Source organism: Rousettus aegyptiacus, unplaced genomic scaffold (genome assembly GCF_014176215.1).
Source record: "Rousettus aegyptiacus isolate mRouAeg1 unplaced genomic scaffold, mRouAeg1.p scaffold_m13_p_14, whole genome shotgun sequence".
Classification (NCBI taxonomy): Eukaryota; Metazoa; Chordata; class Mammalia; order Chiroptera; family Pteropodidae; genus Rousettus; species Rousettus aegyptiacus.
The window spans coordinates 60897688-61023549 of record NW_023416289.1 but is presented as its reverse complement, the minus strand read 5'-3'; the positions used below and the strand labels follow the sequence as shown (position 1 = coordinate 61023549).

The following is a 125862-nucleotide window of genomic DNA, read 5'->3' as shown; positions in this document are numbered from 1 at the left end:
CTTCTAGAACAAAACCTAGAAGAATGTATTTGTAAAGTTGTAAAGTTGGGGTCGGCAAAGATTTAACAGTGAGTTTGCAATAAGGACCAAAATAAAACAATCAAACTGATAGTGAACCTTCATCAAAATTAAAAATGTCTGCTTATCGAAACACAATATAAAAATGAAAAGGTTGGGGGGGGGGTAGGATAATGGGGCAGGTTGCTTAATGGGTATGGATTTTATTCCAGGTGCTATAAACATTTTGAAATTAAAGACAATAGTGACTCTATTAAATGTCACTGGACTGTGCACTTAAAAATGTTTAATTCTATGTTACATGAATCTCACATCAGTTAAAAAAAACAACAACAAAAAGAAGAGCCAGTGAGAATAAACGGCAGGGACAAATGATTAGAAAATCTGCACTCTCATAGCTTAGAGCACGTGGGCATTAAAAAACAAAAGATATAGAAGAAAGGAAAGTGTATGCTACTTCATGGAAGAAACATTCGCTACACATACTGGGCAAGAAGTGTGCGTCCTGATGATTTAAGGCTCCTAACAAAGGGAGAATGAGTAAACAACCCCATTTATGCATCCGCCACCAAATGTTAGAAACGCTTCTCATCAAAACAGCAGAGTGGCTGAATGCACCATGGACGCGCACAGAGCGAGTGAGGACCCCACTACCGTTAGACCAGCATGCAGAGACCGCCGCCATTCCTGTCACACAGGCATGAGCGTGCCCACCTGTGACCCAGAGAAACAGGCCGCCACCCAAAAACTGCTAGCTCCCTCCGGGGGATGGATGGGAACAGGCGGGAAGGGGGAGCCAAGGGGCCAGGGCAGAGCGGGAAACAGTTCTCACGGTTCCAACTCAGAACCACGGTAATGTCGCATGCATGCAAAAACCTTCATCAAGTCGGCCATGAGCTGGGGGAAGTCAGAATGAAATATGAACGGTAAGAAACACGCCTAATTCTGTGGTTGACATGTGTAGGGGCGGCGTCACAGGGGTGGAGGGTGGGCTGACCATAGGTATGTCTGAAAATCAGTGTGTTGACTGGACACCGAGGGCGAACAAAAAAGAACTATATTTAAAAACTGTACTTTTCTTTTTTTAAAGAGCTACTGCTTAGCAATTTTTAAACTATTTATTTATATATCGGATGGAGAAAATAATACATGTGGCTAATCACATTATTAGATAATTAAATAAGAAATGTGCTAACATATTCAAAATAGTTAAAAACTGGAAAGAATGCAGATGTCCAAAGGAAAATGCATAAACCAATTATAGTACGCCCATTCAACGCAATGTTACTCTGCAACTAAAAAATATAAATATTAAAAACCTACTGATACACGGAATAATATAGATGAATCTCAATATCATCAACATGAGAAGCAGCCAGACACACACTGTGCGATGCGCCACTGTATTAACCTCGAGCAAAACCGCCCTACGATAACGGAAATCAGAGCACTGCGCCCGAGTTAAGCTTGGCTGAAAGGAGGTGACAGGGGGCTCGCGGGGACAGAGAGCCTCCGCCTGAACTGGGGGGTGGTCACACGGGCACACACTCGAAACAAAACTCACTGAGTCATACGGTCAAGATCTGTGCACTCAGCTATGCGAATTTTACCCGTGTAAAAATGTAAATATCAAAAAACAATGAAGAAACTCCTCGTATAAAGGTATGATCTGCCAGAAATAGTAAGATATTTATGCATCACATAAATACGTAAAAGAAAATTAGAGAACATCATGAAAGTGTGTATCTATCCATTTATACACAGTTTGGAGTGTGTTTCTCAAAGGCAAAACAAGAAACCACAGCACCAGCTGACTCCTAGAAGGGGAACTGGGAGGCTATGGAGGCAGAATTGAGATATGACGCTACCTTTCACTAAATATTCTTTTGTGAATTTTAAATTTTGGAACATATAATTTAAAAAATGTATGTTAAATATATTTGAAATATATATTTAAATATATTATAAATGCTTCTGGAGAAAATAAGTATTATGATCTCTTACTTAAAATTACTTTAAAATAACATGACGTGAATATGACAAAATGTTGATAATGGTAGAAGCTGCGTATCTTCCAGTTCACTGTTCTTTTCTTGTTTTAACTGTACATTTAAAATTTGTTCATAAGGAATGTTTTATAAAATTTACAAGAGAAATTCTTTCATCATCAAAAGCAAATGGAAATAAAATTCATGGGTCACTTATTCTGTTAGAAAAGGCATAGCAAAAATAACCAAAATTGCAATAAGTATGAATATTAATTGAAGCAAGAACAATTAGAGTGATGAAAAGAACATTTCATATAACTTCATACTCCCATGCTTGAAAATCTGCTTGGATTCTGATTTTCTAGAAGAATACGAGTTGCATATAAGGTAAACAACAACAACAACCAACTACAACAAAACAGTAAAAAAATAACCATAGAAAAAAGTGAGAACATTTTCTAATTAGCCTCGGGTCGAACCCAAACCATCCCAAACATAGGGGACTTCAGCTGAGTTAACTGATGTATACACTTAATTGACACTAATGCTACAGCTTTTCAATCCAATCTAGAGCACAAAGAAAATTGCCGAAATTATTTTAAACACAACCCAGAAAACCTAATATCAAAGCATGACAAAAACTGAACAAAAAATATTAATGTCATCTAGTAGTATACTCTCAAAAACTCCAAACCAAATTATAAAATTGTCATAATTCAGTAGTAAGTTAAAAAAGTCAAACAATTTTTTTTACTGGATAGTTTTTTTTTTTTTAAGGAATAAAGGAAATTTCGGTAGTAGAAAATGAAGTGCTCCACAGTGACAAACGTCTAGAGGCCACTGGTTCTGCAGAAAGCATCTGCTTAGAGGTAGCGCCTACCTTTGAGGAGGCCTCCAGAGCCACACAGGAACGGTGGCAGACTCTCCTACCACGGCGCACAAACACCTCAGATTTGAAACTTGCACATGACGGCGGAGCAGGTGACCACGGTGTCACCTCCCCCCACGACCACCTCGAAATTAAAACCAAACCACCAAACCACCGTCACCGAGAACCGCCTGCGGCCTGCGGGACAGTCCCGCAGCGGGACACGCAGAAGAGGCCACCTGAGCGCGGCAGGAGCGGCGGCCCGAGCAGGCTAGTCCGCGCCCAGGTGTGCCGGTCACAGGCGGAGGAGCGAGGGGTCCCGCCCCGCACCGAGGTCCCCAGCCCGGGGTCCAGTGCCGGGGACAGAAGTCTCCACAAGCTCTACTGTGAAAACCAGCGGGGACGGCGGCCAGTGATGAGGAAAGCCGAAGTGCCAGGCGTCCTCTTAAGAGGACACTCACCCTGTGCTCCGGTGTGGGGGCGGCGACTCGGGAAGCCCTGGGGACGTGCGGGGAGAGCCTGGGCTGTGTGGCTTCAGGGCGCGGGCCGGAGGGACGGCCACCGCTGTCCCCGTGTGGAGCCTCCTCCCAGCGGCCTGCGCAGCTGGGCGGAGCGGCGCCATCTTGCCTGCGCTGAGCCCGCCCACACGCGGCCGAACCTGCACTTTCATTGGCCTGGACCCTCCGCTCGCCCCGCCCCGTGCCCGTGGGGCTCCACGCCGCCCAATCACCAGCCACCTGGGTTCTCAGCATCACGCCCGCCTCGTGCACCCCGGGCGGCGTTCTCAGCCAGCCCGAGCCTGACGTGCAATCATCTTGGACAGGTCTCAGGTGGTCCAGGCTAGTGGTCCCCAGCCTTTGTGGCACTAGGGACCGGAGCTGGGGAGCAGCTGCAAATGCAGATGAGGCTTCACGTGCACACCTGCTGCTTGCCTCCTGCTGTGAGGCCCAGTTCCTAACGGGCCAGGACTGGTAGCACTCTACGGCCAGGGGTTGGGGACCCATGGTCTGGGGGACTGGGGAAGGCAGTGGCTGGCCTCAGTGTGCTCTGAGCCCATTGCTGAGTGGCCCCTGGCTCGGCGCTGGTGCAGACCGGAAGCTCCGGTAACCCGGTGACTCCCTACGCCCCCAGCTCACCCCATCTGCTCGCCACCGGAAGCTCTTTCAATGGCTGAGACTTACAGGCCTTCAACTGGTGGTGGCAGAACTCGGGATGCCCCGGGCCTGGCAGTGGAGCCAGCTGCCTGGGTCCACGGCGCGGCCTCTCCACGCGCCTCCAGGGCCAGCACAGGCAGCGAGCAATTGCGGATCACTTTGTAGCCCCTGCCAGGTGGCCCCAGGGCCAATCCACGGTAGAGGCTGACCATGGCCTGCACGGGAGCCTCTCTCAGGAGGCCCCAGAACCAGCGCCCCTGGTGGCCAACTTCAGACCACAACAGAGCACCCACTGAGGAGCCCCACAGACGGCATGCCCAGACAGGCAGCAGAGCCAGGGGAGGTGAAGCCCACTCCATAAGGTCAGCCTCACAGAGCACCTCCTAAGCTGTGCGTGTGGCAAATCCTGAAGGCCAGTCAGCCTGAGGGTCAGTCCTGCCCACTGACCTGCCAACAGCCATCAAGGCTCCAGCACAGCAGGAGGACGCACATGACCCACAGGAGGGACACTCTTGGAGCACCTGGTGAAGGTGACCAGGGACACTGTGCCCTCAGGACACCTATGACATCAGGCCACCTGACTTAACTGTGACATGTAGCTGATCTCCCTCGTGCGTAGAAACAAACGCAGGGAGGCAGTCACAATGAGGCAACAAAAAAATGTGTCCCAAATGGAAGAACAGAAGACAACTCCACAAAAAGAGCTAAATGAAATCGAGGCAAGCAACCTACCAGACGCAAAGTTTAAAACACTGGTTATAAGTATGCTCAGGTAACACACAGTGAGCCCTCCGGCAGAGAGACAGTAAACATAAAAAAGGACACGGAAACCATTAAAAAACGGTCATAAACGAAGAATAACTGAAATGGAGAATACACTAGAGAAAATCAACAGCAGATCAGGAGAAGCAGAAGATCAAACCAATGACGTGTAAGGCGAAGACGCAAAAAATACCCAGAGTGGAAATAGCATTTAAAAGGACAGTACAAAAGATGAATGAACCCGAGAGCCGATAAACCAAGAGAAGATAAACAAAACTGATAAACTCTGAAGACTCAAGAAAAAAAGAGGACCAAATAAGTAAGATGAGAAATGAAAGAGAAGTGACAACTGACACCACAGAGATACAAAGGATCATAAAAAATACTATGAGCGATTACATGCCATCCCTACAAAGAATGAATATCTGCTCTTTCCAACTACGCCAAAACATGCAAGGAGAGGGAAGGTTCCCAAGCTCGTTTTACGAGGCTAGATTCCAAAGCCGGAAAAAGATATTACAAAGAAATGTATAGGCCAACGTCCCTGATGAACATAGATGAAAAAAGTCCAAAATATGAATGAACCTAATTCAGCAAAACATTAAAAATATCACACATCATGATCAAGTTAGACTTATTCTTGGGAAGCAAGGTTGGTCCACTATGTGCAAATCAATTCAGGTGACACATCACATAAACAAAATGATAAAAATCATGTGAGTATGTCAATAGATGCAGAAAGAGTGCCGGACAAAATCCAGCATTTATGACAAAAACACTCAGTAAAGTGGGAAGAGAAGTTCATGGAAGACAACCCACAGCTAATGCCACACTCAATGGGGAAAGGCCACAAGCGTTTTCCTTAAGAGCAGGAATGAGACAAGGATGCCCACCTTCCCCACTCTAGTCAACACTGTATTGGAAGGACGAGCCACAGCAATCAGTCAAGAAAGAGAAATATAAGGCATCCTAATTGGAAAGGAATAGGTAAAACTGTATTATTTTCAGATGATATGATACTGTATATAAAGAAGGTTAACAATTACAGCAAAATACTGTTATAACTAATGAACGGATTTGGTAAAGTAGGAGAATACAAAAGTAGTATTCAGAAATTGGTTTCATTTTTACACGCCAATGATGAACTATCAGAAAGTCAGAAAACAATCCCATTTACAACTGCACCAAACAAAATAAAATACCTAGGAATAAATTTGAACAAGGAGATAAAAGATCTGTACTCAGAAAAATTATAAGACACTGAAGAAAGAAACTAAACAACATACAAAATAGATGGAAGCTTGTATCATGCGCATGGGTAGGAAGCGTTAACATCCTTCAAACGTCCATACTACGCAAAGCAATCTACAAATTCAATGCAATCCCTATCATAGTATCAGTGGCATTTTTCACAAAACTATGACAAGGAACCCTAAAAATTATATGGAACCACGAAACACCCCCAGCAATCTTGAGAAAGAAGAACAAAACTGGAAGTGTCACACTACCTGATTTCAAACTATACTACTAGGCTACAATCATCAAAACAGCAGGGTAGAGGCACAGAAACAGGCACATAGGTCAATGGAAAAGAACAGAGAGCCCAGAAAGAAACCCACACTGCATGGCCATTTAGCGTATGACAAAGGGGAAAGACTATATGACAGGGTAAGTCGATCTATCAATAAATGGTGCCAGGAAAACTGACGGATACATGCAAAAAAAAAAAAAATGAAACGGGATCCACTTTCTGATGCTACATATAAAAACACACTCAAAATGGATTAAAAACTTAAATTTCGGATCCAAAACCATAAAACTCCTAGAAGAAAACAGATGCAGCATACTCTCTGACATGCTCTTAGTAATATTTTCTGAAATGTCTCTCAGGCAAGGGAAACAAAAGAAAAAAATAAGCAAATGGGACTAGATAAAACTGAAAGTTTTCACACAGCAAAGGAAACCATAATTGAAAAAAAAACAAGGCCTACTGAAAAGGAGAAGATATTTCTTCCAATGACACACCAATAAGGGGTTAATATCATACAACTAAACACCAAGAACCCCAAATGATCCAATTAAAAACTGGGCAGAAGACCTGAATATCTATTTCTCCAAAGTGGACACACAGACAGTCAACAGACATGTGAAAAGATGCTCAATGCCACCAACCAGAGAAACGGAGTTTAAAAACGAGACATCACCTCACACCTGTCAGACTGACTGTCCTCAATAAATTGAAATACAAGTGCTGCCGAGCACGTGGAGGGCAGGGGACCCTCACCACCGCTGGCGGGACTGCTCGCTGGTGCAGCCGCTGCGGAAGGCGGCGCGGAGGCGCCTCAAACACTTAGAAAGAGAACTACCTTCTGACCCAGCCATTCCGCCTCTGGGTATTTATCCAAAGAAATCCAAACACGGATTTGAAACGATATCTGCACTCCTCTGTTCACAGCAGCATCGTTCGCAACAGCCAAGATATGGAGGCGACCTGCATGTCTGTCCGTGGATGGACAGACACAGGTGGAGTGGCGCGTACGTACAATGAATGGGTCGTTACTCAGCCGCCAAAAAGGAGGACATCTCAAAGGGTGTTATGCTACGTTAAATAAGTCAGAGGAAGACACATGTCACATGACTTCACGTGCACATGGAATCTGGAGAACAAAACGGAAACAGACTCGCAGGTGCGGAGAACAAACTGGCGGCTGCCGGGTGGCAGGCAGGGGGAAGGGCCGGGTGGAAAGTGAACAGGGATGAAGAAGCACAAACCCGCGGCCATGAAACAGTCACAGGGCCGAGAAGCGCCGCGCAGATTAACGTCAGTGACGCCACGGTAACGTGTGGTGTCGGGGGGACCACGGGGGTCGCGCCGCACGTCATTATAAACGTGTGAACACCGTGCCGTACACCTGAAACTAACGTAAATTAGTACCGAATGTCGACTCTAACCGAAAAAACTTAAATAAAAATATTAAATGAGCATCTGACTTTGACATGGATGCTGCCTACATCATGTAACTTACCTGTCGGGACTAAGACGTGATACCATCCCCAGCAAAGTCCCCAAAACAGGTAGAATTGTAAACCAGAAAGTACATTCACAGGTTACCCATCTAAGAAAACACCACGGATAACGTCTCACTCACAAACGCGGACGGCTCCTTTATCAGACGAAACTCGGATCACGCAGATCCACGTCAGAGTCCTCTCGTGACTTTTTTCCTGACCTTAAACTACTGCGTGACAAAGTCTGCCCGTCCCGAACCAGTACCCTGCTTTGAAAAGCCTGCCTTCATTAAATCGCATCGGCCGGACCCCGAAGCCACAGAGTCCTGCTCTGAAACACGACTGCGCCTTGTCGAAGTGGCACTTTCCCTTGCAGTAGTTTCCACGAACTCCAATATGCTTCATCACAGCTTTTTCTGGGTGTCTTTTTGGATAAAGGGGCAGCAACAATGTGCTGGTCAAACCCGTGAAGTATTCCACTCAAACCTCGTTGAATCAAGGGAGGGTCATACATCCACAGAGAGTTTTAATTCTCTGAAGGAACCACTCACTGAGCTTCATCAACATAACTAAAATCCACATCACTTGAAACTGCAGAAGCCAAAATACCAGTGTTTGCGAAGGGTTTAGTATGCATTTTTAAAAACTCTGAACAAAGTCACAAGAAAGACTAAGGCGACCACTTACCCACCCAAAAAACAAAACTTCCGGATACAAAAAAATATTAGTAAGCTGTAAGAAAATACATCACAAAGTGAAAACATTAACCGTAGTTAAAATCATTGAATAAAAAGGAAGACATACCTTGTCCTTGGGTAAGAAGACTTATGTTATTAAAAAGCAATGCTCCCAAAATTAATTTATTAGAGCTGATGAAATTGCAGCCTGAACTGTAACTCCTTCCGACAAAAGACACAGGGACAGGAGGCAGAAGAAGTGACATGCGGAAGCGCACGGCAGAAACGGGGCCCGTCACGGGCGAGAGCGCAGCGGAGGGCAGGAGGGCGTTACACACAGACGGGCGGTTACTGGCGAACGAGGAATGGCAAGGAATGGCAAAGAACGGGCGACTTCGAGATTCCACTCAGAACAAGTTCTCATGACTCAAGAATGTGAATTTAAGAAGCACAGAATAATGAGAAGTTGACATGGGTGAAGGGTTTTATGGACTCAGTGTAAATATCTTTCTCAAACGACATGAAATGCAGAAGCGGTGAAGTGCACGTGGATATACTTGGACACATGACAGTCATACACGTTCTGATAACAAAAATGAAGTTTAAAGGTGCGTAAAAAATATCTGTGATGCTTAACAATCCAAAGCTTATTTTCCCAATAAGAAATGAGCTCTTTGAAATAAGAGACAACAACCTCCCCCCTCCCCAAAATTAGACGTAAGGAGAAAATTAAAATATACAGATGGCTGATAAACATGAAAAAATGGCCCAACTCAAAAACAAAAGAAATACAATTTAAGACAATAGTTTGGGCTATCATACTGGCCAAGACGTTAAATGTTTACGAAATCCGTTATCTGCGAGGTTGCAGGGAAGCTGGCAATCTCATTTGTTGCCATTTGAGGATAAACTTGTGACATTTTAAAGAAAAATTTAAAAATTTAATTTTCAAAATTTAAAACGTGTATATTCTTAATCCCAGTAGTTCAACTGCTCAGTAATTTATTACACTATAATAGACAAGTGCAAGATTCTTGCGATGCAGGGAGGTTCAGTGTGCAGAAATGTGTGAATGAGAATGCTTAAAACATTCCATTTTTTAAATCGACAAAACAGTCATGCAGTCTTTTGTTAAATGACACAGGTGTGTAATATTAAAGAAGTAAAAGGCTTTAAAATACCTGTTAAGTGAAAGGCATTTTGTAGAAGGGGTACAATATGGCCCCTCCTGCAAACTCCTCCAATGTGTGGGTGCCTATGGATGGGTGTATCTGTGGGTGTGTTTGAGTGTGCGCATGTGTGGGTGTTTGTGCGTGGGTACGCGTCTCGGCGCACCTACCCACGTAAGGAGTGCACGCAACTCCGTTAACAGAGAAAACTCGGGGACAGAGCTGGGAGGGAGGAGGGCAGCTAATGAATAGATGAGATACTGAGAGACGCTTTGAACCTTCTTTTGAATCGTGCGGTTTCTTTTGAATATAGCCTACTCTTTAAATTCACCACATGGCGAAGGAAGCTACAAATTTCTACTTTCGGGAGCACTGAGGGATTCCAGCATTTTGAGTTCTGGTGCGATAATATTTCCTCTACTGAGGCTCCTGGGATTGAGTCAAGTGGCAGCAAGGGAGACCGCCACCGCGCCCAAAGTAAAGTCTCATCGGTGACATCCCAACATGAGCATTCTCAGTTAAGATTTCTTATCTGCAGGAGGTGTCCAGGGCGACACGGGGCGGGAGCCGTCTCCACGCAGAGGGCAGGCGGTGTCCCTGCTCTGCTGAGGCGGGGGGCGGAGCAGCGGCCCCCAGTGCCAGCTCCGCCTCGCCTTCGCGGTCATCACCTGCAAGGACACGGTGGGGAAAACAGGAACAGGTGAGGGACACGCTTCCCGAGAGCCTGTCCGGGGGCGGTGACACCCCAGGTGCTGTTCCTTGCACTGCTCGAGCTGATCTGCCCCAAAGACATGGGGCCCACAGGGACCGCCAGCTGGGCCTGCAGCAGCTGGGCCAGTGCTTGACCGAAAAACGACCCTAAAGCTTCCTAAACTTGGGTGCTAATTTTTTGCCCTTTGCTGACTAAACAGTGCTGGACGCTGCAACGAGCCTAGATTCCGCTGTCTCTTCCCCTCCATATGTGGCTTCTTGCAGTTCCAGGGCACATGTTACTTATTTTAGACAGGCCACTGGTACGGAGACCCTGGTGAGCCTCACACACAGAACCCTCTGGTGTGGCATAGGCAGCCATGTCGGGGCTCACTGGGTGAGAACCGCCGAGGAAGCACTTCACGGCACCGGTACGACACTAACCGAGAAGCTGGTGGCCACGAGATCATGCAAGCAAAGCTGCCCGGTTCAGCCTGTCCCCAACCTGGCCCTCGGAGTCACTCAGAATGCCCGCCAACATCACCCACCTCCAGGAAAGTCACGCCTGCTTTTCTACCCTGACAGGGCGGGTCCTAGAAAGCCTGGCTGGGCTCTCCTGATGGAAGCTCACCTGGGACAGGTGACCGCGCAGGCGAAGGCTCTCTGACGGAAGAGCCCGGTGTCGGGAGAGGGCTGGTGACATTCGCTCCTAAGAGACGGCGTCTTCTGGGGAGGAAGAAGCAAGAAACACCACTCCTATGAGAACGGCGACCCGGCTGGGCCCTGGCCTGTCACCCCACTCGTACATGTATCACTAGCAGCATGCCGACCACGGGCCCCTCCTGTGCATTTCCAAGACCTGCTGGTCTCTTTTTCTGCTCAACGGGCTAAGTTATTTACAAAACCACTCAAAATTAATTTCGTTGTACATCTGCTCTCAGTAAGAGTTCACTGAGAACTTATTCTATGCCTGGCAATGCACGAGGCGACTGCCACAGCACACGGAAAGATGTCAGACCACAAGCAACTGACAGGGCTTGTGATGAGTCAGTCCCACAAAGAGCTGAGGCATGGCTCAGGAAACGCCTGGCATGGGCAGTCAGCCGAGGGCGGCACTGGGGACCAAACGTTTTCATTTAGGGACACTGGTGGGGCCCAGCACGGTAGTCCCCACTACCGGGCACACATGCATGTGGCTCCCATGGGGGTCATTTCAATGCCACCCCCCCTTAGGGAGTGTAAGAGCCATGGACAGCTGGGCGCCCCGGGCCTGTCCCCAGCAAACACGCAGCGCCCTGCCCGCAGCCATACCCCCAAGGCTGGCAGAGGCCACAGCAGGGACGGAGACCAGAGTGAGCAGCTGTGTGGCCTGACACTCGAGTTCGGGAGAAGGCACGGGCAGTGTCCCCTCCCTGACGGGTTCCAGCATCACCTGGCAGGGGAAAGAAGAGGAAAAACAATATTTCAAGAAAAAATACCAGCGGCTATAAATACGAACACACCTGTCGGCGCGTATAAACTACACGCTGACACGCACGTGACCGAGTTTAACGGTGACACACCGTGCTCCACGTGGGGGACTAGGAACACCGGGTGCTGTCACCCTGTGTGTGTGTGTGTGTGTGTGTCACATGCACGACCCTCGGACACACACTGCGCACCCTCCCCAAGGCCCGGTGGGCACAGAGGGGCGGCTGGCTGATGATTACGTCAGCGAGATGAAGCATTTCAATTGGTAGGACTAAATTTCATAAAACAGTTTTTTACTCTTATGTGCATATCTATGGAAATGTGGCTTCTCTACGACCGCCCGGCGAAGTCTATGCAAGACACCTACTGACTCGATGGGCAAAATGATGTCTCTAGCTTATCGGTTTTTACAAGGCCATCTATAGGGAAAATGTCAATAGTATCTAAGTTTCTAGAAAACTGGATTAAAGTAAATCACTCCTTTTTAAAACAGGAGTCTAAAATTGCCCCAAATCTATCGTCTAGGGAAAGGGCTCCTTTCTGAGCCATAATCATGTTTCCTAACCCTTCTTCTCCTAAAAAACAGCCGTAAACACGAGTTTTGCCTAAGATTGTTATGAGAGCACCCAATGCAAATCATTTAGAAACAACCTCGATGCACTGTCTAGATGTGACAAAATGAAGACCATAGTTAATGAGGTGTCCTCGAGGACGCACACAACAGCAGCTTCTATGTGATTTACTGATTTCGCCACGAACAGAATGAAACCGTATCTCAAAGTGACGTCCTGCTCTCTGAAGTCACCTGGGGACCAGCACACCACATATTTTACAGATGTAGCTACAGGTTTTGTTCTCTTATGTAAACCATTAAAATATCTTGAAACTAGATTTAAGTAAAGGTGTAAAAATTTAACTTTTACATTAAAGTTAGGAAAAAATATTCAATTGCTGAAGCATGCACTTGTCTTCTGAATATAAACATATTGGTACTAGACCACTGTCTTCTTCACAATTTTACTTCCTGACAAGTCAAAAAACAAATTTACAAATATTTATAACAATGTAGTAGCTTACAATTCTATTCAAACTATTTTTCCCAAGATACCTGACCTATGATTTCAATAGCAGGTATTTTATGGATGTTATTTTTATAATAGCTACATTACTTTTTTATCACATATTGATAAGCACGTAATAGCTCTAGATAACTTGGTTCCATTAGAATTTTGGTTCTTCCCGAACAAAGGCTTGGAAACCATAGGAACTAGGGTGATGGCACATTATCGTGCATATGTAATTCTTTCTCAGATCCAGTCAATTTGGTCCTGAAAATTCCACCTGGCAAGACAAAGAAGTAAAGCTTGACAGAGTTTCCTGAAAATCTCAACAGGAGATAAGCAGCCATTCCCTTCAAGGGAACTACATGGACACCTTTCTCAGGAAAATACTTAAAATCCGCGTTAAGATAACATACTGCAGAAAAGAAAGATGTTAAGTGCCTCTAAATGGGAAAAAGCACATGACCTTCTAAAATCACTGTGTCTGCAAAGCTGCCGTTGCGAGGGAAGCTCGGAGAACTGCTGGATCCGCTCAGGGCCATGTCACCCCGAGCCCCGCACGGCCCGGTGGCAGAAACAGGTTAATTTATGTGCACGTGTACGACACTGTTTCTCGACCTTTCTTTTTCCATCGTCACTTGCCTGAGTATCTATGCTCTGAGGCACTTTCCCCTAGTTTCCCTCCACCAATTTTAATACCAGATACGCTGCGTATCTGTCGCTGTTAGGAGGATCAGGAACCACTGTGATATTTAGCCCAGGAGGATGGCGCAGCTGTACTGGGAAGGCACAGGGCAGACACCTGAGAGATGTGAACAGTCTCGCTGCGTGCAGGGTGTTCCTCCTACCTGTCACAGGGTGCCTGGGGACGCTTCCTTGTCTGTCCTCCTCTGCTGGGCACACTCCACAGGACACATGCCACAGCCTCGGGGACATCCTCTCCATTGCCTGCCTCGTTTGGGCCAAATCTCGTCATTCCTGAAAAGGCAGCAGCTATTCAAACACGCATAATTCCCCATGTCTTTCTGCTTTGAGCTAAACACAGAAAGGTCAAAAATCCCAGAATCCACAGGAATGGGAGCTTGGAGGACTTGCCATAGTGATAAAAACCACCGGTGAGGGTCACGGCACTTGAACAAGTGGTATTATATTGACAAGCATCTTCACGGCAACCGTGTTTTGCCGAGTTTGACGTGCAGCTTGAAACTTGGCATGGGAAACCCGCTGTCCCGCAGTCACTGCCCCACTGGGAAAACAGATGAGGACCGAGGGAACCCACAGGAGCACCCCCTCCGGCTCCGCTCCAAGATTCAGCAACCACATCTCCTCACTCTGCTGGTCAGGCTCGCTAATGGCTTGTCAATGTCTTTGCTCTTCACAGAAATCCGACTTTTGATTTCATGGGTTTTCTGCATAGTTATTTTGAGTTTTATGTCCATGTAATTAATTTTTGCTTAAATTTTTATTTACTTCCTTGTTCTTGATTGGGTTTGAATTTCTTAGTGTAGCCTTTTTCCACTTGCTTAAGGGAAAAGCTTAGGTTATTTCTTTGCTATATTTCCTCCATTCTGATATAGTAACTTAAAACTGTAAATTTTCTTATAAGCATATTTTTGGCCTAACCCCGTCAGTCTAAATGTTTTCTACTTCTTTCACGATTTTGTATCTCACCTATTGGTTCTATAAATTATGTTAATTTTCAAATATGTGGCAATTTCCGAGATGTATTTGTTTAGATTTCTAATTTTCCTGTGGCCATAAAATGAATACTACACTATTTCAACCTTAAATCCAGAGTCGTTTCCTCATCTAGTGTGTGATCTATGCTGGAGAATGTTCCAGGTGCATCTGAAGATAGCTTGTGTTCCGCTGCTGTATGTGTATCAGCTGAAGGTGGTCGATAAGATCGCTCAGGTCTGCGATCACCACCTGACCCCGTCTGACGGGTCTGCCAACTGTTAGCAACACACTGAAGAATCGTTAGCATCATGGAATTGCCTGTTTGTCTCTTCCACCGAGTCGGTTTTTGTTTTATGTAATTTAAGGATCTGTTGTTAGGTTAATTGTGCTTATAACTGTTACAAATTCCAGGTTAATTAAGCTTTCGATCATTATTTAGTAACCTTCCTCATTTCCAGTGCTATTTTACCACAAAGTCAATATTCTCTCTAGTTTTTCTCGACTCTCCTGGGTTTTCTTTGCACAATACGGCTTTCCTCACTCTTTTGCACTATCTATGTTCTAAAGCATCTCTTTTCTATAACAGTATATTGATGTTTACCAGTTTAAATGAACCTCCCCATTTCTGACTTTTCAATTTAATTTATCCTATGGTTGGATTTTTGCTCCTTGTTTTCTGGATGTCTTACATCTGTACATTCTTGATTTAAATATACATTTTCTGTTACAGTACATCAATTCCTTGGTGACTCAGTATTTTGCTATTGGCTTAGTACTGGTCTTAGGGTTTGCAAAGAGCACCCTAAGTTACCCCTCTCTACTTTAGATGAATGCTGACTTTGTTGTATGGCCCCATGTGACTTGAACTCGGTTTCAGAGAAGTGATGCTTCCACACTTACTTCGTCCACATTTTCATAGCGATAAACTACTGAAGCCCTGATTGATTCAGGAACGTTTACAAGCGACTATGAGCCTGGGGGAGGTGACGCCGGACAGGAATAACTTCGTTACCACTGTCCACAGCCGCCGCAGGACTAAGTCTCGGAGACCAGCGCCAGCACCAGCACCGAGCGACCCTCCTGGGCCCAGGAGCGTCACAGCTCTCTGCGCGACTTGTCAGGCTTCGCGGGACAACGTGCTCACCTGCATCGCAACGTCACGCAGGCCCCGGAGGGGGGCAGCAGTGTGATCCCCAGTACTTTCCTCACGTCACATCTCAAGGGACAGAAGGAAACGCGTTCACGTGGAAGCCAGTTTGCGGCCCACGTCGACCTGTGGGAGGAGAATAACTATGTGGCAAGATGAGAAGATGAGTCCATCCCTAAGCCATACACAGGGCAGGGGGGGCCACCACATATCTGCATGTCATGCACACTGACACTCATCTGACGCAGTGACACGCGCAGGAAGAGAAAGCAGCGCCTTGGGAAGCTCATCGCGCACGCGCGGGGCAGGAGAACAAGCTGTGCCTCAGCTGACTCAGCGCGCACGCGCCGAAAGGGAGACAAAGCGGGGCTCGGCAGACTCCGTGCGCATGAGCAGGTAGGGAGACCAAGCTGTGCGTCAGCCGACTCAGCGCGCACGCGCGGGGAGGGAGACAAAGCTGCGCCTCAGCTTACTTAGCGCGCACGCGCAGGAAGGGAGCCAAAGCGGGCCTCGGCAGATTCCGTGCGCATGAGCGGAGATAGACAAGGCGGGGCCTCTGGTGACTCAGAGCGCACGCGTGGGAACAAGCAGTGCCTCAGCTGACTCGGTGCGCAAGCGCAGAAAAGGAGTGTTTTTCCCGCCTCCCTCCCCCCCCCCCGTTGACTCAGCGCGCGCGCGCAGGGAGGGGAAGAAAAAAGCAGTGCTTCCCGTAGCTCGGCACGCATGCGTCAGGAAGCATCAAGAGCAGCGGATAAGCTGACTCTGCGCATGCGCAGAGCACGCACCGCCGGGGCTGACAGCGCGCAAGCGCGGGCATGGAGAGGCAGAGCAGCGTCTCGGCTGACTTGGCGCATGCGCAGGTAGAAAGCAGAGCCTAGGCTGACTGCACATGCGCGGGGAGAAAGCCTCCGCGGACTCAGCAACTTTTTAGACTCACGGTTTGGATTAATAGGCACGTTATAAAAGCCATCAAATTCTAAATTATTTAATAAAGTAATAAAACGATCTAAGACTGTACACATTAAAAGTGCGTATCACCTCCGGAGTGAACTGTCTGTCGATCTTTCAGAGAGAAAGGCACTGGAGCAAGGGACAGAGTCAGCCTTTTCAGTGGGTGGAGGTGAGAATTTCAAGCAGCAAAGTATCCCATCTGGCTAACCACTCCCAACGTGCGAAGCACAGGAGAAATTGGGGTTCCAGGGCAGAGCCTTCTGGGTGCAATGTTTAGTGACAAGGTGTTGGACAAAATCAGCAAACACTCCCCCCTTGGAACATGTTAGTTTAGAAATACTTTTTTGTAAGACACCGCTCTCAAAATTTCCTCACCAAAGTATCCATAACTTCATTCGTTATAACTAAAAGCTCTTTTTTAGACACAATGGAAATCTCACTTGAGTTATATATAAAAGTGGCCAAGGAAATCCACGTAAAAACAAATGGAAATTTAATCATTTCACATCTAAAAACGTTTAATGCAGTATGTAGTTGAAGTCACTACTCGTGTCTATTAAGTTATTTGCTCAGATGATGGGGGGAAAAACCCCAAAACCCCAAAGAAACAATAACTCAGTCCTAGTGACTGATTGGCAAGAAAATTAAAATACATTGTGAAATCAGAACAGTATCTGTGTTTGTCTGATCAGCACAGAACCCCCTCGCTTCCCCCAGGTTCCTGCAGATGGCAAGATGTTCCAATGCGCACATGCACCACCCCTTCTGTGCCCAGCCATCTAATGACGGGCACTTTGGCTGCTTCCACATCGTGGCTATTTAAATGTCCAATCGCTGTGGTATACACCTGAAGTGAGTATCATAGTATATGTCAACTGTAATTAAAAAATATTTTAAAAACGTGAAGACTCTGCATATAGTAACTTCTGATTATCATATACTTGTGTCACTTAATAAAAGTAAAAATCCACAATCCCTGCAATATGACCATCTAATAGCTCTCACAGACCAGTCACGCGGAAGATTCCGGCAGCTCAGGCAGTGCGCGAGGGGTTCCAGTGCAGGCGCAGGCAGCTCTCAGGCTGTCAGTGCTCACGTGCTGGCTCCCCAGGGTCGCGCCCTCCCAGTGTCCCCGCTGCAGCTGAGCAGCACTCAGGGGCCCCCAGGACCACAGAGCCAGCCTGACCCCTAAGCGGGAGGGGTGGGGACCGCGGAAGCGTTGGCTCCTCTGGCACACCCGCGCAGCAGACGCCCCAGCAGCACAGGACGGAGAGCGCGACACATCCCCCCTCCGGTGTCGGCGTTGGACCTGGGAGTCAGTGCCACAGGAGAGACTGGGTAACTCCATGGTGAATTACTGTAATAATGACATACGAGTTCCTAAAAAAGCTCGTGTTTGCTCAGAAAGATGGAACACTGCACTTCCTCTCGCTGGGACTCCCTTACCCAGCAGCCCACACCAGCGATCCAGGCTCTGTGGGTGGCTGTCACACACGGTGTCCTGTGGTCACTGGAAGATTAACCAGTCCCGAAAGGTATGTCAGCATTTTAGGGACAAACTCTCACTGACCTGAGAGTTCCCAACGGCCCGTGAGGACAGGCCTCCCCCTCAGGTCACATCTCAAAGGGAAGGAACCTGAGCTTGTCCCTATGGAGCTGCGGGAACAGAGGGGACGAGGGAGAGGTGACAAGCGAGCTCGTGCACAGGTCCGCCAAGCACAGCGGGGAGGGCTCAGCAGCACCCCCCAACATTAACTGTGCCCATCTCCACCCGCCCCCCAAGCAACACACTCTGCCAGGTAGATGACACACGTAGCCAGACAGATGAGCATTTACGGAAACGCTAACGTGTGCCATCTGGTTGACCACAGGCCCTGCGGGCGCAACCCCCAACGAACCGAACTGACGCCCATTTCTTGCCTAGTTTGCTCCCTGAGCTGGACCTCAGCTCGCAGACTGCTTCTGCCACTCTGTGTCCAGATTCCAAGGACACTCAGTGTTAAGTAATTATTGAGCCAGGTGCATTTGTGCAAGGGATCGTGAGCCTGAAACTCATGGCAGGCCCTGAGCGCTCAGGGACCCGTCCCGTGGGGCACACTGGCCCACGGTGAAATCACGAGGCGCTGATGCAGCCCCAGGCCGACCGGCACAGCAAGTCGCGCCGTCACAGGGGTGGCGCCTTGTGCCCGGAGTGTCGGTGTCTTCGGGAAAACACACTCACTGCGTAGGGGCCCTACTGACTCCTGAGGACGAAAGAGGAGAAGAAGTCCCAGGATGTTTCTTCTCGTCACATCACAAGAGGAAGGAATGATGTTTTTTATGTCTTGGTTCACGGCGACCTGTGGAAATAGAGTAAACGTACAGAAATATGCAAAGCATACACGTGCACTTGTCAAACGCAAAAATACATAGAAAGTTCATCATAAACCTGCACATAAAACATACTAACTTATTATTCTAAGATTGCTACAACTTTACTCAAAAAGGGGAAACGTGAAATTTCCAAATGAGACAGAATGCTCAGATGAGTCAGCAGATCACACACACCTCGCACTGCTCAGATGGGCAGGTTTTCACAAACCCAATTACATTCCTGATTACTCGAAAAATAACAACGATCCACAAAGCACAAGTTTAGTTATAATTGTGGTGCTACCTCTGGAAGCAGCATTCTGATCACTGCAAAGAAGGAAATCTGCATGAGGACAAAATAGCACTTCCAGTGTGTGGGAGAATTACAGGGGATTCCAATGGCCTTTCCTACCCATGAGGCACAGGGACATCGGGGAAGCTAAGAAACCGTCCTCACGGAATGTGTGCTGGCCACGGGGAGTTGACCGTGGGGACACGGAACCGCCTCATGGGAAGTCGCTCGCCACCTCGGACGCAGCAGCATTTGAAAGCTTTTCAGAAGCCTCGGGGGTGCAAGGCTCCCCAAGGCCCCCGACATCCCCACTACACCCGTAACCGCCCTTAAACACACGTGATGCTGACTGCAGAAACATCGGAGGATGAAACCTACTTTGAAAACCACAACTGGTAAATGTGACCATTGCGCAATTTAAGACAACGGTAGGAATGCCTCGCTCACCTGTGCGCGCGTCATGGTTAACCAGAGCATGACTCGGACACTGGACATGGCATCATGCAGGCAGCAGGCTCCACCCAGGAAACGGCCCACGAGCGTGAACGTGGCAGCACAGGGAGGGTCCACCACCCCGAGGTGCTGGGGCTCAGCGGGCGGCGGGGGCGGTGACCAAGACCAGGTCGCCTGTGCCCTGTGATGTCTGTGCTCAGACCTGGCTAAGACGTCTGCTCACTGGCATGGGATCCGCCACCAGCCCCGATGGCCCACATTATGTGACATGGAGGTCAACACGGCTGAGAGCCGCACACCTGGCAGGTCACTCCGCTGGCATCTGCTCCCGGGTGTCTGGACCTGAGGAGGGCAGGAAAACCACACGCAAGACTGAGAAAAAGGCCCCGGTTCCCTGGTCTGAGTGTGACCTAGGGCCGCTGCCCCCCATGCCTGCGGTCCCCGGGCGTCCCCGTGCTAGACCTCAGATCCGATGAGAACGACGAGAGGGGTTCTCACTCATTTTGTTCAGATTTTCCAAGGAATGCGCGTGAGGGTCATCATCGATCCAGCACGGTCTGGGACGGAGGCCCTGTGACCAGGCCGCCAGAAGGTCACCTCGTGACCTAGGACCTCGAAGTCCTCCCCTGGCCTCCGGCACCCAGGCACCAGCCACCGAGCAGAGGAATGGCCAAACTCCTTTGAGCCAAGTCCCAAGTGTCACTGGGGCAAGAGGACAAATGGCCTCGCACAGACCTACGCGACCACCCAGGAAATGGCGGAGCCTGGGACCGCGGAGAGCTCACCCTCTGAGGGGTCCACAGCGAGGTGCACGCCCAGGCGACACGTCTCTCGGGAACTGCCGATGTCCAGCCAGCAAACGAAAGGTGACCGTCATCTCTTCGTGACTGACGATGACCGGCCTCAGCCACTCCGCCTGGGCCATGTAGAGAAATGACACGCACGATTCAGAAACACCCAGCGTCTCGGGGAACGGCACCCACACCACCCCGCGCCCAGGGCAGCCCTGCGCCTGCTCCACGCTCCGCTGCCCCTCGGCACGACTGCAGGCGGCTGTGACGGCACCAGGGTGCCAGGCCGCTGTGCGCGCCTGGTCCTGGGCCGAGGTCTCAGCCCCTGAGGAAGCAGGCCATGAGCCCCGATCGCCAGAGCCACGTCCTGCTGCTGGACCAGGGACGACGGGGCCTTCAGAAGAGAGGAGGCCACCGCTGTCCCCAGGAGAGTCCTCAACAGCTGACAGGTCACGTCACAGGTCTCCAGCTACCACACCACTACCGCGCTGCTCCGGCCTCTCCCTGCCTGTGGATCGCGTCAGACAAACACTGTGTCCCCACAAGTGTCGCAGGAAGACCCAGACAGAACCCAGGGTCGCCCAGGAAACGCTGTCCCCCTGCAGATGGCGCTGTCGTCACCCTGGTGGAATTCACTGTCTAAAATCCTAAGGTGCCACAGGAGCTCGGGCCAGGAACATCATCGAGCGACCTGCGCCCGACTTTCCTCCTGCGCCAGCAGGTGACCAGGACATTGCTCCTTGTCTCCCACCCTGACCCAGGGTTTGAAACGGCCGAAACTAGGACACACTTTCCCCATGACCAAACACGTCCTGATCTACACAGATCGACGGCTGTTGTTGGTGCGGGCCTGAGTGTGACCTAGGGCCGCTGTCCCTCACGCCTGCGGTCCCTGGGGGTCCCCGTGCTAGACCTCAGATCTGATGAGAACGACGAGAGGGGTTCTCACTCATTTTGTTCAGATTTTCCAAGGAATGCACGTGAGAGTCATCATCGATCCAGCACGTTTGGGGACGTGAAAAACGTGGCTCAGTCACTGGGTGGCCCACTGGGGACTCAGTGACCTCGTGGTGCACCGCGGCCTGAGGGTCCACATCCAGCCACTGAGCATGAGGCGCGGCCAGGCCCTCGCGCTGCAGGGACCCCGCGGGCTGATCAGGACCCAAACGAGCCGCCGTGAGCAGGGACGCCTACCTCCCCCGGGGAGCTGGGCCCCGCGCGCTCTGCACAAGTCCTCCGTGCCTCTGGGATCTCCGCGCATCCCGCAGGGATGGGTCTGTGTTCTCAGCCAACGAAGAGCTGTCCCCTGCACTGGTCCTGGTGGTGGAGACAAATCACAGGCTCTTGAGAGACGCCCAGGGCCTCAGGGACCGAGATGCATGCCCGTTGTTCCTGTGACGGTGGCCCTGCAGCACACTGGCACCTACGTCTGTCCCTGAGGAGTGACTGCAGGCGGGTGTGAGCCACACGCCTGTGTGGTTCTGCCAATGTGTGTGCATGGGCTCATGGCCAAGGCCTCCCCAGAACATGCAGGTGCTGATGAGCGACCCGGAACCCCTCGCCTGCCCCCACAGAAGGACAGAGAATATGCAAACGACACCCACATGCGGGTGACAGAGGCCGAGGACGCCCTCTCTCAGAGCCGCACCTCTGAACTAACCACCACAACTTAGTGGTTGGGGAAAAGTCAACTTAAGACATTTTGACCCATGAAAACTGTCACACCGCACCAGATGGCAACAGAGAGCCCTGAACGCCGTAGCCACCGACGTCGCGGCCCCATCGGCATCGGAGCTGGACGCTGCTCGCCTTCATCTGAAGGGAGCAAGTGAATTCAGGGCAGGGGCACAGAGAGTTACGTTCTCCGCGGCCGGAAACAGGTAGCTACATGAGGTTTCCCAGATAGTGACCGAAGCAGAAAGTTCTAAAGAAACGAGGCCACCATCCCAACCAGAGATCGGAAATTTCCCTGGTTGCGGCCTCCAGGGCTCAGACAGGAAAGAAACGAACCACAAGGACTCAAGGTGCCGGGCTGAGAGCTGCACTCTCACGCCCGGCCTGCGGGTCGCCGCCAGGGCAGTCCTGTTTCCTAACGGCCACGCGGCGAGGCTCAGTGCTCAGTGAGTGAGCAGAGCCATCATTTTTCACCAAGTGTGGTGGCCTCGTGGGCATCAGAGTGTGGCGTGGCCTCCCACGGGCCCCACCTGTGGCCTCGCAGAGCACCTCCACGGCCCCTGCTCCGAACACGCGTGCGGACACGTCCCGGGCGGGGCTGTCGTGGCTGAGCGCCCGCCGGCTCCGCCGTGCACACGGGCTGCTGCGACGAGGGGCAGGGGACACAGTGCCAGCGGACGGGCACCGCTCCCGGAGGACGTGGACCTCACACGCCGCCCCTCGGGGAAAGAGGACAGAGGGGGCGCTGGCCAGGGGATCACTCGGGGACAGCCGCACGGCGCCGGGGGGCAGGGGACACCCTGCCCGCAGCGGCACGGTGAGTGACCAGGTCCGACCTGGGCCGCGGCTGCCTCCCCTGCCACACACCCACCGTGCGCGCTGACGGCCCCGACGGGTCCCCGAGACCCGGTGACAATGACAACGCTGGGAACAAGCGAGAGGGTACGTGCCACGGAGTCCAGGGGACCACTGCGCCTGCCCTCCCATCACCCTTGGTCCTGCCCGGACCACCGGCTGCCACGCCTGGCTTCATAGCTGCGTCCTCAGCTCCTCGGCAGCTGCCCGCCGGGAATGTGTGCGTGGCCAGGACCTACCCACGCCAGGGCCTCTGTGGGCCTGAGTCCTGCCACACGCCGCCACGTAGGACCAGTGGCTGTGCTACCACCCGCAGGACGCAGAGCCTGGCCACGCTCCCAACTCCACCCACTGCAAACACCCGACCGAGGGAATGCTGGCAGTGACCAGAATGTCCCTAGGGTGGTGTGGGTTGGTGCAGCCCTGAGTGTGACCTAGGGCCGCTGCACCTCACGCCTGCGGTCCCCGGGCGTCCCCGTGCTAGACCTCAGATCCGATGAGAACGACGAAAGGGGTTCTCACTCATTTTGTTCAGATTTTCCAAGGAATGCGCGTGAGGGTCATCATCGATCCAGCACGTCTGGGGACGTGGAAAAACGTGGCTCAGTCACTGGGTGGCCCACTGGGGACTCAGGACTGGGGCCAGGCCGCCGGGAGGTCACCTCGTGACGGAAGGACACCAGGGCCCTCCAACGGCCGGAGGCATCCAAATCCCAGCCAGGGAGCAAGGAAGGGTCCACCCGGCAGGAGCAAAGCCCCACGTGTCACTGAGGCACGAGGACTGGCGGCCTCTCGCAGGCCTACGCGATCCTCGGGGAAATGGCGGAGCCCGGGACCACGGAGAGCTCACCTTTCTGAGGGGTCCACAGCGAGGTGCACGCCCAGGCGACACGTCTCTCGGGAACTGCCGATGTCCAGCCAGCAAGTGAAAGGGACCGTCTTCTCCTTGTGACTGACGATGACCGGCCTCAGCCACTCCACCTGGGCCATGAAAAGAAATGACATGCACGATTCAGAAACACCCAGCGTCTCGGGGAACGGCACCCACACCACCCCGTGGCCGGGGCAGCCCTGCGCCTGCTCCACGCTCCGCTGCCCCTCGGCGTGACTGCAGGCCACCACGTCACCCAGACTCGCCGTTGGAACCAGAAGCGTGACTGAGGAAACCCTGACCCGGGGAGGCAATGACACTCCGATGGGAGGTGCTCACGGGTGACACCCTGGGTGGTCCCGGCGTGAGTGTGACCCAGGGCAGCTGCCCCCCATGCCTGCGGTCCCCGGCCGTCCCCGTGCTAGACCTCAGATCCGATGAGAACGACGAGAGGGGTTCTCACTCATTTTGTTCAGATTTTCCAAGGAATGCGCGTGAGGGTCATCATCGATCCAGCACGGTCTGGGACGGAGGCCCTGTGACCAGGCCGCCAGAAGGTCACCTCGTGACCTAGGACCTCGAAGTCCTCCCCTGGCCTCCGGCACCCAGGCACCAGCCACCGAGCAGAGGAATGGCCAAACTCCTTTGAGCAAAGTCCCAAGTGTCACTGGGGCAAGAGGACAAATGGCCTCGCACAGACCTACGCGACCACCTAGGAAATGGCGGAGCCTGGGACCACGGAGAGCTCACCCTCTGAGGGGTCCACAGCGAGGTGCACGCCCAGGCGACACGTCTCTCGGGAACTGCCGATGTCCAGCCAGCAAACGAAAGGTGACCGTCATCTCTTCGTGACTGACGATGACCGGCCTCAGCCACTCCGCCTGGGCCATGTAGAGAAATGACATGCACGATTCAGAAACACCCAGCGTCTCGGGGAACGGCACCCACACCACCCCGCGCCCGGGGCAGCCCTGCGCCTGCTCCACGCTCCGCTGCCCCTCGGCACGACTGCAGGCGGCTGTGACGGCACCAGGGTGCCAGGCCGCTGTGCGCGCCTGGTCCTGGGACGAGGTCTCAGCCCCTGAGGAAGTGCAACCTGGGCTCAGGTCGTGTCCTGCTTCCCAACCAGGGACGACAGGGCCTTCAGAAGAGAGGAGGCCACCTCTGTCGCCAAGAGGATTCCTCAGCAGCCTGCGGACCCCTCGGCCACAGGTCCTCCTCCTGAACAACACAAATTTATTCTCACTGAGTCAAAGGCCCACAGTGGGAGAAAAGTAACCCAGAGGACAATTCCTGGTGCCACTCATCATGACCAGGACACGCGAGGGCGTCATCGTCACTCCAGACACATTCTGCACCACGGGAAGGAAGTCTGAACAGCTGTCCTGGTGACGCAATAACGCCCAGTTTTCCGGAACCCTGGACAGTGCACGTTGAGACCCTGAGCCGAAGGGTGTGAGCCCCTCCCCCCGTGGTGACACCCGCGTCTCGCTGGGGACACTTCTAGCTCCTGCTGGTCTGTGTAACCTTCCCCAACGCAGGTGTCGGGGGAGGAAGGCGCCTCCTCCAGGAGGGCCGCGGGCGTGTGGCAGGCCCGGGGCCACGCTGCCTCCTGCCCTTCCTGGCCATGGGGAGACCTGCAAGGCATGTCACCTGACTAGAGATGACAAATCACGCCTGCCTTAGAAAGTGCCTTCTCAGCAGGCCCTGCATAGGACACTTAGGAAGAACGGCTACTGTACCAGCAGGAAACTTTACATCTTCACATCCCATTCAAAACGCTGTGGGAACAGGGCACGTCCCCGTCCCCAGCCTCGGAGGCCCTTGGGGCCGTGACTTGTACGGAAACTCAGTCACACGCTTTATCACAGCACCAACCCCGACTGGGGCGCCAAACCCCCCGCGCCATGAGCACGAGCACGAGGCAGCGTTGCAGGCTCCGCCTTCGGCACTCGACTCGGCATCCGTCACGACATGCGACTCAGCATGTCATCCCTGACCCGTCGTGCGTGCGTCACGCGGGGTACACCGATACGTGTGTATGTGGTTTGTCCGTGAAAAAAGGAAGAACAGAAAGAACCTCTAAAACCCCTGAGATGCTTCTGTTCCACTGTCCGGTATCTTCACCGGAGTCTGACAGGTAACGCTCACCTCCCCACGGCACAGGACGCCCTGGGCATTTCATCAGTTCCGTGCTTTCTCGTCCGTTTCGTCCAACGTCCCCTGGGTCATTTCCTCGGCGACCTCCGTGTTTGGGGACAGGCGGCGGGGCTCTCCGTACAACGCCACCCGACTCGGGTCTGCTCGCTCACAGACTCGGCGCGTGGTGGGCGACATCGCAGACATGGTCGAGTCGCCCCCGGCAGCACCCGGCCCGGCCGGCGTCTGCCACGTCTTCCCACGGCACCTCCGCCCCTGCGGCCGAGGGGCGGGTCACCACGGAGAGCACGGGGGGCACGGGGGCTGCACACGTGGCCTGTGTCTCCTCCAATTTCCTGCAAGAAGTTGTTTCTGGTTGAAACGATTATGGTTGCTGCCAATGATCACCCCTTTTGTTTACAACTTTCTATTGTCAAGAACTTTACTTTTTACCCTATTCATCCATCCATCCATCCGTGCGTTCATTCACTCATGGGTTACTTAAGTAACATCATATACTCACACTAAGTTAAATGATATTATGAACATCTTACCACCACTCGCCAGCTTCATCGTCCTTAGATTTCGCACGTCCCGAATCCCCAAACTGTATCAAAGTCAAAACCGGAGATGGCTCCAGGCTCGGCGTGCGCCGCCCCCTCTGGCAGGTGCAGCCTCCGCCAGCCTGACTCCCTCCGGCGTCTTCCTCCGTCGGCATTCTCGACATTCCACCCCCAGCGCGAGGATCTCGTGGCCTCCTTCTCCCGTCGAGGAGCTGGAAGGCAGAAAGGCAAAGTGAGCGGAGCACAGCACACCCCGTTACGAAACGGGGAGAGCACTCGCACACCTCAGCGCTGCCGTGGCCTCGCCGGGCGAAGGCCGAGCCACCATTCCCCTGCGCATCACCTTGGCCCACATTCCGGCTACCAGGTCAGAACTGCTGAGGCATCACGCTTGCAAGAAACAAAGGACTACACACAGGAACGGATGCTGGGAGCTGGGGGAGGGGCCGATTATGGAACATGCATGCAAAGGAGGCGGAGAGTTTGGAACCCTGACCACATGGTCACAAATGACAAGCGGAGAACAATCATCCTTCACGCGGAAGGTGACGCCTTCGGCGTCCCTTTCGGCTGGGCCCACGTCCTCACCGAGCCTCTCGCCGTGCCCCGCACCCAGCCCCACGCCCAGGCCGCTTCTTCCACCCAGTGACACCCCTCTTACCGGCCCCTCCTCCTCCCGCACTGGGGTCCGGGGCTCTGCGTGCTGCTTTCTGCCAACGAGCGGCCACAGCCCCCAGGCACGGCTGCCGCGCCTCCCCAGGGGTCGCTCCTCGGGGGCTCAAAGCACGGACGGCCGCGCACCGGGCCCCGTGTGTCGTCCCTCCTGGTCCTTCAGCAGCGCCGTAATGACACGTCTCGGCCTGAGGATCCCACTTGAGCCTGCTCACGGCACTGACCCTGAAGACAAAGGGAGCGTGAGTGTGACTCAGAAACGCGCTTTACTCCCCAAACATGGTTCCCTTAAAGATTTTAGCAAAATACAATTTTAATTATTACCTTCCAGGAGCTGTGACACCAGATGGTTATGGGCTTTTTTTTTTCTTTAAGGTGTGAATAATAGGATGCGATACATGGTCAAACTCAATCTCAAACTCAGCGGAATAAACATCCTATTTCGTATGGATAAGCACAAGATAACCCATGAAATAGCATTTATCTTAGCAGAGGGTACATTTTCTAAGAACTCACTGCAATATACACATAATTGTAATACATTTATTTGAAACCACACAATACACACAAATGAAAAAGTAAAATAATGACCAAAACTTACATCATTCTTGGAACAGTCTTCCTATACAGTTAGTTTATTGGCCATGTCCGAACGGGCACACACACACACATCGTTTCACATGAAGGAAATACAGACAGTTAGTGCTCAGTAACTGGTGGGGAATGAGCTTCCGGTGTTCACACGGATCAGGCTGTTCCACAAATAAACGGATACGGTCCTGCTGGGTAGGTGCATCATCAGCACTTTCCGAAGCATTATGACTTGATAAACAGGTGACTTACAATTTTACAAGTATAACTAAGGCTGCAAGAAACGCCCTTGAGTTTACATACGCCTTTGAACGCTACTTATGACATCCCACAGGTAAACTTCTGAAAACAAAATTGTTAGTTAAACTGTGTGCTAATTTCCATTTAATACATATTTTCCACTGGGTTCTGGAAACAGTGTAACAGAAATTGTTCTGTTACCAAACATTCCTGCTAATCTGATAGGTGAAAAAAGGCAAGTGACTTTTAATTCGTTTAACGGTGTGTTTGTGTGTGCACAGATGCACACGCACACGTTTAATTACTTCATTACAGGTTTGTAACTCATGATTATTCCGTGTGTATTTGCTTCACCATCGAGACTGGTACGACAGGGCATGATTTACGTGCTCACGGCACCCGCGGTGCCTGCCATCCGTGAACGGCTCAGTGCCTCCGCGTCCTGGAGGCCTGTCTCGTTCTAGCTGACTGAGTCGGCCTCCCATCAAACAGTGATACCAAACTGGCCATGTGAGTTTCAAGTAAACGTACATGTACGTTTTTAATTGACTATAAAATAGTAAGCAGCCCCCATGTAAGCTTAAAGCAGGAGGCTGTGGATTCTCTTTCTCTCTCACCCTCCAATGAGACCACGTGGGCAGACGAGGGCCACGTTGGGCAGCAGGGCCGGGGTGGACGAAAGGCTGTGCCCCTTGCATGTTCACACAAACCCTCAGGACAGATGGACACTGCTCCGCGACACTGACACCGTGACGCCTGCTCAGGCGCAGTCAGGCCGGAGTCACGGCCCACAGAGGCTGAATGCCGCCCAGGAAGCTGCAAACCGGGCCGAAGGGGACAGGAAGGTGGGCGCGACCTCGAACACTCATTCCTGGGGCGCTTCCCAGGTGGGGTGCGGACGGCCATGCTCGGTGCTCAGCGGTCACTTACCAGCCGGCACGGGAGTGGGGCTGCTGTCTCTCCGGCCCCCAAGGCAGTGCTGGATGCGCCTCGTTTAAGTCGCGATGCCACGGGGTAAACCGGTCACACGCTCCCTCACGAGTGACGATCAGCAAAGGGGCTGAGGCGAGTCTTACGGAAATGGACCAAGGCGATGGTCCTCAGGTGTTTCTCCAGGCGGCCGAGTCCTATCCAGGGCCCGGCACGCTGACGCCCACCGCCTGCCGCCGTGCATGGCGCTCCCCGGGGACCCGGCCGGGCTGGTGGCGGCCCGCCACGTGGCCACCGCGCGGAGGGGCGGCGACAGCTAAGTTCCGAAAACTGAAAAACTGAACCTGCTTCTCATTTGACCCTTCACAGAAAACGTTTGCCAAGCCATGGCCCCGCCTCACATGACTGCGGTGACGATTACATGTAATTACAGTGAGTTTTCAGTGTGAGATCTAGGCGGACTGAAAACGCGGTCACCCCATCGGGTGTAAACTTCCTCGTGTCGGACTGACATCCACCGGAGGCAGCGGTGGGTCCCCGAGGCAAAGGCGCTATGGCCTCACGGTCCCTTTCTGCTTTCTCCTGCCGTCCGTCCGTCCTCACCTCAGAGACCACTGTTACCACTGGGCTCTCTTTTGGGAAATAATCCCAACGGGTCCTCTTTTGCCTCGTACCCCTAAAGGCCAGAGACAGGCAGGCAGGGAGGCAAAAAAGCAACAGGACAGGCGACTGGCGGGTTGGCAGAGGGGCCGATGGTTGACAGGTAGAGTGTGAAAGGTAAACTGACAGGTGAGAGCGGACTCTGAGAACCACTCACGCAAGACACGACGGCCCCAGTCACAGCGTTTCTCAGAGGCTCGCTCGGACCCCCGAACGCCAGGGCACTGTCTCTAAAGTCCTGTGCGGCCACGGGGCTTGCCGCGGGGGGGGGGGGGGGGGGGGTCACGCCAAGTGGAAAAACTGGCCAATCAGGGCACATACGATTAGCAGGCGGATCCCAAATTGAGAGGTGGTGAGATGCCTACATCCTACTCACCACGCGTAGCACAGCGACATTTCAAGAGCTGTGCAGACTGCGTACGACGCACGCGCCGCCCCACCTGGACGGCAACGGACGCGCCGTCCATCGACCGAATGTGCTCCCGCCACCGATCCGTCCAGCCTGTCACGTCGCCCCTCTCTGCGCCAGAGACCCGTTCCCTCTCCACGCTGCTGCCTAAGTATACACACCGCGAGAGCAGAAGCGGCCGCCCACAGACAGCTGCTGGCTGCAAGGCGTTATGGGTGAGACGGTATAAACAAAACCAATTCCCTGTCAAAGGAGCTCGTTTTATCAAAACTGTGAAAAACACCGAGAGGAAGACACAGGACAAAGCTTTTACTTGAGAGTCCCTCAAGCGTCCGCCACACCCCGCTGAACTAGCCGCGACTTCCGCTCCAACCACTGTCTCTACCAACTACTCAACGCAGGGAAAGGCTACGTCCAGTGGAGACCAGAAGACTGAGGAATGTCGCCTTTAAAGTCCTGGGGGGGGGGGGCAGCGAACGATAATGCCACGTTCGGTAGGAATGTCCCGCAATACGGAGGGAGAGCTGAAAAAGACACGCTCAGATGGCACTAGGGACGACTAGCCGTGACAGTCCTGGGCCGCCACTGGCCACAGGAAACCCTACGTAATACAAAACAGAGATGCCACATGACAGCTCGAGCTAACACAGGGACGAGGCTGAGGAAATGGGTACATGGTCACGATATTCTCATGTTTAGCAAAGCGATGTACTATCTAGTCTTAAAAGACTGAAAAAAGTTAAGTTTTTTTAATGCAGTAACTAAAGGAATCGCTAAAAACGCAAAGGCGGAGCTAATGACAAAGAAAAATGCGATTCCGACACACAGAAAACACCGAGGACCCAGCAGAAAGCGGCAAAGGGGACGAGCGAAGCGCGGTGGACACACACTGGAGGCCAGCGGCACAGCCGCGAAGCCGGACGCTCACGGAGGCAGGCGAGTGACGAAAGCGGCCCCGAGATCACCTTTCAACAGTTACACGGAACACACACCACACCGACTGCGGAAGGCTGAGCGCGTCCCCACGGTACGCTGTCTGAAACGGCCAAACTTCATACACAAAGGCACAGTCTGAAAGAATGAAAGATGAAATCTGCACCACGCAAAACCTAAGCGTAAGAAGGCTGCAGTGGCTGTACGTCAACTTCAGGGACAGCGGACGCCAAGCTAGCGTGTGGCCAGAGGCCGAGACGTTCTCCACGGACGGCGGTCCACTGACAGGAGGAAGTCCGCTCCCGGATAGCACGCGGCCGGCAGCGCCTTCGGACCACGTGAAGCTGCCGGAAACCCCCACGCTCCGCTGCCTGATCCGAACTCCACTGTCGCCACAGTCCAAGGAGCAAGACACGAAGGAGTCGTGAACCACCAACCATCCTAACCTGGCGGGCACCGAGAAAACCCCGAAGCCAGCGAGTCGGGCATAAACACCTTCTCTACGTGTGCACGACAGAGTCACCAAGACCAGCCATCTCCCAGGCCAAACGCCAACTCTCAAAAGGTTTAGAATCATTCGGCTGGCAGAGAATGAAATAATGAAGGCAAAAGGCTTGGACCCGTCTCACACCCCAATTACGAGATTCCCAGCACGCGAAGACGGGGTCACAAAACCCTTAGCTCTAAAAGTCAATGACGCGTGTGTCGACAAGACTCACGGGCACGCAGCAGCAGAGCAGCGGTCAGCAGGGGCACGCGAGCACTCACCACGGCCTCCGTCCCCTGGTCAGCGCAGCGGGGACCGCGAAGCCGCCCAGTCACGGTCCTCCCTGTGTGCGGGACAAACCACGGCCCTCGCGTCCAGCTGCGATTTCCCGCAGAGGCCGGGGAGGCGGCGACACCTCCTCCCTCCAGCCCACTCGGGAATAAAGCTGGGGTGCGCCTGTGAGCGGCTTCTGCACGCCTGGCACCCCAGCCTTCGTGGTGGCCCCCTCCCAAGATAAGGCCCTGAGACCAGTCGCCTGGCTCCAGCAGCCCGGCCTGCAGCAGAGGAAGCCGGCCGAGGCGTCCGCCTCCCGGCTGCTGACCTGCCTGCACCCAGCTGCCACCCGAGGGCCTCCCCTGGGACACCCACAAATCCTGAGAGCCCGAGAACAAGGAGGGAGGCCGGGGCAGTCGGGCACGGAGGCCGGAGAGACAGCGGGAGCTCGCGGGGACAGATCCACGCGCTCCATCTCTCACGAGACCATTCGGTCAAGGCTGAAGCGCGGCACAGAGACTCAGAGCGTCAAGGAAAGCCAAAGAACAAAGGACTAAGTTCCAACCCAAAGAACGAGATCAGAGTGGGCCGGACTGAAATGGACAGAAGTGATTTCCCTGAGGGAGGGTTTAAAATAATAGCTATAAAGACGCTGGCAGAGGTGAGAAGAGCAGAAAAAAAGTAAGAATTTCAACAAAGAGACAAGATTTGTTTACAGCACCAAAGAGAAACGTCTGGAGGGAGCCGTTTTGAGGCAGGATTAAACCGCCAGGAAAGCTGGGAGTTTCGCAGGGTCGGCAAGCTGTGCAGTCCGCTGACTCAGGAGGAAGCACACCTGGCATGGGGGCGAGGAACTGAATGTTCTCTGACCATGGGAAAGAGGGTGTTGAGACAGCTACAAAGTTTCAGTGATTGATTGTTACTTAGAGGTGTTTTGCTTCTTCCGCACTCTGTAGGGTGTAAATGTGCTGTGCAAAACAAACTCGGGGCTGCAGCATTCCTGTGAGCCCCCTGCGTCTCTTTTTCTTAATCCTCACCCCGCCTCTCAGGTGCTGTTTGCTAGGTGACCTAGGCTGGCTGGCTCTGGCAACTGAGTCCCACCCTACCGGATGCCCGAGCACGAAGCGCCGTGGCAGGCTCACTGGGGCTCCCCCTGCCTCCCCGCCCCGTCTCCCCCCGGGAAGCAGGTCCCCATCTGCCAGTGGCACTCACTGAACGCCGAGCTGTGATGAGGACACCGTGTTCCGCCCTGTGGCATGTGACATGCAGCGCCACACACGGTCTCTGACGGCACACCACGTTGCGCGCCGGGGGCTCGCGGGGCGTCAGCGTGTGTCTGAGCCGGGCTGACACTGGGGCATCACTACAGGACAAAGCCTCGACACAGAGGGGTCCTCTGATTCGGCGTTGACACTACTCACAGTACTACTAAGCCCCGTCCCCCACCGCCCCATGTAACACACTTAAAATCCACGATACTCTTCCTCATTTCCAAACCTAACTGCCTTTCCAATGCCGCAGGCTGCCCCTCAGGGACCGTGGACACAGTGACTGCCTCCTGTCCTTGGCACCTACATGCTAGCGCACCCCGGCACAGGCCGCGGGGACTGCGTCCCTGCCCCCCACACACTCCATCCTTTCCATCCTTCACGGGGCGGCAGGCGACAGTCGGCACCGGGCCAGCCACAGTGACACCTCGGGCCCCTGTGTCCCCGGGGCCTGCAGTCCTGCTTCCCCCTCAACGTCAACGTCCTAACCTGTGGGCTGAACGTGGACATGAAGCCAGCAGAGTCTCTGCCTCGCGCTCCCTGAGATGCCGTCCCGGCCTGAGCCGTCCCACTGGCCCCGCCCCGTCCCGCCCAGTGACCTTCACTGTCCCAAAGCCCCGCCCATAGCGCGTCCGTGCCAGCCAGCCCCGTAAGGCAGCTTTTGAGTGACGGCCGCAGGAGCCACGGGCCACGTCACCTCCCACTAACATCAGTGTCACGTCACAGCCTCAGCGACACCTTAGAGAATCCAGAAAACCCAAGTGCTGCAGAAAGCAAAACTTAAAAATTTCAAAAACCAAAGGAGCCGACGTTAATTACGAAAGGAGACACTGAACGGGGCGGGGCCACCACACGGAAGGGCCCCGCCCTCTGCCCCCGGGGGGCCATGGGCCCCCTGCAGCTGCGAGATGAGGGCGGCCACACTCCTGGGCGGCTCTGCGCTCCTCCTGTTTCTGGAGTGCTGGGCGGCCGTCTCCTCATCACCCTGACAATCGTCGCTAGTTCTCCGCCCTCCCACGGCGACTTCTGCTCCTTTTTCAAAAATCTTCTTTACGTCATGGGAAGTTTAAGCATTTGCTAGATTGAGACTGAATTTGTGAAAATGACAATAAAACTGTCTTATTAATCAACACCAAAGCAATAACATATTTGGCCTCAAGGAAGAAAGGATGATTTTAGCGACAGAGATTTCAGATTTTCCACAATATCATTCCTTGCGGCATCTGTGAAAGCAACAATATCTATGTTAAAACGGTACAGACCTGACGAGCTAAGTGCGGGGTCGAGATGGCAGGTGGCCCGCAGGTCCCTGGGTACAGAGAGCAAAGGGTCTAGGGACGTCGGCGCTAGCCCGCACGACCCTGCGGCCTCGGCCGCCTACACGGGCGTCCCCACAGAGGGTCGGGGGACGGGCACAGGAATCAACGCCCAGGAAGCCGAGCGTCCCCGGCGGGCACCACCCTGAAGGCGGCTCCTAAGGGTATGACAACGTGACCAAGCGGGAGGGGCACTGGGGACTTGGCAGCTACACAGACCCGGAGGGAGCCCGGCCAGGGCGCCCGCACCGCCACCCGCTCCCGGCCCGCCACGTGACTGCGCTTCGTCAGCCACCAGCCGTCCTGCGTGCCCCGCCACCCCCTCCACGCCGTGGCCGTGCCCTTCAGCAGACCCTCAGGTACCTCCCCACCCCCGTCAGTCACCACTTCATTGTTCCATTCGGTACTTCCCGTTAAAAAATACTCTCGGCGTCAGCCAGGGCCTACTAACTCCTCCGGAGCAGAACACCGACTAACACGTATGTCCAGGAACAGGTTTTACAAAACCACCAACGATTCCACAAAGATTCACCTGTGACTGTGAAAACTACAGTATCAAGTTTGACGCCAAACAGGATGTTAAATAGTTTCAAATGACCTCTCCGCAGAATTACAAAGACATCCTCTTTTCAGGGGAGAGACCTAGTGGACACTGAGTGAATTGAGTGATCGAAATTAGCATCACCGACGATGTCACCTGCCACCCGACGTGCATCACGGAGGTGGACACACATCCACGAGGAAGCACTCCTGCCAAAAATGCACACAGAATGTGTGACCGAAACCTATTCACAAGAGAACACCAGAAAACTCGAAATTTGAGGTCTTTTTAAAAACCATCAGCCATTATTTTCAGGAACCCCAATGTCATCAAGGACAAAGAGTGAGAGGCGGTCCCAGACTACGTGGCACAAGAGGAACACAGCGCCCGAACGCCGCGCCGGGCCTTTCCCTGGGCTCTGAGCAACGGGGGAAACTGCCGCGAAGGCCATTCCTAGAACAGCAGGTGAACCTGCCGGGGACCGAACCCTGAGACAGAAACGTGCGACGTTGGGTGAGTGTCGCGATTTTAAAAGCTGTGCCCAGCTTTGCAGAGGGAGCTCCCGGGGTCCTCGGAAAGTGGGTGCCGTAGCATTCGGGGTGGAAGACCCAACATACACGACAGACTCACTGATGAGGACACACGGGGGGCGGGAGACGGGGTGTGGCTGAGGGAGGGAGGGAGGGCTAAGAGAAAGAGAACACAGCACTGCACGAGAAAACCGGGGTGCAGAGTTCATGGGGGCTCTCGATAACCCTCAGAACGCCAAATCTGAAGTATTTCTGAAATTAAAAAATTTAAAAAACCCACTGGTGTAGGTTCACTTAGGAAGTTTACAAACCTCCAGGAAACTCCACATTTAGTGACTTCAATGGTGTGCGCCTCTTAAAATCAGGACGACTCTTGCGATTAGAGATTTTCTTTTAAGTAAATGATTGATCACCATTTGGCCTTTTTCACCCACAGCCATTTACCGTTCAAGTTAGACTTAAGTTTAAAACACTATTTTCACCTATTAGATTAGCTAAAAACTTAAAGGAGAAATAATTTCCATCATGTACACGTGTTCATGAAAATTAGCACTACCATGATACCGCAGCTGTGCTGAACCGGCAAACATTTTAAGGGCGATTTCACACTATCTACTGAAACCAAAAGCAGGAAGAACTGGTGATTCATCAATGCCACATCTGGAAACAAATCTTCCTTGCAGAATTAGGAGCACAAGCACATTAAGGCAGATATGTAATTACATACATCACGTTGCACGCAGCCGCAGAAACAAACAGTTAACCCGTAGTTCTCGCACAGAGAAACGGAGGAACCCCTCACGGTGCGCACTTCACATCCAACGAGCAGTCTGTGGGCAAGCTGTCTTTACTGGTCTGCAAACACGTCCGCGACGCAGGGAAAAAACGTGGCGAGACGCCGCATCCCATGACGGCGGCATGTCCGTAACATAGACTCCAAGTAAACTGATACAAGCTCAGAAAAGTTAGTGACCGCTGCAGCGCAGACACTAACCCTTGTCACCCCTAGAAACCGGGAAGGGACAGGGGACGGTGGGCGGCCCCGGCGTGCTCTGAGGGGGCCCCATGTCAACACACTAGGCGACAAACCGCCTATGGGGATGGGCGGGCCATGCAGCGAGTCGTGCCCAGGTGACCGTGTGTTCCGTGTTCTGGAAGTGGACGGCTAGACCTTCCAGCAAACACGGCCTCCTGGATCAGGTCCCCGGAGGCTAAGGAGCCAGTGAACGCGAATCGGGGCGACGGGGAAATCGCTCTGGCGCCTGGCGTGCTCGGCTGCCATCTTAAAAACCCAGCGACGCCAGCAACATGATGGAACCGCGTGTTCCTCACACGACATTGCCACGGCTCGGAGCGTCAGTGACGGGCACTGTGCCCCTCACCCACCAGGGCCGGCGAGCATTCGACAGGGCCCCAGGGAGAGGCCGGCCCAGCAGGCCCAGCACAAAGACGCCCCAGTCCACGGCAGGAAACACATTTCGGGAGGATCTCATCTGGTTCTTTCTAAGAACTGTGGGCTCGCGGTTCCAACGAGGAACGAAGGATCTTACCACCGGCCGGCAAGCGCGGCCCGTGACCACGGTGTCGTGAGCCACACCGCTGTGTCTCGCTCACGTGGATCAGAGTGCAGCGAGGTCCACAGAGCGAAGGGGGCAGAAGCCATGCGACACGGAGCTCAGGGGAGCACGTCCCGGCGTCCGTCAGCCACCTGCCCCCGTTGGCCGCCTTGGTTCCTGGGGACCCACGTGTCCTCCGAATGCGGAGGTGACGACGGCGTCGGGGCCACTGCGGAGGGCCGGCAGGGGGCGTCCAGGCCCCGTCCCCACTCGCCACCTGGGAGAGGGAGACACTGTGGGTGAGGACGGCGGCAGCTACAGAGCCAGCCCCGGTCACGGCCTCCCGCCATGGTCACGGCCGGCCCCGGGGGTGACCACGCCCGCGGCCCCGGAGCCGAGCACCTCTCCCCGCGACAAAACCTCGGGGCGCTCCGCACGCGGACGGTGAACCGTGGTCCCCCCTCCGTGAGGGCCGAGGGCGCGTCTCCCGGAGCGAACTGTCTCGGCGCCACTCGGCCGCACGCGCGTCTGGGTCCAGCACTTCCCGTTAACGCGCGTTAATCCACGGGCCAGTTCAGGGTCAAAACGTAAAACGCAAACACGGCGGCTTGAGGAAGCGCCGACAGGAACCGTGCGAACGGCAGCCCTTCCACGGCGGACCGGGTCACCACGCCGCCCCGTGTCTCCTACCCCGCTCCCCTGGGCGCTCCGCGGGCGGCTTCCGCGGGGCGACTGGGCCAACTCGACCAAGTCTCAGCCTGTGGTCCACTAAGCGCTATTTACTAACGAGAGACAACTCCAGAAGCCCGGGCTGCACAGCCGGGGCGTGATGACAGAGGCCCCATGGCAGGTCGCAGGTAACGCCAGCGTCGGTCCACGCGGTGTCGCGCTCGTCCTCGGCGCGGCCGCGGAAGCAGCTCGCAGGGCCTCAGTGTACCTACCTGGCCGCGGCTCCTCGGTCCTGGTCTATGAAAGATGCTTGTGAGAGAGAGAGAGAGAGAGAAGCACAGCTTGAAAACACTCCCCGTCTGCAGCCAATCGGCCAACAAAGGGGTGCTGGGAGCCGACCCCGCCACGCTCGCCTGGGGCACCCCCAACTCCCGTGTACCCCGATCGCGTGACGACACCCCGAGCGGCGCGCCTGGAAATGCAAGCCAGCCGCCACGAGGCCCACGCACCTGCAGCGGGCTCTCCGCGCAACGGCTCCGGGTGGCCTCGCACCCCTTCACGTTCTGGCCCCACCTGCCCGACCCCCCGTCCTTGTCCCTCTGTCCACCCCGGGCCCAGGCGCACAGGGCAGCAAGGGTCCTCTCAGAGCACAGGAGGAGAAACGACCCCAGAACATTCACTACTTTGATGCATCTGCAATTTACGGCGTGCTCAGAGGCCGTCCCTGTCCAAATGACGCCAAGCTCCAGGGAGCGCAGGCGAGACTGGCATGCGAGGCCACGCACTCTGTCACCACCGCGAAAGGATTCCCGTCTTCTTATAGCGTCTCTGTATCTAACTGGCAATCGCTCCAAGTGCTTTACGGAATTCACATGGTTTTGGATTTTTCCCCACCTTTAACCACCCCGCCCCCTTCCACTCCTGACTTAGGGATGTTGCCATCTCCCCGTGAGAACTGGGTCTCTGAAGGGTGCCCCCAACTCCGCCACCACGCTCGCCCACGATCACAGCGTCCACCCAGGGTAGGGTCCGTGGCTCCCCTGAGTGGAACCCAGGGCCTTCTGCATGGAAAGCAGACACACTGACCACTACGCTATGGAGCCACACCCGTGGTTTTGGACTTTAAAATAGTACAAAGAAAATCAGATTCCCCATCAAAGTAGTAAAAAAAAAAAAAAAAAAGAAAGAAAGAAAAGAAACATAAGAGTACACCGATGCTACCAATTCTTACCAGCATTTCTGAAATCGGCCCACAGAAAGGACGGCCACGTAGGAGTCTGGGTTGACTCAGAATGTCAGGCGGTGAGGCTTGTAGGGGTCTCTCTTCCTAAACCGGTCCCATCTCGGTTAAAGCTGTGGAAAATACGGGAAAATGTGATGCATACGTGACGAACGTAAAATACGAGGTAAAGCTGCTCAAAGTCCCCCAAACGGTCAAACACTTTTAGTCGTTATTAAACTACTCTTGTGACCTCATCACAGTTGGTTTGTTTTTTCTTACTATCACCACAGTCTGAGAATCTGATCCCTAAACTTTCCTAATTTTTTTAAGTAACAAATCAGCCTATGTCCCCAAGAGTCTGTCCATCTTTTCATTCCACTTTACACGGGACTTTATCACTGTTATCTATTTTCTTCCCAATGACGAAATTCCTGACCGTCCTTCTGAAATCCATGTATGTATCAGTCCATCTCCGAAGCCGTCCGAAGCCCGTCATCGGGGCTCCCGCACACGTGCAGTTATCTGCGCACGGACCCCACATTCCTCCAGCACCCTGGCTGGCTGGGTTCGCACCCATGGGTCTGAACAGAGATGTGCACGTCTGCATCGCACTGCGACATTCCACGCGGCAGCCCACGTGGCTCTGACATGCAGGTGTCTCTCTCCGCCTTCAGTGACGGCCGAGTCCACCGAACACGCCCACACCTGCCCCAGCTGCTTCTCCCCAAACACCCAGGCTTCCGGATCCCTCCATCCAGCCTCCGCTTGGAGCTTCCGGCTTCCATCCATTCGTACATCCGGCCAATTGTGGATTCCTCCCTCCACCACCGTACCCGAAATTCGACAAAGCCATAGCCTTGCGTCCACTTTTCCGAGCTTCCTGCTAAATACCCGATCATGCGTTCCTTATCCGTTCATGCCTAAACCTAAGAAAGCCCATTTGCCACCTCGTGTCCTTTGCTTCCCGCCATCCACGCCTGCAACCAAGCTTTAAACTGCCAACCCAGACCCTCTGACCTACGCGTGCATCTGCCAGCCCTTGAATTCTTGCGGGTGACTTTTCCACCTGCGGTGGTCGCTGTGAAGTCGCAGCCCCTCCGAGTCTCAGTGACTGAGCGGGATCTGGCTTCTCCCTCTGGGAACGAGGTGGCGCTTCCCCCGAGCTGCCCAGCTCCACAGGCCCCAGGCCGCTCTCCCTTTGCGGCACCTGGGCTCACACGGTACTGTGACCGCCACAGGCAAGATGTGAAGGAGCGTCCCAGGCTCCGCGGGACAGGACGCAAGGCAGGCACCCCGCCCTGAGGGAGCTGTGCTGCCCACGGAACCAAAATTCTGCGCGTCAAGCTTAAAATGACCTCTGGGCTCCCACAGCTCCCCTGGGGGATTCTCTCACGCTGCCAACCCTAAAAATAACAAAGCGGGACAACGTGGACGGGACCATGTGGCAGGGGCCATGCGGGGGCAGGAAGGGGCGTCTCTGAAGAAAGTGGCCCCCCCAGGAGCTTCCCAGGGGCTGCGTGAATTGCTGAGAGCAGTGGTCACGCTGTGGCTCACTCGCCCCGTCCGCTTTGTGGCTTATCGCGGTCGCCTCGTCCTTCAACCTGATCGTCCCGTGTCGCCTGCCTTGCTCATCATGTAAGGTCACACGTCTCTGGGCCGGTAAGAGGCACAGACTCCCGCCCCACGGCCTGCTCCTGTCACGTAACAGGTGCGGAGCTGCTCGCGGGACGAGGCTTTGCTCTGTTCCCCCCGAGGAGGGCGCCGCTTACTGGGCACACAGGGCAGGCGCCCAGTATCTGAAGCCAGAGAGGCACCCATGGTAGGGACCAGGATGGCCTGATGCATCCTTTCTGCTCTCCTTTGAGAACAGGTCCTCGCAATCTGTGGGGTCAACCAGGGTTGCCTAAACAAACAAACGAACAAATAAAACACACGGCGCGGTTTCCCCCGGGGGCCAGGCACCATATGCCTCATGCTGTGATCAGAGCGACACGAAGCAGTGTCCCTGTGTGACACGGGCCTGTCGGCGAGCGCCCTGAGCACAGGGCCCCCCACGCCCCTGCCGCACTGCTGACTGGGAGAGACGCGTCTCTGTAAGTCTGACGTCAACGTGGTTTTGACGTTAGCCTTTTCTGAGCCTTCAGCCCACAGCCTCCTTCAGGCGCCCGCTGCCCACGCGTGTGCCACGCCCCCCCGTTAATCTAGGCTTCACCTTTGCAGCCTAGTTCCACACGTGCACTTTTCAATCCACACGCCCTTCCGTTTTTCCTACCCACCTTTATTTACACACCAATACACTCAGACACGCACACACGTGTAATACCACGCTGCGTGTCAAATTATATACGTTGTTCACCCACTCTTGGATCTGTTCTTCCATCTCCCCGTCTGTTAATCCACACACACAGCCATCCATCCCTCTACTTCTGACTCAGCTCATCTCCCTGACGTGACCACCATCGACGTGATGTTAAAGGACCCCCCATCCTGGCGTTCTCCCAGTCACCCCACGAAGCATGTCCAGGGCCACCCACCGAAACGCAGACACCCACGCACTGGGCAGGCAGGGCCCGGCTCAGCCGAGTCAATGCTTCCTCAACTGTTTCCCTGAACATGTTTATCTTTCCCTGACAGAGATAAAATCGGCTTGGCTACAGAGCTAACTATAAACGACCTTCACAACGTCTGCTTTTCAAGTCATCACACAAAATCTCACATATCTCAAGATTGCAACATGGACCAAATCCTTCAAGGCCTACCTTAAAACGCTCTGGGGGGAAAGGAACACACAAGGAGCTCAGGACTGAAGCTGGCAAGGCGTCTCCATCCGGCCGCCACAGGAAACTGAGGAGAGCATTCGATGTGGCCGACAGGGATGCCACCTACCAAGCAAAGATACAGATGTAAACGTTTTAAAGGGCAAAGAGCCTGCCTTCCAAAAATACAAGGAAAAAAATAAAAAACTAAGCATGGTTGCAGATTCAAAGACCCATGAACAGACCAAGTGGCATGGGATGCGTGATCATTTAACTGCTGATCTGAATATCTGACGTATCAAAAAACGTCCCATAAGTGGTACGGGGCATCCCGTGGTGACAAGCACAGTTCGCTTCACAATTTTCAGCCGATAGTGTGATGATTATGCTTTAAAAATATTGGTATCCCCTAATCTTAAGCTATAACGAAATGCATTCTGAAGAAATTACAAAAGAAAACTCGATCTTAGCTGTTATTTCCTAGACGAGCAACGGGAAAAAGTGCATGACCATATTCTCTTTGGGTTATGTTTTAAGAAATCCCATGAGTGTTAAGTTCATGGAAACTTAAAAGCAAGGTCAAACGAATCTCAGTCACGATATTGATGAGTCAAATTAAAATCAGTGCGAGTCTCACAGAGCGACAGGTGCAGTCACTCAGACACTCAGCTCTGTGGCTCGGACAGCGCGCCCCCAAGCTCTCCCAGTGCACGTCCGGCCGCGAGCCACACTGCTGTCCCAGTCCACACGAAGGTGCTTACGGTTTGTGAAGGTATTTATACACGTGTGTGTGAGTGTGTGTGGACAAGGGAGATGATGAGATAATAAGACACAGACAGACAGACATGGCCAGCGAGAGAAAACTCGAGGAGGAGGTGACCCAGACCACGCCGGCGAACCAAAACGCACTCAGAGCACTATGGTGAGTGGGCGTTACGATCAAGAACAAACACGAAATTAAGTTCCAATTGAATTAAATCACAAAAGCAATTTTTTAAAAACAACATATATGAAAATAAATAAATAAATAAATAAATGTCCAGTATTAAAAAAGATTAAGAGAGTTTTAAGATTGAGATCGAATTTACTCAAATAGCCAAGACTAAGATAAAAATGGCCTGGATAAAAATGCACATTCCCCGTTTGGATCCAGCTTTTTTTCTAACTTGTATCTTCAGAACAAACGGCAAATTTATGTGCGGATTTATTTTAAAAGACATTCAGGAATTCCAGCTCATAATGCAGACATGGTCATCTAGCATTAAAAATGTGCTCTGTACACACAGAGTCAGGACTGCAGCACCATGATACTTGTAACTTTCGACATCCGGCAAAATCCTGATAATGATTTTTTCTAGTTGTCAGGTGTATATGGAGATTCATTTTCATGTTCTCATTACCTGTATCTATGAAACTTTTCACAGTAAGAAACAAAGGGTTCCTCAACGTTAAAACGTGGAATCAGCCTCCGGCCCCTAGCAACTTTACCGCTAGGCAGAGACGCGGACGGAGGCGCCAGTGTGGACGGCCACACCGCCCTTCCACGTACACGCAGCGGTCAGCACCTGGCAGGCTGCGGCAGGGCCACACCGCCTAACATTCCTCCGCCTTAAAGAACGGAAGTTCTGCGGTGTCTTGCTTTTAAATTTTAAACACCATCCCCCTAACGACCTGGGGGCCTTGAAGAAACGGCTGCTTTCGCACCTGAACTTGGACGCCACGTTGCCAGTGAGGACAGTCGCGCGGAGGGCAGGACAGGCACGATGAGACGACACAGAGGCCTGCGTGGCCACATGTGTGACGACCTGAAGGAAAGAAATACGGAATTTTATCCACAAGATGAAAAAAAAAATCCATGCATCCACATGGAAGTGACTAATTGAAAAAATAAATGGGAGAGAAGTGATTAACTCATCTTACAGTACGAAATCCAGATTCTGATGAATAACACACAGGATTAACAGAAATTTTTTCAAATCACAGTTTGGCAGCATGACTACTTCATAGTCCCAATTCTCGGACAACCGACCGCGTCCTTTAAAACAGTCCCACTGGCGCGGCTGGACATGAACACGCAAACTGCCCGGAGGCGCGAAGGACCCCTGCGTTCCGCGCACGCCGCACCCTCGCACGGTAAAGCGCTCTCTCTCAATAACTGCGCACGGACTCTCGGGCAGGGCGGAAGCCCCCGTGGCCAGGCGTCTGCACCCGGGCACTGCCCTGCTCGGCCCCCAGCCTCCCCCTAGCCAGCGCCTCCTGGCCCGGACCCTTCCTACCTGTGGTTCACAGGCGAGACGCACGGACGAAGCGACTCCACGGAGAGGCTCGCGCTTGCCGCCCGCCATGTGTCTGCAGGTGCGTTTCCTTCCCACACCCGGTCACCTGAGCAGCACGCGACGCAGGCGACGTTAGATCCAGGTGAGGCAGCAGGACTCACAGCAGGATGCGTTTCCCGCGGTCGCGAGTGGAGGTGACCTTCTCACTTTCCCGCCTTTCAGAGCACCTGCACCGGGAGTGTGGAGAACACGCAAGTGCTCTGGTGCCAATTCTGAATAATCTAAAGCCATAAAGCCCAGCTTGCAGACCGAGTTCCCTACCATGAAGGAAACAAGCCATTCTCGATTACTCACTAATTAACGCATTAATTAACTCGAGCAGCGCAGACGCACTTCGCCCGAGCCTCGCGTCCAGTCGGAGGCCACAAACGCGGTGCCGCCTCGAGCCGGCCCTGCACAGAGTCCCGATGACTGTCCCCGTGACTGCCCGTCCACGACCCAAGCACCACCGCCGTGCACGCACCTCAGACTCGTCTCCACCATGTTCCTCTGGCGTTCCGACTCTGCTTCGCTGTGAAGACGGCCGGACTGGTCGCTAAGTTACACGCTCCTCACGGTCACTCAGGAACTCTTCCTAACGGCCGCTGGGAATGCAGAGCTGGACACGGCAGCCCGTCCCCAGGAGGCGGCCAGGCAGAGGCGGAGACAGGCGCAGCCCGGCCGGAGCGCTGAGCCTCCTTCTGGCGTCTGTCAAACTTTCAGGGGCAGAGAGGAGGGGCCTTCTCTTCCCGTCGCGCCGCACAGCCATGGTGCACTCTGCAGCAACGTCCCCCAGACGTCCTGCTCCGTAACGCACACTTCCGCGTCAGATTGTCACGCAACAAAATACAAACATACAGGTAAACGACGCCAAACTATTTAACTTGTGCAAGTACAAAGTTTCAAAAAGAATCCCGAAACAATCACAATAATTACCATTATGACAACACTGATGAACAAGCGTTACTGAATTTTTATCACGTCAGAATAATCCCATTCCCCCAAAATAGCAACCATTAACATTTCGGTAAGAACTAGAGGCACATGGACACATCTCTGTACACACAATGCATTTCTTTGTCCCAAATGACAATTTTAAATATCAAGTGAAAACAAACATCCACATCAGCATCGAATCACTTTTTCGGTATTTGAATTACATTCATGATGAATAAGCTGTACTCGTGACAATCTCTCTTTCATTAATGTGTATTTCAGTTGCAAACTTTCACACTCAGCCTATAAAACACTTTCTTCTCTGGAAACCTTAGAGCTGAAATAAGATCCTGGCAGCAACTTCGCACGATTCCAAAAGTTTTACACACTCAATTCTGATTGTTGCTGCCAAACTGCTGTTCAGAAAGGTGTACAGATTGATATTTTGATCAATATTGGATAGAACCTAAGAAATTTTCATAATCTGTATTATAGGCAACTGAAATACACCACTTTTGACATCTGTCTGACTGTCACATAACACACAACTCTAACTGTTCACTGGGAAATTTCAATAAGCTCTCGAAGAACTAAAAATATTCACACCACCGACATTCTCTTCTCGTACAGACACATGTGTATATGACGAGAGAAAAAACACATATGGAGCTGCTTGTTTTGTATAAAATCTAACTTACATTTATACATAACATAAAGCAGGCTTCTAGACATGCTTAATCCGAGGCTACTACTACCATAATTTAAAAAAAAAAGATGTAAGGCAGTAAGATCAGAAGAGAGCGTTGACAGATCTTCACCCCTAAACACTAATTTAACAGATCCATATGCGCACACACACCTACGGCATACATGTGCATATGGAAATCTGCAGAGAACATTCATACAGCATAGCGAAATAATTACTTTAGCAATGTGACTCTTAAGTATGATTTAAAATGACAACTGCCAATGTCTTCTTTCTTTCTAAAGATAAAAACATACCCCAGGGTTATTTTGTTATAAGTATACAATCTAACCTTTTCTTTCCATGAGAACCTAATAGCATGAAGATACGGAGTCCATCTGTCCATCCCTCTCCCTCAAACCCCTCTGAACAAACACCAAAATGTTCCGAAGCCTTAAGACGCCAACTACTGTTAATTACCTAGTACACTCCCGAAACGTGACAGAAGTCAACTCGTGAGAGTCTACAATGAAACAGTTACAGATTTACGTTTTGTGAAACTGTGCATTTAGAAAAACCAGATTTTAAAAAATGTTTGCAAATATTTACAAAAGTGGCTTGAATGTTGTCGTGCAGACCGATTACATACAAAACTATCAGAGGGAGAATAAAATTTCACATGAAATGCATTTCCTAGGATTGAAATGTGTAATGCTGCACCAGCAGTACGCCACAAACCTACGCCTTCGCTTTTTCAAAGTGTGATCGAGCACTGAACAACGGTTTACGAACTCTCTCCGGGAAGGAAGAGGGAAGGCACACACTCTCTTCACTTTTCCTTCTCCTGGCGGCGCCACATACAGGTAGCAAAGTATGTGCAGCTCAAGAAATGCACCGTTCTCTCGACCTCCCTGCAAAGACACTTGGAGAAAGTAAAACCATGACGTGTTACATCGGATTATTTACAAAATTATACTTGGTGAGACTCTGTACATCTAGAAAGACTAGATGTTCAAAATTAAAAACTCGCATCTGCCTATTATTTACAAAGCTGTCTTGAATATTGTCATGCAACCGAGGGAACACACACAGAGCTGTGCAGTTCCGAGAGGTAGTGTTACGTCTCTTCCAAAGTCATTTGTATCGCAAATGTTTTCTTAAAAAAGAGTAAGACAGGCTGGGGGAGGACGGACAGGCGGAGCACCGAGGGCGTCAGGGAGCTGGAGACTGCGGCGTGCCACGACGGCGGCGCGTGTCCTCAGACTCACAGACCGCGACGCCGAGGCTCGGCCCCAACGTGGGGTGTTGGCTCCGCGTGGTTGTGACAACTCAGTGTAGACCCTTCAGCTGCACCCCGTGTGCCACTCTGGGGAGGGGGAGCTGATGAGGGCATGACGGCCCACGGGCTGGGGTGGTAAAGGGGAAGATTGTGCATGTTTGGGGGGCAGGGGGTCATGGGAAATCTCGGGACCTTTCCTTCAATTTGGCTGTAAAAACGGCTTTTAAAAAAGTCTTAATAAAAAACACCGGTATAAAAAGACTGTATCAGTGAGCGTGGTACACCCAGAAACACCGAATGAATGCACGTGGTGAGACGGCAGTTTTCTGAACACACGATCATGCGTGACGTGACAGTCAGCCACGCCGTGAAGGTGGAAAGCCACACATAGAGTTCACGTGGCTCCACGTGGCTCCAGGGGCCAGTTTACCAGTGATTAATTTCACTGCCACGTCGTTTCTGGAAAACAATGGTACCAGCGAATTCACAGTGAAATATTTACACAATTACACTTGGTGAGGCTCTCGACACATCTGGAGACCCTGGCTGTGTCACTAGCACGTTATTTACAATGTTGCCTTGGTTACTGCCATGTGACGAGCGAACACACACCCACCTGTTCCACAGGTTCCACAATGTTCTTTAGAAAAACGGTCTCATTCTGAACCTCAGCATATCCGGGAAAATAAGATACGCCTACACATCCCTCCCTTACAGGTATCTCTTATATAAAACGGAAACCGGTGTAATGATTAAAATGGGCTATAAAAAGTCTTTTAACCACTACTCCATCTCCTCCCTGACAAACTATGTACAATAGCAACTGCTCGACACAGCTTTCAAACAAACCTCTAAGAACCTATGTAGTTCTTAAAATAATTTGCAAAAATTAAATATTTTGACCTTATAATTTAACAATGTGATGACTGTAATCTATGCACATCCGCAATCAACAAACACCAAAAACAGATAAATAAAAAGGCGTACATTAGAAACGAGGTCAAAAAGCACCCACTACCCTCATCCATACCCCTCAGAACAAACTAAATATACAGAGGGAAAAAACCCTAACTACATTAAAACATTTCTGATATTTAAACCAGATCAGCAATGTCTACGTATGTAGAAAAGATAGGTGTTTAAAAGATAACACATTGCACTCAACAATAGAGCTTGTGTGCCATTTTACAAGCACAATAAAAAAGCTCATGTGACATAATTTTAGGTGAAATATATCTTAAAAAATTAAAACAGACAGGGATTTCTGTACATCTGCAGAGTCGGACGGTGTAAACACAAAAATCTGATCAAACGCACACACCTATCTCACCGCCCCGAACACACCCGGAGAAATGAAGGCCGCGGCTTCAGGGGACACTTCTGCAGCAGCAGGTGTCTTTACCCTGGTTCATCACCGTCATGTTCACCCTGTGCGCGCGCACGGGGAAACGCTGTTTCTGCAGACCCAGCACCTCCCCACGTCTCACACGAAGCCTGTGTACGGCGCACGTAGCGGTCAAACGCGTCCCCGCTTTCTGTCCCCATTCTGAACACCTAGGCATTAGTTTGGAGTATGAAGATTTTATAATGTTTAGGTTACTTAAAATACAAATAACCATTTCTACACTTTAGCGAAGTATGTCTAATTAAAACAATCTCAAGAACACAAAAAGAAACAAGCGAAAACCCTCAAACTCAAGCCTAACTCACGAAGACACCAGCTCGATGATCAATGAGTCTACTGTTCACAATTCAATGAAAGTATGATTCTAAAATTAATTGACATTGGAGATTATAAATTGAAGTGTTTCATAAAACATTTCTCGTCTATGTGCAAAAAAATATAATCCCCCTCAAATCCATCCCAGATACAGTATAACAATTCTATTTGCCAAAATAGTGTTTTCACCTGTCAATCACTTTAGTCAAAAATATGTCAGCAATTCCTATGCAGATGTTATAAATAAAAACATCTGTCCACCATGTAATTAGTAGCCTCACAATACCCTCTAGCAAGTAAATACAAGTTCATAAACTCAACCTTCCTACACCATATGCATCCAACGACCCGAGGAGCAGAGTAAAGCTGAGTGGTAATCATTTGGCCAAATGCTCTATATCCTATGGCTTTTAATAGTTTCACACACGTACACATGTGTACATGTATGTATAGGTGCAAAAATACATGTATACACGTATGAATGTGTAAGCAATCCTTGTATTTCAAAGACAAAATTAAAGTAAAAACTTATACATTCTAACAATTTTATATACAACCATTTAAAAATATACGCCCCCTGCTGCCCAGTTAGGGAAAGTTTGCACTGTGTGCAACATACCTGTAAAACAGGCAGTTCTAGACATTCCTATGCTTTAAAAATTGTGGTAAGTGCATCTATTACGTACACATATTACAAAAACATCCCTTTGTCGGTTCACGATTCAACAAACTCAAGTTTGACATGCCATTGCCGACACCCCCCCAAAAACATGTTAAGTCGCCTGCACGACTAGAAGGACTCTGAAGCAAGGACGATTCGCTATTATCAGTGAAAGTCGAAGTCCACTGGCAAATGAAGACCCTGCTCGCCTCTGCCCTCCTAGCCAGCACAGGCAGGGACTTCTAACTCCTACGAAGGCCGTGTTCTCTCTGTCTACAGAGAAACCGGAAAACCATGAACAGGCACACCGGCGGTTACAATGCCATCTCCCCCACGAGCGACCGCGTCACCAGGCCGTGACGCACTACACCTGGTGCGCATTCACCAGCTGAACACTGAGCATGACGACTCAGTGTCGACATGGAGAGGCCAGACCAACCTCTCTTAGCTGACAGAAAACACTGTGTCCTAGTAAGTGGACACTTGTTTATATTTATGAAAAATTTACAATGTCACACATTGTTAAACAAAAACATTAACTAACGTTAATAACACTGTTGATTGTAACAAAATGTAGAACAACAGGTACCAGAAATAAGACGATGTTGCAAAGCAACTTAACGATGAACTCCACTGGCAAAAGGTAAAGATCCGACCTCTGCTTGAGGTCAGATGTTCACAGACGGCCCGCATCTGAGTTCTGAGCAGTGGGCGAGGACCATCCCGCACATCTGCAGCCCCACAAAGCGCCCCAATTCGGCTTTTACTTGCCTGGCACCATGACGCAGCCCAGAAACCCCTCGGTGACCTGGAGAACCAGACTCTGCCCGCGCCCCGTGTGGCAGGCTCTGGGCTCGGTGACACGGGGAATCGGCGTCTCCCCTGTGGCATGCAGAGCGGGGACGGGCCCGCTCGACCCGAGCCCGGCCCTGGGTGCGGTGATGCCATCACAGCCGCTGCAGGACACCTGTGTCCACGCAGAGTGACAGACGCGGACAGAACCACCCGCCCCCGCCACAGCAGCACCCGCCGAGGGATGCGTAAGGCGCGTGGTCCACGGCCTACTGACAACTCAGCCTGCTAACGGTGACGCTGCAGCGGGAAACCTCGCAAAGCAGGTGCACGCGCCTCATTCATACGCGTTATTCTCGAAATGCACACGAGTGACACGTGGCAACTTGGTTTTCCCCTGATTAATGCGACAGGCACCCCCCCTCCCATGCCCTCCCTCTCCTGCTTCCGTGAGCACAAAAAACGTACACAGAACCCTGGAGCTTTACAGAACGTCCTCGGAATTCCTCTCTGGAATGTTTTCCAGGAGACAATTTTACAACACAGGTTTTTAGACACTTTCCTAGGAAACCAGCTCTAACACCACATGAACCGATATCAGAGTGTGTAACAGAGATCTGTTCACGAACGCAGCCTCTGTGCGTGAGTGTTACATTCCAGGAAACCTTAAGTAAACAATCAAAATAGAACGAAACCTTTACATGTTGAATTCCCTCCCCACCTCCTAACACCAATGAACAGTTTGTGCACATTCACCGTTCGCTGGGTCATTATGTTTCTTTCCTCTTCCCACCACGAACTGAACACGATAAACACCCCTAAGAGTCTGGACACTGGAGCGGCAGGCGCCCGCCGAGCACGCTGGCAGCGAAGGCGCGGGGCAGCCCCAGGACTGCGTGCCGCACGCCCATACGGACGTCACACGCGAGGACTCTTGCTGGAAGCGCTCGGGTACTCCACAGCAAGGAAAACGTCCTTTCCCCCCAAATCCAAAGACTTGCAGTGAAAGGCAGACAGTCGAGAGGCAGGATGGAGTCATGTCATCTGACGGCAGCCCGGGACGCTGCTGGCTGGCTCCGGACGCGCTGTCCCTCCCTTTCCATCCGTGTGTCCCCGCAGGGCTGGCCACGGCCGCCGGACACCTCTGCAGCAGCCCGGCGCTGCGGGAAGCACGCCCCGCCCGGGCAGACACCGCCCAGGCGCCCGCTCCCTGGGTGGCGTCAGCCCGGGGCTGTCCTCACGAGGGCCACAGGCGCCGGACACCGGACTCGAGTGGCAGAGGATGCGCGGGAAGGAACATCCCAGACCTCAGGAGTCCACGTGGTCAGGGTGGAGGTGGAGAACCCCCCGTTTGGGCACAGGATGCCCTGTTACCGGTGCATACAACCCTTTGTTCTCTGATCACTGCCCATGTCTCACGTTCGGGAAACACGCCACCCTGCAAGACGCAGCGCGGCTCTCAGCGTCAACCCCGCTGACCTCGGGGCCGACGGCTGAACCAGAGCACCTCAAGACGGACGCCAGGGGCCGGTGTGAAGCTTCAACACGGTGGAAATGACAAGACGCTGCCCTAGGAAAGCAGCCCAGGCGGCACCGGGTGGCGTCTGCGGCCCCCCACGCGGAGACGCCCTCAGCGTCGGCACGAGCTCCCCGTCCATCTTTCTGGGCTCCGTTCCGGTCCACGGACGACAGACACTCCCACACCTTTTCCCTCTCTGGAAAACCGACAGTCAAACGTATCGTGCAGCAGTCTTCAAACGATGGTGACAAACGCCCCAGGTGCTTCACGTGCTCACCTGCCAGGACCTTCTCCGAGTTACCTGGACACGCTTTCGTCACTTGTAAAACAATTGTTCAAAGTCTTTTGTTTTGCACCAGAGTCGTAGATAGGTTTCTGTACATTACAAAAGTCAGGAGAATAACTACCACGTTCCGTAGCTCGGTGACGCGACAGGTGTGTGTCCGTGGAGTTCTACGTGGCCGGGTGTCGGCCGCCTGCTCCCACGTGAAGTGCCACACACGGCACAGTCACGGCGACCTCCGGATCGCCGAGACCGGCACGAGGTGAACACGTGCCTGTTCCAACACGCGAGGTCTGATCTCCAGTGAGCTAGCCTGAAACGGGGAGGTGTCCGACCAGAGCGGGCGACCGTGAGACACCCCCCCTCCCGCCAGAGCCCCGAGCTGACACGGCACCCGTAGGTGGGCATCGCCCTAACTGATGGAAGAGGTGAGCTGTGCGTGACTCGCAGCCCCACCCTCTGCTGCCAGAGGCATGAAAAACGCCCTTGATTTTTGGACTCAAAGCTTAACGGAGAAAGGGGAGCGAGGCTGGGGCCCCAGAAGCCGAATCCGGCTGCCCGGTGCGGCCGATCCTCCCGCCTGCTGCTCGTCTGCGCACTGACGGGCCGGGAAGGAGTCAGGGCCCGTCACACGCCCGGCCAGACGCCAGTTCCCCGCGGGGCCCTGGACGGCGGGCGGCCGGGACCGCCCCGCGGCCTGCCCCACGGAGGAGGAGGATCGGCGAAGGCGGCCCTACGCCTCTCAGAACCGCCTTTCAAACTGTGCTGCGTTCTCGTCTTGGAAAAAAGCCGTGGTTTCTATGAGAGTGTCTCGGTTAGGACTTCAGCCATTTTGAGGGATGGGGTGTTTCTGCTGTTACTGTGACACCCCTCAGAGAAGATGCCCCGTGTCTGACAGCCAAGGCTCTGACACCCAGTCTAGCTCACCGGAGGGCTGTACACACCCCGAAGTGTCCCCCATCACACAAAAACAACCACAGCCCACGCCGCTCAGCAATTTACACTTGCAGTCGTCCCATAAAGCAATTGTTCATTTCGTTTAGCCCAAGCCCCAGAAAAGTCTCGTTTTAAGTGAGTGCCTTTGTAAGTTACCGTGATTTTTCACCTTCTGGTCGCAGCCGCAGAAACCCGTGTCCCTGTTCCCAGCCTGCATCCCTCCGTCGGTGGCCGCAGCACGGGCGGGGGGACTCGGACACGACCATCTCCGTGGTCCTCCTCACTCCCCAAACCCAGGGGAATCCCGGCTAGGTGGCGCATTTTCAAAGTTCACAGGTAAAAGCACACAGTGCTCTGAAACGCCTGCCCCAGAGAAGCGTCTCCAGAGCACGGGACTAGGCTTCAGCCCCCGCTCGCGGCCACACGCGCCTCTGCAGCCCCCGGGCCGGGCGGACGCGCCCCTGGAACCAGCGTTTCCCGGACGTGGCGCCAGTCACGGCACACTCCACCTGGTCCCGCGCGGACGTTTCACAGAGCGAGACGTGCTTGCACGCGACGGGGTTCGCGTGCTACAGGCCAGCGACCAACACGGGGCACGAGACACGGCCCCGGCAGCCACGGGTCCGGCGGAAGCAACCCCGGCCCGGAAACGGCGCCCCAGCGAGGTCGTGGCTCCCCGACGGCGCTTTTCGAGAACACCAGTCGCTTCCCAGCGATCCCTACGTACTGGTCACTCTCACCCGAAGTGAATTTGGGTAGCTCATTCACTATTAGCGAAATCGTCAAAACGCAGATGCGTTTCCTCAGCGGAGGGACACCATTCACGTGCACGTTGGCGACGTGTCCTCACAAGACACACGGATTTTTTTTTGACTAAATAGAGGACCGTGTCTCATGCCACACACGTGACCCAGGGGCTGTTCTCGGTCGCCCCGATCTCGTGCTACTGCAAGAGAAACCAGGGCGCTGTGTGGCGGCCTTGATCACGTGACACGCGATCTTCTTCGCAGCTCCCCGCTGAGCTTATGCTTTCACACGTGCTCACGACACGCTTCCTTGTCCGTCCGCACGCGAGTGAGTGGGCACAGGAAACGGGTGTTTCGCTGTGAATCGTGGCGTCTAAAGCAACGGCACCTGTCAACTACAGACCCGCCGAGGTCCCCGCAGACCGCCCCCTCCCTCCCCGCACTGTCACCGGCCACCTCGCCCCCCACCGTCCCTCACCAACGCTGTCAAATATCAGCCGAACCCCAGACCCCCTGCAGGACTGGGAGGCGTCGGGCACGAGGACCAGGAACGGGCGTGACCCTCAGGCCGGCCTCCCCGCCCAACGCCCCAGCCGGCCGGCAGAGCGGCAGCAGCCCGGGCACGGCTGTGCTCGGCCGCCGCTGCCAGTGTCCTTTCTCCCAGGGGCGAGGGGCCGTCCTCGGCTGCCCCACACAGCCCGGGGGAGGACCCCGGCCACCGCCACCCAGCAGAGCCCGACTCATCCCTCCCTGCTCTCACGTGCTCCTGCCAGTGGCTCGGCGCCGCCGAGGAAGCGCCCTGGCCTGAGGCCGCCCGCACGCCTCGGGCACACTGTCCCCCCGTCCGGGCCCGACCGCGTCTCACTGAGGCTCGTCGCCGCCGTCACGCGCACGCTCGTGTGCGCACGCCCCCAGCAGACGCGGGCGGCGTCAGGAGCGCGGCCGCGCTGTTCCGCTGTCCGCGCGCACGGTCACATTCAAGTTTTTCCCCAAGTCCCCATCTGATCGGTCGACGCCCTCACAACAGCGTATGAGCAAAGCGCACGCACCTGATCCCGGGCCGCCCCGACAGCTGAAGATCCGTCACTCACACAGGTCGAGGTGGCCGCTGAAGTATGATGTGGCGTCAAAGACTCAATTAAAAACGCGTGGCATCTAGCAACCCAGTTCCCGAGGGCTCGGCATCCCCAACTGCGAAACGCCGACGTCACCCCCGCGAGTCAGCGCCAGAGCTGCTAACCTCCGGCCGCGTCCTGCCGACGCGCAGAGGAGACCAAGAAACACCGGGCCCTCTCCGAGCACTCGCTACCAACACAGGCGGAGCCGCATCTCTGCCCACGGCAACGTCACAGCGCCAGACCGCAGTCCTCGCGCGCGGGGCCACCGGAGCCGAGTCACAGGGGTGGGGACACGGTCCCAGTACACCGGGGCACAAAGCTGGAGCGAGTCACCCCAGCAATGCAGACAGACACAGCGGAGCCCTGTCCCGACTGTCCTTCCTGAAGCTGCCACCTGACGCGCACAGCGGAAAGGCCGAGGGAGACAGCCGGGGGCGCCGGTGTGCGGGGCGCCGGGTGTGCGGGGCGGGCCCGCGTCCCTGGACTGACGCTCTGGCCGGACTTCAGAGCACTCACATCGAGTGTCACCTTCCTCGTGCTCAGAAACTGCTCATCATGAGCCCGGCCAGGGGCCCTCCCAGCAACGGGCCAGCAGAGAGACCAGCGCCTGCACACAGGACGTCCCCGGCTCGTCCCCGGCTCGGGAGAAGGAATGTCACCTTCACGTCACACAGTTAACTGGCAGTGACGTCATTCAACGGAACAGCTCAGAATCCACCCCCAAGCACATCACCCAACGAACTGAACGCTGACACACCCCAAGGCTGCCATGGCCACCGCCACAGGGGGCAGCCAGGCTCGCTGCTCCCCCACACCCTGTCACGACCCGGGCTAAGGTCAGAGGTGCCACAAAACGCCCCAGGGCTGAGGTAGAGAGACACCGACATGGCCGATTCCACGAGAAAGGCCCAACGCAGACAAGGCGGCCGAACAGTCCAGCGACAGGCCCTCACACTGCCATCCGCGGGGCTGTGACAGTCCCGGCCACGTTCTGACGCCCTGAGACCAAGGGCCAGGGGAGGATGGTGACAGGGTCCCAGTCTGACCATGGAAAGGGGAGGGCACAAACCTCCTTTCCGGGGATGAAGTCGCCTGACAGGAAGTGCCTGAGCCGGGACCTGCGTCTCTGACTCTGTTGCTGCAGCCGGCGTCACTGCACACGGGGTCTGTGCCCGTGATGTGCGCACGGGGAGCCCAGAGCCCGGGCGACACACGCCCGCTGTCCCAGGTCACGCTCTTGTCCGACGTCCAGCGAGCTCCAGGACCCCCCGGGTCCTGGCCACCCTGCCCGCTGTTTGCCGTCGGTCCCGCTCGCCAGAGGGAGGGCGTTCCCGCAGCCTCCAAACCCCTCTGTCCCTCGGCAGGGCCTCCCCTGGGTGGGCAGCTCAGGGTGCAGAGCGCCATGGCGGAGACGCTGAAGCTGCTGCCCTGGCCAACAGGACCCTGGGCAAGCTGGACAGCGCCCAGCAGCGCGGGCGGCCGGCGCTCTCGGTCGTCCACCAGCTGTCTGAGAACGTGCCTGAGGCAGACCCTGGAGCCACTCTCTCCAGGGACACCCGCTGCCTGCTCACTGGGGACAGGTGCCACCTCCTGCCCGCTCACTGGGGACAGGTCCCGTGCTGCGTCAACACCCGAAGCCGCATGCCAGTGTCTGTGTCCGGGACACGCACGGGTGGCTGGGTCCCACCAAGCTGCTCCAGGACTTGGTCACTCACTGAGGACACGGCCTCACACCCCGTGACTGCAAACTGCAATTTTCCCGTCTCCACTTTCGGGCCCGAAGCACTGAAATGTGACCCCCACAATAACACCGTGAACTTGGCGACGAGGAACAGAGCCAGCTTCGCTCCATCAAGTACTGGTCAACAGGGCAGAGCGTGGCCCCTGCCAGGAGCCCCGACCACCACGGGCACAGACGGTCAGGCGCCAGGCAGGCCTGGTGGCCAGCACACACCTCCCACTCCGAGTAACCAGAAAGCGTCTGAAAACTGGATCTGACCTTCCAAAATCGGCGCCACTGCCCCGTTCTCAAACAGCTCGTGTGACGGGTTCCACACCCCCGGGTCAGCCGCGGGCCTCTGAAGCAGAACCAGATCACGGAGGAAACCACCGGCCAGGGCCGGCGGCCCCAGGGGACGGCACTTACCACAGCCACCGCTCTCCAGGGGCCCCCTCGCCCCGGACGCTGCCAGCCGACCCGAAGCGGGGGTCTCCCCGTGCACGTCCTGCGTCCAGCCCCACACACCGCACCTTCGGGGGTCCGAGGATGAGCGTCTGCGTTTGCTTTCACCAACAGAGACATGTACAGAATAACAGCGAATTAGCTCAAAACGTCTGGAAATTTTACAAGCGGACGTGAGGAGCTGGCAGGGGCACAGGACACCTGCCATGCCCGCGCTCAGGTCTCGCACACCGGGCCAACACTTCCTGCTGGGGACGGCATTCTGTGGAGCGTCTAGCGAGGCGCCCTGACCGGATTTCAGTGTCACGTCAAGCTCAAGCTTTGAAATCATTACGTTCAGACAAGGTCCCATGTCATCATGAACCCAGCCAGGGCCTCGGCGCTGCACGCTCACTTTTCCTCTAGGTCATTTTACCTGGATCGCTCTGCGCTTCTGTCCTAAACGCAGTTATGATGACCTCAGGCTGCGACGCTGCTAGGTGCCAGCCACACAGACAGGCCAGGGGCTTCAGGGATAAGCTCTCGCTTCCTTTAGTCGTCACCTAGGTGGGCAAAAAGACTCGGTGTGAGACCGAGACGGCTGTGACGCGACACGGCCGCAGTGAACATGCTGATGACAAAACGCCTTAGTCGTTTAACGCCGCTGAATTCTGAGCACTGTCACCGCGCGTCAGGCCCAAGGCCGCCGCAACGCAAAACGTGTAGCAACTGCGAAACGTGTTTGAAAACGTCGTAGACAGCAGAGTGTGCAACCGACTCCTCGTTGAAATAATGGTCTTATTTAAGGAACGGGTTTTTCCTTGATCTTTTGAAATAAGATTATAAAAATTCTAGACAAGTGTTAAAAACTATCATCACGTAGTTCTCTAAGTTACCCGTATGATCTACAATAAGATCTGTGAGAAATTAAAAATCCGTCGTGCTTACCAAAACGTGAGCCTCCTAATCTCACACGCAGAAACAAAGAAGCCGAACTCAGAGCAGAACGGAGGCTGCCGGGGCTGAGGGCTGGGGGCACGGGGAGACGCGCCACCCACAAGCGGAGCTGGCCCCGGGGTCTGGGGGACAGCGCAGCAACTGCGGCTGCTTCCGTGCTGCACACGGCGGAACCCTGAACACAGCCCCACACGCTCCGAAGTCCACGTCCGCCTTCGACTCCCCCAAGCCTTGACTGTGGCCATCCCTCAGCACACACGGGGTCCAGGACCCCCACCCACGGATGCCGCCCGCGGTGCTCCAACCCGATGTCAAATGGCCTACAACCCGCAGGGCCCATGGGTTCCCAGCCGCTGACAGACACTCCGCCTCTGACCCGAGGACAGTGGGACCTGCAGGTGCAGACCCAGAGGTGCGGGGTCGGCCATGGTCACTGAGTTAACCCCGACGCAGGTCAAGGCCATGCTGCTCAGGGGTCGCCGCACGTGACCTCGGCTGAGGTGGTGTGCTATAAACCAGCTCACCCCTGAGCAAGGAGGCAGATGTGGGGCCTCTGCACAGCACATGTGCGAAGTCACAGCACACACTTCGAAGTCACATTCGTTACCGATCACTATCTACAAAGCTGGGGAGAGTGAGAGGACTTCCAGGGCGCGGCGTAACCTCGAGACAGCGCGCCCGCGGGGTTCCCAGGGCCGGGCCCGCGTCACTCCCGACGTGCGTTCACATGAGTCCGCTTACCTGTTACGTGAAACACAGGAGACCAACCCAGACCCGAGGCGTCGGGCGCCTGAGTGCTGGAGCCAGAGCACCACCTGAAACTGCCGTGTGAGCCGCGGGGAGAACGCAGGGCCCGTCGGGGTCACCGCTGACACGGCGACCAGGCAGAAGGGGTGGACCAGGCAGAAGGGGTGGCCCACGCGCGGCACACGAAACACGCTCGTCTGAACGCGGGGCCGTGCGCACGATCCTGAGACACGCCGAGAACTTGCTGCCTCGAATGTTTAAAACCTGGCGAGTTGGGCAGAAGAGCTCAAGGACCCATCAGGGGTCGAGCGGTGGTCATGGGGATGGGGCGCCCGGCCCAGGGGGGGCGGCGCGCAGGGCCTGATGGCTGGGGAGGGGGTCGGCCCATGAACCAGGCACGTGTCCGACCGGTGTGCTCCATGCCTGAACCCAGAGACCGCCCCGCCGCGCTGGCGTGTGTCCCGGGGTGACGGTGCAGACCCCGGGCAGACGGCGCACACACTGACCTCACGCCTGCGTGCGTTGCGTGCAAGTCCGTGCCCACGCCGTCGCCAGCATCTGCTCCACGGACGACGAGGACTCGCCAAGCTCGGGTCGGTGCCGTCGGAGGACGGCATCATCGAACACGGCCGACGCCAGCGGCCGAGGCCTGGCTCTCGCCACTCGCCCCCGCCCGCGGAGGCCCCCTCCGCGTCCCGGACACACGGCCAGACCCGCTGTGTCACAGAGCTTGCAGGTTTTAATGGAAGACAAGGCCGTCCCCCAGCAGAGAGGGCCCAGCTCGCCCGACTGTGACGCCCGCCTCACGGCAGGCAGCACCGGGGCAAGTCCCTCAAACGTGCCACACGGCCACACGTGCGAAGTCTGCGGGCCGCCCAGGTCAGCCAGCTCGGACCTCTGATCGGGCGACACCGGCCCACAGACCAGGCTGCAGAGAACAGGCTGCTTACTGCCTGGGTACCAGAGCAGGACGACCTGTGGCCTCTACCGCGGTCAGCGTCGCCCGACTTCCCAACCAAGGACCGCCTGGCGACCGCCTGCTCCTCACCTGGCAGTGACCCTCAGTTCCGGAAACTTCTCTGTGAGATGCTATAAATTTGGCGACAGTAGCTGTGGTCACTCTGAAGGCCCCTTTCCCTTGGGAGACCGTGACCTCCAAGGCCAGGATTTCAAGGATACAAAGGTGACACACGCAACCTGCGCTGGGCAAATCCGAGGAGAGAAAACGCGATCAGTCCCCCAGCCTGTGACCGAGGGGTTCGCCCGGCCGCCAGCGTCCCCCACTGCCACCCTGGGGCCTCAGCCAAGACACCTCGGTCCCCTCCCTCCTCCGCCTCTGGGTAATTCACTGCTCCGTATCCGGCCCTGGCAGAAGCGCGAGGCGGGGGCGGCCCACTCTACCGGGAAGTGGCCGTGGAGTTTCCGGTCACATTGCTACGTCGCTAAGCTGGGAAGAGGCAAGAGCTGCACGTCTTACGGTGTGAGAAGGGACATGACTCCCCTGAAACGTGAGTTCTGCCGGTGCCCGCGGCCCAGGCCCCGCCAGCCGGTTAGAAGTCTGCACGCACGTACTTACCTGCAGGTGGGGACGGTGTCGCTCCGGGCGGTGTCCGAGCACACCACTGCGATGCCGGACGACCCGGGGCCCGCGGCCGGGGGCAGCGGCCGCCCCGGGCCCCCACACCCTGGCCCGCGCCCCGCTTCCTCCCTCGGGGGCCCCACTCAAGGGCCTTCGTCCCACCCGACTCCCCCTAAACACCTAACCGCGGGTCAGGAGCGTCCTCGCGGCAGACGGCCGTTAGCCGAGTCGAGGCGCCGACACAGGCCACGTGCTGTTTGCCCTGCGGGTTCCAGAGAAGCCCGTGCACACGCGAGGCGTCGCGGGGCCTCTTCACCCCGGACGAGCTCGAGGACGGCCCGTCGCCACGCCGGCCTCCACGGACGCGACGGGCCAAAGAACGGACGACGTGCCTGGCGGCGGGTTTGCGCTATGCGTTTATTAGCGAACAGGGGTGCGGCGGGGAGGGGACAAAGGCTCACGAACACTCGACACGGGTTCACGAGACGCACTGCAGGGGGTGACCGAGGACCGACAGCATCCTAGGGCCTCGGCGGGCGCATTCCCGGGGGCGGCGGGCCTGGAAGAGAGGAGGCGGGGCTCCCTGAGGCGGTGAGGCGCGGAGCCAGCCAGCGAGCCGGGGGCGCTGCGGCGCCCACCTGTCCCCACTCACCTCGAATTCCTGGTGGCGGGGGTCTCATGCCTGGGGGGGGCATGCCTATCGGTGTCCCGCGGGCAGGCGGCAGGCCGATTGGTGGGCCCATGGGTGGCCGCATGCCAGGGGGAGGAGCCATGATGCCTAGGCAGGGAAATGGCGGACGTGACGAGCTCCGCCACGGCTCGGCCTCGACGACAGAACCAACCCAGGCAACACTTGGGGAGGTGACCCCGACACCGAGCAGAGCTGCCGTGCCAGCCACCCCCAACTCCAGACCGCTGAGGCCTCGGGCGGGAGCCGCGCGCCAGGCCCGGGGTGGGCCTCTCGCCGACCGCGTTCCAGTCACCCTCTCCGCACGGACCTTCGGCCCCCTCAGAGCCCGGTCCCTGCACGTCTGGCCCGTCAGCTCCTCACCTGGCGGGGGGGTGGCTCGGCCCACGGGGGTGGGGGGCGTGCCCCGACCCGGCGGGTACTGCGTCGGCGCCCCGGCGATGCTGGCGGTGGCAGCGACGGCCGCGGCAGCCACAGTGCCTCGTCCCTGCGGGGTCATCACCTGGGGGGGTGCGGCCAGAGAAGCGGTGAGGGGACGGCAGCCCCGCCCCTCGGCGGCTCCGTCCAGCTCCGTGGCCGGGTGCGGCCCCCGGCACAGGAGCGCGCTGCCCCGTGCGCCCCCCACGTCCCAGCGGGCCCGTCGGCGTCTCCTCCACTCACGCTTCTCTGTGCTCGCCAGGACCGAGACGGCTTTGCTCCCTGCCCTCCCCACACGCATCTGTCCCCAGTGCCCACTACAGCACGTGACCCTCACGGGGTGGCCAGCGCACTCAGCCCCCTCAACCTCCTCGGCCTGGGCTGCAGGCGCCTCCTCCCTGCAACACGAAGCCGGCCCGTGCTCCCTCACCTGTTGGGACGGTCCCCCGACCCCTCGCACAGGGCCTGCTAGTCCGGCAGGAGCCTGGGGAATGGGGACGCCGGCCGGCACTCCTCGGCCTGCGGCCCTGCCAACCCCAGGGCCTCCTGCAGCTCCGGCGAGCGGCACGCGGGCAATGCCGGTCTGAAACGAGCAAACCACAGCGCAGCTTGGCATCGAGCGACTTACCAGAGCTGTCCATCACTCGGACCACGCCCACGGACGGCCCCTCCCACTGCAGCCCACACCACCTGTCACGTCTGTGTCCAGGGGAAACACGGAGCACCCCAGGAGGCCTCACGTGGGGCGGGAGCACAGCTCCCAACTGCGCCCACGCACGCCCCGGCCCAGCCAGGGGACATGACGCGGCCCCTGCTGCCCGTGGAGGGTCCGGGGCACAGGCATGCAGGAGCCGACGCGCTGGCCCGTCTCACTCGGCAAAGGCAAACGGAGCTGCGCCCCCAGGCTACCAACTGGGCGACACACCAGGCGCCCGAGTCCCCACCGACGCCCCGCCCCGCATCCTCTTACGTCTTTGGGGGGCGGTCCCTCCACCGTCATGGAAACCAAGTTCTCCCCTCGCAGCAGCACCAGACCCAAAACCCGCTTCTCTTCACGCTCGGGCTGCTTCGCGTTCTTTGGCCTGAAAATCGGGGGTGAGCTTTAGTGACAGAGGTTGGGGGTCGCTCACTCACTGAAACGCGGACAGAGCAGTAGGTGCAGACTGAACGGCAGCTGAAGCCGAGGCACTAACGCTCAGCTGCGCCACACGCGCGACTCAGCCGGTGCGTGCGGGTGAATCGCAGCTCTTTCCCCACCAAACTCAGTCCTTCAGAATGTTCCAGCAGCGTTAAACTAGAGCGGAACGAATTCCTTTGTGGACAGCAGATGCAAAGGGCACGACTGAGACTTTTAAGACAGAAAAACCAAAAACCGAACGAGATGGGAACGGCAGCAGGAAATGACGGAAAGAAGGGAAAAACCAGTTCTGAGTGACACGCCTCTGCACTCCCGGCCTTGCCTCCTGCGTTGTAATTTATGACCACAGGGAACTTAAAACCACGAAACGAACGCCGCCGTTTAGGTTCTTCACTGCCGGCGGCACACGTCGCACACGCATGAGGCGCGTGACGTGTGGCACAGGGGAGGGCGACTGGCGCGCGGCCGTTCCTCGAGCGGCCGACAGTGCTCCTGAGGGGGGCCACCGTCGCCACCACCGCACACGCTACGCGGGCAGCACTGTCCCTGGAACTCAGCGAGAAGAGTAAGTAAATTCGCGGCATGCCCAAAGCCGATGCCAGATGCCTTCAGCATCTATCGACGTGACAGTGCTCTTCACTGATCATTTAGGCAAACGACACGGAACTTCTGCACTGGTCCCATGGGAGCAGGAAGGAGAAGGTGGGTGCCGTGAACTCCGCTCCAACACAAAGAGCCGGCACAGCCGGGCGTCGGCCTTTCCCTCCCGTTTACACACACTGAGTGACGGGGCAAAGCGCGGGCTGTGGGGACGAGGGCTGTGGGGACGAGGCATCGAGCCAAGGCCTAGGGTGATGCAGCCCTGCAAGTTCTGCCCCCAGGACATGCCAGAAACTGAGCCATCTCGAATGACCAGAGACGGGGCGAACGTCGGCCCAAACACCAGGGATGAAATTCACCGCAGCAGACGGGGCGATACGAGGGCCACCAAGTCCTGCGTCCTTCCCGCTCTGTCCCGCACTGCCCGACCGGAGGCCGCGCCCCAGCCAGGCATGCAGAGGGGGCCCCCTGGGCAGGGCGCAGGAGGGAGGCGGTTCCTGGGACAGGGGTGACCAGCAGAGGGGGCTGGAGAGGCACCAGGTCCCCAGTGAGAGAGATGACCCAGCTGGAACCACAGCCCCACACTCGCCAAGGCTGGCCTCGTGCAGCAGCCCCGCGCCCCGGCCCACGTCCACGACCATGGCACAGCCCGCAAACCGGCCTCCGGGACACGGACCCGGCCAGCGGCGGCGCTGGGCCAGGGCGGCAGGCCGGCCCCCCCACCCCCCGCGTACTTGATCTTCCGGAACTCGTCGCAGTCGCAGAGGATCAGGTTCATGTGCTTGTCGAAGGCCTTGAAGGTGCCGATGAAGATGCGGCCGTCCTGCAGGATGCAGCGCATGCGGTAGTCGATGTGCTGCAGCATCTTGCTGCTCTTGCCCACCGTCTGCGGGGCGGGGGGGGCGGGGTGAGCACCCGGCCCTGGACCGCGAACCCGAGCCCCCCAACCCGGCCCAGAACCGGGTCCGCTCAGACCCTGAACCCCAAACCCGACCCCCCCGTGCGGTCCAGAACCCCATCTGCCCGGACCCTGAACCTGGGCCCCCCGCCTGAACACCAAACTCCAAACCCGGCCCCCTGAATCGCAAACCAGGCTCCCCACGACCTCCGCGCCAGCGTTCCTCCAAGCACCCGCAGGATGCTGACTGATCTGGGCCCAGGACCCCCACCTGCCCCGCCCCGCCCAAACCTGGGCTCCCCCCACTTCCCTGCCAACATTCCCCTGATCTTCCTCAGAATGCTGGGCCCACCTGGGCCGAGGACCCCGGCACTGCTCCATGGAACCCTGTACCCCACGAGGCCCCCAGCAGCTGCCCGCCACCCCGGTTCCCTTCAGATTCCCCGCCTTCCCTGGCTCCCGCCCAGGCCCCTCCCTCCTGCAGAGGCCCGGCCTGCAGACCGCCCCCAGCACCAGCACCAGCACCACATGCCGTGTGTAGCTCCCAAGGCCTGTCCTAGCTCGTGCACACCCGCACCCTGTTTTATTTAGGGCCTGGGCACTGTCTTCACCCATTCTAATCGCTTTTGTCCCACTGAGGCAGCTTCTTACAAGATTTTTATCCCGAACCCCCTCTTCAGACACCTTGGCATGTGGACGTGCTGTCTGGTTCCACTCTGTGGCCTCTGGAGACCAGTCACCAAGACCGAGGGCTCCTCCCACTTCCGGGGCTGCCCCGCCCCGGGGGACAGCACTTCTCCCTGGGGTGCTCTCCAGCTCCCCGCGGCCCGACCTCAGGTTCCCCCCATGAGGCCCCCCTGCTCTGACCACTGAAACCGCAGCCCCTCAGGTCTGCAGCACAGCCGCCCCCCCCCCCAACTGAGCCCGTTCAACGACAAGGACCCGAAGACCGCGCGCCGGCTCGCCACCACGCCGGCGGCCGGGGCCCAAAGCCCCATCTTACCATGATTGCAGGCCCCCTGGATCCGACGTCCACGGTGAAGCTCGGGACCCTGTCGACCTGAGGGAGGACCACAGACCAGGGACGGCACAGGTCCTGCCACACACGCCAGCCGGGGCAGAGCGGCCGAGCACGGGGCCTGCGGGGAAGCGGAATGGAGCTGCCAACCCGTGCACGGCCCGCGCCCACGCAGGGCTCCCGGCCTCCGTCCCCCACCACGTGCTCACCCCGCTAATTCTGGTGCCCGTCGGCCATGGGGCAAGCTCGTCGCACGAGGCCTCTGTCCTCTCACCGTCAGACCCGCCCCACCCACTCCCGAACGTCCCCTCGCGGGGACTCCTACATGTTCCCAGTGACTCTCGTCGTCTATTCCCACACGCACGTCCACCCGCCCTCACTTAGGGGGCGTGCTCTGCCCTCGACCTCGGCATTCTGATACAAACCTCTGAACTGACCCTGAGTTAGCTCAAAGTCTCGCTTCTCAGCTGAACCTCCCAGAGTTTTCGGCCTCAGTGACTCTCTCCTCCAACCCAGTCCCCTTCAAAATGATGCTGGGTGGCCCCCCCTTGCCAGGCCCCAAACACGTCGCCGCATCCTTGCTGGACGCCTCCCGCACTGGAGGGGGACATGCGCCCACCGGCTGCCCACACGGACACGCGGGCAGCTCGCTTTAAGACCGTGCTACCGACTCCCCGACACCGGCACGCCAGCAATGGAACAGTAACGCCCACCCCGACTGTATTACTTTGAAACGAGAATCTGGCTTTGCGCACAAAAGCAGCCCAGTATCATGAATGGAGTCTACCGTAACTACACCTTTAACACTGCGAACACTTGCAATGAGACTGTTCGCCACTGTCAAAGAGAAAATTTACAAACGGCAAAGTAAACTGGTTGAGTAAGTATTGGATCATCTATTTCCAGATATGAAAACGAAGCCGTTTACGGCAACGCCAAGTGACAAGAGGACGTCTGGGGGCGGTTTCCCACGTGGAACTGACGTCGCCCGGGGCCCGACGGGGCGTCCGGGAAACGCCCGGGAAGTGCGCTCACACGGACGGGGTCTCCCGGAGTCCACCGAACGCCGTGTCCGGCAACGACGCGTTCGCGGCACCCTGGAGGGTGCTGGATCGTTTGAAAAACAAACTCCACGAGGTGTCTCCAGCCTCCGCTCCCCACGTGCAAACGCAGCGTGCTCTGTGCCGGCGACCTGGAAACCATCGCCCCCTCCACAGGGCCGCCGCCCCACCCACTCACACTGAAGCTCATGCACTCGCTCATGCAGTCATCAGAATGCATGAAAATCCAAGTCAAAACGTGACGCGGTCAGACGCGGCTCAGTCACACACACCAGCTGAGACGCCAGGGCACAGTGAACCCTTTGGTGCTCACTCGGAGCCCGTACGGTGACAGGCCCTCAACGGAAAACGTGCAAAAGAAGGTTAACAAGTGACAGGACAGAAAACCTAAGTGGAAAATATTCATCCACAAGTAATGCCATTTAAAACTACAGAAACTTTTCGGACCTAGTTGCCAAAAATCATCATCATGAAGACACCACAGGGGGTGCAGAGAGGAACTGGCCCCCAGTAGCCCCTGAGGAACTAACTCCACGCTGCCCACGACGCTGCCCGACAGCATCGTCTTGCAACGCGTAGGTCACACAGCACTTACGCCCTACGGCGGGACCCTGCCTCTAACTCAAGGTACCAAACGCATCTTTAAATTTTACAGTACCAGCAGCATCGCAATCTAGGGGGAAAAAACCGAGCGTGCGAGAAGAGGAAACCATGTGTGGACGACCGTTTGTCCGTGGTAACTAACCATGAGGACTACATACTAAGGCGAGGAACATTACTGGTACGCGTTTAAGTGGAATTAACAGGGATAAATTCGCTGGAAAGATTCCAACCACCCACGTTTTCAAAACGAAAGCGAACGGGCGAAATGAAATGCAGCCTCGCGCTGTGGCCGGAGCGCGGGCACGGCAGGCCTTGGGTTTACTTTTCCACGTTCCCTGGCAATTACGCACATGGCTTCGGATTTTGATACAGAAAAAAGGAATCGATTGTCGGACCGGCCCTGACGCGGCCCATGCGCACGCGTCCCGCGCCCGGGACCCCCTGACCACTGCGGACGCCCACGTTCCCTGGGCCGTGGCGCTCCCCTCGCACGCGCCCCCATCGCCTCCCACGGGGTCACCGCTCCCCCACCGGCCCCGCCCGCTGTCACCCTTGGTGTGGGGTTCCAGAGACAGAGGCCAGCCCACTTTTCCTCCTCAAAGAAACTGTTTTTAGCCTGTGCCTGCCACGCTGTCATGCTGCTGCTCGGGCCTGCCACCATGGGGCGACCTGCCACCATGGGGCCGTCACAGCCACGGACCTTATGCAAGTAAACGGATGCGGCTGTGCCAATAAAATTCTGAGGAGGCTGCCGGCAGCCCGCGGGTCAGGCCTTTGCCGCGTCTGCTCTGAAACGATGCTGGTGGCTCGAGCTATTTAGATAAACTCGCCCTGGAGACTGGAAAATCAGACGGCCTTTGCTGTAGACCACGATATGCGACTTAAATATCACACTTAGGAACTTCAGAGAGCGTGTGAACTGAACTGACGAGCCGACAATCCCCGTTAAAACACCCACTGTGCAGGCTTACTCGTTTAAGACACCTTCTTCCGAATGCAAGTGCTTTCACAATCACTGAGGAATGCTGAGCAAAGAACCAGGCAGGGAGGATTTGTCTCAAACATTCTCCTTTGCTTTGAAACTCAAAATGGTGGACCTAAATAGGCCTGCTTCATTTCAGTTGATGGGTGATGTTTCAAAACGGAAGGAAAATCGAGAAGAAAACTCACCTACAAGGCCCCTTCTCTTGGTTTCTAAATAGTATATATGAAACCCTTGGGACTGAGGTCATGCAATCTTAAAATTAAAAAAAGTCACAAAGGAGAAACAAAGTAGCAAGTGAAAATCAAATTCTGAATTGCTTTCTTTCCCCCTAAAAATGTAAGCAACCAACATAAAAACACAGACTGCAAATAAATCTACATCACATTGAAAAACCATGGATAACTTTATTACATTGTTAGATAATTAAAATACATTGATGAAAACAAAAAAGAAAGACAAAACAAAAAAGGAATAATTAGTAAATAAGCATGGAAAACATTTAGCTTCTTACTTGCTAATGAATGTGATGCGTGTTTATAACTCGGTAGGAACAAACGATATGTAATTAAAATGACCAGTGCAGGTCACAGTGTGTCACTGGCTCTGTTTTCAAGGCAATGAAGGCTGATTAATAATACTTTGTAATAGAATTTAGAAAATGTATCTTAAAATTCATAATCCTTGATTCAATTTATTTGCACATCTGCATGAAATGAGCCTGTGTTTTATGCAAAGCAATTCACTGATGCCTTATTCCAATTAGCAGCAGATAACTGAAGTCTCTCACAAAAAGGAATTACAAAGCATTCATTAGCAGAATATCCAGCACCCACTGATAATGAAGTTTTTTTCACGTGTTAGATTGAAAAACAATAGAACTTAAACATGAAAAGAAATCCCTAAACTGCATGCCCTGCGATGAAATGACACTAATACAGAAAGGTGACAAAGGTGTCAGTGAAAAGCATTATGGTCCTGCGTTTACTTCATTAAACCTTCTGCCTTGTGCTTATCCTATGAAGCTTTTAAGGGAAAAGTTATCCTAGTAGCATTTCCCAAATGATTCAGCGGCCTGCAAACCCCCTGTTCTGTGATGGGTTCTCTACCCCGGCCCAGCACTGCGCCGGCTCTCACCTGTTCTGCACTCGGCAGCAGCTACCTGGACGTCCAGGATGGCCTCAGCCACCCCTCGGGGTCTCCGCCAGGAAGGCCTGCCTCAGCTCCTCCTGGAAGTCCACCACGGGCTCCTGCTGCTGGGACCGCCTCGGGTACAGCTGACACCTGCAACCAGAGCACAGCACAGCTGGTGAGCGCATGTGCCTGCGCTGACGGCGGAGCAGGGCGAAGCTCAGGGATTGACTCGGCCAAAGGAAGAAACACCGTGTTTTGCTACTGCTTGAACTCCTACTGCAGTGACCCTCGAGGTCAGCCTGAAACCCAACTGAAGACTAAGATGAGACAGAAAATGAGAAGCAGGACGAGGAGCATTTACACTGTAAAGTGCGAAGTATAAACGTCGGGAGGTGTCTGAAGGGATGCACGAACCGGGTCCGGAAGACTCTGCAGCCCCGAAGAGCAGGGCCGATTCTGAAGCCGGCTGCTGGGGGCCACCAGCAATTCTGAGTGCCCGTCAGGGAGCTTCCGTGACACCTGCGGCCAGCCGCGTGCTGTCTGGCTCGACGCTGCACAGCACACAGGCTGCCACACAACACAATGAGCAGGACAGAACCTTCGCCCAGGCACAAGATCCTCCTGTGGCCCATTCCTCGACCTCCAAACTACCTCAAGGTCATTGGAGAGACTCTGGGCAGGGGGAATGATACTTTTTAAGACTGAGGTTACAAATGACTAGAGAGAAAAAAAGTATTACCATGTAAAGTCAAATAGGCAAAGAGTGAAAGGATGAATTATGCAAATCATTTACTTTTGTTTTGTCATTCTGGGTGGGACAGTGATCCTGACACCCACCCTTTACTGCCCTTTACAGGCCCTCAGAGCCGGTAACCACATGACCCCTTGGGGTGCTGGATCCCAGGACCCATGGTTTGGGAAAAGGGTGACTGTGGGCTGCTGTCAACATAGACACTCGGATAACTGGAGGCACCGGCCCTGGGAGAGCCCGGCCACACAGTCATCACGCAGGCTCGGGGCGCAGCAGCAGGCCTGCGCTGAATCCCAGTGACCACCTGCTCGACCAATGACTCTCCTGAGACCCTTCCACCCTGCAAGGCGCTGCCCGGAGCACCCACACCACGTGCAGCAGGGGTCAGAGGCCAGGAACACGGCCTCCTTCTTTAAGAGCAACAGCGGTTCCGGCCACATGAGAGGTCCCTGGGGAAGACTTAACCAGGACCGGTGAGCCCCCTGCGAGGATGGTCCACCGGGGGCTGCGGAGGAGAAACGCTCCTCTGCGACAGTCGGCAGTGCACAAGCCTTGCCCCAGGACTGACCTCGCCTCCATCCCAATGCTGCCTTGGGGTATTCCCAGTGGCACTTTTTAAAGACACTGAGATTACACAAGACTAGCAGGATGATAAGAGATTACCCTATATACCGGCAAATTACTATAAAAGACTATCTATAATATTCAAAAAATATTCCTTTTGAAAGTAATTTCCAAAATGAAAATGAAGGAAAAAATAAACTCGGAAGTATCAGTAAGAACAGGGAAAACGGGGAGACCTTTAGCCTCACCAGTAAGTGGAAAGGTGCAAATAAATTTATAATTTTTCATAAATAATCAAATGAAATAACACAGTAACTGGTATCCGCTTTTTAAAAATTTTTTTAAAGCTTTAAGATCTGAGGAAATGAAAAAATGCAAATAGTAATATTAATATTCAGGTTGACTGTTCTTCTCTTCATCGTTTTAGCGCCTATAAAATGCAAAAAACCTAAATATCCATCAGGAAGTTAACGATAAATATAATCATGTCATTATACTACTCACATTCTACGAAGTATAAAATAAGGAGGATTTTTCACTGATGTGAAAAAATCCCCAAGGCACAGTTACAGAATAAAATCATATATGTGAACAAGTCACAGAATGCCTCTGCCCACCCCGTGTGTGCACACGTACACACGTGCACATACACACACACGCAGAGGAAAAGGCCTAAAAAGACAGATCAGAGTTCAAACTACCTGATGGTTATCTCTAGGGGTGGAGAAAGAGTGAAAGAGATACTCGCTTTTACCTGTAAATTGTATTTTAGAAAGAGACTATATTCATGTATTATTAATACTTATAATTTTGAAAAATAACCTAATAATACAGCTTTAAATAGAAAAAAAAAATGCCACCCAGTGACACCGTCAAGACTGGTGGTGGTGACCAAATGCTAAGGATTCGATGTGTAGTCACGTGCATCAGGTCATTAAAATGTTTACACATTTTTAATTAAAGTCTCTCTTCTGAAATCTCATTGTGAAATGCATGTACATGTGTACACATCCAAAATAAGGAGGTAAAAATGTGTGCATGCAAGTTTTAACCAGAGAAACGCACTACCCAAATTTAACAATCTGAGTACTGCAGAGTGAGTGGGAATATGTAAATGAACATTCTTTCTCTACAAGAATGTATCAGTGATAAAAAAGGAATGACTAAATGTAAACATGCTGAAGGACACAGAATTTTATGAAGACAAAATCCACCTGCTCACGAGTGTACAAAAGGAAATACAGGACTGAAACTTTAACAGAAGCTGACTTAGGACACCCCGGTTCGAGCGACTGAATTGTTTCTGGCTGCTTCTCCTGTATGTGTGTGCCCCTTTCGTGAGTCAACTTTGCCCTGGCCCTGGGTGCATGCTGGCTGTCCCAGGGTGCGGGGCCCGGCCCCATCCGGCCCCCCGGCACTGGACTCACTCGTGGCTGCTCAGCGATGCCGTCCTCCTCCGCTTGACCTGGACGCCTGCCTCCGGCACACGCTGCTCCGTGGTCCGTCTCAGGTGTAGGCGGTCCCTGAAGTCCAAGAGGGAGTCAAATGAATTGATCGGATTGCGAAACAGCCATTTTCTTAAAGCCAAGTGCAATATGATGGAGTTTTTTAAGTGTTTTTAATTAAAACAAGATAGTGATATATGTTCACTATATCTCAATAAAACTAGAGAAAACCCAATTAAATTAAAATGTTGAAAGGTCTGTATTCAATAGTCGGGTTCTATCCCAAAGCTACCTTTTACCCTTTAAAAGGCCCTGAACATCAGGAAACCTGGGGGGAAAAGCCAGAAAATTAAGCAAAAATGAAATAACATATTTCCACTTATAGACACATGTAAAGGTATAAATCTATGTACTTACAGACATATTTCTACAGACATACCACTCATACCTAAGTACTCCTGAAAAGATAGCAATGTTGATTATAAAAAAAAAAGATTTGAAAAACAGCGTCAGAACGGGTCTTTTCGCACAGTGGAATGAAGCATCAAGGGTAAACGACAGAACGCCCACGAGGCAAACGCCGGGCAGAGGCTGCTTCCTCAGGAAGATGTTCGGGAGGCGGGGAGGAAGCGTGGCTCCCACCACATCTCAGTCTGCAGAGCTGCTGACAAGACGGCAGGCCGGGGCCCGGGGCCTGCCCCGCTGGTCCCCCTCCTCAGAAACTACAGGGACCACTCATTAAACGGAAATGAAAACCTCGATCAGAAAGGACGCCAAGAAAGGCATTTACAGAAGTCGTGAAAGGTAACGTCTCACAGGCAGGACCCACGCTCGCATGCCAGCAGCTCACTCCCTGAAACAGCTATTTAAACTCATGTAAGACGGTGCAAAGTTACACGGGCCAAGAGCTTGTCCAAACCCTAAATGGTTTCACTGCTGTTAAAACTTTAGTGTTCTACTCTAGAAATAAAGACCATTTTAAAAACCAGACGTGTACCGATCAAATTTTTAAATGGAAGAAGTCTCCACTTTGACCATCTCCTTGACCTTGAATTTTAAAAGATGGTTCCTAAAGTGTGATATATAAAGAACCTAAGGAAAAATTCATAAAATGGTCTCACCAAAAGTTAAGGGAAGTCTTTGCTTTCAAGGACACTGTATTCAGTGAAAAAACAAAATGGGAGGAAAATTTCGCAAGTTGCATACCTGACAAGAGTCTACGTAAAGACTACATAAAGAACTCTTACAACTCAATAAAATGACAAAACTCAACTTAAAAAGGGTAAAGGACTACAAAAGTCTACTTTCCAAAGATACACGAATTTCCATCAGCACAGAAAACGAGATGCTACGTGTCTCTACAGTCATCGGGGAAATGCAAAACAAAGACACACCACTCACACCTGAGGAGGAGGGAGGATGTGGGGGGGGGGGATGAGCCACCTCCAGCACCTCCTACCAGTGTGGACCCCAGCAGCTCCGCCCCTGCTCGTGGTGTGAGGTGGAGTGAGACACACACCAAACCGAGGTGAGGTGACCGCAGCATCAATCCCAACAGCCAAAAGCAGACAGGAGCTGAGCACAACTCATCCACGAACAATCAAAACGTGGTGGGCTGTATCCAGACACTGTCTCAGTCATCAGAGGGGTGACAGGCTGACTCACGCAGTATGACGTCACAGATATTTCTATCCATACATTATATTCGTGTCACAGACCCTGGCTACGTCAGAGAACCCCGAAGACGTCATCTCAGAACACCTCATTCCCCCCCGCAAAAATTAGCTCCTTACACCCTTCATACCAGTTGCTCTCAGTATGAAGAGGTCTGAGTTAAACTGGGAAAAGAACCACAGTCCAGAAACATTCAATTTTATAAACCTACTTTAAGCTACATGCAAAATCATGTATGACCAGCTTTATTCTGCAACTGTTGAAGTACGTTCTAACTACATACACACACGCATTCATAACCTTCCTTAACTGCATTCCCTACCCAGACACTAACGTTTCAGAAATTAAGCATTTAAGGAAAACAAAGTTGTTGCATGTACCTGTTGTTTCAAAATTACTTTAAAAATACACCAAAAAGCAAAGTGATGAGATCACACATTCTCCTAATTGTCTAACATTCTACCAAATATTTAATAGCTCTTATATTCCAAAAAAAATTGACTAAAATCCAACTACTAAAACCTCAAGAATGAAAATGTAAAATAAAAACAAAAAGATAGTGTGAGTTAATCCCAGTCTGCAGATTTCCCCACAAACATTACAAAATCACTGCCTCCGAAACACACAGAGAGCTCTGGCCCGGTCGGCACCCAGGAACTAAAGAGAGAAGGAAGAGCCCCGGGGTCCAAAGTGGAGAAGGGGCTGACACCCCTCTCCATCGTCCACTCCACAAGCCTCCTCGCTCTGGGCCACAGGCGTGGAGGGGACAGAGAGGACCAGGGATCAGGCTGTGACGCACGCTAAGGAAAGGATGCTGACCCTGGCTCTCACTGCCCTGCTGAGGCCGCACATGCGTCCCATAAATGTCAAGGCTCTTCCTGAAAACAGCTATGCAGCAGAGTTCAAAGTCAAAGGAAGAGATGACCTCAGAGAGCGTGACATCCTAAATGTGCCATCTGTCCTAAACAGCACATTAAGAGGAAGAAGACCGAGAGGAGGAAAAAGGTTTAGTGTAACCACACACAGGGAAGCCATTTCAGCAGCGAACTGCTGGACAGCGCAAGGAAATGAGATAAGACAAAGTAAACTCTGAGCAGCCCCAACCCCCGCGGCGCCCTGCCGCAATGCCAGAGTCCGTCCACTAAGCGTTCTGCTCTCAGCCAGGAGGCCTCGGACCCCCTCCCCGTGCTCACAAAACCCTGGCAACGGGCCACCTGCTTACTGGGCGGGACTGAGATGGACACCCTGCAAGCTAAGAGGCCTTTCTAGGGGGGCTCCCGGCCTCGGGAAGGCTGCAAGATGGCGGGCCAGAGTTTTGCAGGCTCACCATGCAAAAGGCCACGTGTTCGGCAGTGACGCCAGAACACGAATGCCTGAAGCAGCCCCTTCACACAAGTGGAAAGCAAGCACGAAGCCCAAGCACCACACACTTCCAGGTTCCTGCTACTTCTCACGCTACTCGAGAAAATTCCAGAACAAAGCTCTCCAGGCTTCTGAGTTTATCATGTTTCCTAACTACATTCCAACTCAAACATAATAGGTACAATGGGAAAAAAAGAGTAAGAAAAGAGTAAGAACAGGCAAGCACATCAAAATACTGCAAAGAATAAGAAAATACTTAAAAATGGCCTCAAAATACCATAGTGGCACAGGATTAAAAACATTGTTAATCATACTTTAAGTTTTCCTAGTAGCTCCAACTTAAAAATGATGGCTTAAAAGCATTAATTTTAAAATCCAACCGAGGGCAGGTCCCCACGCTGAGCCCCTGGACCCCAGCCCGGCAGATTCTCCGCTCTGATTCTCTGTTCTGTTCTCCTGCGCAAGCAGCTCACAGCTCCCGGCCCCTGGGAACCCCGACCCCCAACGAAAGGACGCCACCCACAGAGGCGGCATCGTGAAGGGGACACGCAGAGACTGGGAGTGACGCAGCTGACAATCACCAAATGCGGGACGTGGCGATCCGAGGCCACAGGACGGGGAGCTGCACAAAGGCTCACTGACCCACAGCGCACCCTCGGGGGGAACCCAGAAAAATGAAGAGGCCGCCTTTCTAGGGCCGGAAAACAGATTTAAATGTCCTGCACGAGTGATGGAGGCCGCCCTGGTGACGCAGGACCGCCTTACCTTTCTCAGCCTCGACGCCCCCCGCTCGCCTCGCGACTGCGCAACAGACCCGCGCGGGCCCAGGCGGCTCCACCGCTGCAGCGACGAGGCCGCAGTCACGCCCCTGGCCCCCGGCCTCGCTCAGCCCACGCCTGCCCCGCGTCCCCGCCCACGACTGCAGCGGAGCAGCCGCTGCGCCAGGCCGGGGAGGGGGTGCGCGGCGCGCCAGGCGGAGGCTGCGCAGCCCCCTCCCCTGCGCCCGCCCCTCAGCGCCTGCGCGCCCCGGCCGCAGCCCCCCACCGCGCCCCTCCGGGGAGGGGGCGGCGCCGCCGCAGCTGCGGCCAGGAGGCCGCGTCACGCGCCGTCCCTCCCCCACCCCACTGCGGCGCTGGGGAGGGGGCGGCCGCCCCCCGCCCGCCGGCGCCTGCGCCGACACGCGCGTCTGCAGCGGCAGCCATCTTTGGGGCGCTGCACAATGGCCAGGAGGCGACGCCGCACCCCGCGCGCACCCCGACTGCCCGGGCGCGGGGAGCCCGGCCCGCACGGGAGGCGGCCCCGGTGTCGAGCCCCAAACCTGGCGCGTCTCGTGAGGTGCACAAAGCACGTCACGCACACCAAACCCCAGCCTCACACCGAGACACAGAAATCGGAACGCGCGAGGACGCCCACGCTTTAGCTGAGGGGTGACGCGCGGGGTCGCCGCCACACGCACATCGGACCGCCGCCGGCCCCGAAACCAAGCTTGTCCCTTTTTTCCAAACGCTGGCTGCGAGCCACAAGCGGCCCCTGGACCTGGCCGCCAGCGCCGACACCCGCCCACGACCCTCAGCCGCCCCCGCCGTCCCCGCCCTGCGCCCGAGCAGCCTCCGCCATGGCGGCGGCGCCACCGCGGCTCCCACCGTCACCATGTCGCACTGTCGCATCACTGCCAGCATGACCACAGTGCTGCCACCGTGGGTCACCCCGCCGCTCACATTCACCCTCTGCCGCTCCCATCAGCACCCGCACGGCGTCATCTCGCCGCCCCCTCCCCAAAATCTCTGCCAAGGCCGTCACCCCGCCGCCCGCTCCCCACCACCGCTACCACGGGCGCCCTGCGGTCCCTCCCACCAGGGGACCACGGTCACCCTGCCCTCGGCCGCCGGCCCCTCTGCATGACCACCGCAGGGGCCACGCTGCTGATCCCAAGACAGAGGGGCGCCCCTCCCCCCCCGGGGACCACAGCCCCGGGAACGCGCCCGCCCGCGCCGCTTCGTGCCGCCCCGTGGTGCGCGCCACGGCCACAGCCACGGCGCGACAGGGCTCGGGGCTCAAGGACAAAGGGCCGCCCTGAAAAGGACGTGGCAGGGCCCGGCAGGGCGGTGCCGATAGGCTGCGGGCGACACGGCGCGGACCGGGCTCCGACGGGGGCGGCGCAGCCGAGCACAGGCCCAGGAGTGCTGCGCGGCCCCCCGAATCCCGACCTGCTGGTCCCGGGGCGCCCACCCCGTCGACACGCTCCCGGCTGCGCAGACGCGGGCCGCACGCCCGAACCAGCGGCCCCGGGCCCCGCGGGGCGGCCGCGCGCTGACCTGGCCCGCTCCATCGCGCCGCCGGCCGGCCCTCAGGACCGCGCGTCCGGCATCTCCAGCCGCCGCTGCGCTCTGGCGGCGCCCGCTCTGCCCGCGGCGCGCGGCCCGTGTGCGCATGCGCGGCTCCCGCCCCACCCCCCCTCCCGGCCCCCGGCGCGCATGCGCGGCACGCTGCCGCAGTGCCGCTGGCTGCCGCAGTGCGGGGCGCGTTCCGGGGGCTGCCCGCGCGCCCCGCATTCCTAAACATGCGCAAAATGTCCGGGAGATCGACTTGGCTCCCCAGGATGCTCTGCAGGGGCCGCCGGCCCGAGGAGCCCGCTGAGCGGCCACCCGCGGGTCCTGCGGGCGGGACCCGGACCTCTGGCTCGGGGCGGCAAGGGTCGCGCAGCCGACGTGGACGGGCCCAGGGCCCGCACGGACACCGCCCACCTCGGAGGCCGCTGCGCGTTCACGCTCGATGGCCTTGACCCCCGTGTCCTACTGTGGAAATGACGCCAAGACAGTCAATGTCATTAAACGCTCAATACACAGTGTGCCGATCATTAAATTGGGAAAATGGGGTGGGGGAAGGTAAAGGTTAAGGGGGTCACATATATGGCGACTGAAGAATGGGTGTGGGTGGTGACCACGACATATGACGTACTATTACGAAACCTATATAATTTAATTAGCCAATGTCACCCCTCAGTAAGTTAATTAGAAAAAAACGAACTTGGATCCCTACAAGAGCCTTTCCTCGGATTCGTGTGAACTTTTACGGATAATCAATGATATCCGCAGTAAAGGAAATTGCACTTTCATGCACCAGTAAGGAACGCATAATTACATTATTTTTCCCCCTAAAAATGTAAGGGACACTGTGGCAATTCCAGAATGTATGCTTATGAATGGCTTGGGGGGAAAACAACGCCGAAAGGGGAAGCGAAACTGCGTGCACAGCGCTTTCCATGGCTTCCGCTTTTCCCAGGATCCATATCAAAGAGCAGGAAGAGGAGGAGGGGGAAAGGGGAAGGGGGGAGGGGGAGGGGGAAAGGGTGGGGGCGGGGGCGCAGGGACTAAGCCGCCCGCGCCCTCTCCCCATCCCGCCCGGCGGCGCCCTTTCCTAAAGAACATCTATCCAGACAGTGTGACCACAGAGCCCGCCACTTCCATCTCGGCCAAGTGCTGGACACCACGCAGTGTGCCTCGTGCAGGGCGGCGAGGCCTAATTAACGTGCACAAGACCAGCAAAGTAGACATGGCTGACGCAAGGGACGTGAGGCTGAACCCTGTGAACAAGCAATGTTTAAGTTTTTGACCTTCAAAAATCGCAGTTTCTAATAGTCTATTCTTCCGTAGTCACGCGAAGTAACACTGGAAGGAGCTGAGAACATACCACCCCCCAAAACATGCCATAGTGACGATTTTGCGTTAATCTGCTACACAAAGTCAACTTGAATCACAGGAGTGAACAGGAAAATATGATGTAAAATTACCTGCATGTGGACATGGTATGTGACTGGTCGTCAGTGTGCCCACTGAGAAAGCACGGAGGTGCACAGGCCACTAGCCTAGTGACGAGCCCCCGCCTCTGGGCTCAGACCGCTCCAGACTAATTCCAGCTTTGGGGCTTGACAGCAAGGTCCGTGACCTTGGGCAACTTATCGAACTTTCTGCACCTTATTTCCCCAGCTATAAAATAGGGGGAAATTGTCCTTTTCTCACTCAGTGACTTGACAACTTAAAGGTACTCTGCATGTTTACAACGGGGTCTGACACAGCTGAAAAGCTCGACAGAATGTGGCTCTTAGACCTGCGCCAGAGGTCACAGTGGGACCCCCCAGGGAGTGGGAATTATGGATATGTACATTTTTTTTGTTGTTAACTAAAGTTCACGCCTTGTTCAGACTTCCTTGGTTTTATTCCTAATGTCATTTTCCTGCTCCACAATGACATATATTGTGTTCAGTAGTCAGGTCTCTTTAGGCTCCTCTTGGTTGTGGCCATTGGGTAAGTTTTTGGAATTTTTTAACTTTTCACTGGTTTACACTTTTCGAAGTGATCATTAATTACTATCAGAATGAAAAAATATCGTTAAAAATTATCCTTAATTTTGACTCTAATGCACCTGGTTGTCTAGCCCCTCAGCCTTAGCCCACCCCAGAGCCTGCCATCTCCGATGGCTCTGGTGGCTCTCCTGTCCCGGCTGCTCTTCTGCACAAAGAAGCCGGCTTTGGATCCAGAGAAGATGTGCTGGGCCCCATGAGCCTCAGACAGGCCCAGGGGAGATGCCTTTATGACTCATGCAGCTACCCGAGTAGGATCATTTATGTCAGTTTGTAAGCCTGATGGAGCATATCCCACAGTTAGAAAGGGCCACAGAAAAGGAGACTCCACCAGTGAACTTTGCTGTCTGTCAGGACTATGTTCCTAGACCTAGCCATTCCATTTTTCCCAAAGTCTAGACTTATCCCTGAATCGAACATCAAGGACATTAGTTTAAAGGACAGCGAATCTGCAATAAAACAGTTCTCTATATAACTGAAGCAGGAGAATCCACAAATGCTAATCAGAACTTACATCACACCCTATACAAAAATTAACTCAAAATGGATCAAAGGCCTAAATATGAGTTTAAAACATAAATGTCTTAGAAAACACACGTGTAAACCCACGTGACTTTTACTTAAGCAATAGTTTCTTAGCTACGACATCTAATGCACAAGCAAACAAAGCAAACACATGAAAAAGATACTGGACCTCATCACAATTATGTAAAAGTTTTTGCTTCGAAGGACACTTAAGAAAATGAAAAGACCAACTGAATGGGAGAAAATATCTGCAAACCATATAGCTGGTGAATGCCCCTCCACTGGGATTTTTAAAATATCGATCTACAATATTTATTGTTGAGGAAGTCAACTCAACAACAAAGACAAATGTTTTAAAAATGGGCAGAAGATTTGAACAGACCCTTCACCAATGAAGGATAAATGGCCAATCGGCACATGAAAAGATGCTCGATGTCATCGGTCACAAGGGAAATGCCAATAAACAGCTCCGTGAGACACCACTTCAAGCTTACAAGGAGGCTATAATCAAAAAGACAGTGACGAGTGCCATGGAGGATATGGAGAACTGGAGCCCTCGCCCACTGCCCGTGGAGATGGGTGGCGGAGATGGGTGGCCGTGCGGCCACTTCCAAGAATGTGGGAGCGCCTGAAATTTAACCATAAAGTTACCTGTGACCCACAACTCTACTCCTCCCTGTATAACCCGAAAGAAATGAAAAATACATATATATGTATCTACACAGAAACTTGCACATGATTTTCATAGCAGCCTTAGTATGATGCTCAGATGGTGCAAACGACCCAGTGCTTACAACTGACCAAGAGATAAGGACATGGTGTAGTGACAATCTACGCAGTAAAAAATCACCTGGCCATAAAAAGACATGAAAAATGGCTGCTATAAAATGGATGAACCCTGAAAACGTTATCCTAAGAGAAACAATCCAAACACACACGAGCGCATGTTGATCAAGTCCATTCACATGAAACGTTAAAACCAGGCAAATCCACGGAGACAGAAGCTGATCGATGATGGTGAGGTGCAGGGGAGGGGTGTGGGGAGCCACCGCTAAATGTTGGGGGTTTCTTTAGACGAAAGTAAAGTTTTCTGGAATGAGGTAGTAAGGGTGGTCCTCGAATACTGTGAATATCCTGAAAAGCATTGAATTGTGCAACTTTAAAAAGGGAGATTTTATGGTATGTGCATTGTGGATCAGTATTTTTAAAATCCCGGTTGAGGGACATTCTACGAAATATCTGACTTGTAGTTGCCAAAACCGTCAAGGGCATTAAAAGTGAATAAGGCCTGAGAAACCTTCTGAGTCTTGTCATAACCGATAACGGCGCAATCGATGGTGTGTGTTACCCTGAGTGACAGTCTGGGACAGAAAAAGGACTTCGTGGGAGAAATGAGGACGTCCAAACACGGCAAGCACTTCAGTTCATCACAATGTGCCAATGCTGGGTTAGTCATCGCAATGAACGTACAATGCTGATGCGTGCTGTTGATGCCAGGGGAACACATTGATGTCCCCCAGACCCCAGGGGACCTGTCTGCACGAGCTTGAAGTAACTGTGTAAATATACAATGGTTCTGAAATAAAAAGTTAATTTTTTTTTTCACCAGGAAAGGATGTGCAAGAGTGTCCCAACATGGTCACCTGCGAAGGAGGCGGCTGACGGACAGAGGCGGCGGCGAGACGTCCTGCTCATGAAGCCCTGCCGTTGTGTCTTCAAGTTTCCCGTCATTTGAACTTATAAACTCGACCGAATAAAAAGCAAGCGAGCCAATGGTACGGAAAAAGTTGGCCAAGGACACCTGTCCAGCAAAATGACACGACACACAAGGTTAAAAGACAGACAGGGAACCCATCTGCAAAACTCTGAGGGAACGACCTGCTCTCTGCCCACTGCGCCAAGAGCTCATAGCCATCGACAGCATCTCTCGTAAGAGGGCACTGCAAAGCCAGAATGCAAGGGTGCCCGCCGCTCCCTGTGAAGTATGTGCTCTCTGCACCCCGGGTCCCTCCCAGCTGTGGCCTGCGTCACACTCAACCTTGCCCAGTATGTGGAAGCTGCACTCGGGCCCTGTGTTTCGTCACTGGCGAAGAACGAAGAGTAACAGCCCCACCCCCAGGCAGTGGAGCCCACCCCTGGCCCCCACTGGACCCCAGCTCCCCATCAGGAGGAGTGGGGGGCAGGCAGGCGAATCATGATTCTAAACACGGGGTTTTCAGATTTTAAACACATATACTCCGGTCCCCAGAATATCTACTTGGGCAAGTCCTGCGGAAATCCCAGAACCTTCTTGCTTTTTGAAACAATCCGACACTTCAAACACGCAGACTTGCCATTTTCTGAGGAAATGGCCAATTTAGGGGGAAGGTTTGAGGGCAGGCAGACACAGAGAGAAACTTGTGGTTTTGAAGGCAGGTTTCTATTCTGAGCATTTTCTAAAATATTATTCAACAAGAATAATAAATTCTTGTTGAAAGTGAGTAGTAAATGGAGATGTTTTGATTCATATGTATTTTTTTGCATACCCTGAATTTGAGGCAAAGATAAAAAGTCTCATCGCATCATTAAAAGAAGATGTGTTTCTTCTACTTCAATAAAAGACTTTCAGAGGGACTGAAAAAAAAACACTTTAAAACAAAACAAATATACTGTATCATAGCACGAAATAGAAAATGAGGTTTTAAAATATAAAACAAGGTAGCTAAGAAGTTTTCTGTGTGACCACTGGACAATCTCCAGTCTATTTTCTCTGCCATTAGGAGGACTTTTGGTATGTCTTAATTAAAATGCGTTTCCGATAATATAAAAAGTTATACCCAATAAAACAAAATTTTTAGAAATGTCATTCTAATGTATCAGAATGAAAACAAATATAAAGGAAACAAAAATTATCAGATGCAACTGGAGTCACAGGTAAAACAACTTTAGATCTTAAAAATGTGTGGGATGTAGACAACAATTTTGGAAATAATACTGCAAAATACAGAAGACCTTTTAAAGACAAAATTTAAAACTCAGGAGCAGCGTGCAAGGCCATGAAATTACGAAAGTCTTCGTGGTTCAAAGTCTGCCTTCCTGCAGGAGTAGCGGGATTTTTCCCTTGTTTACTTTACAAACACATATTCTCTTTACTGTGGCCAGGAACGGAGGCCCAGAGTCGGGGGTGACCACAGTGGCTGAACTCAGAACTGAGCCCAGCAGGCTGGTTCCCGCGTGCCCACCCTGAGCCACAGCCCTGAGCTGCACCGGTGTCTCCTGTGAGGAATGGCCTCATGCACTGTAATTTCTGTTCCACAGAGGGTTTGTCTAAATCCACAAACATCAGCCTCAGGCCCAAGGAAAAGACCAAGGAAGGACACATATTTCCCTGTTTCTCAGGGCGTTTGGGGGCAGCCTTCCTGCACCGGCCCGGAGGAGCAGAGCGGCGAAGCCCCCGCCCCCGGCCTGGGGCTGCAGGAGGAAGGCTGCGCCCAGTCTCAGGACAGCGCAGGACACCACAGGACCGGCAGGAAGAGGGTGAGCACGGCGAGGACCTGCCCTCTGCCCCCGAGGACGATCGGACAGGGCACCGGCCACAGGACGGAGACCCCCCTGCCCACGGTTCTGCGCCTTCCTCACACGCCCAGACGCTGGGCGAGGACGCCCCATCCCCCCTACCCCCTACGCATGGTTTAGGTTGGGGGAGAATCAGAGGAATGAGACTCTCCAGCCAAGTTCAAGCTTCAGTGTCCATGAAGAGAACGCGATGGGAACACGGCTTAGTGCAAAGCCTGGCCCCTGCCCGCTGAGCAGGGAACGAGCCGGCGCCGACCGCCCGTGTCTCGCGGGGCCACCCTCACAGGGAACACTCCACCTCTGACACCTGTCGCCACACACGCACGCTCTTCCTCTCCTCCGCACCAAGTCAGTCTCCGTGACGCAGCTCAGCTCGACTCCGACGTGACCCGTCTGGGGACAGCGCGGGATGGCACGGGCTACGGGCTCGGTCCCTCAAGACGCCCCCAGCCTACTTCAGATCCAGTCACAGGGGCAGGTCCCCAGATGACCCACGACGCCGTCCCATCTGGCTGCTGGGGCCCGGCGACCTCCGCGCGTCGGGCTGGATCCGTTTGCTGGGCCGGTCACAGAACTCAGGGCAAGAGTGTGCGGGTTTGGCCACCGGCAGGATGAGGGGCTCAGGCCAAAGGCCGGGCGACCAGACGCTCGGGGCGAGCCCGCGAGAGTCCCCAGTGCACGCACTGTCAGGGCTAGCACGGCGTGAGGAGGCGCAGTGGGTGCCTCGGTGACAAGGGGACCGCAGCTCCTGGGCTCAGCTGGGCCGGGCCGCGGCACCCATGGATTCGGTCCTACACCGGCCCGGATGCTGCGGTGGAAGCGTTTTTTTTTTTGGAGTAACATCTGAATCAGCAGACGCTGAGTAAAGCAGGGTCTCCTCCTTGCCGTGGGTGGGCCTCGCCCAATCAGCTGAAGACCTCGAGAGGCCAGACTGAGGCCTCCCAAGGAAGAGGGGATTCTGAGCCCGGCCTGGCTTTGGACTAAGGCATGTGAGTCTTCCCTGTGCTCCAGTCCGCCGGGCTCCATGGCCCATGGGCCAATTTCTTAAATTTCAACCAATCTCTCTCTCTGGTCCCCTCCCCCTGTCTCCCTCCTCCAAGTGGCCCTTCGGAGGAACGTTTTCGAATCTCTGCCACAGCCCCTTGGGCCACACCGCACGCGCTGTCAGGGACTTCCGGTCGGAACGCTTTGACTAACAACCTTCCTCACCATGTTTACTCCTACACGCCGGACTCGGAAGGCTGGCGTTGGAATGTGAAGCCAAAAGATATTTTTTAAAGAATGCAAGACGTGTGGACGGGTGGAACAGAAAGCCCAGGCCAGCGATTTCCACGGGGCGCGACGGCCACCCAGGGGACAGGAGGGGCCGCCACACGCGGTGCTGGGGACACGGGACGCGCGCGCGGCACGCAGAGGAAACGCACCGGAACCTCGCCCTGCTGCGCACACACCGCCAGTCCACGGGACTCGGGTCCTGTCCCGAAGGGCTGAGACGCACACAGCCAGGCCACGGGACTCGGGTCCTGTCCCGAAGGGCTGAGACGCACACAGCCAGGCCACGGGACTCGGGTCCTGTCCCGAGGCCTGAGACCGCGGCTCCCCTGGGGACGCTGGGCCACGGGCCACATTAGGTTTGGCGACGTCACCCGGGGCGTGACGACGGAAGCACAGGGAGCCAAAGGAAACAGCGGGGGGCTGGACAGCATCGAAGTGAAAAACTTCTGCTTATCAAGTTGACGGAGAGACAAAGCAGAGTGGGGGGGAGGGTGTTTGCAAATCACGTGTCTGCTAAGGCGTTGACAGCCAAAAAATATAAAGAACGTCTACCCCTCACTGGCAAGAGCAGACTCTGAGAAGCAGGCAACATGCTCAGATGGGCTTCTGTCCAAAGACGACACACCCGTCGGTAAAAATCAGGAACAGGGAGACACCACTTCATACCCATCAGGACGTGACTGTTTAAAACCAAAACCCAAAGGCAGAGACTCGCGCGTGTGGGCAGGGACGCAGGCAGCCTGGACCCCGTGTGCCTTGCTGTTGGGGTGCAGAATGCGCCCCTGCTGAGGAAGAGTGCATGCTGTTCCCCTAAAGAGAATTAGCACCGAGCACCGCGCCGAGGGGCACCCGCGTGCGGCACATCAGCACGAGCGGACCCCGAAACAGGCTGCGACGCGCATGAGCCTGCGAGGCCACGGGGTGGGGGGGGCCTCCCGCCCGGCCCCGAGGGCTCCCCACTGCCCGCTCACGACAGGGGCACCCCGCTCCCGAGGTTCTCGCCAGCCTGGGGCTCTTCTCCTCGGCCCGGGACGCGTGGGCCACTCAGCCTTCGGGAAGCTTCTTGGGGGGAGGCTGCAGGAGCGGGCAGAGGGGCCGTGGGGAAAACTCCCGCCCTGCGCCTGTGCTTCTAACTCAGTGCTGCATGAACCCACCCGCCCCAGGAACCGCCCTTCCCCCGGCGCGTGACCCCCCAGACACCCCCCCGAGCAGCCGAGTGCCTGTGCCCACGTGCACGTCCCACAAAGCACGTCTGTCGCACAGAGTGGGGTCGCCCCCTTTTCCGTAAAGCGCAGGCCGGTAAACGCTCTGGGCCTCTAAGGGCCTCAGGTCTTTGTCGTGAGGACTCGGCTTTGCCACATGAGGCGGCCACAGGCGACGTGCACACGAGTGGGCCTGGCCATGTTCCAACCAGCCTGACTCGCGGACACGGGAATTTGAAGAAATAGTGTGCTTTTGATTTTTTTCAACTATTTAAAAACATAAACTTCAATTTAGGTTCAAGCACTGTATCAGGCTTGGCCACAGGCCTTATCTGTCCACTCCCAGGATGAGGACACTTTAAGTCCAGGGCCCCCTTCCTTCTGTCCCTCCAGTCACCCGGGGCCTTCTCCACATCCGGCCACAGCCGCAGAGGGCGAGCCGCGCGCCCCGCCCCAGGCTGCGAGGCGCCTTCGGCCTCCGGGGCAGCGGCTCTGCTCAGGCTCCCCGTCTGTGAACCTCCACTGGACGCCCCCACTTCTGTCTCCGGCACAGCCCAGGCTGGACCCCTTCGTTACACCCCCAAGCACCCGCCAGGTCACCCTCCGCGAGCCTCCTGCAGACGCTGCCCCTGGCTCGCCGGCTGCCGCACAGAGCAGGATGCGAGGCGACCTGCCCCCCTTCGAGTCGGCCCCCCACAGCAGCCATGGCTGCGTGGTGAGCGCCCCCACACCGGGCCAGCAGGAAGGGAGCTCTGAAGCCACACGGCACAACCATGGCCCCCCCACCCCGGGGCACGCACTAGCTAAACGCAGCCGAGAAAGAAGAGTGGACTCCACTGGAGTCCTGCGGCGTCTCTGGCGTCACTGCTGGTGTGGACGGGGGCTCGGCAGAGGAGTGTCGCCGGGCAAGAGGCCACGCCTGAGCAGGAGACGGGCTGGGCACAGTGACATCATGGCTGAGACTTGCCGCCTGCCGGGCTGGCAGCTCCCAGAGACCCTCGCCAAGGGGAGCCTGACGCCTGAGGCAGTGGGATTCGCCCCCCTTCCACAGCTCCGCTCCTGAGGCCCCGGAGCTTCCTGCGGGAGTGACAAAGGTGGCTTGTCATGCTGATGAGCGAGCGGCTCTGGAAGGCAGGGGCAGGGTGGGCTGCTTCGCTTGCCAGGAGAACCAGAGATGAAGCCTCCCCCTGCCCCCCTGAGCCCCGGGAGAGGAGGGTGTGGGGCCAACTCAGTCCCCAGGGGCCGGTCACCTGGTTGTTCCCATAGATCGACAACAACAACAAAAAAACAAACGATCCAATCAAAAAATGGGCAGAGGACCTGAACAGACACCTCTCCCTAGAGGACATACAAATGGCCAATAAATATATGAAAAGATGCTCAACACCACTAGCTATTAGGGAAATGCAAATCAAAACCACAGTGAGATGCCATCTCACACCTGTTAGAATGGCTATCATCAACAGGACAAGTAATAACGAATGCTGGAGAGGATGCGGAGAAAAAGGAACCCTCATATACTGCTGGCGGGACTGCAATTCGGTACAGCCACTGTAGGAAACCGTATGGAGTTTCCTCAAAAAACTAAGAATCGATCTGCCATATGATCCAGCAATCCCTCTGCTGGGTATCTACCCCCCAAAGACTTGAAACCCCATGTCTGAAAAGATATTTGCACACCGATGTTCACGGCAGCATTATTCACTGTGGTCAGGACGTGAAAGCAACCAAGTATCCTACGATATATGACTGGCTAAAAAAGCTATGGTACATACATACAATGGAATATTACTCAGCCATAAAAAGAGATGAAATACTGCCATTTGTGACAACATGGATGGACCTTGAAATAATCATACTAAGCGAAATGAGCCAGACAGAAAAAGTTGAAAATCACATGACATCACTTATACGTAGGATGTAAACCTAAATGCAACAAATGAACAGGACAAACAGACCCTCAGGGACATGGACAATGGACTACTGGTTACCAGAGGGTAAGGGGTCGGGGAGGAGGAGTGTGGTAGACGGGGGAAACGGGGTCACATATGTGGTGACAGAAAGAAATCTCACCATGGGAGGTGAACACACAGTGTAAACATATATTTTCCTTACTGTTAAGTATAAAAAAAAAAAAAGAAGTACGAAATACATAAATAAAAAGAAGAAGAAGAACTCAAGTAAAACACATTCCTGGCTTACTCGCCATACGGTTAACGCACCCGACCCCACGTGACCCCACACGCCGGGCTCTGAAGAGTCTTTGTTAACTGAAGACACTGCCGATGAGATGGTTTCCATTCCCGGAGGTGTCCCTTACCCACTCCGAGTTCTATGTGGTACTCACACCCTCATGCTTCGGAGTCATAATGGAAAAGCCACTTAATGGAAAGGCCATTTAATTTGCATATGGTGTTAAAACCAAATACCCGATGGAGAAGGCAACTTAGCATATCTATTTCACATCTGTTGCCTTATTTCTAGATTAAAAAAATATAAAAAGCTATTGAATAAAGTTAGCAGGAAAACTGCACGGTAACGTGTATTATACGCCAAGTGATGTTATAAATTAAACTATTATTGATTCTATTATTGCCAAAAAAATACTATTAAATTACAAATAAAATAAAAATGAAAATAATTTTTAAAAAATTAGCTTGTAGCAACATACTTCCAATTACAAACTCAGTTCTAACCTGTTAAAGGTCAGGTCTGATTAGGTATGGGTGGGGCCTGACACAGACTCAGGTTTCTGGAGAGGTAATGATCTGCCTTCTGAGAATTTGAACTAAGCACACTGGCAAAACAAAAGAAAAGTACGCATGAAACAGCCTCGACCCCTTAAATAACACCATACAAAGGTCCTCCCCACCGCTGACACTTTAAAAACCAGCACATCGCCTACTCGACTCTACCCAGAGCCCCAGTCACAGTGAAAGTTCAGTACTAAGCAAACGTGTTTTTGACCCTCTTCACAGGCAAACTTGTCACCTCCCTAATTTCACCTCACTCGAAAAATATGCATTTTTCCCTGTGGCAGAGACTGACGTTGACAGAAGAATCACAATGACCCAAACCTCATGTCCACTACTAAGACCCAGCTTGGAAGAGAATGAGCCTGGGCCTTCCACAAGAAACTGCGTGGCAGCCCCAAGGACAGCAGGCTGGGCCTTGGCCCAGGGCCCTGGGATGCTCCGGCCACCCGGGCTCAGGCAGACAGGCCACCGCCCCCACAAGGGGACACCCCCGACGGGGTCCCTGCAGCTTCCCCAGCCAAGGACACCTGAGGTCCTGGGCACCTGCACGTGTTCTTCCTACTGAGAGACCGAGCCCCTGTGGGGCTAAATGGGAGTGAAAAATTATTATAAATTCATGAAAGACACACACGATCCTTTAGATAGCCATGCACGGTTACATACAAGTACATATGCTTACATACACGTGTGTAGTTTTAGTTACACATGTAGCTAGACTTACACTCGAAAGCAGTGATATGTCATTAGCAGCACCTTCCTCAGTACAAGGCGCGGGTCGGGGCGAGGCGGGGTGGGGGTCCTCTCTCAGCAGAGAATGCCAGCTGCAAAACACTGAGGGCGTAACACGGACGTGAGTGAAAACTTGTGTCAACCAAAAAGGCCTCGCCCAGCGCAGTCGAGGACGTTGCATGAAGACCCGCTGGGAGGGCAAATGCGCTTCAAAAATAACCCCGCGAAAAGCAAAGAGGCTCAGGGAGCACGGGCTGAAAGACGGTCTACAGAAGGCGTCATGGCGCTTGACAGGAGAGCGGGAGACACAAGCCACACGTGGCGATTTCTGGAAGTGTGAGGCTGTTCCACAGCAACAGTCAAACAGAGGTAGCCGGGACACAGGGACACAGGTCCGTTTAGTTACATGCGGGGGGCGGGGCACTACGCCCACCCGTTTCGGATTCAAAACCATAACCTACGCACGTGTTTCCTCGCACATGCATTAAATTACCGTATTGTGAGAGGCTGGATTCTGCAAGGAGTGTTGATACTTAGCTTTACACTTTCAGGGGTTCTCATAGACTAGATCACCCTGACTTTTTGAACAGCTCCTTTTTATATTCTACTCTCAATAATTCAGCCAGTTTCCAATGCTTGTTATATTTATGAGTGTTTAAGTGGTTCCTCATATGTCCGTTTATATTTATATATTTGAATAGCTAATATGTTCATAATTTAAAAAATCAAAACACATAAGACAAACGAAATGAAAAGTCTCCTTCCAACCCCTGATGAGCACACGTCCCCACGTCCACACATGCTCGCTAAACACTCGGCGTACGGCCACCGTCCTAGGTCATTGCAAAGAGCTGCCTCCTCCTCTCAGAACTGTGCTAGTTTGGACGACAAATTATGCAGACACCCCACTTAGATGCCTGATCCTTCACCACGCTGCTACTCCAAGACGGCGGCCCCCATGCCTGCATCTGCCCCACATTTCTGGAGAAACTTTACACACATATAAAGCAGACACATTCATGACTTCTATTTTTAAATAAGCAAATGGGTATATCCATAGTATTTGTATTTGCCTTTTATTTTGAAACTACCTTCAACTCACAGAAATTGCAAAAACAGTAAAATCCCTTTACCCAGACTCATTCACAGTAAAGGTTCTGCTGCAGGTGGGTTATCGGGTTCTGAGCCAACAAACATTCACCTGGATCACAGCCCCCTTCCCCCTCCACTGTCCTTCTAAGTGACGGAAAAATTAACACACAGAGGAAGACTCCACGAGGACCACACTGGCAGAAACGACAGCAGAGGACGGAGATGTGGGGGTGCACGAGAGGGTTAAGCCACCCCAATTTTGAGAATTCCAAAACCTGTGGCCAAACAGATGCTTTTTCTGTGATTGGCATAAGACACCGGGAATGTCTCCTCTCGCCAGAGCCCTTCGTAAGCCAGTACCTGACAGGTGCACCACACACGCGGAGGCACAGGCAACAAGGAAAAACAGAGGCTGAAATCTCAGCTTTTCCTTCCTCAATCCACAGTCCAATAAAGAGTTGGAACGAGCTAACGCGGTTTGATGGTTTGACGTGAGTCGCCAGGAAATGGGCCCTCCCCCTGCAGCCGCCAGTCTGCCCGTTGCTAGGTTACCAGGGTCTGGGTCTTCTCTTGCTTGCAGGTGTCAAGGCCTAAGCCGTCTGCGGCAGCGGTGCCTGGTGCCGAGGACGGCGGCAGGCTGCACAGGACCCACCTGCCGTGGGGCAGGCACGGGTGTGGCAACCTTCACGTAAACACATCAGCCACCCCTGTGCACGCTGACGCAGACACACGAGTTAGAGACTCAGTGTGCGCGATACGCGCCCACGCGTGTATACAATGGTGTCAGATGCAGCTAGCTACAGGGGTGACTGAGGTGGCGGAAAGCTCTGCGGAGATGAAAACGCCCCCCCTGGAGTTACACACGCCACGGATAAACGCTGAAAACAGCATTAAGCGAAAAAGAACCTATAGCTAAGAGTAGGCAAAACCCAATAAACGATTCCTACAGCTTAAATACGCGATCACAAGGGACAAAACTGTGCAGAGCAGCGTGGAGGGCCTGTCCCCGCTGGAGGAGGAGGTCAGGACTGGAAGGGACACCACGCAGTTGGGGTGTGCACCTCAACATGGCACTTTGCCTCTTCATAGGACGTTCTTATCACCTGTCAAATGGAAGGTCTCATGGGAAGAACCAGCCAGAGCAGAGCACGTCCTGGGCAGGCGCTCGCTCGTAGGCTGCGACGCTCGACCCCTGTCCCCCATGTCCTACGCAAGGCGCACCTGTCCTCACGGCCCGGGGGCACGTGGTTGGTGTGGACGGCCGCACCCTCCTCCTCTCCAGCCCTGGCCACCGCCCAGCACTCGCACGGGGAGGGGGGGGAAGCCAGCCCAGGGCCGCGCGAGGGTCCCCACGCAGGTCCCGTCAGCCGCAGCACGTGGAGAAATGGCCTGCAGGTGGCCAGAACCCTGCACCACACGCACACCTGTGCCCTCACCTGGGCAGTCCTTGGAGCGTCCTGGGAGGACAGAGGCCTCCTGCGTGCACGCGGACAGGACTCCCGGCTGACGCTGCAGTGGCGACCCCTCCAGCACCCGGATGTTCCCCATGTAAGGACGTACACCTGCTTCTGTAAAGCCGCGAGCTCAGGGCGCACTCTTCACCTGCTCTGTGCCGATCTTTTCCTTAAAGGGCGGCCTCCGAGGCCTCCAAGCCCAGCTCGCAGGCCCAGCCCCACCGACGTTGGGGCAGGTCCCGTCACACATGAGGGGACCCTGTTGGAGGAGCCTGGGGCAGCTGCAATACTGTCACTGTCCTTCGACCTATGCCACCCCAGAACGTATCAATGTGTCGCCAGGCAAATCCTGGGTGTCTGTGCTCAGGTGAGAAGGTGGGAGCGGGCGGCAGCACACCTGCGGGGCATCCCCTCCCCTTTAACTAGCTCCCTGCCTACCTGGCAAGGAGCCGCACCTGCCAGGACAAGCCTTCACCTGTGGCCACGAAGCCCCTGCCATCCGCATGGTCTCTGAGCCAAGCCCTGTGCCTGGGCCTGGAAGTGTGGGAAGCAGCCCAGTACAGCGCTTTGCACAATGGGAGGGACGTGGGGATCGTCGGAGACCTCATTTCCATTTGGGTTCTGAGGGAGCAGGAGCTGAGACCTGTATTTCTCCAGAGACCCCTGGGGATGCCAACGCCGGGAGTTCACAAATCTTACTCACAGCAGCAAAGGCCTGGCGACTGACCGAAGGGTGCACCTGTCTCGGAGACCTCTCCAGACAGAACCCTAAGCTTAACTCAGCTGCTGCAGGATCCTGAGCAAGTCCTCGCCCAGCGGAGTGAGTCTGGCCACGCCTCCCCTGGCCCTTCGAGAGAGGCAGTCTATACAGCAGTTACATACTGAAGTGGGCTTCAACACCCTGCTCGCCGATTTGGCTGGGCTGTAACTTTTCTCACAGTTGGGGTCCTCAGATGGCTTCCCACCACTTGTTTAAAAGGGCCCCAAACCAGACACAGTGAAATAGATACCCTGGAGGCGGGGGATAGGGGGGTACTGTCTTTAACAAGCCCCTACATGGATGCTGAAGGCACACCCGCCTTTGCCTGGAACGTAAAGAACCAATTAGAACCACAGGAAAAGCAAATGCCCAAGAACAAAGAAAGAGCTAAATTACGATTACATTGTAATTGAATGAAAACTGCTTTAGTAATATGACCAAAAATAGGACTGCTTATGTAAAACTTGGGAGTAGTCACAGGACCGTATAAACTGTATGTGACAGTCTAACGTTCATCTCAGAAAGGAAATAGTGGACACGTGTGTGTACTTAGCAAGGTTTGCAATGTCTTTTTTTATCTGCCGTATAAAAAAATTGTTTCCGACTGTAAGACAAGCTTTCTGAGCATGCCTAACATGCGCAGTGCAGGGTGAGAGGCGCGGGATGCAAAGCTTTCTACTTAGGTAAGAGAAGGCGCCAGGGGCAACTAAACCTCTAGAGGGAAGTCAGAGTTCAGCTTCATAGACGCTGAAGTCGAGGATTAGAGAAAAACTGTATCAGGTCGTTCAAAATACAAACGTGTAAATCTGACAGTAATGCAAAAATGTGCTTGCTCCCCCTTGGAAAGGAGAAAAATGGAGTCCGAAACTTTGCTGAAAAACTTGATTTCCTGCATATTCTCTCTCCCGCACACACAAAACAGCTATACACGGACACACTGTGCAAAACCATATGATCGTTTGGAATAAAGCACGTGGCAAACGTGCTCTAAGACGCCCTCGCCTCTGCCCTGAATCAGGAGTTGATGCAATAAAAAAAAAAAAAAGATTGGAAAACTCCTTTTAACGAAAGAGGGCTCATTAAAATGAAGACAAACAACGAACTCTGCCATCAAACTTACTGGGAGAAAAATCTCAAACGGCATTTTGACAACTATATTAAAAGCATAAAATATTTTGAAAGGGACACACATGGACAAATTCGCGCACAGCTGATCTCTGTAGCCACAGAATGAGTAAAAAAAAAAAAAAAAAAAAAGTTCGGATTCGTCCGTGCAAAACCCAGAGCTCCGTGGAGCCACGTCTCCGGGGCGGGCCCTGAAGGAGGAAAGGAAACCGACAGGGAGACCCGCGCTGCGCAGGGCACGTCCCGAAGGGTGCAGCTGCAGCTCACGTTTTAAGAAAAGCAAATCCGAAACCTAACCACGAAGGTGCAAAACCCCCCCGAGCAGGACCCGCGTGCCGTCCCGGGGAGAAGGAAACCGCAGCCCGCGCCGCCGCGGCGGGGATTGGGCCCCGCGGGCCGCCATCCGCCCCCCGCCCCTCCCAGCGTGCTCCGCGCGCGCCCGCGGCGCCGGCCGATGACGCACTTCCTCCGGCGGCGCGGGGGCGGGACGTCCGCGCCAACTTCCCCGAGCGAAGCGCCACTCCCCGCTGTCCGGAGGAAAGGCTTCGGAGTTACTCGTGACTTCAGTTCACACCACCAAATTAGTTCCCAAATGCGAGTTTTAGAGACTTAAAACAGCATCCTAAAACATGTCCCTCTAAAAAGCGATTCAGAAGGGACTGAATCGTTGAAAAAAGTGACACCATCAACTTCAAAGGAAATTTTCCTTTGAGTTACAGCCCTATTTTTCTAATTTGTCTCCTAACATTCTTCATGAAACTCAGACTTGCTCATGCACGCAGGCTGCTACCGCCCGAAGTCCCTATGCTGCGTGCACAACGCGTGCGCAGCGCGGGTGGCTAGTCCCGGGGGGCGGGGTGGGAGGGGGACCCAGACGCAGCCGCACACCCCAGAAGGCTCAGGTGTGCTTCCACTGCCTCACCGGTGACTGTGCTTCGTAACATAGCACATGCGCCTCCTTAAAACGTAGTCAACTGGGATAAAGCCATATCCATAGGCATCTTTCTGATTATTTAAAAACAAAAGACATAGTTGCAGATCGTGCCTCACTGTGACTCTAGGAGCTGCATCGTGTTGGAACACCGCCTACCCCTTAACGGTCCTGCAGTCCTCATACTTTTTATCCTTACGTTAAAAAAAAAATTTTAAGGCAACTTTCAAATAATTAACAGGAAAAAAGGAAATACATTCATAATTTGGGGGGTAGTTCGGAGCACTGACTTGCCTACATTGTGGAATGCGACAGATGAATGTTCCTGCTCCGTTTTTGTGAGACAATGAAGCAGGAGGGAGAGAGACGCGGGGGGGGGGGGGGGGGGGGAGGGTGAAGGGAGGAGGAGGGAGGGGAGGGTACCACATCCATCCGACAGTGTCCTGGGGGCAGAAAGCGCCCCAGGGGGCAGAAAGCGCCCCAGTGCCAGAGCCCGTGGGGTGAGGATCAATGAACTTTACCAGCTACTGTGAAAAAATTCTGAGACTTATTTCAAAAGTTTGCAAAACAAAAAAATTTGTCAATGCTTCTGAAGTCAAAATTCAGTTATTTTTAACATAAACCTTGAAGCTCTGGTGAAGTTCTGTCCCACTCAAATGTTCTGGTTAGTTTGTCAGCTTTTTTTTAAGGACCAAAAAATGCAAGACGAAACCTAAAATTGAACTACTGAAACAATATTCCCACTTAAATACACCAATAATCCCAATAGCTCCGACATAATTTTAAAAGGGTTTGAAAATTAAGAGCAATGAAATGAGGTAAAAGAGAAATAAAAACTATTCTAAATATGCTAACTTATAAGCAACATTTTACAGCCAATAATTGTAAAACAAAAAGACTCCGGCGGCAAACGCACTTTGTTTCTGAGTAGAGGCGAACTCCTCTCTCCTCTGAAATTCTAGAATGAAAACCCAAGCACCACCCCTCCTCTCACCTCCCCAGGGGGAAGAAGCCTGTTGGTGGCCTCCTGGGGACAAGACTCTGCAGGAAGCCCAGGAAGCCCTGGAAGCCGGGAGCCCCACCACTCCCTCCTCCATTGCTCACGAGATGGGCCCTTGCATCGCTGTCCTCCCGCTGACTCGGGACCTCTGGGGTGTGTTGCCGCCGACCCGCGGGGACCTGGCGCCCTTCAGCTGGCCCCTGGCCTCCAGGCTCCTGAACGGTGGCCGTGGGTCCACACTACCCGTCATCCTGTGAACGGCCAGAAATAAGAATTCAAACCCACTTACATTCAACACGGATGTACCATCTGATTTAATCCCCCAAAGCATCATAAATGCAGTCCCGGGACATCCCAACATGCTAAAGGGAAGTCACAGGTTTCAAGGGTCTTGTCCTCCTCAGAATGCTCAAATGCTCTGTAAATTGATATAAAATGAACAGATTTTAATTAAAAACTTTCACTTAATCGGCACAACAGGCTAATCAGTCGGATGGCGAGGGGTGGGAACATTTCCTTGAGTATAAAATAACTGAGTTGAATGTTGTATTTTCAGTACAAAGAAAATGTCTTATTTTCAAACCTAAGAGTATGTCAAGAATGGCATGAAATCTCATAATTTTGACTAACAATGATTTCAAAGAACTAGAGAGAAAAAAAAATTAAAAGTGATGATGTAACTAGAAAAAAAAAACACTAACAAAACTTCGGTTGTTCCAATAATTCAATATAATTTTTCCTACCGGTCTTCTGAGGATTTGCCCCCTTGCTCAGCATCACCAGCAGCCACTGCTGCTGGGGGTGCTCAGGGGGCTGGGTGTGGCCTCTCAGTCTCCTGAAGACAGACGGCCTGCAATCTTGACTCCTGCTAACCAAGTAATTTGCTCAGGAAAGTTTGCAGGAATGGGGAGAATGGCGGAAGCTATAATCCATTATTCCCGTGCCCTCGCCGGGGGCCGCTGGGATGTTTTAGTCTCTGCCAAACCCTCTACTGTTTTGCCTGCGTAGATTCTCTAAAACCAAGGGGTCACATTAGGAACTTTCCAGACACTCAGAAACCAGAATTTGCAATTTACAGTCACACAGGCAGCATTCTTAGGAGGAAGATGTCAAGTGTAGCTAATGAAGGCGTGACCTCAAGTGGCTGCGGTGTCATCAGACACCTTCACAATGTCACCCTCGCACGGACATTCAACTTGATTCAGGCAGATGAAATATTCTCTACCGACACTCTCAAATATTTAGTCATCTGTTCACACTGTTCCCTACCTGGAACAGACATCTTATTTTTGTCTTCCCTGCTCTATTGTCCTTCAGTTTGTACTACTTACCCTTTATTTGCTTCCTCCAGGGAGCCTTCCCTGACTACTTAAATCCATACCACACACCCACACATCCTGAAATCCTCCACTACTCGGCACAGTCCAAACTACAGGATTTCTACTACAGGGGAGGAAAGAAAGATTTTTTTCTCTCCCTCTCGGTTCTCAGCTGGGCCTCGGATAACAGCAGACAGACTGACAGGAGGAGAGCACACAGATTTAATGTTCACAAGACGCAGAGCCCGTCACGAGGAAATGAGGACCCATCGGAACAGGCAAGCCTGCGAGTTGCTATGCCAGGTCGTGGAGAAAGGTGACAGGATATGGGCAGGAGGAAGGGAAGTCGACTGGGGGACACTCAGCAAGGCCTGTTCGCCCAGGCCTCTCCTGCTGTCCCTCTGTCCTCAGAAGGATGCACCTTTCTCTGAGCACAGAAAGGGGCTGTCTCACGTGAGCATCAGGGAAGGAGGTCAGGGAGTCCTTCCAGAACCTTCCCTTTACGGATTCCTTCAGCATGAAATACTCAAACCCCACCATGCTGCACTTGGGGGCAGTGTCCGGAAGGCCGTGACTGCCCCACTGAATTCCTACTCCACTGACACTTAGTCAATGCAGGAGGAAGCTGTCTCCCATTCACCGGGGGGACCCAGCACATTCCAAGTGGCCACCTTCCCTGCCCCAAATGAGGCACAGTGTAGCATTTAACGCGCACCACCCTGAAGCCCCAAACTAGCATTAGACTTGTTACGACCTTACACGCCCTCCGTCTCTCCTGACTGCACGGAGGTAAGTAAACGGCATCCGTCCTTCCCCCCTGCCTGGCCTCGTCCGCCCCTCCAGCCTCCGCCTGTAACTCTAGGAACTGGTCGTTCTGAGGGACAGATACAGAGCTGTGTCTGTCACTGTGCCCTGCTTCTTTGTCTCCTCACCCTTGCAGAATTCCCTTTCTGCCTGCATGGTCCTTCCTTTCAAAGGGTCATGCACTCGAAATCCTGTGTAAGTGTGTGTACAATTGTCATTAACATTTATTATTTTTTACTGAATACTTATTGTATCGACATTAATATTTTCTCCTTTTTTGTTATACCTTTGTGTGTGTATGTGCACATTTGCTATTAGTATTTCCTATTTATAATGAACACTTTGTGTGTGAATGCATGTACTATTATCATTAGTATTTCTTCCTATTTTGTGTGTTTACAATCGTCATTATTATTTCCTCTTAGTTATGGAAACCTTTGTATGTATGTGTACACTTGTCACTAGTATTACCTATTTTGAAATGAATACATTTGTGTGTCAGTGTGTGCACCAATGCCATTAGTATTTCTATTTTGTAGTTAATCTGTGTGTGCACAATTGTCATTTGAATTTCCTTTTGTAATGAATACGTCTGTGTGTGAATGTGTGTATGATCGTCATCAGGATGGCCTACTTTATTATAAATAAATTTGTCTGTGTGTCTGTAGAAGTGTCATTAGTATTTCCGATCTGTTACGAATACCTTTGTGTGTGTGTGAGCGAGGGTACAACTCTGATAGTATTTCCTATTTATACTAAAAATCCTTTAGTTGTGTGTGCATTTATTGTCAGTAATTCGTATTTAAAATGAGGCCTTGTGTGTGCGTGTGTGCATGCGCACAAGGTCATTAGTATTTCTACGTTTTTGTTATGAATACTTGTGAGTTTCTGTACAGCTGTCTTTAGTGTTTCCTATTTAACAATGAGCACCTTTATGTGCATGTACACTACAGTTATCAGTATTTCCTACTTTTTATGAATACCTTTTGTTGTGTGTAAAAATTGACATTATATTTCCACCTATTTTGTTATGAGTAATTTTGTGTGTTTTTGTGTGTAAAATGGTCATTGTATTTCCTATTTTTGTTATAAATGTCTGTGTGTGGACAACTGTCATTAGTATTGTTCTATAAAACCTTTTATGTTGGTACAATTGTCAACAGTATTTCCTATTATGTTATCAATACTTTTGTGTGTCAATGTGTGTACAACTGTCATTATCACTTTTTATTTTGTAATGAATACTGTAGTGTGTGTGCTCACTATTGTCTTTGTATTTCCTTCGATTTTTATGAATACCTTTTGTGTGTATACACTTCTATTTAATGTTTCCTCCTATTTGCCATAAATACATTTTCTTGTGTGTACAAATGTTAATATTTCCTATTTTGAAATTAACACATTTGTGTTTATACAACTGACACTACATGTTGCTCTTATCTTGTTACAAATATCTTCGTGTGGGTGTGTGCATACCTGTTATTAGTATTACTTCCAATTTTGTTTTTAATACTTTCGACTAGTGTGTAGTTGTGTATATGTACAACTGTCATTAGTACATCCCATTATTTGGTAACGAAAACCTTTGTGTGTGTGTACTATCATTATTAGTATTTTTTCTCGTTTGTGTGTGTACAGCTATCCTTCATATTTCATATTTTTAATGAACACCTTTGCATGTGAAAATGTGAACAATCTCATCGGTACTTCCTATTAATTACTTTTGGTGTGTCAGTGCAATGGTCATTAGAATTTCATATTTTGTAATAAAAACTATTTGTGACTGTGTTTGTATAACTCTCATTAGTTATTTACCATTTTGTTATAAATCCATTTGTGTGGGTGTGTATAACTGTCATTAGTATTTCCAGCTATTCTGTCAAGAACACCTTTGGGTGAGAGTATGTACATTTGCATTACTATTCCTCTAATTTGTCATAAATTCCTTTGTGTGCGAACGTGTGTACAACTGTCATTAGTAATTCTTTCTATTTTTCTGAGTACTTTGCATGTATGTGTATTACTGTAATTAGTATTTCCTATTTTTAATAAATACCTTTGGTGAGTGTATGTACAACTATAATTAACATTTCCTCCTATTTTGTAATATTTTTTTGTGTGTAAAATTGGCATTTCCTTTTTTGTAATAAACACTTTTGCATGTGAACGTGTATAAAACTGTCATCGATACTTCCTATTTTGTTATAAGTAAATGTGTGTGTGTCTTACAACTGCCATTAGTATTTCTGATTTAATATGAATACCTTAGTGTATGTCTGTGTATAACTGCCATTAGCCTTTCTTCATATTTGTAATAATATTTGTGTGTGTAAATTTGTCAGAGTATTTCCTTTTTCGTAATGAACACTACTGCGTGTGAATGTGTGTAAATGTCACCAGTACTGCCTGTTTTCTTAGGAACATCTCACTGTGTTTGTGTGTGTTCAACTGTCATCAGTATTTCCTCCTATTTTGATATGCGAACTGCTGTCTGTGTATGCACAACTGTCACTACTATTTCCTATTCGATCATGGACGCCTACTGGATGCCGACGTGCTTGAGTGTATGTGTGCACATTCGTCACTACTGTTTCTTATTTTGTAATGAATCTTGGGTTAGTGTTTCTGTACAACTGTCATTACTGGTCCCTCCCTGTAAATAACGCACACCTTCGTCTGTGTCTGTGTGAACTGCTGGCGTCAGTACTTCCTGTTTGGTTATAAGTCTTGTGTGTGTGGACAACTGTCATTAGTATTTAATCCTATTTTGTAATATATACATTTGTATGCGTGTGTACAGTTGTCAGTAGCATATTTTTGTAATGAACACCTTTGCATGTGAATGTGTGTCCGTCATCAGTATTTCCTATTTATTATAAATTTGTGTGTGTGTGTCTAAAAATGTCATTTGTATTTCCTCCTATTTTATAATGCATACTTTTTAGTGTGTGTGTGTTCCACTGTGATTACTATTTTCTTCAATTTTGTAATGAATACTTGTGTGTGTGTGTGGTGTGCAACAGTCATTAGATTTCCTTCTACTTTGTAATGAATACCTTGATGTGTGCGTGTGTGTAATACTGTCATTAGTATTTTCTCTTATTTTGCAACAAATTCTTTGGTGCGTGTTACACAATTGTCATTTGCATTTCATATTTTAATAAACATCTTTGCGTGTGAACATGTACACAATTATCATAGTATTCTCTATTAGTGTATACAACTATCATTAGTGTTTCATTTTGTAGTAATTTCCTTTGTGTGTGTGTCTGTACAACTGTCATTAGCATTTCCTCCTATTTATTGTAAATACCTTTGTCTGAATGTATATAATTATCATTAGTATCTCTCCCTATTTTGTTTTCAATATCTTTGTGTTTGTGTTTAGGTCCAATGTGATTAGTATCTCCAGCTATTTAGTTATGATTATGTGTGAGAGTGTCTATACAATTTGCATTAGCATCTCCTATTTTGTTACAAACACCTTTGTGTGTATGTGTACAACTGTCACTCATATTTCCTCACAAATTTTTATAAATAATTTTGTGTGTGTATACGTGTCATTATTATTTCCTTCATTTTGTTTCTAATACCTTTTAGTTTGTGTGTTGATATCCAATTGTCATTAGTACTTCCAGCTATTTTGTGATGATTACCTGTGTGTGTATAATGCCATTGGTATTTCCTCCTACTTTGTAGTTAATCCCTGTGTGTGTGCGCGACTGTTATCAGTAATTTCCATTTTGTTATGAAACCTCTGTGTGGGAGTATATGTGCAATGTATTATTTCCTATTTGTATGGAAAACCCTGTGTGTGTGTAGAGTGGCCATTAGTATTTCCTTCTATTCTATAATAGTAGCTTTGTATGTGTGTTCAGTTGTAATCAGTATTTCATCCCAGATTTTTTATGAGTACTTGTGTGAATGTGTACAACTGTCATTAGTATTTCCTCTCATTTTGTTATGAATATCTTTGTGTGTATACTTGTGTCTACATTTGTCACTTGTATTTTCTTTATTGTAATAAATACCTTTCTGTGTGTGTGCGAAATTGCTTTCTATCTCCTATTTTGCATTAAATGTCTGTGTGTCTGTAAAATTAGTATTGGTATTTCCTATTTTGTTGTGATTGCCTTTGCGTGTGTGTATGTACGACTGTCATTAATATTTTCTCTGATTTTGTTATGAATACTTGTTATGTGTACACAGTACACAGTGGTCATTAGTATTTCCTTACTGTGTAACAAATACCTTCGAGTGTACGTGCATACATTTATCAACAGCATTTATTTTGAAATGAGTAACTTGTGTGTGTGTACATCTGTATTACAAAGTATTTCCTACTTTGTAATGAGTACATTTGTGTGTGTGTGCACACTACTGTCATTCATATCTCCTATATTATTGTAAACACTCGTGTTAGTGTTTGAGTACAATTGTCGTAAGCACTCCCTCCTACTTTGTAGTGAACACCTCTGTGTGTATCCGTGTGTGCGACTGTCGCTGGTATTTCTTCCCATTTGGTTATGAACACCTTTGTGTCTGTGTCAACTGTCATTAATTTCCGATTTTGTAATAGATTACTTTGTGTGTGTGGGTGTGGGTACATTTATCATTACGATTTCTCCCTATTTTGTTATGAATTCCTGTGTATGTGTAAAAGCATCATGTGTAATTCCTGTTTTGTCTTGAGAACCTGTGTGCGTGTGTGTTAACAAAAGTAATCAGTATTTCATTCTACTTTGTAATGAATATCTTTGTGTGTGGAAATTTTCATTAGTATTTCCTAAATGTTACAAGTATTTTCATATGAATGTGTAAAGTGTCATTAGTATTTCCCTCTATTTTGTTTTAAGTAAGTTTGCAAGTATATGTATAATTTTCACTAGTGTTTCTATTTTACAGGAATATCTCTACGTGTGTATATAACTGTCATTAGTATATTCTTCTATTTTGTAATAAATACTATTTTTGTTTGTGTGTATACATATGTAATTAGTATTTCCTATTTTGGTATAAATACCTTTATGTGTGTGAATATACAATTGTCATTAGTACTTCCTCCTATTCTGTTATGAATACTTTCGTGTGTGTGTGTGTACAATTTTCATTACTATTTCCTATTTTGTGATAGGATCTTTATGTGTGTGCTCAGTTGTAATTAGTGTTTTCTCCCTGTTTTTATAATTGTATGTGTTCAGCTGTCATAAGTGTCCCTTTCTATTTTGTTATGAATACCTCTGTGTGTGTACAACTGGTATTAGCATTTCCTTAACTGTAACAAAACGTTTGTGTGTGACCGTGCGCCAATTTTTCTTTAGTACTTCCTGTTTGTAATGCGTATCTGTGTGTCTGTAAAATTGCATCAGTATTCCTATTTCTTTGGATACCTTTGCGTGAATGTGAGTACAACTGTCATGACTATTTCATATTTTAATGAAAACCTTTGTGTGTATGTGCGTACAATTGTCATTAGGATTTTCTCTGATTCTGTTATAAATACCTTCGTGTGTCTGCATGTGTGTAAAACTGTCCTTAGCATTTCGACATGTTGTTATGAATACGTGTATATACAGATGTCTGTCACGGGTCGATCCCCTTGTTCTGTTATGAACACCTCCGTGTGTCTGTGTGAGTAGCACTGTCATTACCATCTCCTCTTACTTGGTTATGAATTGCTTTGTGTGCGTGCGACCGTCATTCTGTCACCCTCTTTTGTGCTACGGACACCTGACTGCCTGTGTACCCTTGTCATTGGTGCACTTCTGTAATGAACCTTTGCATGTGAACGTGTGTTCAAGTGGCATCAGCATTCCCAGTTTGCTATAAATTGTGCGTGGGTAAAACTCTCATTTGTAGTTCCTCCTATTTTATAATGCACACCTTTTAGTGTGTGTGTGTTCTAGGGTGAATACTGCTTTCCTCCATTTCGTATTAAATACTTGTGGGAGTGTGTGGTACACAACAATCATTAGATTTCTTTCTACTTTGTAATGCATATCTTTGTGTGTGCATGGATAATATTCATTAGTATCTTCCGATTTCGTTATATCTTTGTGTGTGAATATATGTAAAATTGTCAATAATATTCCTACTTTGTTATGAAAACCTATGTGTCTATTTTGTTATGTATGACTTTGTGTGTCTTTGTCTGTAAAACTGTGATTAGTATGTCTACCTATTTTGAGATCTATACCTTTGTGTGTGAAGGTGTATACAATGGTCATTAACATTTTTAATGTTTTTCATGAATACCTTTGTGTGTAAAATTGTATTTCCCTCAATAATGTTATGAATACCTTTGTGTGTGAATGTCTGTAAAAAACTTTTATTTTATACTCTATTTATTTTGCTACAAATACCTTTGTGTGGGTGTGTGTATACTAGTGATAAGTCTTACCTACTATTCTGTGTTTAATACATTTGGTTTAAGTGTGTCAGCTTAGGTGTCATTATTACATCTTCTATTTTGTAATGAATCCCTTTGTGTGGAGGTGTACACACATTACATTAGTTGTTCACTTTCTAATAACTAACTTTGTGTGTGTGTCTGTCCCACGATCATTAGCATTTACTAATTAGTAATAACTACCTTCGTGTTCCTTCCTAACCTACAGTCACATACTTCCTCTCATTTTGTAATGACCTGTCGCTCACCTTTCTACATGCACTGGTCGAGGTAGTTCACTGATAATCATTTCAAATGGAGAACACGGGGATTCACACAGCTAATAAGCAACAGAGTCAGATTCACACCCACAGCTTTCTGAAATCTCACAAAACTGACCTTTTTCCACCAGTTTAAGGCTGCCATTGTGGCGTCTTCCTCGACAAGGATGGATGCGCGCATGGGATGATGGAACGGTGGGGCAAAGCATCGCTGGTCACGCTGTCTGTGGCTGGCTCTGAAATCAACATGAGGATACACAGAGGAATGAGACATAGTTTGTACCCCAAGGAGCCCAATGTGACACTGAGTGCTTCTCAAACTTCCGTACCCAAGTACCCACAGATGACTGAACATTTCCTAAAGGGCCTCAAGGCGCTGGGGAAGCCTGAGCATTCGCCGCAAGTATGACATTTCACGGAAGTCTCCACTTTTACCATATAATCCACGTGAATTGAGTGTGCTATACCATACCTCAGACATGTATACATGCATATATGTGAATATTACATTATATACATGGTGGTTTTTTTTTTAAAAAAAGGCTCTTTTGCCCCAAGTCCTTTAGGGAAGACAGGCCATTCCAAGCAGATGCTTTGGAAAACAACTTCCAAACAGATCTGCCTAGCTCTGGCCCAGGAGGGACACATACCCCCTGTTGGGAAGCAAGAGGTCTTGAACTTGCTCTTACTCTTCAAAACTCTGTGTCTGGTAAAAGCCTATCAAGAAGTTACTTGCTGAGGGTCACAGAGTTTGTTCGCGGCCTCATTGGACTTGAGTATCCGCTGCCAAATGACCCCTGCTGTCAGCTGGGCCTCCAAGGGGCTCATTGGCACACCTGAGGAGGACGGCACGTCTGGTCGGACACGTGAGGTGGATGACAACCATCAGATTCTTCCATCCCTCCACCCGAGTCGCCTCTCTGGCCGGCACACCACCTCCCCGGATAGGAGACAAATGGGCTTACGGAGCCACAATTCAACACGGTCCTTTCTCATCCCAGAGGCCCATGGGCTCCTTCCTGCCTTCTTAATCTGAAAGCAGACTTCTGGACTGGAGCAGACACCTCCTCCTCCTCCCTCCCTTTCTTCCTAGGCTGGTGCTTGTGATCTTTTCATACTCAATTCAAAAGGAGAACACTGGGGTTGAGGGAGTGATCACATAGCTAATAAGTGACAGAGTCAGATTCACACCCACAACTGTCTAAAATCTCCCAAAACTGACCTCTTTCCACCTGTTTAAGGCTGCCATTGTGGCTTCTTCCTCGACAAGGATGGATGCGCGCATGGGACGATGGAACGGTGGGCCAAAGCATCGCTGGTCACGCTGTCTGTGGCTGGCTCTGAAATCAACATGAGGATACACAGAGGAATGAGACATAGTTTGTACCCCAAGGAGCCCAATGTGACACTGAGTGCTTCTCAAACTTCCGTACCCAAGTACCCGCAGATGACGGAACATTTCCTAAAGGGCCTCAAGGCGCAGGGAAAGCCTGTGCATTTGCATAAGTGAAAAATTTCTCGCAAGTCTCCACTTTTACCTTACAATCAATGTGAATTGAGAGTTTTATACCATAGCTCAAGATTATTAAATGCATACATGTGAATATATATGCATATATATACATGTTGTTGTTGTTTTTTAAAGGCTGTTTCCCCAATTCCTTTAGGGAAGACAGGCCATTCTAAGCAGATGCTTTGGAAAACATCTCCCAAACAGATCTGCTTAGCTCTGGCCCAGGAGAGACACACAGCGCCTGTTGGGAAGCAAGAGGCCGTGAACGTGCTCTTAGTCTGCCTAACTAATGGTGTTGTGAAGAGGCCATGGAGAAGGCACTGGCCCAGTGTCACAGGACTGTGGTGCCTGCGCTGTGCTCCACACCCCGCCACTGTTCTGCAGCTGCTACTTTGTGCTTCTTCACCCCTTTCTCTTTTTCAGCCTGTCCCCAACCCCCTCTCCTCCGCAATCACCAGTTTGTCCTCTGCAGCTGTGACTGTTTTTGTCTGCTCACTTCTTTTGTTCCTTAGATTCCACATATAAGTGAAATCGTATGGCATTTGTCTTCCTCCGTCTGACTTATTTCACTGAGCATAATACCCTCTAGGTCATTCATGTCGTTGCACTTCCGGGTGTTTATCCAAAGAATGCCAAAACACCAATTTATAAGAATGTGCACACTATGTTCACAGCAGTGCTGTTTACAAAAGCCACGTTACGGAAGCAACCTAAGTGCCCACCAACAGACGCCTGGACACAGGAGTTATGGTTCAGAACACAATACAATGTTGCTCAGCCATAACAAAATGAAGTTCTAGGGTTTTCGTATTTAAAAAATTAGTCACGAGTCAGGCATAAATGCAATACAAAACTCAGTAGCTTATATGAGTTCTCTCTTTTTGCCTTCTTTTATATTTATTTTATTGGAAATGTGTTTATGGCAGAAAGATAAAGTTAACAGTTTTATGTTCAGCATGATGCCTGACACTCTTTACTAATGTTTACGGAGAATTTTAAGATTCTCTCTACTCCGACACAATCTTAAGGAGGCTGAGCATTTTAGGCCAGAAACCGAAGCGACACGGAGCAGAGTCTGGACAGTCATGGAGCCACATCTGAGCGGGTAAAACACCCGGCCTGTTTCCTATTCACTCTGGGGGAGCTGCTTTTGGGGGTCTGTGAGTCCTGTGAGCCATCGACGGGGCAGGGGGCCTACAGTTCTAGTGACTCTGGGAAATTGAAGAGCTGAGGTCGGAAAGAAAGTTCTAGCAGGAGCAAACAAAGGGGCAGAGAGGTAAGAATGAAACATGAGAGTGTGCTAAGCTGAAGGGCGCCTCGGAGGTGGCAGACGGGGGTGGAGGGGAAGGGGGGGTGACAGGAAGGCAGAGGCCTCCGGAGTCAGTCCCCAGAGCAGCCAAAGGCATCCCAAACTGCCCTTGGTACATTACCGCCACCAAGAAAAGCAGCAGAGGCAGTTAGTGACGTGGTGACAAGCTGGCAGGTGGAGTTTGAGACAAGAAGCTCCCGCTGGAGGCTGTGTGAGATCGCACAGTCAACAGCACCTACCAGAGAGACGAGAAGTGACCAGTGCAACTGAGGACGGGGAGACACGAACCTGCGGTGGGAAGGCGAACCGGCCCAGGCGCTGGACAACCGGAAGGAGTCTCCTAAAAACGAACGAGCAAGCAAGCAAGCAGAGCTATCCTGTGACCCAGAAATTCCACTTCTGAGAAATTATCCAAAGATGATGGAAACACTCTCAGAAAGACAGCTGTGCCCGTTCACGGCGGCGTTATTTACAACAGCGACAGGCGAAGACAACCTAAGTGCCCGTCTGTGGATGAACGGGACAGAAAAGCATGGTTTACGCGACAGAACGGCATTGTCATCAACGGGAAGACATCCTGCCGTTCGTGACAGCACAGACGGACCCCGAGGGCAGCGCGGTGAGCGAAACAAGCCAGAGGAAGACAAGCCCTGCGCCCCCCCCCACCTGCGTGTGGAATGACACGGAAACGGGCACGCGGAGGCGGACGGCGGGCTGGCGGCGGGCACGCGTGCGGGGGCCCGAGCGGCACCACGGCCCAGCGCCCAGCTCGACCAGTCCTGGGCTGTGACTGTGGTCGATGACACTGTTTTGCTGGTGAAACCTGCTGAGAGCGAATCTCAAAAGTTCTCATCGGAAGAAAAAACGAAACGTGCAGCTGTTGTTGGTGGCGGCCGCCGAGCGAACGCGCCGCGGGCAGCAGGCCCTGTGCCTGTGCCACGTCATCGGCGTCACGAAAGCGGCGCGCGGTGTCGGCTACATTCGCTGTGGAAAGAGCTAGAAAACGTGCCTCCGGCCTGGCGCGGGGCTCGGCGCCGGACCCCGCGCGCGGCGATGCGGGTCCCCGTGGGGCGCCACGTCCGGCGTCCAGTGGCGGCTCCGCTCGGGGTCCGAGGCGTGGGGCGCGGAGCGGGGCTCGGGCGCCAGCGCACGGCGCGGCGGCACGGCGTGGGGCGGGAGGCCGGGCCATGCTGCGGGTGCCGCCCGAGCGCTGCGAGGCCACGTCGGGTCGGCTGGGGGCCCTGCCCGCCCCCGCGGCGCACGCGGCGCGGAGCATCGCCCTGGACGGGCGCGCGGGACCCGGGTGCACCGGGCCAGGGCGACCCACGGGCCGGGGGCGCTGACCCGCCACGCGCAGAGCAGCCGGCGTTACCTCTGCGGACGCGGCGCGCCGGACGGACGCGCCAGGCGGAGGCCGCGGCTGCGGGACACGGGCGGCGTCGCCAGGTCCGCGGGCCGCGCGCGCCCCCTGCCGGCTGCCCGCCCCGCCGCGCCTGCGCAGTGGCCGCCCCCGCCCGCGGGCATCGGGGCGCTGCGCTGCGCCCAGGGCTGTGCGCGCACCGCGGGGACGCGGGCCTGGCTCGGCGGGGGCCGCGGGGACGGACCGGGGACGACCCCGCGCCCTCAGGGCTCTGCGCCCTCGCCGCTCCGCACGTCCGGACCTGCCGGCCACCTGCGGGGACCTCCCCGGCCGACGGGCACGTCCCCACCGCTCCTGTCCTCTGGCCCGCGGACCTCACGGCGGGGTGACCATGCGCGGAACGACACCCCGACACCCGGGACCCCGCGGGCCGTGCGCACCGCCGTCACTCCCGGCCCCCCCGCCCCCGGCTCGTGCGCCCAGTGCCCCCTCCGCACGCCCCACCCACCCAGCTCGCTAGTCCCCTGCCCGCGGACCCCGAGCACTGGGCCGTGCTGCGCGTCCCCGCCCCGAGCCAAGTCCTGTCGCCGGGCGCCCGAGGGCAGCGCGGCAGCCTCACGTCAGTTTCCCAGGTTCTCTGAGAGCTGGGACACGTCACCCGTGTCATCCCTCTGTGACCCCTCACGTGCTGGACACGGGGCGACACAGACGGTCCTCTTATCAGGGCTCACGGGCAAATGCAGTGACTTGGGGCTCTGCATGCCTGCCCTCCGTTGTCACCTTCCCAAAACCCCGGGTTTCTGCCAATGTGAACAGGGTTGGAACCCTAAGGAGACTGATCCCCCCCCACCCCGCGGTCCTGCCCCCCCCAACCCCGGGGGCGGAGGCGGGGCGCTGACTAGCCCGTGGCAACCCACCGGCAAGCGCAGTCCTCCTCGCCTGCTCTGCGCCCGTCCGTGATCCAGCTGTTGACTCTCACCCGTGAGGTCCAAGTTAACCGCCCATCCGCCGATAACTCGCCGGCTATGTGGTCAGTGCTCCTTTCATAAACCTGGATTTCACACCTCAGTCTTGGGTGTCGCCAATATCAACATGCACATCTTGCCTTTTCCATCCTAGAGAGAAAAAAACTTCTTATGATTAACGGCATCTCAGCAAGCACATTGCCACTGCACATAAACACGTAACCTCGGCCTGAAAACCGTCCCTTGGCATTCCCTGGCGGGAGCGCCAGCGTGAGGCGCTGGGAACCGGTGGCGGCGTCTTGGAGGGAAGTCTTGGAGACGAAGTGCCAGTGCTTTTTAGTTGGGAAGAGCCACCCCGCCCGCTCTGGTGGTGACGTGCAGGGAGGGAGGCGGTCGTGGGACACCACGGGCATCGGTAACTCAGGCTGAACCTGCGCCCGAAGACGAGCGCGCAGGCCGTGGAGACGCTTGTGGAATCTAGTTTGTTTCATTTTTATGCATATGGGAGACGTTTCTGGATAGTTTGCAAATGGGCTCTTTCAGCAAGCGCCACTGGGGTCACGACGACCAGGCCACGATGCAGCTGGACACTTGTCTTTCATTAAAGTGCATCCCAGAAGGTGGTTCTGTGGCCTGGTGGCACATGCTGCGTTCCACCCACCTGTGACCAAAGAAACGGCCAGCTCTGACAGACAGTCCTATTTGTGTCACAGCTGCAAGGTTTTGTCTCTCCTTTTGTGGGTTTTATTTGAATCAGTTTCACCTAAACATTATTAACCAAAAAGCCTAAAAGCCTGGTGTACAGAAATTTTTCTGTTGAGGTTTGTAAAAGGAATGAACCAGACAATTGTTGAAAACTGAATTTTTAATACATAGAAAATTCTAAGGGACTTCCACCTGAAATACTAGAATGTATTTTACAAATTTTAGAATCCCTTTATGAAGGGTGAAGTAGGTAATTATCCCAGTAAAGCTTCAAATACCAATAACCTATCATTCTTGGCCACTACCTCGGTGGTCCAGTAAAGCTTGAAGTGGCAGATGACTGAGTGTGAGCTACCACATCAGCCCCACCCACATTTAAAAATCGTACCATATCTGATCATTGAAAACATTTATTTTGTATGAAAACTGCTCCGGGCTGCGCTGTAGAACACGATGCTAAAGCTGTGGTCGAGGGAGGTGTTGCCCTCTGTGCTAACTCATGTTCACTGTCCACCGTTTTGCCAGGTGCTGTGCGCGGCCGTGTAAATCCACTTCTCTTGCCGTTTCTGGGCTCTGAGAGAAGGTGTCTATCCAGGGGCAAGTCAGACGGTATGCTGTCATCTGTACGCGGAACCTAAGAAAAGCCAAACTTGTGGAACCGTGGAAGGGGACGGCGGCCTCGGGCCTGGGGGCTGAGAACCGGGGACGGGGGGGCAGTGGCCGGTGGCCAATGGTCGGCCCTGCCGGAGGACGACGCATCCCTCCTGGGCATGTGATGCACAGCACGTCATCAGGGTTAATGATGCCATGTTATGTGCTTAAAAGTTGCTAAGAAACGAGATCTTAAATATTCTCACCCCCCCCCCCACACACACACACACATGCAGGGAATTACGGGATACGGCGGGGCTGTTGGCCAGCACTATGGGGATAATCTCGTCACGACGTCCAAGCCTGTCGCCGACACCTTGTGCACCCTAACCTGACCAATGCGACGTTTCAATTAGATCAGAACAAAAATCAGGGATCCTTTTGAAACCCCGCGAGCAGCCAGTCTGGGCCCGAGCTCAGGATACGTGGTCCCCTGCTGCCACTGAACGCCATGGCGAGGTGGGCGCCAGGCGCAGGCATGTGCGCCGCGTGCCCTGGCACCAGCCCGGACTCCGGGCTGACTGCGGGGGGAACGGGGTTCCCATCGTGGCCTGTGTCCAGCCCCTCCAGTTTAACTAAGGGTGCGCCCAGAGTTCCCTGGGCTCTTTTCACCCGAGGACTCCCGTCCTCCTGGTGGTGGGACAAGGCATGGACTTTTAACAAGTGGACATTTTCTCCACTCAAGGCCGTGGGTGGCAACAGCGCTTTTGCTACCAACATCTGGAGTCTGTGTCCTTGAAAAGCCCAGGTCTCATGTTCTTTCCTTACGGGGTTCTGGCTGTCCAACCAGTGCGCCCTGCACGAGGCAGTTCTCTCAAGTTTAGAGTCCACCAGAGGGCATTCTTGCCTATGGTTTAATGCCAGCCCAGGCAGAACCTACTAGAACATGGGGACTGACACTCAAGGCCAAGGCCAATGTCAGAGTCCAGGGCACACTCTGCTGTAGCATGGGGGTCGTGTAGGGGTCAGAGGACGAGGTGACGCAGAGAGAGGCCTTGTGAAGGGCCAGTGACCACGCCCAGAGTTTTGGAATGACAATGACACATAATGCTTAAAAGCGAGTGTGACAGTCTCTACCTGCGTCGCTTCCTGTCTCTGTCCGGCCACTTCTGGCGGGGAGCCAGACAGGAAATGAGGCCCCACTAGGCGTGGTTTGTTTATCTAACATGTGGACGAGGCTGAGGATGAAGGACAAGCACCCGGGGGGTGTAACTAAGCTCATCCGCTGAGCTCGTTTTCGCTGTGGGACCCTGCGCTAAGCCGCTGTCACAGACCACCACATGCAGGCCATGGCTTAGGGTGGGCATCGCGTGAGGCCCCACGAGGAAGCGACGCACGGGAATGACCGCGGAGGAGGGACAGTGCCCGCGTGACTGCCCCCTGCACGGGCCCTGACAGGAACTCCGACGTCCTGTAAGGCGGCAGAGAAAAGCTGCCCAGTGAGGACGCACAGTGGACGCCAGGCCACCCTTGAGGGTCCCGCCGTGCCGGCCCCGGGGCCGTCACGCCTGTCGATGACAAACTCATCGCTCTGTCCGCAAGCGCGGCGGGGGACTGATTCACGCCTTGCTACTCGAAACGTGCCGTGCGACATCCGGACGGCCGTCTCGGAGCCCCCCACCTCCCGCCCTGGCCTGCGGTCTCTCCCTGGTCACGAGTGTCCCTGTGCTCCAGGCGGGGCTGGCCCACCACTGCAGGGACCTGAGGGACACCGAGAGCAGTGGCACGGCCACTAAAAGCAACGTGGTTACGTTTTCCCAAAACTACATGTGAGGCGACGTACTTTACCAACACGAAAGTGATTCTGAGCGGCGAGGACAGTCGTGCCATCCCGCGACGCCGAGAAGGGCCACAGGGCCACTGGGCAGAGTCCGGCTGCGCTTCCGAGGCCCCTTCTGACCCTATGGTCACAACCAAACTACGCATGTGCGAGCGGTGACATGTCTACGGTGCTTACCCAACACCGTCTCTTGTGGCAAAAGACGACGGTCACGGCAAAGACAAAAATTAAATATGAGAATACCGAGGGAAAATCGTCAACGGGAAAATGATTCTGACCCCCAGATACAAGGAAACACTACGGAAACTTTGGAGAGAGTGAAACTTGGAAGACGCCGAAGGCTGTCCACGGGAAATGCCCAGGGGCGACAGAACCGCCGTGGGGAGCCCCAGCACAGCGGCGGGGCGCAGTCCCCGCAGAGAAGGCGGGGCTCAGCGCCGGCGCCTCCGCGGCCAGCTCCTCCTCCCCGCTCCGCACGCCCAGCACTAGTGAAACGACGAGTCAGGACCTGGGACATGCGGCGCTCGCTGTGACCACCAGCCGGCGTCAACACTGCCACGCATGCGCGGCGCCTCTCGGTCAGCGGCCGAACGGACACCAAGGCGCGTCACTCATTCACACACGCGCGCCCCGAGGAATAGGACTGGGCCGCGAGAAAGGAGGAAATCCTGCCATTGTGACAACGTAGGCAGAACCTGATGACATCACGCTCGGTGAAGTCAGAGAGGAAGACAACACTATGTGTCACGTGCACACAGTTCTAAAGGAGCTCAGCGCCAAGAAACAGTGGAACCAGTCCCTGGGGCTGGGTGGGGGGTGGGAGCCGCTGGCGGGGGGCGGCCTGCGGCTACAAGGGGAGTAAGTGCCGGGGGTCTAGGGACCACGAGGCGGCTACAGCTAACGATCCTGTGTTACGTCCTTAAGCGCTAAGGGAGTCATCTAAAACATTCGTAGTACAAAAAAATAAACGGTGCTTACGCGGCATGACTGAGGTGTCAGCTGACACGTGCTAATCATTCTGACATATGAAGTGCATTGAACCGACCAGCGCACACCTTAAACCCACGTGATGCTGTTACGTGTCCGTCATACGTTATATGTCAATTGTATCTCAGCAAAATGGAAAAAATTTAAATCGTTGGAAGCATGTGCTTGCTAAAACAGTACAAGAAGACAACCAGACAATCTTCAGGTGGTCATTTTTCTTCTCTTTTAGTTAAATTCTATGTAATATGTTAATCGTCAAAATAACTTTTTATAGCTGGTAACAGGGATGGGGAGCCCGGCACCGGGAATGCACTCAGCGCTAACGTGACGGCCGGTGGAGGGCCAGAGGAGCGAAGGCGCGATCAGGGGGAGCGTTTCATAAACTGTCTAACTGATGTGCTGTAGACTCGAAACTAATAACGAATTTTTTAAAAATGCAAAAAAATATTTTTTTAACTTTTATTTTTTAATCACAGTTGGCATTCAACATCTATATTAATTCCAGGTGAACAGCAGTGATGAGACATTTATACCTTCAAAATAATTTTTAAATAAGAGTTTGATCAGTGTGGGTGAATTAAACCAGTGGGGCCAAATTTAAAAAACAAAAAAAAGATGTTTTTGGCAAAAGAAACAGACGGGGGCTCGGGACAGAGCAAACTGCTGTGCTCGCTCCACAGGGGGCATAAACGGTCACGCTCAACGAGCACGGGGCCAACTGCAGGGACACGGAGCGGCTGGGTGCGGATCTGACTGTCCCGGCCTCGCTCTGAGCGCTGCCCATGGGCGCTTGGTGCAGGCGGAGAAGGTGCTGCCTGACACGCTCCCTGACGGGACGTCTGGGCTCTGCTCCTGACCGCCCCCCACGAGCCCGGGCCTCATTCAGCACCGAGACCCAAGGCTCAGCAGCGAGAGGCGCGCGCTCCCGGCACACCTCCGCCGAGTACGCTCGGAGCTCGCGGCACGACACACGAGGACCCCGAAACCTGGCTGTGTCCATGGGGCAGCCACGCCGCTTCCCAGGTTTTGCGGCTCATCCCAGTGGGCAGGTGTCGCAGGTGCAGGGCACACAGTGTCAGAGAGCACACAGGCTGGGGACTTTAATGGCAGACTGCTTTCTCGCGGTTTTGGAGGCTGGTGAGGCCAGGATCAAGGTGCCGGCAGCTTCTGTTACTGCTGGGGACACACGTGCCGGCTTCAGACAGCGCCCTCTCCGGTGCGCTCACACGGCCTCTCCACGATGGTGCCGTGGACGACGTCCGCTCTTACTGGGGCACAAGGCCACTGCCAGTCACGGAGCATATGCCTGCACACGTGCACACACACAGACACTGATCCCGTCGTGAGGTCTCACCCTCATGACCCAACCCTGTTACCTCACGACGGCCCCACCTCCAGCCCCTCCCTCCAGCTGCCATCGCTTTGGGGGGAGGGCCTGGATGTGTGGCTGGGGGACACACCAGTCGGTAACACTGTGCTTCAATGTCAGTGTCTATGCGACTTTTTACGTCAGTGAATGCCATTTCTGCGCTGGAATTCCCACTTTACATCTGAGGCGGCGGGGATCTTTCTGCTCGGACGCCTGTGCGTCTTCCACACGCAGCGGGCAGGTGCCATGCGGGCGGCTCGGCATGTTTGCAGAGGGCATGGAACGTCGCATCCACCTCCGGTGAGCCCCGCGGGCGGGCTGGCCGCTCTGCGCACTGAAGTCCTCCGGCAGCACCGGCTGCGTCGACAGAGTCGACGTGAGTCCTACCGACTGATCTTCCCCGTCTCTCTGCTCAGTCTACTGCAAATCCATGAACATGACACGTGGTACCACATATGTGACGCCTCGTTGCCTTAGTTACATGTGCCTTGTGGGTGGACAAGGAACTATAATGAAGCCCCAACTCCCTGGCCATCGTGAACCTGCAGAATTAAAACTTTGGCAATAACTAGTTTTATGATGAACAAAAGCGTACAATGTCCTGTGTGTGGCTTTTTCATTTCCCAGCACACTCGTCACTCTGGGTAGAAAATCATCGGGTCGGGGACAGTCGACCGCTAGCGTGCACGGTGCCTGTGGTTTGCTCCGGTCACGGCTGGTTCTTCGGAGCCTTTCCAGGCCTCCGGGTACCGGATTCGACGCACGTGAGAACCCAAGCGGTCACTCCCCCAGGGCCTCCCCCGCCGGCCGTGCGCAGTGGTGGTGACGCGCTGCAGGGCTTGGGGACGGGCGAAGGTCGGAGGTTCGCGGGGGTGATTTTAGTTCTGGCAGGGCGCGGGGTCGCGGGCGTCCCCACCTCTGTATCACAGGTGGCACAGGGTCAGCAGCCCAGGACGACGCTCGCCTGCTTCGGGCCGCCGCCCACGGAAAGAGACGCGGGGAATGGTGGGACTGAGGGGGTCCAACGAGAACTTGACGGGGCGGACGGCGGTTTCGGAGCTCTGACCGTCAAGGCCCTGGCCAGCCTGCGCCAGGCGATCTGACCTCCGTAAGGCCCTCAACGTGTAGTGCCTGAAATGACAGTCCGTCCTACAGAACCTTTGGGACAACAAATCCCCATTAGCAGATTGTGACACATACTACGCCACCGGGGTTCTATGTATAACCACAGTTCCTACCATGACTGTTCAGTCACATAAACAAAGAAGCATCCACACGCGCGCGCACACGCACACGCACACTCATGATAAGCCACTAAGAACTGCATGAGCAGGGCTCTGACGCGTTTAAAGAACAGTAAGATGGTGACGCGTCACACTGAACGGTGAACTCGGGGGACCTGGGATAGGCGCATGTTCTGTCTGCACCTGTGACTTCTACGTTCGTAAAACAAAACGGAAGTCGATGAAGCAGAAGATGTTCTACAGCTATAAGTAACTTGTTCAAATGTTACTTCATAAGCACGTAAATCTGAAAACGTTTCTACATATGATTCCTGTTTTTTTTCTAATTATACTCTGCATGCTCCTTCTGTTTCTTACACTTTCTACAACTTTACAAAAATTGAAGGAATTATGACCAACTTTCCAAAAAAGAAAAAAGGAAAGAAAACATACATTACATCCTGTGTGGTCTGGGAAACGAATTAGAGAGAATGAACATTAAGTTCTTACAGACCACTGAGTCGTCATAACCACGCCGATGGCCAGATTCAAAGGGCGTCGGCGCAGAGGCTTCGGGAACATGTGACCGCGGAAGCTACCAGGCTGGACGAGGGAGCCATGCTGGGGTCCTGGAGCGGGGACAGCTACGAGGGCGTAAGCAGGACACGTAACTGTCACCGTCAGTTTGGGGGAGAGGAAGGCATAAAGGGCAGCGAGCAGACATACGGGGCGCAGGGGGCGCTTTCCTTCGCCGACTGGCTGGACGGCGTGGACACAGCCCATTTGGGGAGAGGTACATGCGCAGGAAGTTCTCGATTTTAAATTCAGCTCATGAAAACTTACTCGGAAGTGCAAAGGGTCCCTTTTTTCCAGTTGCTGTAAATACTTCCACATTTACTTGAAAATTTTGCTGGATCAAAAATCACATGGTACAGTTATATTAAATAAACCCATCATGTGCGACTCACGGTGATTCGAAATGCAACATGAGGCGCAGTGTAAAGTCCCCTCCCCATTCTGATACTCGCTGGGTGTATTACGGTGGGGAATTATAGAAATACTAAAATAGGAAACGTTTACTAAAATCTGAATTTCATATTAAAAGTGGTGTTCTTAGTCAAGTAACAAAAGATGCTAAATGTCTTTATAATTGGTAAGTGTTTGAAAATTTATTAAGAATATAAATAGATGAAAATGGAATTAAAAGTCATAAATACTAAAGTGAAGGCCTTGGGTTTCACATGATGTTTGATGAGTATGAACGTGAATTTGTGAATATAAAGATATTTTTGGCCAAAATTTAAAAGGTGGAACAAGCTGCCCTCACAGGGCCTTTCCCAGGTAAGATGCGATACGCACACTACACCCTGTCTGCAGTTCCACGGAACTGAACGTAGCTAAAAAAAAAAATGTGGGAGGCTCTGAAAGCAGATAGGGACAGGGGACAGGAAGACTGCGGAGTTCCACCGGCTTAACTGGTGAGTTAGCTTTGCTTTGCTCTCCCCTGTGCATCTCCCGGCCTGAATTTAGCACATTCGGAAAACTCAGAAGTGAGCCCTGTGGTTCCAGTCTGAGGGCTGAAACATGGAACCCCCTCACGCTCTGAGCGTGTGGAATCCCCCACTTCTTTGCTCCAATCTCTCCTTAGAAAACGAGGGGCCGCCCCGTTGTCATGGTGACAGTGGCAGCCAGGGGAGCTCTCAAGAACAAAAACTCAGAGGGGAACTTTCTTCTCCTCCAGGGGCGGGGCTGCAGTTACAGTGGGGCCGACCCCCACTCCCTTCTCTCTCTCTCTCTGTCCTCTGATCACTCTCCCCACCCCCCACATGGTCGAAGCATGGCCAGCAGGCTGAAAAGTGGAGCGGACTGGAAGCAGGAAGTCCTGGGGGGTGCAGACAGAGGGTCTGGGAACAGGACTCCGGGAAGCGGTTTATGGATCTAGGCCCCACCTCCCCGCCCTGACTGCGTGTGGCTCTCACCCCATAAGCACGCCAATGCCTGGCCGGCCCGGGCTCCGCCATGAAACCCGGTGCTGGAAATGCAGAGCAAATATTTTTGGATTTACGGACCAAACGTCTCTCTCAAAACTACTGAACTTTGTCATTGCAGTGCAAAAGCAGCCACAGACAATTAAGTGAATGTGCATGGCTTCCCCGATCAAATTTTACTTACCAAAACAGATTTTTGGCAGAATTCACCCCTCGGGCTATAAATCAACAGGAGTACGTGATGGTGTTTACCCCAGCACATGGGCAAATAACAGTCTCTGCAGAGAGAAGAACAGTTTTGTGTGCTCACTCCACCACCAACTGCTGCTTTAAAACTGTAAATATATTTTACCTTTTATTCCCCTCATATATACAATGATTAAGTTCACAGAACAAACTCCGCATGTATTTTCTGGGTTTTGATTTCAGAACCATACCTGGCACAAAACAGCCTATGAATAAGTACTAGCTTAAGTTAATATTATCTTTATAGATGATGTAAGATATTTAAGCACATACAAAGAAACAAATGCACCAATGCACACTAATAATTTTGTAAACATATGTAAAAAAAGACACCAAAGTCTTAAAGATGGTCATACACTGTAATGACCAATTTCTGATTCCAAGGTATAAAGCTGAATTCCCTTGATTGTAAAAAACAGTAATATTAATACAATATCTTTTATTTCTTTTCCATTTTTTCTTTCCTTTTTCTTTTTTAAACTGACAAAAATATTCTTTGCTTGTCCAAACTTCAGTCGGGTTCCTGAACATTCCCCAAGTCCCATCTGTGCACTTCTTCATAAAAGCTCGTCTTAGCAAGAAACCTGCTAAGTCACTTAACCTGGAGCCTCCCTCCACCAACAGCTGATCATCCTCAGCCTCTAATCGGGTTGCTCAGCTCCCACCCGCCCCAGTTTGTGTCTGATGAGCCCAGCCTGTCTCCAACAAGAATCCTGTTAGGTCGATTTAGCCAGAATTCCTCTAACCCCTGACATTTCTCCTTAGTTATTTCCTATCTACTGACACCCAACCCTACTCCTTAGCTACGAGGTCTCACTGACCCATGATGTTTTTGGACTTGCGCCTAACCGCCCTCCCCTATAGTAAAATCCCATTAGAATGGTCCCTGTACTTATGGTGATGGTCCTGAACAACGTCTGCCTTCCCGTCTTCAACAAGTGTGATTTTTTTCTTTAACATTACCAGTGGCTTATATTCCTCTTTTTTTAAAAAGCCCAATAGCATAGTCAAAATAGGAAAAAGGTATACAAAGTTATAGAACAAGAGAACCACCTAAGTAAGTGTAGAAAACCAGTGTTTTTACATTGGGATTCTCTCCCTTTCCCTTATCTTCTCTAATATTACTTAAACACTTCATCGTAAATCACAAAATGGAGGTAAAAATCAAAATAATCAACGACCAAAAAGAAACACACATGGCTGTTGAGGCTGTATAGTACAATGTCATTTACCACGAGCAAGGAGCTGATGAAGCTGCAGGGTCAGACATGGCCTTCCTTGGTCATATCTGGCCCTTTACAGGGGAAAAAAAAAATGTCAACCTCTGATCTATAGAGTTTGTGGAATTGTTTTTTAATAAAAAAGAAGAGATCAGATCTACAAGAATAACAGGTGAACCAGACGCACTACCAGTTAGTTAAAAAAAATAACGTCTTGGGGACTGACCAGCTTAAAGGTGAAAGCTCGGGTAAAGGAGTGAGATACACCAGAATACACAGAAAAGTGAGGTCCAGCGGTGGTTTTAAAGATTGTAAAAGTTATTTTAACCCTGCACAATTAAAATAATAATAATAAAGTATTATATAATGTGAATATGGAGATTTTGTGGGCAAGTGTGACTTGAACCCCCTAAAAAAATCCTCTCATATTAAAGATATTTTGTTGTAAAAGTAAAGACAACATTAGCTACCAAAAGAGAATCTTAAAGACAATATAAAAATGACTAAAGTAGTATCCCATAAAAAAACAAGCACGCAGGTTGAGTATTACTGAAAACCAGTTAAACTTGGCAGGTGACTGCAATACACAAGATGAAGGGATTAATATTTTTAAAGGAAGGGTACAGAATTACTATTTTAGGCAACGTTCATAAAAATCTACAAAGGGGAAGAGAGGGTTGAGCTAACACCACAGTACGTATTTACCTAAAGAAACAAAAACCGAAGTTAACTCAAAGTTAAAGGGCCACAACTGAACGAAGCTACGAAGCCTACAGACGAGAGAGAAGCCACTGGGGAGACCACCCAGTTTGCGGTCTGAGGTGCCACGACCGACAGGAAACTCCCGGCGGGCGCGTTAAAGCGGACGGACCGGGAGGAGCGGGCGGAAACGGAAGTGGGAAGGGAAAGGGCGCTGCACCGCGGCCGCCCCGCCCACTGCGGGAGCCCCGCGCGGGAGCCGGCGCGGACCACGTGACCGTCCCACAGCGCACCGCGCGGGCCGGCTGCTCCCGCCATGGCGCCCGTCCTGCGGGCTGTCCGCGGGGCCGAGCGGGTCGCCCCGAGGGCCGCCCCGGGGCCGGGGCCGGACGGCGGGCGCCATGGCGGGCGCGGCTCACCGCGGAGCCCTGGAGCGTTCCGGAGACGCATTAACCCTTCGAGAGGCATCGGCCGTGAAACGACACCCGCGCGCCGTGCCGTACGGCGACGAAAACTGCGCGTTTGCACAAACGCACACCAGCGCACGCTCGCCGAGGACGTGCGTGACGGTGCACCGCCAGCCGCGCTGCTGTCAGAGCCAGTCTGGGCTGCGCGTGACCACGGGGACTCGCCCCGCACCCCGGCGTGTCCGTGGGACCTGCCGACAGGGGTCACAGCGACCTCTGACCCGTAAGGGACACCACGCAGAGAAGCGCATGTGGCCGCGCTCCCCAGTGTCCTCACTGAGAATAAATAAGAGTCACACCCCCAGCCTCGCGCAGCAACTGTGCATCGTATTTCAGTTTTGAAATAAATAATTAAAAAGACCTGCGCAAATGAACACAAGCACTTCTGGCTCCTGGAGCCCAACCTATATATATATGTGTGTGTGTGTGTGTGTGTGTGTATATATATATATATTTTTTTGAACTTTTTATTTTGTCGTTAGTCTACCTCTTTTGCTGATGCTAGGTGGCGCTATGAGTCCAGGGGTCCCTGACTCCCCCCAAAACAGTGTAGCCTAGCCTGTATTCCAGATATTTGAGAAGGTGAGGTTAAGACCTGAAAGTTGGAGCTGAATTTCCTCCTTCCAGGACCACCGTTCGTGGTCAGACCCGGGCGAGAAGGCGCTCGACCCCACTTTTCCCCTTCAGATTTACTAGACTCTCCAATTCTCATTTCACAGTTACACCAGCTGTGTTCCCCCAGTAAGCAGATCACGATGAAACGAAAAACTATGATATCCAAACACACTAACATGGAATAAAGTCCCACAAAAGCTAGCCCAGGCACATGTTTCCAAGTTTTTTTCAGGTGTACTAAAATTGCTACTTTCCGCGTGGTATCTCGAATCTTTTGACTTCTATATGTTTGCTGGTCCTTACCTGAATGCAATTTCTCTTGTCTTCCCTAGCACTGATTTCCATGGCTTTCTGATGCTAGCTCTTTGTGTATGCAATCCCACGTTGCTTCCTCTGGGACACCTGCCATGACCATTTAAATTCAGGCTGCGTGCCAGTACCTCTGGTGGATTGCAACAGAATAGGCAGATTCCTGCGCACCTAGTCTGATTTCACTACCAATTCAAATCTCATGACTGAGGATGTCTCAAGGAGAAACTATCTTTGTTGTTCACTTGTCCAAATTTCACATATAGCAAACCACACGCCATGTGGTTGCTATTCAGTTTTTTTTTAGTTTTCAAAAATGAATGGGTCAAACTCAATTGTCTTCATATGTACCAACAATAACTAGATACAGACGTTAAAAATATTTTTTACAACAGTAACTAAAATATGATATACTCAGGGATAAACTACAAAGTGGCACAACAGAAATTTCGCAGATGATGAATGATGTGCTACATCTTAACTATAGTCGTGGCTACATTCCTGGGTGCATTTGTTGATATAACCTTAAACCATCTATTACAAAAGGACGGATTTCACTTTAATAAACCCAGCTTACAAATACATGGGTTACTGCATCAATTTCCTTATTGTTCTTCCTTCCTTGAATTCATAGTACACCCCTCATGTTAAACACACCCCATATCTCATATCGTGAATGCATTTGGAGATACCGCCTTTAAAGAGGCCATTAAGTTTAAAAAGGGCTGTGAGGGTGAGCCCTGATCAAACATGACTGGTGTCCTTATAAGGAGAGACAGTTTGGACACCCACAGAGACATGCGGATGATAACAGAGGAAGGACCAACTGGGGGCACAGTGAGAAGGGGGCCATCTGCAAGTCAAAGGAAGTAACCTAACCGAACCTGCCAACACCTTGATCTTGGACTTCTCACCTCTAAACCTCTGAGAAAACAAATTTCTGTTCTTTAAGTCACCAAGTCTGTGGTGTGTTGTTATGGCAACCCAGGCAAATGAATACAGTGTTATCTCACTTTAGAAACTGACTTCCTGGCCACTCGGGTGGGGCATGGGCACCCTTCCCTTGGATTAATAAAACACACCGAGCTTGGGCTCTGCTCCTCTCTTCCCCACTGTGACACAACTTTTTATCAGTGGTTCGGCTCCCATTTAATTTCCTTCATTTTAAAAGAGCCAGTGATCACCAAATGGATGGGAATAATATAAAAATTCATTATGGGGATGACACGGATTTACGGTGGCAAAATAAAGAATAGACCACTGAGACAGGCTGTGATTTGAAGCACTGGACTCCCTCAGCAGTCCACAATCAACAGCCCAGGAAGGCCAAAAGCAACAGAAACATGGACTGTCAACTCAAAGTAAGAACAACATCTAAAAGAATAGGCTGCATTTTTCTTGTATGAAAATTAAATGACTGCCATTCTTATTATCCATTTGATTAAAAAGTTGAGTGAAATATGACAATGCTGAAGCTAAATTAACATATTCACATATAAGAAAACAGGAATTTAAAAAGGTGTAATTGTGATAAACGACACACAATATGAACTTCACTGTGTTAACCATTTTTAAGTACATGGTTCAGTAACATTACGTACATTCACACTGCTGTCAACCAGTCTCTGAAATTCTTTTTATCTGTGAAAATGAAACCCTGGGCCCTTTAAACAACCGCTGCCATTTCTCCTGCCCCCTCCAGTGACATTAAGCCCTCCACTATGTTCTCTTCAAGGATTTTTATAGGTTTAGACCTTATATTTAGGTCTTTGATCCATTTTGAGTTGTTTTTGTATACGGTATATGGGCCAAATATTATACTTTACACATGGGTATCAGTTTTTCCAACATCATCTGCTGAAAAGACAGGCGTTCCCCCATCGGATGACCTTGGCACCCTGGTCTTAAGTCACTTGACCATTTACACAGGGTTCATTTCTGGCCGATTCTATTCCATTGGTCTATATGTCTGTCTTTAGGCCAGGCCCACGCTGCTTGAAGTACTGTAGCTTTGTAATAAGTTTTGAGACCGGAAGCAACAAGAGCTTCGCCTTCGTCCCTTTTCAAGATGGCTTCGACAAATCAGGGTCTGTTGAGATTCCGTATGAACTCTAGTCTGCACTGCTGTCTTTGATACTGACAGGCTACGTCCTTGGCCAAACTTTAGCCAGGTTCCTCTGAGCCTTCTCCTCAAGTAGCCCTCAACCTTGACCCATGAAACGACAGACTCTCAGTACACATAATCGTGTGCATCCCTCTCCCCATACATTCAAAGATTTAAACAAACCGACCACTGTTTCTAACAGCTCAATCCCCAGGATGTGTCAAGGCTGCGGGAAGGACTGACCATGTGTCTGGCCAACACCTGAAGGTAGGACCTGATTCACTCTTTCTCCAGCATTTACTAAAACGGTGTCACACTTTTTATGAATCCTTCCTCTGTCCCTTTCAGATGTATATCTATCTCTTCCGCCTCAGGGCAGTCTTTTCAAGGACCCAGAAGGTTTTCCTTCGAAATAAAATTGGGAAGGCCAGGCCCTCTGTCTCCCAGTCGCGGCCTGGGACAGAACCTTCGCTTCGGGAAGTGGCGGCAGCGGACACGATGGCCCTAATTAAGTCACGCTGCCCAAATCTTTGCCATTTCCTCACTTCCCTACCTCTTCTTCATCCTCTCTTTACAACGCCCACTCGCTTCTGCTGAGTGCCTTTCACACTGGGCCCTCTTTTCCCACTGCAACGACACACCGCTACATACGTATCACTATAAACTATCACTGACTGCAGTTCTGACCTTGCCACCTTACACGGTGTCCGGCTTTGCCTGCCCTCGGCAATGCCACTAAAGTGATGTTTTGCCACCAAACTACGTTTCGAGGGGAGGGAGGAGATGCTTGGATCTCAAGTTTTACTTGTAAAATCTTGACATTTCAGTAAACATCGTAAGACAGTTTCTTTGACTTTGGAGGCTGCCACTTGCTATGTTACAGGCCGCAGGGTGCGGCCACCCCCTGTATAGAGACTACTGTGACAGCTGTACAGTCGCCAGGCTGAAGGTGACCTGCCAAGGCCGTTTTTCACTGTGATGTTCAAAGGCTTCACTGTGCAGAGGCGAGAGGACGAAAGCAAGAGGCGGACGAAAACAGAGAAAATGCTACTTACGGCTGCGGCGGGGGCTTCTGTACCTGGGGTGACATTCGGGGACCTGCCTGCCCGGGCTGCTTTTCCCAGCCTGCCGCGGACCGCGCGGCTTTGGGCAAGTTTCTTAAGGTGTCTGGCCTCAGAGTTCTGATCTGTAAAACAGAAACAAGAGTTCCGATAAGGTATTTTGACATTGAGAGGTGATGATCCATTTGAGGATTCACCTAACCGCATGGCTGAAGTGTACCAGCATCTCGCGCAGGGCTGCTGAGTGTGGGGGCTGGGTCCCAGCGTGAGCCCTGTCCCCAGGCTCACCCCTCGGACCCGGCACAAGCCCTGTTCTCTGCGGGCGCCCCAAACCGATGTCCCCCCACCCCCCTGATCTGCACAGGGGGCTCACTGACTCCATGCCCAGAATCCGGTGGTGCCTTTTAGCCAATCCGAGGGCAGAGAAGGTGTGTCGCCGACTCAAGCGACACCTCTGCTCAGAAAGTAACAAAAGTACTGATCGAGCGGACATGTGCACCAGCTGCCGCTGTAATTCCCATGGCTCTTCACGAGGGTAACTGTCCTCAGTGTGACGGAGCATCTAACGAAAGCAGGGCTGTAAGAAACGACCAGCGGTCTGCAGCCTGCCGCACGGCGCAGAGCGGAAAGCCGCACAGCCAAGTCCCCAGGTTTGTCAGCAGCTTTTTGCCACGGGCCACATGTTAGGCCTGTGTAAAGCTGGAAACGGCACTTGGGGTATGGGTGGTGGCCCAGAGCACCCCCCACATGCAGAAGAAGAGGGGGTGGCAGGAGCTGCACATGGCTTCACTCGACATCTGTCCCCCTGCACGTCAGCGAACAGCCCTCCAGGCCTGGCGACGGGAAGGGGACAGGGACCCCAGCTCACATGCACACAGGGCGGCCCTGTGCACTGTCGCCCCACTGAGCACGGGCCGCAGAATTAGGGACAGCACAGAAGAAAAAGGCGAGTCCGGAGGAAGTCATTTGAACTTGGCCCTTGACCCTTTCCTCCTCCTGACGGCAAAATGGCGGAGGTCCTTCCATGTCACCGCCCACAGGTGAAGGCTGCCCACCACGGCGGGCACTCAGAGGGACCCTAACCTGCCGTTCAGTGACTTCCTGTTACGTGTGGCTGATAAACCTGCAATTATGAAGTTGTTCGAGTAGTTTTCTATTTCTGAGAGCAAAAGAAAATTATCATCAAAAGAAAGAGAAACCAGTCCGGCTCATCACCTGTTTGTCTTTTTAAAACCCGCCAGTTTCTTCCTCTAAATTTGAGAATCACCTTGCTATTAAA

At 52.7% G+C, this 125862-nt stretch overlaps 3 protein-coding genes, 1 long non-coding RNA gene and 6 other non-coding genes across 25 annotated transcripts in view; all 10 read right to left on the bottom strand.

The window, feature by feature from the left end:
• Positions 1-8632: 8632 nt before the first annotated feature.
• Positions 8633-58693, bottom strand: LOC107515753. Of its 15 annotated transcripts, XR_004954383.1 has the most exons (21): positions 44487-58693; positions 43964-44190; positions 43392-43492; positions 41691-41813; positions 38941-39062; positions 37982-38018; positions 27296-37317; positions 26626-26846; positions 26084-26427; positions 24683-24813; positions 23912-24042; positions 21727-21849; positions 20527-20657; positions 19736-20083; positions 19192-19323; positions 18866-18983; positions 15691-15819; positions 13715-13844; positions 11647-11767; positions 10967-11061; positions 8633-10313 (listed from the first exon to the last, which is right to left on the bottom strand). It is a non-coding gene; the product is annotated as an uncharacterized LOC107515753 (long non-coding RNA). The 15 variants fall into 15 exon arrangements; XR_004954379.1 differs by lacking the exon at positions 19192-19323 and adding an exon at positions 23584-23641 and having other exon boundaries at positions 15691-18983; XR_004954376.1 differs by having other exon boundaries at positions 15691-18983.
• LOC118611537 lies at positions 20200-20290 on the bottom strand. The gene has a single exon (XR_004954497.1). It is a non-coding gene; the product is annotated as a small nucleolar RNA SNORD116 (small nucleolar RNA).
• On the bottom strand, positions 21442-21532 carry LOC118611534. The gene has a single exon (XR_004954494.1). It is a non-coding gene; the product is annotated as a small nucleolar RNA SNORD116 (small nucleolar RNA).
• On the bottom strand, positions 23544-23634 carry LOC118611535. Its single transcript, XR_004954495.1, has one exon. It is a non-coding gene; the product is annotated as a small nucleolar RNA SNORD116 (small nucleolar RNA).
• Positions 24356-24446, bottom strand: LOC118611536. The gene has a single exon (XR_004954496.1). It is a non-coding gene; the product is annotated as a small nucleolar RNA SNORD116 (small nucleolar RNA).
• Positions 55176-55240, bottom strand: LOC118611557. Its single transcript, XR_004954515.1, has one exon. It is a non-coding gene; the product is annotated as a small nucleolar RNA SNORD64 (small nucleolar RNA).
• On the bottom strand, positions 57153-57224 carry LOC118611568. Its single transcript, XR_004954524.1, has one exon. It is a non-coding gene; the product is annotated as a small nucleolar RNA SNORD107 (small nucleolar RNA).
• Positions 58694-60519: 1826 nt separating the features above from the next.
• On the bottom strand, positions 60520-64995 carry SNRPN (small nuclear ribonucleoprotein polypeptide N). Its single transcript, XM_016154874.2, has 7 exons — positions 64866-64995; positions 63699-63850; positions 62197-62308; positions 61657-61809; positions 61173-61311; positions 60774-60899; positions 60520-60680 (listed from the first exon to the last, which is right to left on the bottom strand). Exons 1-7 carry the CDS (start codon positions 64866-64868, stop codon positions 60643-60645), a joined length of 723 nt encoding a protein of 240 aa, XP_016010360.1. The 5' UTR covers positions 64869-64995; the 3' UTR covers positions 60520-60642.
• A 3675-nt stretch (positions 64996-68670) lies between these two features.
• SNURF (SNRPN upstream reading frame) lies at positions 68671-105366 on the bottom strand. 2 transcript variants are annotated; one of them, XM_036232072.1, is made up of 5 exons: positions 105235-105366; positions 104131-104248; positions 95325-95471; positions 71403-71498; positions 68671-68810 (listed from the first exon to the last, which is right to left on the bottom strand). In XM_036232072.1, exons 3-5 carry the CDS (start codon positions 95468-95470, stop codon positions 68708-68710), a joined length of 345 nt encoding a protein of 114 aa, XP_036087965.1. In that variant the 5' UTR covers position 95471; positions 104131-104248; positions 105235-105366; the 3' UTR covers positions 68671-68707. The 2 variants fall into 2 exon arrangements, with proteins under 2 accessions (XP_036087965.1, XP_016010361.1); XM_016154875.2 differs by lacking the exons at positions 95325-95471; positions 104131-104248; positions 105235-105366 and adding an exon at positions 76772-76893.
• Positions 105367-113727: 8361 nt separating this feature from the next.
• Positions 113728-125862, bottom strand: part of LOC107515761 (translation initiation factor IF-2-like) — a 13662-nt gene continuing 1527 nt past the window's right edge. Inside the window, exons 3-7 of the mRNA XM_036232715.1 lie at positions 124578-124708; positions 118047-118140; positions 116718-116784; positions 116385-116518; positions 113728-115782 (exon numbers count right to left, since the gene is read on the bottom strand). Coding sequence (XP_036088608.1) covers positions 115720-115782; positions 116385-116518; positions 116718-116784; positions 118047-118140; positions 124578-124708 — 489 coding nt within the window. The 3' untranslated portion in view covers positions 113728-115719. The remainder of the gene's footprint in view (positions 115783-116384; positions 116519-116717; positions 116785-118046; positions 118141-124577; positions 124709-125862) is intronic.

Bases quoted from the DNA above. Each gene is read 5' to 3' on its own strand.
- SNURF (XM_036232072.1), bottom strand. From the start codon at position 95,470: ATGACGGGTAGTGTGGACCCACGGCCACCGTTCAGGAGCCTGGAGGCC. The intron at 71,499-95,324 runs GTGAGCAATGGA...CTTGGACTTCAG, and splicing joins GCGATGCAAGGGCCCATCTC to GGACCGCCTACACCTGAGAC. The intron at 68,811-71,402 runs GTGAGTCCAGTG...CTCTGGTTGCAG, and splicing joins GCATCGCTGAGCAGCCACGA to GTGTCAGCTGTACCCGAGGC.
- SNRPN (XM_016154874.2), bottom strand. The intron at 62,309-63,698 runs GTACGCGGGGGG...CCCGATTTTCAG, and splicing joins GACGAGTTCCGGAAGATCAA to GCCAAAGAACGCGAAGCAGC. The intron at 61,810-62,196 runs GTAAGAGGATGC...TGCTCGTTTCAG, and splicing joins AGGGACCGCCCCCCAAAGAC to ACCGGCATTGCCCGCGTGCC.